The sequence below is a fragment of the Balaenoptera acutorostrata genome, chromosome 7, assembly GCF_949987535.1.
Source record: "Balaenoptera acutorostrata chromosome 7, mBalAcu1.1, whole genome shotgun sequence".
NCBI classification, from domain to species: domain Eukaryota; kingdom Metazoa; phylum Chordata; class Mammalia; order Artiodactyla; family Balaenopteridae; genus Balaenoptera; species Balaenoptera acutorostrata.
In genome coordinates this window covers 68836344-68980522 of record NC_080070.1, presented here as the reverse complement: position 1 = coordinate 68980522, position 144179 = coordinate 68836344, and the positions used below count along the sequence as shown (strand labels likewise).

Here is a 144179-nt window from a genome sequence, read left to right as displayed (position 1 = left end):
GAGATTATAGTGGAAAACTTCCCTAACATGGGGAAAGAAATAGTCACCCAAGTCCAGGAAGCACAGAGAGTCCCATATAGGTTAGATCCTAGGAAAAACACACCAAGACACATATTAATCAAACTAACAAAAATTAAATTCAAAGAAAAAATATTAAAAGCAGCAAGGGAGAAACAAAAAATAACATACAAAGGAATCTCCATAAGGTTAACAGCTAATTTTTCAGTGCAAACTCTGCAGGCCAGAAGGAAGTGGCGGGATATACTTAAAGTGATTAAAGAGAAAAACCTACAACCATGATTACTCTACCCAGCAAGGATCTCATTCAGATTTGATGGAGAAGTCAAAAGCTTTTCAGACAAACAAAAGCTAAGAGAATACAGCACCACCAAACCAGCTTTACAACAAATGCTAAAGAAACTTCTCTAAGCAGGAAACACTAGAGAAGAAAAAGACCCACAAAAACAAACAGAAAACAATTAAGAAAATGGTAATAGGAACATATATATCGATAATAACCTTGAATGTAAATGGATTAAATGCCCCAACCAAAAGACACAGACTGGCTGAATGGATACAAAAACAAGACCCATATATATGCTGTCTACAAGAGACCCACTTCAGACCTAGGGACACATACGGACTGAAAGTGAAGGGATGGAAAAAGATATTCCATGCAAATGGAAATCAAAAGAAAGCTGAAGTAGCAATAGTTGTATCAGATAAAATAGACTTTAAAATAAAGACTGTTACAAGAGATAAGGAGGGACACTACATAATGATCAGGAGATCAATCCAAGAAGAAGATATAACAATTATAAATGTTTATGCACCCAACATAGGAGCATCTCAATACACAGGCAAATGCTAACAAACATGAAAGGAGAAATTGACAGTAACACAATAATAGTAGGGGACTTTTAACACCTCACACCAAAGGACAGATCATCCAAACAGAAAATAAATAAGGAAACACAAGCTTTAAATGACACAATAGACCAGATAGATGTAATTGATATTTACAGAACATGCCACCCAAAAGTGGCAGGATACACTTTCTTCTCAACTGCACATGGAACAGTCTCCAGGATAGATCACATCAAGCCTCAGAAAATTTAAGAAAATTGAAATTGTATCAAGCATTTTTCTGATGACAATACTATGAGACTGGAAATCAATTACAGAAAAAAAAACTAAAAAAAACAAATACATGGAGGCTAAACAGTGTGCTACTAAATAACCAAGAGATCACTGAAGAAATCAAAGAAGAAATTAAAAAATACACAGAAACAAATGACAACGAACACACGACAACCCAAAACCTAGGGGACACAGCAAAAGCAGTTCTAAGAGGGAAGTTTATAGCAATTCAATCTCACCTCAAGAAACAAGAAAAATCTCAAACAATCTACACTACACTTAAAACAACTAGAGAAATAAGAACAAAGAAAACCCAAAGTCAGTAGAAGGAAAGAAATCATAAAGATCAGAGAAGAAATAAATGAAATAGAAATGAAGAAAACAATAGCAAAGATCAATAAAACTAAAAGCTGGTTCTTTGAGAAGATAAACAAAGTTGATAAACCCTTAGCCAGACTCATCAAGAAAAAAAGGGAGAGAATGCAAATCAATAAAATTAGAAATGAAAAAGGAGAAATCACAACAGACACTGCAGAAATACAAAGGATAATAAGAGACTAGTACAAACAACCATATGCCAATAAAATGGACAACCAGGAAGAAATGGACAAATTCTTGGAAAGGTACAATTTTTCAAGGCTGAACCAGGAAGAATTAGAAAACATAGAGCTATCACAAGTAATGAAATTGCAACTGGAATTAAAAATGTTCCAACAAACAAAAGTCCAGGACCAGGTGGCTTCACAGGTGAATTCTATCAAACATTTAGAGAAGAGCTAACACCAATCCTTCTCAAAATCTTTCAAAAAACTGCAGATGGAGAAATACTCCCAAATTCATTCTACGAAGCCACCATCACCCAAATACCAAAACCAGAAAATGATATCACAAAAAATACGAAAATTATAGACCAATATCACTGATGAACATAGATGCAAAAATCCTCAACAAAATACTAGCAAACAGAATCCAACAGCACATTAAACTGATCATCCACCATCATCAAGTGGGATTTATCCCAGGGATGCAAGGATTCTTCAGTATATGCAAATCAATCAATGGGATACACCACATTAACAAATTAAGGAATAAAAACCATATGATCATCTCAATAGATGCAGAAAAAGCTTTTGAAAAAATTCAACACCCATTTATGGTAAAAACTCTCCAGAAAATGGGCATAGAGGGAACCTACCTCAACATAATAAAGGCCATATATGACAAACCCACAGCAAGCATCATACTCAATGGTGAAAAACTGAAAACATTTTCACTAGGATCAGGAACAAGACAAGGATGTCCACTCTAGCCACTCTTATTCAACATAGTTTTGGAAGTCCAAGCCACAGCAATCAGGGGAGAAAAAGAAATAAAAGGAATACAAACTGGAAAAGAAGATGTAAAGCTGTCACTGTTTGCAGATGACATGATACTATACATAGAGAATCCTAAAGATGCCACCAGAAAACTACTAGAAGTAATCAATGAATTTGGTAAGGTTGCAGGATACAAAATTAATGCACAGAAATCTCTTGCATTTCTGTACACTAATGATGAAAAACCTGAAAGAGAAATTAAGGAAACACTCCCATTTACCGTTGCAACAAAAAGAATAAAATACCTAGGAATAAACCTGCCTAAGGAGGTGAAAGACTTGTACTCAGAAAACTATAAAACACTGATGAAAGAAATCAAACATGACATAAACAGATGGAGAAATATACCATGTTCTTGGATTGGAAGAATCAACACTGTGAAAATGACTATACTGCCCAAAGCATCTACAGATTCAATGCAATCCCTATCAAACTACCAATGGCATTCTTCACAGAATTAGAACAAAAAATCTTACAATTCATATGGAAACACAAAAGACCCTGAACAGCCAAAGTAATCTTGAGAAAGAAAAAAGGAGCTGGAGGAATCAGGCTCTCTGACTTCAGACTATACCAAAAAGCTACAGTAATCAAGAGATTTTGTACTGGCACAAAAACAGAAATATAGATCAATGGTATAGGATAGAATGCCCAGAGACAAACCCATGCACATATGGGCACCTAATTTATGACACAGAAGGCAAGAACATATAATGGAGAAAAGACAGCCTCTTCAATAAGTCGTGCTGGGAAAACTGGACAGCTACATGTAAAAGAATGAAATTAGAACACTCCCTAACATCATACACAAAAATAAACTCAAAATGGATTAAAGACCTAAATGTAAGGCCAACACTATAAAACTCTTAGAGGAAAACATAGGCAGAACACTCTATGACATAAATCACAGCAAGATCCTTTTTGACCCAGCTCCTAGAGAAATGGAAATAAAAACACAAATAAACAAATGGGACCTCATGAAACTTAAAAGCTTTTGCACAGCAAAGGAAATCATAAACAAGACAAAAAGACAACCCTCAGAATGGGAGAAAATATTTGCAAATGAGGCAACCGACAAAGGATTAATCTCCAAAATTTACAAGCAGCTCAATATCAAAAAAACAAACCAATCCAAAAATGGGCAGAAGACCTAAACAGACATTTCTCCAAAGAAGATATACAGATTGCCAGCAAACGAAAGGATTCTCAACATCACTAATTTAGAGAAATGCAAATCAAAACTACTATGAGGTATCACCTCACACCAGTCAGAATGGCCATCATCAAAAAATCTACAAACAATAAATGCTAGAGAGGGTGTGGAGAAAAGGGAACCCTCCTGTACTGTTGGTGGGAATGTAAATTGATACAGCCACTATGGAGAACAGTATGGAGGTTCCTTAAAAAACTAAAAATAGAACTACCATATGAGCCAGCAATCCCACTACTGGGCATATACCCTGAGAAAACCATAATTCAAAAAGAGTCATGTACCACAATGTTCATTGCAGCTCTATTTACAATAGCCAGGACATGGAAGCAACCTAAGTGTCCATCGACAGATGAATGGATAAAGAAGATGTGGCACATATATACAATGGAATATTACTCAGCCATAAAAAGAAACAAAATTGAGTTATTTGTAGTGAGGTGGATGGACCTAGAGTCTGTCATACAGAGTGAAGTCAGAAAGAGAAAAACAAATACCGTATGCTAACACATATACACGGAATCTAAAAAGTAAAATGGTTCTGAAGAACCTAGGGGCAGGACAGGAATAAAGATGCAGATGTAGAGAATGGACTTGAGGACATGGGGAGGGGGAAGGGTAAGCTGGGATGAAGTGAGAGAGTGGCATGGACATATATACACTATCAAATGTAAAATAGATAGCTAGTGGGAAGCAGCCACATAGCACAGGGAGATCAGCTTGGTGCTTTGTGACCACCTAGAGGGGTGGGATAAGGAGGGTGGGAGGGAGATGCAAGGGTGAGGGGATATAGGGATATATGTATATGTATAGCTGATTCGCTTTGTTATAAAGCAGGAACTAACACACCATTGTAAAGCAATTATAGTCCAATAAAGATTTGAAAAAAAAAAAGGAATCTTTAAAAAAAAAAAAGGTACTCATGAACGTAGTTGCAGGGCAGGAATAGAGAGGTAGACGTAGAGAATGGACTTGATGGCATGGGGTGGGAGGGCGAAGCTGGGACGAAGTGAGCGTAGCATCGAGGTATATATACCACCGAATGTAAAATAGTTGGCTCGTGGGAAGCAGCAGCATAGCACAGGGAGATCCGCCCAGTGCTTTGTGATGACCTCAAGGGGTGGGATAGGGAGGATGTGAGGGAGGCTCAAGGGGGAGGGGATATGGGGACATGTGTATGCATATGGCTGCTTTGCTTTGTTGTGCAACAGAAACTAACAAAATATTGTCAAGCAATTATACTCCAATAAAGATTTATTAGAAAAAAATAAAAGAAGCTCCCTCTACATGGCCTAGAAAAAAACAATGAAAACTTTGTAAATGGACCTTGATTAGTAAGTCTGAAATTAAAAGGAAATTTTTCTAACACTATCTTCTTCACTTGTGGAGCAAGGGAACTACAGGAAAGAATATCATTGATAAGAAAAGCAAATAAAAATTCTGTTATCAGTTTAAAGTGACAACATACTACCATCACCTTTTTCTCAGTCACCATCTTCAAGAACAAATAACAATGAACAGTTGCTGGGTTTGAAACTGGAAAATTACAACTGATAACATATCAATTGCTGCTCCAACTCTGGAAAATTTTTGAGTTCATTTCTCCTTAAATTTTTGGAGGAAAGAATCTATTAATGATTCCCACTTTAGGCCTTTTTCTCAGTGTGTTTGTAAAGTCTGTTCTGGGTTGATTGGACTTCAAATAGTGGCACATAACATATTTAACTCATTTCCTTTACTTCAAGCACTATAAGCTACTACAGCTTCCATTATCATAAGAAATGTAGATAAATGACTGGCCCTTCAGTCTTAAAAAAAAAAAATAGTAGCTTAGGTCAAGAGATAGTTAAGAAGAATAAAGTTAAATCTGACTTTTAGTATGTTTTATTGTGGACCATTCCTTTCAACAATTAATGCTTTGACTTCTAGATGATGGATTTATTTTGAGCTGTCAGTTTTAAGACGGAAAGAAAAATGAGAGAAAAATGTTCTAGGCAATGATAACGTCCTACTTTAAAGTTCTTATGTGTTTGCTTAAATAGTTACAATAACACATGCTGCAGAAATTTCCTATATTTATTTTAGAATTACTGCTATGCACATATGTATTATTCTTGGTAGGATGGGCATCTTCATATCTAGGGCATCCCACTATGATGACTGATTATGTTCCAGCTGGTCTTTCTCTACTTAGGAATGAAATTTTTTACTGGAGTAAATTTAATCAGAAAATCCTGTTAAATGTGGCACTCGTCCCAATCAGTTGAAAGTTTCGAAAAGAGAAAGTATAAGAAGAGAGACAAAAGCTACAGTCTTTAATAACATGAACTTATCCAATGTGAGTTCTGAAGTTGGACAGTCTTTGACTTTTATTCTGAATTCATCACTTATTAACTCTATGACTTTTAAAGTGCTGTAAAACCCCTCTAATTCTTGGTTTTCTGTGACTTGGAGAAATAATATTAATAGCTACATTTTAGGCTTCCTAAAAGGGTAAAATGAGGTACTGTATACATGCATTTAGCCAAGTGGGCAATAAGTGTTTCCTTTTATTGTTACTGCTATATATTCCAAATAGTGTCAAAGAATGATTTGCAAACCACCTGCATTGTTATCTCTTGAGGTACTTATTAAACTACAAATGCTGGGTCTCTCTCAGCACCAACTGTTTCAAGATCTCTAGGGCGGAGACCCGGAAATCTGCATTTTTCACAAGAACCCCCAGGTGATTCTTATGCATATTAAAACTTTTTTTTCCAATTTTAATCAGTTTTTTTTCGATTTTTAAAATTGAAGTATAGTTGATTTACAATGTTATGTTAGTTTCAGGGGTACGGCCTAGTGATTCAATTATACATATAACACACACACACACACATCTGTTCTTTTTCAGATTCTTTTCCCTTACAGGTTATTACAAAATATTGAGTATAGTTCCCTGTGCTATACAGTAGGTCCTTGTTGGTTATCTCTTTCATGTATAGCAATGTGCATATGTTAATCCCAGCCTCCTAATTTATCCCTCCCTCCCCTCATTTCCCCTTTGGTAACCATAAGTTTGTTTTCTATGTCTGTGAATCTATATCTGTTTGTAAATAAGTTGATTTGTATCTTTTTTTTTTTTTTTGGATTGCACATACAAGCGATAGCATATTATATTTGTCTTTCTCTGTCTGGCTTACTTCACTTAGTATGATAATCTCTAGGTCCACCCATGTTGCTACACATGACATTATTTCATTACTTTTTATGGCTGAGTAGTATCCTATTGTGTATATGTACCACATCTTCTTTATCCATTCCTCTGTCGATGGACATTTAGGTTGCTTCCATGTCTTGGTTATTGTAAATAGTGCTGCTATGAACATTGATGTTTATGTATATTTTCTTTTACTTAAGTTTTATTGGCGTATAGTTGATTTACAATGTTGTGTTAGTTTCAGGTGTATGGCAGAGTGATTCATTTATACATATACATATATTCATTCTTTTTCAAATTCTTTTCCCATATAGGTTATTATAGAATATTGAGTAGTGTTTCCTGTGCTATATAGTAGGTCCTTGTTGGTTATATATTTTATATATAGTAGTGTGTATATGTTAATCTCAAACTCATAATTTATCCCTCCCCGCCATGTTTCCCCTTTGGTAACCAAAAGTTTGTTTTCAAAATCTGTGAGTCTGTCTCAGTTTTGTAAATAAGTTCATTTGTATTATTTTTTAAATTAGATTCCACATATGAGTGATATATGATATTTGTCTTTCTCGGACTTATTTCACTTAGTATGATAATCTCTAGGTCCGTCCATGTTGTTGCAAATGGCATTATTTTGTTCTTTTTGTATGGTTGAGTAATATTCCATCGTATATATGTACCACATCTTCTTTATCCAGTCCTCTGTCGATGCACATTTAGGTTGCTTCCATGTCTTGGCTGTTGTAAATAGTGCTGCAATGAACATCGGGGTGCATGTATCTTTTTGAATGATGCTTTTCTCTGAATATATGTCCAGGAGTGAGATTGCTGGATCATATGGTATTTCTATTTTTAGTTTTGTAAGGAACCTCCCTACTGTTCTCCATAACGATTTTACCAATTTACATTCCCACCAACAGTGTAGGAGGCTTCCCTTTTCTCCAAACCCTTTCTAGCATTTATTCTTTGTAGACTTCGATGATGGCTCTTCTTACTGGTGTGAGGTGATAACTCATTATAGTTTTGATTGGCATTTCTCCAATAATTAGTGATGTGGAGCACCTTTTCATGTGCTTTTTGGCCATCTGTATGTCTTCTTTGGAGAAATGTCTATTTAGATCTTCTGCTCATTTTTTGATTACGTTGTTTGGTTTTTTTTTTTGATATAGAGCTGCATGAGCTATTTGTATATTTGGGAGAATAATCTCTTGTAGGTTGCTTCATTTGCAAATATTTTCTTCCAGTCAGTAGGTTGTCTTTTTGTTTTGTTTATGGTTTCCTTTGCTGTGCAAAAGAGTTTAAGTTTAATTAGGTTCCATTTGTTTATTTTTGTTGTTTTTTTATTACTCTAGGAGGTAGATCCAAAAAGATATTGGTGCAATTTATTGCAGAGTGTTCTGCCTATGTTTTCTTCTAAGAGTTTTATAGTGTCTGGCCTTACATTTAGGGATTTAATACATTTTGAGTTTATTTTTGTGTATGGTGTTAGAGAATGTTTTAATTTCGTTCTTTTACATGTAGCTGTCTAGTTTTCCCAGCACCACTATTGAAGAGACTGTCTTTTCTCCATTGTATATTCTTGCCACCTTTTTCATAGATTAATTGACCATAGGTGCATGGGTTTATTTCTGGGATTTCGATCCTGTTCCATTGATCTATATTTCTGTTTTTGTGCCAGTACCATACTGTTTTCATTACTGTAGCTTTGTAGTATAGTCTGAAGCCAGGGAGCCTGATTCCTCCAACTCCTTTTTTTTTTCTCAGGATTGCTTTGGCTATTTGGGGTCTTTTGTGTTTCCATACAAATTAAAAATTATTTTGTTCTAGTTCTGTGAAAAATGTCATTGGTAATTTGATAGGAATTGCATTGAATTGGTAGATTGCCTTGGGCATTTTAGTTATTTTAACAGTATTGATTCTTTCAATCCAAAACATGGTATATCTTTCCATCTGTTTGTGTGGTCTTCAGTTTTTTTCATTAGCATCTTAGACTTTTCATGGTACAAATCTCTTGCCTCCTTAGGTAGGTTTATTCCTTGGTATTTTATTCTTTTTGAGGTGACAGTAAATGAGATTGTTTCCTTAATTTCACTTTTTGATCTTTTGTTGTTAGTGTATAGAAATGCAACAGATTTCTGTGTATTAATTTTTTATCCTGCAACTTTACCCAATTCACTGATGAGCTCTAGTAGTTTACTGATAGTGTCATATTTTCTATGTATAGTATCATGTCATCTGCAAACAGCGATAGTTTTACTTCTTCTATTAAAGTTTGAGAAACATTACTTTAATACTTGAATTTCCTTTTTAAAAATGCTGTTTTCTTATCATCTGGCAGTAGTTTAAAGTCACTCTTTAGTAACTCCATTTTATCTTATCAATATGCTTTCTTCCTGAAAGAAAATAAATGCACATTGCTGGGGTTTGTATTTAAAATGCCCCCTTCCCTGAATAGCCAAAATGATCTTGATAAAGAACAACAAAGCTGGAGGTATCAAGCACCCTGATTTCAAACTATACTACAAAGCTACAATAATCAAAACAGTATTGTACTAGGACAAAAACAGATATATATATCAATGAAACAGAGTAAAGAGGCCAGAATGAACCCATGCTTATATGGGCAATTAATCTAGGACAAAACTGGCAAGAATATATAATGGGGAAAAGACAGCCTCTTCAATAAATGGTGCTGGGAAAACTGGACAGCTGTGCAAAAGAATCAAACAGGACTACTTTCTCACACCATGCACAAAAATAAATTCAAAATAGATTAAAGACTTAAATATAAGACCTGAAACCATAAAAATTCTAGAAGAAAACATACGTAGTAACTTCTCTGACATCAGTAACAGTAATATGTTTTTGGATTTATCTCCTCAGACAAGAAAAAAAAGCAAAAATAAACAAATGGGATTAAATAAACTAAACAAACAAATGGGACATCAAACTAAAAAGCTTTTGCACAGTGAACAAAACGAAAAGTCTGCCTATACCTTAAACTTACACAGAGCTGTAGTCAATTATATCTCAGTAAAACCGGAGGAAAAAATTAAATTAAATTAAAATGCCTGTTCCCTCCCCCCCTCACCTTAGCTCAGACCCATTGAAAACTGCTTCCAACTCCCCTTGAGTCTTCCTCATCTCTTTTCTTCCTGCATATAACCCGTTGGAACTTTCTAGCACTCACTATGCACACTTCAAAATTTTTAGTTGTTAATCATCCTCTACATGATAAAGTCTAAGCTTCTGAACATAGAAATCAAAATCCTCAAAATATAGCCCCTACCTCTCTTTTCAGCCATATATCTACCCTGTCCCTGACACAGTATACTCTACTGAAAGAAAAGAGAAAGAAAAAAATACCTCAGCATTTCAAATAAATAATTCTGCCCTGTTTCAGTGCCCTTCCTTCAGTCAACAAATGACTTAAAATTTCTTCCCGTTGAAGTCATGTCCACCAAGATCCAGTGTGAATGGCGCTTCCTCCCAAGAGCTTTTCCTAATCTCTTCAGCTGCAAGAGATTACCTTCTTAAAACCCTTAGTTTGTAATACTCTTAAAACACTTAGATTTTTTTTTTTTGTATTATGTCACCTATTAAGTTTTTCACTTCTTACAGACAAAAAAACACATCATCATCTCTTTCTCTTCGTCCCTTGTTGTGCTTGGCATAAATACTGGACTCAGGATGGTTGTTTCAAAGGAACCACTGAATGAATTAATGATCGTAACATGTAACTTGCAATAATAGTTTTCTAGAGACTCTCAACTTATGAAATATTTATCTTTGGCACTTTTAATTACTCTTGGAATGCAAGGGTGTTCTTGCTTTATCGACTGTATATGGACCTTAAAAACTACCCCACCCAACACTAGCACTACAGTTGAGAAATATGAGTAACATAATGACTTGCCCAAATCATACTGTTAAGGATGACACTGGATCCAGAAGTATATTGGACTAATTCTCTGTTCAGATGATTTATACACTTATTTCATTTGTATATATGTACATTTATACATTAATGTATTTATTTTTCACATTTCTATAAGTGTCCTGTATAAGCTTATTCTATTGTTTCAACAATGCTGTATAATCATCATAGTTCTACTGGCATACAACAAGAAGAATTGATCCTCATGTTTAGGAGACTGATGTCCACTCGTCTTCAGCTGAACTACACTGAATTCTGCATTAGGCTACAATTCAGCTGGGCTTAGCTACAGACTGACGGTTGGGTTCAGGTTTTCTTCATGTGTCTTCTTTCTGATGGGAGGCAAAAGGGGCAGCAGCTACCTAGGGCATGCTGTTTTGCTTTTTTTCTGATTTGTCAAACTATCATTTCTGCCCACATTCCATTGGCCAAAGGAAGTAATTTTTATTATGTTTACATTTATATTTAATATCTGAAATATGTATATATGTCAAAATGGTTTACTTCTAAAGATACAATTCTAGATATTCCTTGTAACAAGGGTAACTTGTAAGAAAGTCAATGAAAATTAACCAATATAGAAATTTAGTTTCTGTATCTCCATTATGAAACTGAAAAATATATATACATTCAGTTTTGTCTTCATACTTGAAAAAATGTTTATATGACTGGCCTATATTGATTATTCTTGATTACTCATATTTCCACTAGTGTGAGAAATTACAATGACTTCATTTAAATGCTAGCAATTTAAATGAGTAAAACTATGTTTTAAAATATTAAGGGATTTGGATTTTGTTTTCTGTTTGCACTAAACAGAAGAATGAAAAGGTACAATTTTTAATCTGCAGTAATAAAATTCATGAGAAAATTGCTTAAGATCTGAACTTTTAACAATTACTCAGGTTAATTCTGATACACGTTACCCAAAATCAGTTTCAGTCAACCCTTCCTTAAAAGGGAAACCTCATGAATCATGCTTATATAGATACACTCCAGAATATTTTACACATTTAAATTGACTTCCATGTGAAAATGACATCATTAAACAAAATATCCAGCATTTATTAATTTTACCAAAACTTTGCCTCCCTGAGTGATTGCTAGTGATTGCCTATAGTCTAATCAAAATATTATATGAGAAGCAAAATACTATATATCATACAATTTTATTTCAAAATTCCTACTACTTTGCCATGATACTTTGTAAGATCTATCACTATGCATTTAGCTATATTCTTCATTAATAATACTGAGATGGTCAAACCCTTAAATTCCTTGTAAGTCCCTTATATACAAGGTGGAACAGTTTTAGAAAGCTCAAAATAATGAGAATTTAGGGATTAGTTAACTGTTTTTTTCCCCCTTGGAAATTAATATGCAACTAGTAATGATTGTGCAACACTCACACTGAAGACCTGGGGTCTGAAAACTGAAAATATAAAGTTGTTTAAATGGTGTTACTGTAACTTAAAGATTCAATACTGAAATTTCTCTAACTCTCAGTTATTTTATATTTGTTTGGGTTGGCTATCCAACCCAAAAATCCTTTGCCCAGTTTTATTAGAAATTTCATGTCAAAATGGGCCTAACAATTCTGACTTTTTTTTCCCTCACAGTTTAATAATTGCTGTTCTCTCTCTCTCTCTCTTTTTTTTAAGGAATTCTGAAGAGGGTAACCCATCAAGTATGTTATTTGCCCCCAGCTGCCATGGTTAGAGAAAAGGTAAGGGAGATTCCATAAGAAAGTGGGGCCTCCAAACTATCATTACATCATTAAAGAGGAAACACAACCACCGGTGCTACCTATAAATGTGTTCATAATTCAGCTGCAGTAAAGGGATTGACTAGATGACCATGTAAAAGTGGTTATTTTCTATTCCTATCTGTATTTTTTGAAAGACCTGGATTTTTGTGACCTATACTGTATGAATATTTGTTTCAATTAAAAGATGCTTTCTCTTTAAAAAAAAAAAAAAAAAAAAGGAAACAAACACAAAAAATTCATTTATTCATGCCTATCCATGTTGATTTTCTGCTGTCTCTATAAGGTGGGGTGGAGAGGCAGGAAGAATGTTCTAATTTGAAGTAATTTGTAATGAAAATTAATTGTCTATTTCTATGCATTTATTCAATGTTTTATTGATTGGTTTTGTTTTTTTCTTTAACTTTTGGGTTTATTTATTTATTTATTTATGGCTGTGTTGGGTCTTCGTTTCTGTGCGAGGGCTTTCTCTAGTTGCGGCAAGTGGGGGCCACTCTTCATCGCGGTGCATGGACCTCTCATTATCGCGGCCTCTCTTGTTGCGGAGCACAGGCTCCAGACGTGCAGGCTCAGCAATCGTGGCTCACGGACCCAGCTGCTCCGCAGCATGTGGGATCCTCCCAGACCAGAGCTCGAACCCGTGTGCCCTGCACTGGCAGGCAGATTCTCAACCACTGTGCCACCAGGGAAGCCCTATTGATTGGTTTTAACTAGAGTTGAAGTCTGTATCAGGGAAGAGCTATGTGCAAATTACTCTGAAACCATTGTCAAGTTTGGCAGTGTTGGTGCTTTAAGAAATTCTTTGGTTTTCATTGGAGTCATTTATTCCTATTGATAAGGAAAAGTGTTTGAATTTCTCTAATACGAAGTCGCTGGACCAGGAGTTAATACTAACTTTACCAAAGTATACGACGGTAAGAATGAAGATGTCTCACTCTGGATCTTAGTTTCATTTCCTATAAAATGGGGAATTGATACTGTATCAGCTTCAGAGTCCCTTCTGATGATAGGATACTGGAGTAGTAAAGAATTGTGCTTAGCCATTATTTTTATATACCAGTGTTTATAATGATCAAAATACAATGTACATTCATGGCAGAACGTGTGATAGGATAATTTATTGAAATATTAATTTGTGTATCATTTTCACTGCTATGGAAGGATCAGAAAGAACAAGAATTATTTTTACTTTGACATCTCTATTACACTCCCATCCTCATTCCAGTAAGTGACCAGAATTTGTGTTCCTTTTGTTACCTGAAGATACACTCACTCCCCAGCTTTTGTTTTCAGTGTATTGAGGGGTTATACTAGAGATTGGAGAGACAGAGAGAGCAAGAGAGAGGAATGGAGGAAGATGCAGGGTAGAGGAAGCATCAAAGGAAGGGGATGGAAGACTACCGAACCCTTGATTTATAGGGATCCAGGCCTCAGGCCTTGCAGAAACCCCAAGAGTACGGAAGAACCTGGGGGAGGTTGGTTGAGTACACGGGACTTCTAGGGAGGTTGCTCTTGAAGGACTTAACAAAGATTCCTTTCACTGGCACTACCTACCTTCAAGAAGAAGTGGACTTGGTCACTAAATCATAAAAGAAGAAAGCAAGAGAAGAAGAAAGGAACAGAGAGGAACTTCAAAAACAGCCAGAAACAATTAACAAAATGGCAGTAAGCATAAATTGATCAATAATTATTTCAAATGTAAATAGATGAAATTCTCCAATCAAAAGCCACAGAGTGGCTGAATGGATTTAAAACAAAAACAAAAGCAAAACCCATCTATATGCTGCCTACAGGTGACTCACTTTAGATGTAAGGAAACACACAGACTGAAAGTGAAGAGATGGAAAAAAGTTATTCCATACAACTGGAAACCAAAAGAAAGCTGGCATAGCCATATTTAATCAGACAAACTACATTTTAAAACAAATACTATAATAAGAGACAAAGAAGAGCATTACATAATGATAAAGGAGTCAATCCACCAAGAAGATATAACATTTGTAAATATTCACCCAACATAGTAGCAACTAAATATATAGAGCAAATATTAACAGACCTAAAGAAAGAAATAGACAGCAATACAGTAAAAGTAGGGGACTGTAATATCCCACTTACATCAATGGATAGATCATCCAGACAGAAAATCAATAAAGAAACATCAGCCTTAAATGATACAGACCTAACAGGTACTTACAGAACATTCCATACAAAACCAAGAGAATACAGTTGATCCTTACACAACATGAGTTGAACTGCTTGGATCCACTTATATATAGATTCTTTTTAATAAAGATATTGGAAAATCTTTTGGAGATTTGAAACAATTTGAAAAACTCACAGGTGAACTGCATAGCCTAGAAATACCAAAAAAATCAGAAAAAGGTATGTTATGAATGAATAAAAATGTAGATATACAAAATACAGGTCAATCATTTGTTTATGTTATCAGTAAAGCTTCTGATCAACAGTAGGTTATTAGTTAAGTTTTTGGAAAGTCAAAAGTTGTACAGGAATTTTTGGCTGCACCAAGGGGTCAGCACCCCTAACCACTGTGTTGTTCAAGGGTCAATTGTATATGTTCTTCTCAAGTGCACATGGAAAATTTTCCAAGATAGATCATATGTTAGGCCATAAAACAAGTCTTAGTAAATTTAAGAGGATTGAGATAATATTAAGCATCATTTCTGACCACAGTGTTATGAAACTAGAAATTAATTACACAAGGAAAATTGGAAAATTCATAAGTATGTGGAGGTTAAGCAACATGCTACTGAACAACCAATGGGTCAAAGAAGAAATCAAAGAATACCCTGAGACAAATGGAAATAGAAAAGTAACATACCAACATTTATGGCATGCAGCAAAAGCAGTTCCAGGAGGGAAGTTCATAAAGATAAATGCCTACCTCAAGAAACCAGAAAGATCTCAAATAAACAACCTAACGTACAACTCAAGGAACTAGAAAAAGAAGAAGAAAACCCAAAGTTAGTGGAAGGAAGGAAATAAAAGGTCAGAGCAGAAATAAATGAATTTAGAGACTAAAAAGAAAATAGAAAAGATCAATGAAACTAAGAGCTGGTTCTTTGAAAAGATAAACAAAATTGACAAACCTTTAGCTAGACTCACCAATAAAAAGACTCAAATTAAAAAAATCAAAAATGAAAGAGGAGATATTATAACTGATACCACAGAAATACAAAGGATCATAAGAGACTACCATGAATAATCACTTACAAATTGGACAACCTAAAGAAATGGATAAATTCCTAGAAACTTACAACCTACCAACACTGAATCATGATAAAATAGAAAATCTGAACAGATGTTGATTATTAGTAAGAAGATTGAATCAGTAATCAAAAACCTCCCAACAAACAAAAATCCAGGACCAGACTGCTTCACTGGTAAATTTTACTAAACATTCAAAGAATTAATACCAATCCTTCAGAACTATTCCAAGAAAAATTGAAGTGGAAGGAGCTCTTCCAAACTCGTTTTACAAGGCCAGTGTGACCCTGATACCAAAACCAAACACATCACAAGAAAAAAAATTACAGACCAATACCCCTGAGGAACACAGATGCAAAAATCCTCAACAGAATATTAGCAAAGTGAATTCAAAAATACGTTAAAAGGATCATACGCCACCGCAATCAAGTGAGATTTATTCCAGGGATGCAAGAATAATCCAACATCCACAAATCAGTCAATGTGATACACCACATTAACAAACTGAAGAATAAAAGTCATAGGATCATCTCAGTAGGTGCATAAAAAGCATTTGACAAGGTTCAATATCCATTTGTGATCAAAGCTCTCAACAAAGTGAGTAGAGAGAGAACATACCTCAACATAATAAAGGCCATGTATGACAAGCCCACAGCTAACATCATACTCAGTGGTTACAAGCTGAAAGCTATTCCTCTGAGATCAGGAATAACACAAAGATGTGCACTCTTGCCACTTTTATTCAACATAGTTTTAGAAGTCCTAGCCAGAATGATTAGGCAGGAAAAAATAACTCACCCATGGAAAGAAAGAAGGAAAAGTGTCACTATCTGTAGGTGACCTGATGTTATATATTAAAAAACTTGAGAGACTCCATTAAAAACCTGTTAGAACTAATAAAAAATTTAGTAAAGTTGTAGTTATAAAATCAGTACACAAATCTGTTGTGTTTCTATACACTAATAATGAACAATCAAGGAAATTAAGAAAACAGTGCCATTTATAACTGCATCAAAAAGAACAAAATACCTAGGAATAAATTTAATTAAAGAGGTGAAAGACCTGTATATTAAAAATTATAAGACATTAGTGAAAAAAAATTAAAGAAGACCAAATAAATGGAAAGATATTCCATGCTCATGGATTGGAAGAATTAATATTATTAAAATGCCCATACTACCCAAAGCAATATACAGATTCAATGCAATCCCTGTCAAAATTCCAATGCCATTTTTCACAGAACTAGAACAAAAAAATCTTAAAATTTGTGTGGAATCATAAAAGACCCCAAATAGCCAAAGCAATCCTGAAAAAAAAGAGCAAGGCTGGAGGCATCATGCCACCTGATTTCAAAGTATTACAAAGGTATAGTAATTAAAACAGTATGGTATTGACATAAAAGCAGACACATAGATCAATGGAACAGAATAAACCCATGCATATATGGTCAATTAATTTATGACAAGGAGCCAAGAATAAACAATGGGCAAAGGAGAGTCTTTTCAATGTGTGGTATTGGGAAAAATTGGACAGCCACAAGCAAAAGAATGAAACTGGAATACTATCTTATATACTATATACAAAAACTAACTCAAAATGGATTAAAGACTTACAGAATGTAAGACCTGAAACCATAAAACTCCTAGTAGGAAACATAGGCAATAAACTCCTTGACATAGGTCTTGTTGATGATTTTTGAATCTGACACTGAAAGCAAAAGCAGCAAAAGCAACAAAAGCAAAAATAAACAAGTGGGACTACATCAAACTAAAAAGCTCTGCACAGCAAAGGAAACTATCAACAAAATGAAAAGGCAACCTACTGAGAGAAAATATTTGCAAATCATGTATCTGATAAGGGACTAGTGTGCAAAATATATAAAGAACTCATACAACTCAAGCAAACAAAAACAAAAACAATTTAAAAAATAGCAGAAAAAATGAACAGACTTTTTTCCATAGAAGACATACAGATAGCCAACAGGTACATGAAAAGATGCTCAATGTCATTAATCATCAAGGAAATGCAAATCAAAACCACAATGAGATACAACTTCGTACTTGTTAGAATGGATATTATAAAAAAGACTAGAAGTAACAAGTGTTGGCGAGGATGTGAGAAGAAGGGAACCATTGTGTATTGCTGGTGGAAATGTAAATTGGTGCAGCTACTATGGAAAACACTATCTCAAAAATTAAAAATATGACTACTATATGATCCAGCAATTCTACTGCTGGTCATTTATTTAAAGAACACCAAAACACTACTTCAGAAAGATACATGTAGCCTCATGTTCATTGAAGCATTATTTACAATAGCTCAGATATAGAAGCAACTTAAGTGTCCATCAATGGATGAATGAGTAAAGAAGAGGTGGTGTGTGTATACACACACACACACACACACACACACACACACACACACAGTGGAATATTACTCAGCCATAAAATACAATGAAATCATGCTATTTGCAACAACATGGATGGAACTCAAAGACCTTATGCTAAGTGAAATAAGTCAGATAGAGAAAGACACATACTATTTATGTGTGTGTGTGAGTGCATAAAAAAGAATAAACCTAAAACTAAGTTTATAGGTCCAAAAACAGAGTAGTGGTTGCCAGAGCTGGGGATGGGGGTGGGATAAATGAAAGAACTGTTTGTTTGTTTTTAGTTTAAATAAGTTGACTAAAAAATAAAATTAGGGCTTCCCTGGTGGCGCAGTGGTTGAGAATCTGCCTGCCAATGCAGGGAACACGGGTTCGAGCCCTGGTCTGGGAAGATCCCACATTCCGTGGAGCAACTAGGCCCATGAGCCACAACTACTGAGCCTGTGCATCTGGAGCCCATGCTCCGCAACAAGAGAGGCCGCGATAGTGAGAGGCCCGCGCACCACGATGAAGAGTGGCCCCCGCTTGCCACAACTAGAGAAAGCCCTCGCACAGAAACGAAGACCCAACACAGCCAAAAATAAATAAATAAATAAATAAAATTTTAAAAAAATAAAAAAAATAAAGAACCAGCTTAACAACTAATGCTTCCATAAAATACACAATTGGAGAGATTTTAAAAAAATAAATTAATTAAATTAAATTAAAATATAATTTATTTTTTAGGAAAAAAACTGGGCTTGGATATTGAGCATATCACTAAAGTTATATTTGCCTAAAGAACTGAGGCCTTCTTCCATGTTCCAGTCTTCCTGTTAAATACGTGGATTTCTGTGTGGTCCTAGAGAGGCAGATGGATGTTGCCAAAATGACTGGGTTTGGATCTCTTACCAGCCAAACAAGGAGAGGCTTGGAGTCAGATGCAATTTGATTTAACGACAAGAAAGATAATGTGACATTTCTTGCTCATGTACTTAGAAACTGAAAATTATAATGGCTGCAAGTATTGAGCAATAAAAATTCCTTTGAAGATTAACTATAAACATAACTCTGAATAATTAAATTAGAATTACTTTCCTCTGCTACAAACATCAAAAGGCAGAGTTCAAACTATATATATCAAATAAACATATATGTTCCAATAGAATGAAAGTAGTGTTCTGTTAGAATGCATCCTCGTAGGTAAAAACTCTCTAGGACTCTTCAATGCACAGAAAAATTTAAATCTCTCAAATTTGTTTTTACAAACTCAAGGGGTGAGACCTAACATAAAAAAAATACAGCATTCTTTAGCCCTTATCTGTGTACATCACTACACATTCAAGAGATTTGCCTCTACAAAGCTTTGTTATTTTGAGAAACAGCCCAGTGAACTTGTCACCATTCATGATGCAGTGGTGCGAAAAAAACTACTGTGTGTCAAGTATCCTAACTCTAGGCCCAGTTTCTGATTTTACATCTGTGGACTTGGTTAAATTGCTTAACTCTTGTGATTCTCAAAGCTATCCTCTGTAAGTGAAAAAGATTGTGATGAGAGGCTCCAAAGCTTCAGCCAACTCGAATTTTCTATTATAATGGTAATTTTCTCCAAATACTTTGTTTCCCTGGCCTTTAGCCAAATATCCTAAGAACTGCCATCTTAACTGCCATTCATGTATTAATGTTGAAAGTTAAAGGAGTCACTACAATGATTCTCTCATCAGCTAACACTTTTGGAATTCCCTTTTCTTATTGTCTTCAGAGTCCATCTGAGTTACACAACAGAGTGAGTCTCAATACTAGTATGTTAAACTCACATCAGTGTTTGAACCAAAGCAACATTACCCACTTTGTTTTATTCACAAGATGCCCTCCAAAAGGTTTTAGTTGTTTCAAAGAAAATCCATACTCAAAGACTCCCTTATGTTAAAATTATTCAATAAGAATATGCTGCTAGCATTGATACCAGCAACAAAGAATGAAATCTGAAAGTGTTTTAGGTGATGGCGGTGTCTTTGAAATAAACATCATCCTTTAGTCTATATATTGTATTCAATTCACTAAATATAAGGAATGTATATTTTCCTTATTTACGATTTTCTTCAAGAAATACCCTTTTCTAGAAGCATCTGTTAGGCATGTGCCCACTGCTAACCAAAGAGCCAAAATATCAAAGCGCCAGCATTCTTTTGAATTGAAAGGTCTAGAATGTTTGCTGGAAATCAGCTCAATAATGACACAATCACAATATGCATACATATTTTTTGTACATTAGCCTTTATCAATGGGAATTGTTTGCAATACTTTAATGAGACTAAAACAAGGGCATTCATTTGAACTCAATACTCAGAGGAGTCCACAGGATTTGAGGGCAGGAAAGAAAGCAGAGAAAGGTAGTAATTCCATTTTATAGTTGGGAAAACTGAAGCAGAGGCATAATTGAGTTCCAAAAGTTATGGAGGAGGTGATGTTAAATCTAGAACATAAAGAATTTTTTTTCAAGTCATAGGCAGTTTTATTGCAAAAGGACCCTGTACACATTTATCAGTTCTAGTACCTTAATAGCTACCCAGCGAGTCATTTTTTTGAAAAATATATAACTAATAAAGACATTTAAATTAACATAGCTCTAATATTGACTATGGCCTTTTTTTTCTTGTCTTTCTATCTGAGTAGAAGATCAGTGTCCCAAGACACCTTAAATAAAATCTATGTAAGAACAGTAAGCTTGTGAGGCAAATGCAGCTGCATGTTCCACTGCCCTTCCTCTCAGCCAGGAAAGATTATTGTCTGGTTGTTGTCTCAAATCCTCCCATTAAGACATTCTGGAGCCCCTTTCATGTATCAGGACCAAAATATAAGACTCCGAGAAATCAAGAGCAATCAATGTGGACTTCAGTTAGCATGTGACATCAACAGAACTGCTGAAATTTTCAATGGAAAATCCACAAAAATGTTGTACAGCAACAATACTTCTGTTAAAAAAAAAAAAAAAAGAATCGTAAGCCATTTATCTTCCATTGGATGAAAAGAAATAAAGTTAGATTAAGTCTCGCAGTAAAACTTTCTGGCTATACTTTGTACTTACTGAAGTACAAGAATATTTAGCCAATAAGATGAGTTTTTGCCCATTCCCGAAAGGAAAATTATACGAATAACTAACACAAAATAGATAATACGGGGGTGGGGTGGGGGGAATGCAGTCTGTCTTGTGAAGTGTCTATAAAATTTTTACATCTAAACAGCAAAGAAATCATATCTTTGGTTTCTTTAACCCACAGAAAATAAGTTAAGCAGTCAAATTGTAGAAACTTGTATGAATAGACAAATGTCACAAATATTTTTCTTTCTCCCCATATTTAAAAAATGTCTTTATATTTATATATTTATCTATGCACACATAGACTTACCCTAAAGTACCCATATTTTCAATCTCTGATTTAAAATTCTCACCTCATGGGGACTGCCCTGGCAGTCCAGTGGTTAAGACTTCGCCTTCCAATGCAGGGGTGAAGGTTCGATCCCTGGTTGGGGAGCTAAGATCCCACATGCCTTGGGGTCAAAAAAACAAAACATGAAACAGAAGCAATATTGTCACAAATTCAATAAGGACTTTAAAAATGGTCCACGTCAAAAAATTTTAAAAAAAATAAGTAAACTTCACAACTCTTTTTTTTAAAGACTTAAAAATTATGTCTGTATGTATGATATTGTTTGGAAAACAAATCTTTTGTAATAGTATATAACTACCTCCTGACAATATTAGCAGTCACTTCCTAAATTCTATATATTGCATTCACTTTACCAAACAGGAAATGCAAATTGCCCTTCTTTGTTATTCTTCCATTAAAGATATGCCATTTCATTGAATTAAAGACTTTTGTTGAACATAAGCCAACCATTAGAATGAGGTTATGAATACCAAATATACATACGCGTCCTACGCCATTTCATTCTTAAAAGTGTGGGAGAATAGAAGGGAATAGAAGAGACTTATGAAGCCTCCAAGTAGTTCTGTCCTTAGACAAGAGGGGACTCATACTTGACAAGGGTCCCACACTTACATAGGCCATCACATGTATTTTTGTCCCCAAATATAATTTTGCCCTGAAAAGATTGATTACCTTGCATTTAAACGTCATTTCAGCCATTCTTGGTAATGATCATATATCAGAGATTTTCTTTAGAACCAATGATGTATACAGCAAATGTCATTGGAAGTTACACTTAATATTTCCCTCTTACATCCTCATTCCCCACACTCCACCACTTTTGTATTTTAGTAATGGCTAAATTGATAATACAAATCAAGAAACTATTTGTGCTTGTGGAGATCGGTGAGAAAATGGAGAGAAAGAATTTTTTAATGATAAAAAAATGTGTACTTATACTGTAGGATTTCCTTAGTTTCATAGTTCCTTACACACTTCGGATCAAGGAGGCTACTCTGGGCTCCCCAACTACAGCTACAGCTGTCACTCCATAGAGTTAAGGCCAATACTCTGGATTCCAAGGAAAGGTGGTAGTAATAAAGGAGAACTAAAGTGCAAAACAGCTGGTAGGAAGTTAAGAAATAAAAATAATTGTTGATAGTATGTAGCTGTTATTATAAGTGTATCATAAACTGGTCATTTCAATTAACAAAAACCTTATAAACTGGATGCTATCTTTATCCGCATTTCAAAAATGTAGAAACAGGGCTTAGAGAGATTAAGCAACCTGCCCAGGATCACACAGCTATTAAATGGCTGAAGCAAGTTTGGAATCAGGCAACGTAGCCCCAGGAATTCATCCTTCTCAATGTCCACCTCCTCTCCCATCTTCTCTCAGCTGAATGCAACACATTTCTTTATTATTATTTGTCTTCCTGGGCAAGGAGAAGCCTGTCTCTATTCAGAAGAACTTCAACTCCAATATCAGCTATTTTTAATTTGATAAAATAAATTGGTATAATCTACTAGAAAGTGAATGTGCCAAGCATTGATCTAAGCGCTTGACAAGAGATAATTCCTTTTATCGACTCTGTGATGGAGGTATTTAATTATCCCCATTTTGCGGAAGAACAAATAAAGGCACAGAAAAGTAAAATAACTTGCCCAAGGTCACACAGCCGCTAAGTAGAAAAGCCAGGATTTGCAACATGGCAGTCTGGCTTCAGAACCTACATTCTTAAGCAGGGCTGACTTCTCATTAGGCACATAGACATAGAACCAAGGGCCTACCATATTTTAGAGGACCATAAAAAATATTTCAATTTAAGTTTCTTTTAAAATCAGAAGCAAAAAATGAATTTAATAATAACAAGTAGATAATAAGTATAATATCGAGTGTATAATATAACTAATATCATAACACTGAATATATAATTTCAGATTTCTTATGCCAAGACAGTCTTAAAATATAACAATATAATTATATAGTTTTACTATTAATTTTTAATGGAGGAAGGAGCCCATGAAAGCAAAGATATTCAGGGTTCACAGAAGTCAAATCTAGCCATGTTCTTAACCATTGTGCTATGCTGCCTCTCATTAAAAAATAAAGTTCACAGTCAAACACTCTTAAGTTTTGTTGTAGAAATAACTTTCCCCAATAATTATCTGCCTATTATTTAGCATCCTTCATATTTCCCAGGCAATGGCATGCCATTATCTTTTCCCAGCCAAAACAAATTAAGAAATAAGAATCATCCTTTTCATGCAAATATCACTTATTACTTTTAAACCCATACTGACAATCACAAGGAAAAGTAGACACGATAAAAGGTAGCTGAGGTCAATTTCACAAAGCCTAGGACTCAAGTCAAACAAGTTCATTCTCTAAGTGTGTGAGCCTGTTTCTCTTTCGTAAATAAGTTCATTTGTATCATTTTTTAAATTTTAGATTCTGCATGTAAGTGATATCAGTGATATTTGTCTTTGTCTGTCTGACTTACTTCACTTAGTATGATGACCTCCAGGTCCATCCATGTTGCTGCAAATGTCATTATTTCATTCTTTTTAGTGGCTGAGTAATATTCCCTTGTATATATGTACCACATCTTCTTTATCCATCCTTCTGTCGATGGACATTTAGGTTGCTTCCATGTCTTGGCGATTGTAAACAATGCAGTGAACATTGGGGCGCATGTATCCTTTTGAACCATGTTTTTCTCTGGATGTATGCCCAGGAGTAGGATTGCTGGATCATATGGTAACTCTATTTTTAGTTTTTTAAGGAGCCGCCATACTGTTCTCCATAGTGGCTGTACCAATTTACATTCCCACCAACAGTGTAGGAGCATTCGAAAAGGGCATCTTTTGTGTTCACGTGGTAATATTGAATCAGTATAATTAGCAGCCCTCATTGTAAACTCCTTCAGAATTGCTGCCTTTTTTTTGCTCTAATAGTTTACGCAAGTATTTTACAAACTGTAACCCATAGGGCTTTAGTCCTAAAAATGTTGTAAGAGGGAAAAATGTTAGATGATCAACTACTTCTGGAAATTTTATTGTACTGTCTCAATCCAGGTCCCCACCTTCCCCATCTCTAGGAGGCTCTAAACCACCACCATGGAGATTTAATTCACCCAGAGCATTAGTGGGTTGAAGATTCTGATGAGTGCCAAAGGGTTATTTGCTTTCTTTCATTTTGTCTTAAATTGATTTAATTGTGTTCCCTTCAGCACTTCTCAAACTTTCAAACCTACCCTGGCAACTTTTTCCTCTCCAGATATCTATTAGTATTTCAAGATCAAGTCCTTCCCTCAAGAAAAACTTTGGGAAACTGTTCTGTTTATTGTGTAGTCGCATTTGTCCCGACTACACATTAGAAAGTGCTTCAAACTAGACTTGAGCAATTATTCAGCAGCCAATTATTCATGGTCTTCAGGTGCCTGGGAGTCATATGAGCTGAAGTTTGCAGCTCTCTTCCTCCACTTGATGGCTCTGTGACTTCGGGTGATTCCTTTTACTTTTTTTTTTTATCAGTTTCCTAGACTGTAAAATGGGACACCAGTACCACTGTTGCAGTATTGTTCTGAAGATCTAGTGAGAGAAATCATGCAGTATATAATATGCTCAATGCATAGCTTAGCACAGAGCAGAACTCAATGTTTTTTTTTTCACAAATAAACAGTTAAATATTAACCAAAAAAAATTCTGATTAAAAAAAAGCCTTTCCCATCCCAGTTTTATAAGTTCCTAGGTAATGGTAAATTTACTCATCTTGCGTTAGTGGGCTACCTGGCAATTTCCATGACTACTGAAAAATAATTTTACATGAGACTAGTTATAAAGCAGATCAATTTTTAGAACAAATGCCCTTGAAAACATCTCTTTAATTTCCATTTAATTTGAACAGATTCATCTTCAGCCCTTATTCATGCAAAACTCCCATTGATGTCACTTCATTCCAAACTAAATTAGGTGATCCAAAGATGAAGTAGAATCACTGAACAGACACAAGAATATTGTGCTTGTACTGTGGCTCTACAGCTTAAAAAGCCGGAAGAAGAGGACGCAGCAGAGGGAAAAAACAATGATCAAAATATTGAAAGGTGGGCTTCCCTGGTGGCGCAGTGGTTGAGAGTCTGCCTGCCAATGCAGGGACCACGGGTTCGAGCCCTGGTCTGTGAAGATCCCACGTGCCGCGGAGCAACTGGGCCCATGAGCCACAACTACTGGGCCTGCTCGCCTGGAGCCTGCGCTCTGCAACAAGAGAGGCCGCGATAGTGAGAGGCCCGCGCACCGCGATGAAGAGTGGCCCCCGCTCGCCGCAGCTAGAGAAAGCCCTTGCACAGAAACGAAGACCCAACACAGCCAAAAATAAATAAATAAAATAAAATTATTAAAAAAAAAAAAAAAATTGAAAGGCCGGAACTTAGGTGAAACCATAAACGAACAAAGTAGAATTTTAGGCCTTGTCATGGACAGTTGAGACAGGATTTATAGAAAAGCGTAATAGATTCCATCTTGCCTTGAATGTACCTCTAGTTAACTGTATTCATTCAGTGTGTATTTGGTGAATGCTTCGTTTGAGCTAAGTCCAATTCCAGGCAGGCTTGTAAATAAAATAATCAACAAGACCACCAGGATCCACCCAACTTTCCTGGAGCTTACATCTTGTAGTGGGGAAGGAAGAGTCAGGGAACAAACAGAAACCAGGGCATATATGTAAACAAGTGGGAATATTTTAAACAAGCTAACTCCTATGATGAATAAAGCAGATTAATATGCCGGAGAAACAGTGAGTTAGGGGAAACACGGGGTGAGTCACGGAGGGCCCCTCTAAAAGGCTGCTTGGCTGGGATATCTCTCCTTCTAGCTTATGCTTTTCATCTATTGGGGGTGCTATGTTGTTTGTGTCTTCCTCATATAACACAGTGCCTGCTATGCTGTGATGATGAGTGCTGAGACCTGCTGGTAGCAGCTGCACTTCTCCATTTGCTGAACAGAGAATTTAATAAGAGGAAATAAGTTTCCACTTCAGCATAAGGGATTTAGTTTAGCTATTACTAAGCATATCCCAATCCTGAAGCGTTAAATCCCTAAATGGTGTTGTAATTTCAAGTTCTTGATTTCCTTTGGCTCTTGGTTTTCTCGGGCTGCCACAACAAAATACCACAGACTGGCTTAACAATGGAAATTTATTTTCTCACAGTTGTGAAGATTGGAAATCCAGGATCTGGGTGCCAGCGTGGTCATGTTCTGGTGAGAGCTCTCTTCCTGGCTTGGCTTTTCACTATGTGCTCAAGAAGCTGTGAGTGGAGAGGGAGGGAGGGAGGGAGGGGGAGAGAAGGAGGGTAGGAGGAAGGGGGAGGGAGGGAAGGGATTTGAGAGAGAGAGAGAGAGAGAGAATGAGAGTTCCTCTTTCTTTTCCTTCTTCTTCTTCTTATGAGGCCACTAAACCCATCGTGAGGGCCCTACCCTCATGAACTAATCTAACCCTAATTACCTCCCAATACCATCAGATTGGGGGTTAGAGCTTCAACATAAGAATTTGGGGAGGGGGGACGCAAACATTCAGTCCATACACGCATCTTTAACAAGAGGATGTGTTTAATAAGTCTTTTAACAGTCATCCCTCAGAGATGACTGAGGTGATAGGAATACAGCCATGAGTAAGACGAAGTCCCTGTTCTCTTGGAGCCTTGGGTCTAATTGTGGAAGGCATTTTGCATAAATTAGAATGGCAAGTAAATCTGTGTTCAATCTGTGATAGATTGGACATTTGAAAAGAAAAGAGTTCTTATAGTCAGCCTCTAAGATTGCCACCAGTGATCCCAGCTTCCTAATATTCACACCTTTGTGCCGTCTCCCTCTCACATTGTATTAGTCTGTATGACCAATAGTCTATGGCAGAACTGATGGTTTGTCACTTCCGAGATTAGGTGGTAAAAGACTGATTTCCATCTTGAGCTGTCTCTCGTGGATTATTGGTACTTGAAAGCCTTGTCATCTGCAGCCCTATGGGGAAACACACATGGTGAAAAACTGAGCTATGTGGCCAATAGTCCCAAGGAACTGAGGCCACCAGCCACCACATGGGTGAGCTTGGCAGCAGATTTCCTAGCTCCAGATCGCAGCTTGACTACAGCCTCGGGAGAGACCCTGAGCCAGAAACACCCAGCTAGGTTTCTCTTAGATTCCTGATTCACAGAAATAGTGAGATAATAAATGTGGATTAACTTAAGCCGTTAAATTTGGAGATAGTTTGTAACTCAGTGATGGGTCACTAATGCTGGTCTTTCACTGCAGATACTTTGAGAGACAGTGATCTAGAGTGTTCTTGATCAGTGATCAGATATGGAAGGCTTAAGTAAGAATCGATAAGCTCTAAATAAGTATGGCTCTATGTGTTGGAAAATAAGAAGAGTAGTGATGGCATTGATGACAAACTTGATGAGCTACTGATGCCCCTTTGAGCTCTAAGACTGAATTATCTAGAAACCAAGAACGGATATCTCGCATTACGTCACGAATGAGTCAAATAGCAAGTCCTATCGATAATGAATGTCATGGCCTTTTCCTCTGTTTTAACTGATAACACTTATTATTTTAAGAATTCTGATATTTCAGTAGGAGTGGGTGTGAGAATATGTATATGTATAGGAAAGAATATCTTTGTTTTAACTCTGAATGCAAAATTATTTTTAGGTCTCATCCATATACATACCTGCTTCCTGAATGCCTTTCTGATAATGCCTTCCTTTATGGACTCAAATGATGTCAAGAGTGTCAGATACAAATCTTTCCTAACAAAAGTAAGACTCTCATCATAAATAACTTATTTTTCTGGATGGACCATGTTGCTCCAAGATATATTTGATAAACTTATGAGCATTGATATTATTTGACACAAGAGAAACAGGGAGTAATTTCAATTTAGAATATAAAAGTGAACCAAGAATAAAAACCTGAGTTGTATTTAGAGTGTGTCATACAGATCCAAAGAAGATTTGTAGCTTTCTTTGATGTGCTCACATGAAATGCCTGTAGTCAAAGGGCTATTTTTAAACTTGAGAAGAAATTCAGGACAAAAGGAACATTTTAAATATAAAAGAGAATTCAGGAAGATCACAAAGAAGTGAAATCACTATTACAAAGTTCAAAGACACATTGTTCTTCAAATACCAAGAAACTGACTTAAGGATCATTGGTGACCCTCATTCAGGGAAGACTTTCTAGGTATTAAGGAAGTGATGGATACGAGGCTGTTCTTTTGCCCCCTTTGCAGAAACTGCTCTGTTTGGACAACTTTTCTGTTTTACTTTCTTGAGACTAATTCCTCTGCTGTGCACTGCCATCAAGCAACATTTTCTCTCTCCTTCAACTACTATGCTAGAGTTTTTGAACTCAGCAAGGAGACCTTAACTGCAAGATAATTGGCATGTGGTGTCAGGCGTCACGTTGGCTGATCACTAGAGACCAGGGAGAGGAATCTGATGTGTCAGTCCCCTGCCTGAGCAGGATAAGTATTGGAGACCAGGAATTGACCTCCACATTGATGGGAAGCTAGAAAATTATTTTAAACATGGGCAGGAAGTCAGGCTGACTGTTCTTAGGTATTAAGGACAGTTCTAAAAGTCATCTGGAAGGTCACAGGGATATATCTGTGACATCAGGCCAAGGAGGCCTGACCCAGAGAGGAGAAATCTTTTGTCTTATGTCAGGGAAAAGCTCTAACACACAGGACAAGAAAGGCAACTTCTATGAGTACCAACTCTGCGAGGCAATTTAAATACATTAGCTCATTTCTTCCTCACAGCAATTTTGGAAAAGAGGTTTTATATCCATTATATAGATGTGGAAACTGAGACTCAGAGACATGACACAATTTAGCCTGTGTTGGACCGGCATTCAAATCCATGACCGTCTGATACCAAATCCTCTTTCCACTACACCACTGTTTTTTTTCTTCTGAGTGACTTTAACACAGCCATTGACTAAAAATAAGATCAGGGGACTTCTTTCATAAGGGATCTCAAGGGCATCTATTACAAACCCTTCATGTAATACATTTAAAAAAGAAAGAAAGGTTACATTGGTACAAGTTATGATTCTGAATTATATACTTCAGATACTTTGCTGTCGGTCACAAATATCAGATCCTTAGAAATCACAAAGAATGTTTTTCTGTGTCAAAAAAAATGAAAGAAACCTATACATAGGAGAAATATATTTAGCTCAATGCAGCTTTTAATTTTCTTTCGATAATAATTTAAGAGCAAACTTTTATCAAAAAGCCATTTGTACTCAGGTAAATCGGCCCTTTTCAGTTGTCCAGCAAATTTTTATTTGTTTTCAGAACAGTCATTGCCTACAACATTGCTTAGTTAATATTTGAAATGTGTTTATATTTGTAGAGTGAGGCAGTTCAGTAGTAGGCTATCCATTCACTGATTCATTCATCCTACAACAAGCATTAAACACCTTCTATATGCCAGTGGCTAAGATACTTGTAATCAGGTCCTAAGTATTGAATGAAGGACAGTTATTAACATTTACACAGAATTTAGAGCTATGAAAAAATGCCAGCTCTGAGAAGCCACAAGAAGAAATTCTTCTAAAGCTACCTTGGGATTCAGAACTGAGGAAAACAAACTATTTCTAGGAGGACCACCCAGAGGAGGTACGTTGGGAAGCCAGCCTGGAAATAGTCCTCGCAATGTGTAATACACATAAAAGATTAACTTTATTGTTAGTGATTTAGATTGTTCTAAATCAAGTTGTGTTCCAGGAGAATAAAATTCCATTTCTAAAGTGGACTTTTAGAATCATTTTTTCCCTTTGTTACTAACCTGTCTTTTACATGAGGAAAGCACCTCCACCAAACCTGCATCTCTCACAGTGGTCCAGAAAACAACTACAAGGGTAGAGATTGGTGAACTCCACTGATGTCTTACTGTTTAATGTTACCAATGCCATGCCTTCAAATGCAAGTAGTCCTCTTTCCAAAGAAAGGTAAAAGATTTGTTCCTTGTTCATTATTTATTCTAAAATTTACAAATCACTCAAAGTTAAGATCCATGACTATCTAGATATATTGTTATTCTATAAATGAACATTTCTATGGTTCTTACAAAATTAACTCTAAACTGTGTTAGAGTTAACACATGTGCTCACCCCTTAAATGGATTAAAAAATGACTATGATACATGCATGTTGCAACAAACCATTCCACGTGCTAAAAAAATATGATTATCTTTTTTTATAAATTTCTTTATTTGTTTGGTTTTTTTTTTTTTTTTTTTTTTTTTGGCTGCGTTGGGTCTTCGTTGCTGCGCGTGGGCTTTTGTCTAGTTGCGGCGAGTGGCGGCTACTCTTCATTGCGGTGGCTTCTCTTGCTGTGGAGCACGGGCTGTAGGCACGCAGGCTTCAGTAGTTGTGGCACGTGGGCTCAGTAGTTGTGGCTTGCGGGCTCTAGAGCACAAGCTCAGTAGTTGTGGCACACGGGCTTAGTTGCTCCGCGGCATGTGGGATCTTCCCGGGCCAGGGCTCGAACCCGTGTCCCTTGCATTGGCAGGCAGATTCTTAACCACTGTGCCACCAGGGAAGCCCCCTATGATTATCTTTTGCCTCACACCTCCAATCAGACCTACTAGAGGTACCTGTAACTAATAATAAGAGATGGATGTGTATTCTTTTGGAATGATAAAAATCAATATTTTTAGCTAAATACAGTACCTATAGAAAGAGAAAAATAAAGGTATATATTATACATTCTCAGTGGGGGTGATATTGCCCCCAAGTGTTGAAAATTGGTTCTTGGAGGGATAGATGTTAGATATTACACTAATTTGTGACCTTCCAAAGGATTACAGGATATAAACAGGTATACAGTATATCTGTAGTATTAAAATTTAATGGGAGGGGGACAATTAGAAATAAAAAATGTCCACAAAGGCTCTTTGGGGGGCAGTAATGAAAAAATGTTGAGAAACACTGGTGTATAGGTATATATACACATATGTCTCCTATATGTGTATACAGGCACCTATATGCACACTATTTTTTCTTTTGAACAAAAACAGAATATATGATACTCTATATTCTTTCCCTTGCTTTTATTAACATGCTATGTCACATGTAATTCGGGATTGACACATGCAAATGCTTACAGGGGTCAGGTGGGTAACATAAATAACATAACATAAATAAGAAAAACAGGGATTAGGGAAGAGTGTGGACCATGGCAAAACTGAAACCCATGCTCCTTCACAAGAGCTTCACAAGCTCCAGCTGATAGTTGCTATTTGGGAATTTGATCTCAGTGTTATCATATTCTCTGATTTGTCAAGCAGTAGTGGAAATCGAAATTTTACGTGTTGATGATGAAATGTCCAAGCATGTCAGCATTATGTGGGTCAAGCAAAACATGTCCAAACTAGTAAACATTGCAGGTCTCCCTTTGGATTTCTGGTAGAGGTCCAACCCAGGGTTTCCCCAGATTCAGAGGCCAACTACAACAAAATCCTCTGCAACAGAATTTTCATGTGATGTGCTTTCTGGGCCCAAGTTCAGGTCTACTGAATCGGAAACTCTATGGGTCCACCCAGGAATCTGAATTTTTAACAAGGAGTTTCTTAAGTAATCTCAAATTTGAGAACCAAGAACACAGCATACTTTTTAACAGCTATATAAGCACCATAATTGAATTCCAAAGTATGAAATGATCATACTATGTTAAAAACCATGTCCTTATTGGTGGGTATTGAAGTTGCTTCTAAATTTCCCCCTCTATACATAATACTTCAGTAAATGTCCTTATGCACATTGCTTTTATTTTTATAGAATAGATTTCCCAAATCAGGATTATTGGGTCTAATTAAGGTCTAATAGATACTGTACATTTTAGGGTCTAGTAGATACTGACTTCATACTTACTTTAGACATTTTAGGGTCTAGTAGATACTTGCTTTATAAAGGTTGCAGAAAGTCACATTCCAACCAGCAATACATGTGAGTGCCCTTATCCCAACACTAACATCCCTGGACATTAGAATTTTTTTCCAACTTGATGGGATAAAGATGTTTTTAATTTTTTTTAATGAATAATGTCTTGACTTCCAATGCAGTTAACAATTTTTTAAATCACATTTCCTCTACAAGGGAATATTGGAGGTATTCCCCTGCTGAGAATGGCAGGGTTAGAGTGGGAGCTAACACCTTGTACACAGTGTCAATTTTCTTGATACCCTTACCTTCTTCCTAGGGTCTACCCTCCTCTCAAATCCCTGCTTCTCTTCCCACAGGGAGCCCACTGTAGCCACTCATTATCTTTCACTCTTCTGGCAGGTTTCTAAGTTTTCCTTTAAAATTATATTCACCTGTTCATTCCTATGCCCACTTGTCTATTTAATGGTCTATCTTTTCCTTATCTATTTGATGTAGCTCTGTGCAAACTAGGCCATTAACAGTTTGCTTATAAAGAATTAAAAAAATTATACAGGTTACTATTTTACTTAATAATCAACCCAATTTGAACAAATTTCATTTAATTTTAATCATATTAACCATTTCAAACTATCAGTACCATTTTAGTTTCTTTCTGCTGCTTTTAGAAATGTGCTTTAACATCAGGCATTTTCAGTATAATGCTATAATAAGTTAACTGCAGAAAAGCCACTAATGAATTTTATTTTATTAAATAACAGCAAAGGAACTATAAAGATTTAAATAGCTTTTTATGCAATCTAAAAACTTTCCAAACTCAGAAATGGATTTTTATGGGGGGCGGAGGGGGGAAGGTGGGCTTTCTCTCAAGAGCTCTAATTTCAAAACCCAAATGGAATTTCAAAATACAAGTAAATAAATGTCAAAGCCTCTTGGCCTCTGCTCTGCCATTCTATGCCTGAAATCCTGCCAAAATGAAATTTTCCATTCAAGAAGGACTAGCGTTTACTAAGCTGATTTTTAAAGACTCACTTTCAAAAGTAGTGGAAACTCTGTGCAACTTTTGATGTTCCTCTCTGTGTATAGAACAGCTGCCTCTGTAGACATTTTCCACAATGGTAACAATTTCTGAAAAACCAATTTTTAGCCCTTCCAATGCTTTCAGCCACTAGGTCTACTGGTTTTTCCCGGCGCCAAGCAGAGAAGATAAACAGCAGCCAAACTAAAAGCTAGTGTCTCACTAAGTATCACGGCACAAAAAGGACAGAAAGAGAAAGGGCAGAAGAGAAAGTGGGAGGGAGGAGGGAGCATGGTCCCACAGTCCACTTGCTAGAGGGAAACATTAATCTCAAAACTGTGTGCTGTTTCAACAAAACTGAGCTGTAGCGAGACTGGCTTGTCTGCTTAGTCACATATCATCATATTCAATTACTGTTAAGATCAAATAGTTAGAAAAGCTGAGTTCGTTTAAAGAATCCAAAGGGAAAATATGGAGCCCCTGCAATACGTAGTCAAATCCGAGGATTAAGGCTCAGCTTCTGTTGGTCAGTCCAGCGTAGGTGGGAAGTAGGGGTAGTGCTTTTGGGGGCCTGTGAAAGAGTGAAGTCTTGGCAAATGGAAACTAAAACTGTCAGCCAGTGAAGACCTGCAGTGTGCCTGAAAGAAGCTTTAAAAAGTTAACAAACTATGGGATAAATCTAAGGTAGGAATGAAAATTACAGAGTGTTGTGAGAAAACTGAAATCCATTTACTCTTTGACAGTCTAAAAGCAGTGACTTGAAGCAGCAAGCCTAAGTTCCTAGCTTGTCCTTAAGGCTTTCTCCCCACTCCTTTATTCTCTTCCTTTCCTCTTTCGCAGCTTTTGTCATATGCAGTGTATGTACCCCGTAATTATCTCTCTGTGAGTCTTCCTTTAATTTCGGACTTATTTTTTTCCCCCCCTCTTTGTTGCTCCCAGACCAAAGCCTCCTTTTCCTCATCTTCTAGTATTTGTTCGTTGACGGAACAGAGAGGAGGTAGCGAGGCAGAAAAAGTTTTGTGGTTTGGAAAACTTGGGCCTTTGTTGTGTCATTTCCCCTGCCCCGCCACGCCCCCAACCACGTGACCAAGAAAGGCCGGAATTTTGTGAATGGAACCGAAAGGTGGCTGCAGGGGCGGGAGAGGCTCCGCCTCTTTTCCTAAAGCGGCCAATCCCCTAGCGGAGCGCTGCGGGGTCAGCAATAAACAACAGTGGGCTGGGAACAGGCGGTAAATTATTGGCTGCCGAGAGAACCTCGCGGGGGCTGAGTCTGAAGCTCCGCCCCCTCCCGGTTACCATCGTTACCCGTCAGGCTCCGGCAGCAGAGAAGGTCTTTGGAAACTGTTGCTCAGGTTACGGGGGCTGGGTTATCCCGGGAGTGCTGGGCGGCGGGACACCCTTGCCGCCTGACTGCACCCTCAGAAAGTACCCTAGAGCCTCACGATGCCAGCCTCGAGGCCAGGCTGTGCCCGAACCCCTCCCCGGCTCGTGTAAATGTGCAGTTCCCGCTCAAAATGCTTGTAGGTGCGCGCCTTAGGACAGGCTGACTCTGATTTATTACTTTCAGGGAACGCACGGTGTGTGTCCTTGCTGTCCACAGTTATTGGGTGTTTCCCCAGTAATAAGTTTTTTTATTTAATATTAAAAATTTTTTTGACCCATGACCTCCATGGGTCCGGAATTGAGCCTTGTGCGTTCACACTCCGGTTTAACACGGCTCCATAACGTTCCATTTAAGGAAGGAAACTTTCAATTAGAAATTAAGAACTGCAGCACGTTTCCCAAAGAGCTGAACAGCTGCCGGAAACATCCTTTGGTCTCTAGCTCTGGTCGCCACCAGGATCACAAATGAATTTCAACACCACTGAGTCCCTGGTCCCATCCCCGAGGCCTCTCATCCCCGGTTGGGCCGAGGCTTCTTAAGTGACTCTTTTCAGCTCTAAGCCCCGTAGGAGGGTCAGGGCAAGTGGTTTCAGAATTGCAGCCCTCACTTTTTAACGTCCTAGTCATTGTCCTTGAAACCCGACGCCCCTCGCCTCTCTCCCCCAACTCCCGGCTCTGGCTGTTCAAAAGCTGGAGAGGAAGTGAAAGCGTCAAGTACAGTAAGTGACACCCTCCGCCTCCGTGTATACATAACAAAAGCTCAGGAAACGTGCGGGTCGCTAGGATATCCGAGCCACCCCAACCTATCCCTGCTCCTCCCCACCTCCACCAGGGACTGGAAACACCTTGTCCCAGTGCACACGTGAGACAAATTTTATTTAAATCCTTTCCCTCACGTAGATCGCTCTGTAGTTCTCCCTTCCAACGCAACCACTCCTGAAGCAATTCCTCTGCTTCCCCCAGGTGCTTTCCCCATAGATTTTACTGTCCCATGAAAGATTTACTTGAGGATGACGTTAAAAAAATAATGTTTTTGATGCGCCATAATGGTTATGGCGGGTGTTGAAAAATGGGAAGAGAACCTGGGCCAAAAACTTAGTGGGAACGAGGCTATAGTGTGAGGTGGGCTCCTTATCAGGTTCAAAGTAGAGGGGCTGGAGATCTTGAGGGAGGGGTGGTGGGAGACTAAGGAGGCACGGTCTTGGTGGATCGCGCTTCGGAGTATATATCTGACCCGAACGAATGTGCTTTAGCAAATCAGCCCAATTAGTGGACCAAACACACCAGTAAGGAGAACTGGCGACTCGAAACACATGGCTTCGGTGTCCCCGAGCGCCTTAACAATAAGCAGCTGGTTAGGACGGCAGTCGATTTGCTCTGTGGCGTTTCCAGGCAGTGGTCACCGCGCCAGCCGGCGGAGCACGGGTATGGGCAGAGGGGCGCGGGAGATTCACGAGCAGGGGCAGCAAGCCTCTTGATTGACAGCCCGAAATCCGATCTTGTGAAAGAGACGCGGAGCCAATGGGAGGCAGCGATCCATCAGTTTGGATTGGAGGCCCCTGGAGGAGAAGTAGAGGAAAAACCACCGAATTGAGCTCTGTCAGAGGCGCTTTCGGCTTCCAAGGGGGAAGTGCTGGGCAATAATTAATGTTTTTATTAAAATTGGAGGGAATTTTTTGCAGCCGTTCTCCTAGCGTGGCCTTCAGGTGGGTCTATCCAACAACTTTTTATGTCTCTCCAGATAATTGCATGGTTGTGGGTTGCAAAAACTATCCTTATGAAAGAGGTGTCTCCGTCTCTTTAGTCCCGTTAGGTGCAAAGCAAGTCTCGTTGATCGCCATTGCTAGTTTTGCACACGTTTGCGAATCAGAGCTGCCCGGGGTACACCGACCGCGCAGGGAAACATCGAGAGTGTAAATAAATACATCGCCTCTGGTTCGGATTTTTGCTACTGCCGAAAATATGTAAATTGTGAACTCTCTTGGCTCTCTTTGGATCCAGGTGAAGGAGGCGGTGTAGGGAGGGTTATTTTTGTGAATGGGACTGTCGGAGGGTAATTAGCTATGCAAATTCAAGAGCTTCATTCATGATTTTTTTTTTTTTTTTAGCCTAAAAGCCATCTTGTTCCCCTCTAGGTTGATAGAAGTCCAGATCCCGAGGAAATCTCCAGCTAAATGCTCAAAATATAAAACACTGAGCCGAGATTTGCGAAGAGCAGCAGAATGGATGGATTTTATGACCAGCAAGTGCCTTACATGGTCACCAATGTGAGTGATCAGTTCGAAAGTTGCTGTTTATAAACTTGACTCCGACGGAGGGGGTGGGGTGGGGAGGAGGGAGAGAATGAGAAGGGAGGGGGCAAGGGGGCTGGGATTGCAGATACTTTATCTGCTTTGTTGCCACTGTAGGGCGACTCTGCTTCTAGAAGCCCAATCTTCAAAATGAGCTTACCTTTCAGTGATTTGGATAAGGCATAGTTTTGTTTTTAAGACTCCTTTTTCTGATTAAAGTGCTCAAGATGAGTGGAAGAGGAGATGGAGGGCAGCAGCAGCTGCTGCTCTCAAAGTTTTTGGCTGGGTTTGTCTGCCACATTGAAAAGAATGAAGTTGAGACAAATGCTGACACTTTTTGTTTATATGGGGTTTTTTTTTTTCATTGTCTCTTTTATATTTTTCATTTCACCACTCTGTTTTTGTTCTTTTTTTAGGGGGGTATCAGAGAGAATAAAATTCACTGTGTTTTAATCTAGCTTTGATCCAGCCTAAAACGACTTTAAGTGTAATTGCTTAATGTTGTTTTGATGTTGAGATACCATGAATATATGACTGATAAATAGTGTATTACCATCGGCACAGGGAAGCAACTCTCCCTGGCTGTTGAGTTCTCAGCATAAGCTTTCACTGTCAAATGAACACAGAAAATGATTATTGGAATTGATACGATGGACTTTTATTTTGCTATTTAGGGAGAAGATCCAGTAGACTTTTGTATGCATGTGTATTTCTATGTGTGTGTGACATGTGAGGTTTACATTCTTTTAAAGGATTTTATCTTTCCCTTTGTAGAATCAGCGTGGGAGAAATTGTAACGAGAAACCAACAAATGTCAGGAAAAGAAAATTCATTAACAGAGATCTGGCTCATGATTCAGAAGGTGAGGTTTGATTTTGGGCTGAATCCCCACTCTTAACCTATACTTCCCACCCTCATAAAGAAGAGAAGCACTTCAGTCTTACCTTAAGAATAATACACTTTCAAATTACTGCGTTTAACCAAGACTTTTATTTGGAGCAATTAACATGATGTGACAGTTTGCATTGAGGGATATTTTATGGCTCTGTCACAAACTAATGCAAGAAGGAAATAAAAACTTAACAGTGACATCCTTCTTTTAATCATTCTTTTGTGTTTAAATACCTTTGTCCATATGGCATACAAGTAATCCCATACACTAAGGTAACAATTTTGAAATATCCAACACAGTGGGGCAAATTAGGCAGCTGTGCACACTGCTTAATTTCTCTTTTCTCCTCTATTAGAAGTTGAGCAATATAAGTGATTGTTTGATTTCCCATCCCCTTACACTAAAACCATATACTGTTATCAAACTTTTCATTGATGATTTTGATGACCACATGGTGAGGCCTTAAAATGTTCAATGAATCATAATCAAGGCCTAATTAGTAATTATAATACCTATTTGGGAAATTGGATTACAGATTCTTTTTATGAACTGTTGGTAGGAGGTCAATATATTATAAATTATTCCAGCCCTATGCAGGCATTCATAATAAACTTACCATACTTAGATTTAATTACCAAAGTTCAGTTTGCCATTTAGATTAGGTATATTGAATTCTGAAACATCCTCAAATCTTCGTATAAGTATAAATAAGTTACACATGCCTCTCCCTCCCCACTATGACAGAATACACAGTTTTGGACTTGATAATAAACAGGTACCAGAGAATTATCTCTCTGACTTTTGTAAACCTATTACTGTAGAAATTTTCTTCTAAAATCTTGTATTTAAAAGTTGTCCCTTTTAGTTTTGAGGCATTGAACTTCAAAACATATAGAACTTTGAGAATTATACAATGTACTGCTACATATTTTATATAAGATTCGTAAGATAGAAATAAAACGTTTTTCAGTCGTTCTGATTTTTCCCCTACTACTGTTTTAGCAATCGTTGAATATATTTAAGAAAGGTTTCTGTGGATGGACATGCCTTTACCTCAGCCTTTTTGAGTTCTAGTGTATGCGTGTTGTTTGAGGTCCCTAAGCTTATTTATTAAGCTAACTGTTAAAAAGGGGGGGAAAAAAGATATTGAGAAGTATTGCTTAATAGGCATCAAAATGGGCAGGATTATTGATATAATTAAGTTATAAATCCTGATTTCTTTTTATATTGACGCCCCTCCTCAAATTAAATTGATCTATAGTACTAATTTCATGACAAACATTTCCATTTAATGTAGGCTAAAGGTTTGCCAATCTTTTGTTTATGTCTTTGACTTGTTTTTTAGAACTCTTTCAAGATCTAAGTCAATTACAGGAAACATGGCTTGCAGAAGGTAAGGCAAAAAATTGCTTTCAAAGGAGGGGAAAAGCAACTCTAGAAGGGGAAAAAAAAAAAGTCCTGAACTTGCTGTCTTAATGTTCAGCCCAATTAATTGAGCTCTAAAAGAGCCACCTCATGTGTCATGCATACATTAGAGCCTCTGATGAGTTTGTCTTCGGGGAATCTGGGACTGCACTACCCAGTGTCATCACAAATTACCAGGAGAAATTGCTTCCAGCTCACAATCACATCTGCTTTTGGCAAGAACTAATGCACCAAGACTTCAAGTTCTAAGCCTCTGTTCAGATTTTAATTGCAATTGATCAGGTTTATATTATTGTACCTCGAGAGACCTCCTAGAGCCAGAACTCAGCTCGCTGTTTCCTTTAGAACAGCGCATCTCATTATTTGGTGTTCTGGTGGAGGACTTTTCTGATGGCAGAAATTAGTTTCTCTGGGTTCATCAGGACGGGATGCTTCAAGATTTAAGTGCAAGTGTCTTCTTTCCACCTTGTTCACAACACAGAACGTTAGGTGTGTATCCAATGCTAAGGAAATCCATGGCTTTAAAATAAATCTTGGGGGGATTGGAGGATTTTAAAAATGTTTTCTGTTTGTTACTATGATGTGATGTTTGTTGAAATTGACCTTTGCTATTATAACACTTTTATTAGGATTTATTTAATATAGCAAGGAGATATTTAAAGGCATTACTTTTATTTTTGATTGCTTTTTGATAAAATTTTGTGTTGCAGTCTATTGTATCTTTTATTGTGAAACTTTATTTTATAGGAACAAGGAGATATTGCTTCAGTACAGCTTTATACAACTTGAGAAATGTCTAATGTTGAGGGACTTTTGTTGGCGTCTATAATTTGAAATTTTTCTTTTGGATTTGTTATACTAAATGTGAAATAATAATTTTATCCTACGATGTGTTTTGTGGGAAATACAAAGAGAAAATTATAGATATTTAGGTATTGAGTATAGTTGTGTTATTTCTGTCTTTGCATTACATGGGAAACATGCAATTTTTGGAACAGATTTTTAAGATGGTTCAAAGAAGAGAGAGGGTCTCTTTAAATGGAACCCAAGCATTGCTGTTGCTACTTTGAGGCAGACTGCTGTGTTTTTTCTAGTGGTCTTGCTTGCAGTTGATCAAGTTGCTGTTAGCATGTAAAATAAGTTTCTTTGTTTTGCTGATATTCTAGTTCTTCCAAAGGGCTTCTGCAATCTTTATAAAGCTTTTAAGTTAAATAGCTTTTCCAGTATCCCTTTGCAAGGGTGATTGTATTTGTATGTTAATGAAAGGTAAGTATTAATGAAAGTTTTAGTTACATTTAAAGGTCATTTTGCTTGTCACTGTAAATGAAACTTATTGCAGTAGATTACTTATTATTGCAACATAAGCCATATATTCAAATGTAACTTTCTCAAGAAAAATCTGCACAGAGGCTCTTGCATGAATTTTATCTGTTAGTTTTGCAAAGTTAAATGTTGTGAGAACATTATGTTTATGAGGGAATTTATTCGCTTATCCAGAATACCTTCAGATATCTATTTTAATTGTTCTGGAAGGTTTGTTGGTTCTTAAGATGTTGAAGTTTCATTGATTCCAAGTCAGTGCACTTGCTGGCAGATTTTGAATGTGCACAGCAACTCTGTTCCTGGAATTTAAAAATGTGGAATCTGTGACAGACTCTTACCATTTTATAATCAGTTTCAGTGCAGTGTTTTACTTTTGACTTGTTTTGTTTCTTTGTCCCTCAGATAAGTGATTTGGTAATTCATCCAAGTTTATTTTAAAACTCTGCACTGAATATTCTTACCCATGATAATTAACTTAACCTGTAAATCAGATCTGAAGATTTAGCTTTATATAAAATAAACCTAGAAAATGATTGATGTATTTGAAAGAACATGGACTTTTACTTAGAAAAGAATTTATAAGCTTAAATAAGTTCAGGAATTAATCCTTGGAGTGTTTTATTGAATACCCAGGTGGGCTCCTATTTACAAACCATGAGTAAGATTGCATTTTAGGATAATTTAAACATTTTTCCAGAATACTTTACATTAATTTATCCTATCATAATATAAGCATAACATTAATTTTATTTTTAAAAATCTAAGAGTAAGAAGAGAGGTGGGTTTTTTAAATTGTCTGTTAATGGACTGCACATTTATTTTTAGCAATTTTATATAATTATGCTATTTGCATTAGCATTTTAACTTATCCCACATCTTGAACAATATTAGCTAAGAAGAGATCTCAAAATTATACTAGTTTATTTGTAGCTAGATCTGTTCATTTATGTTCTTCTGGTCATCCAGAAATTAAAACATTGCCAAACTGGCAGACTATAAACGGTTTACATATTTCTTTTCATAATTCTTTATCGCCAAGAAAGGGACCATGGAATTTTAAGCCATCTTGACCCTTTTTAAAAAGACCATTGGCAATTAACCAAGTTTCTCCCATAAGAATCCCACTGGGAAGTTAAACAGGTCTAAAAATGTTAATAGGCAGGAGAGTCAAGGTAGTCGTAATGTGTCATATGAATTTTAAAAAAATTATTAAAGTCCCTAAATACTTGGGAAATAATATATTGTTTCAGGTTTAATTTATTTTTTTCCGGTAAAAATTTTTATAAGGTAGACCCGAAGTGTAACATGGATTGCTCATAGGTAAATTATTATGGATTATGAAATGTGTTTTATGTCCAAGGAAAAATTTGGATAGATAAGGCAGGACTTATTTGAGGGTGGGGTTGGAACCAGTATTTTCAATTCACTAAAGTGCTCTCCAAAAAATATGCTTCCATTCTTCCACCAAATTTCTAAACAGGGATCAAAAATATGTTTTTGAAGAATATAACTTTATATTAGTATCACTTTTGAAGTACTAACACTGCAATTTTAAGGTTTTTTAACATATACGCAACGATTTAAAATAATCACATCATATTCTGAAAAAAATTGAAAACGTAATGTTCTCAGTGACCACAGTAGCAGTTAAAAAAGTGAAGAATGTGCTTATTTTAAATTTTGCCATAGCCACTGTATATTGTCATTTTACTGTGTACAACTCTTTATTGATTCTTTGACTTTTGAATTAGATTGCCACTGACAGAAAGGCAATTCCAATTATTTGATCCCATGAAATAATGAGTTCAAATATCAATTCTATCAACATCCTGGTAACGTCCTGTTTTTATAAGTGGTGCTTTAAGGAAGGGCGTCCTAGAAATTCATAGTTAAAATGGAACCTTTTGTGTGTGTGTGGGGGGGGGACAGAAATAGAAGGATGTAAAATTGAGTTAAAAGAGGATCACATTCTTTTAAAGTTGCTTGTTAAAGTTTACCTTTAACACAACTTAAAGAAAAATAATACATTTCATATGTATCTAATATAAATACATACCAACTTTTGAGTGTTATTTTTGATGTTGGTCTAGGTGTCCTTGAGGTTTCTTTTCATCAGTAATATTAAGGAAAATTGTCGACAGTGGTTCGCTGCCATCAGGGTAGAATGTTTTTCAATTGTGTTGTAAGTCAAGTTTCATGCTGCCAGGACACTTGAGTCAAAGTTGTGCCTCCAAGAATAACCTTTCTGCACTAAAGATTATTCTTACCTCATGCCCTCATGCCGATAAGCTTTTTTCCTTTTGTTATATGTGACCTTCTATTAATAGTCAGGTTTGCTGAAAAGTAGAGATGTCATTCTATCTCCTCAGTTCACTTTAGTGGCTGACACTAAATTTATAATCAAAATCATTTGTTATGAATTTCCTCAAATAATATGTGCTCTTGTTACTCAATATACATAATGCCACCCATAATACACAGTAGTCATAATGTACTCATTTTTATTTTTTAAAAACTAGACTGTTTCTTTTTGAAACGGAACATAAATTGGGTATGTACTCACGATTTTTTTTAAAATGTGAGGCAGTAAGGAGAAAAGGCTTTAAAAACTACATTATTTTGTGTGGTTTAAATAAAAAAGGAATTGAGAATTAGGCATTAAATTACAGAAGTTCATACTATTTCTTAGACTTGAGCAAGAGTCATTGTATGGGGGGAGGGGGGAGCTACTATCCATCTTTTTCTTGTACCAGGAAATACTCTGAACTATGAAACAAAGACTTCTTGTTTGGACTTGATTAAAGGATAGCAGGTAGAGTAGATGTATTCTATTTCTCAACATTTATTGGAAGTATATAAATGCATTTTCATTTAGGGTCTATTTGCAAAATAGAAAAATTTGTTAAAAATAGAATTCGGATTTGGTGTAGCCTAGATATCGGTTTTCCAGAGGGTCCTAATACATGTTAATGAAATATTGCTGAGCTTTTCTAATTCAGTTACAGAAAATGTATAATTTCTTGAATTTCATAATATAACTTTATTTCCTTTGATCTGTGCAAATTGTAATTAAAATAATAATAATAATAATGATAATAGTAATAGAAGTCAGACCTCAGTAGCATTAGAGAAAATATATGGGTAATAACAACAGCTCTGAGCTACACTTAAGTTTTCAAGCCTCTCTATAGGTTAGAGTTAGGAAATTGAAGTTGATTTGAGACTAAAGACAACTAAAACTTACTGTTTTCTTTCTTTTAGAGCATACAGAAAGAATGCCTTTATCAATATTAAAGATGTTTTTGTCATGGGGAAAATGCCCCCTTTTTTCATCTGTTTAAATGTATTTATACTTCTGCATTAATTAATGCTTATACATTGGTACAATCATTTTAATGTTAAAAGCGATGTGGTATAAAACCAGGCTTCGTGGCGTCATGATTATTTTCTTCCATGGCCTGAAGCTTCATTTTAGGATTAAACAAAATACGACTGTGTGAAGGTTGATTTTCTTGTTGTTTTACTTTTATTTAAAAGAAAATTTAAATTTCTTTAGAGAAACTTGTTTCTTAACCCTGTGAGAGTGAAATGCTACTAAGTTCAGCAATAAACTATTATAATCTTAAGATAAAAAGAGCATTTGAATAATAAGCAAGAAAAATAAGGTATTTCTTTAATGGTTTGGCTTTTTTTCCCCCTTCCTTCTTTCCTTCCTTCCTTCCTTCCATCCATCCGTCCATCCATCCATCCATGCGTCTATCTTTACCTCTTTTCTTTTTTCCTTCTTAGTTTTATACATTCAAGTTTCTGTGACAAATTACCCTATAAAGCAGGATGGGTTAAACATATGTAAATACATATATGGATTTAACTTTGTCATTTATTTAAACGTGTACCTTAATGGATTTGAGCTGTATTTGAGACAGAGCAATAAAACTGGTATGTTTATACTGCAAGTTCAAGTTGACTTGCTTTAGCTCTCTGGAAGGGTGTGACATGAAAAGATTGCGGTTGGGCCCCATGGCTCATGCTGGACTGTGTTTTTGTGAATGGAGGCGGAACTCCAGCTCTGCCTGCTCGTCTGGAGGAATTGCTGAGGAGATCAGCTGTCTCATTCACGGGCAGAAAGAATGACTCATACATCTTCCGCCTTGTTTGGCTCCAGGTCATTGTTACAGTGGATAGAACTGGTTTTAATTAAATATTAACCCCTTTTCAACTTGACATTTGTTTCAGTTGTAGTTTTTCCACTTTTTCCCTAGCTTTAAAAGAAAACCTGACAGGCGCCTGGTTTGTAAGAAAAAGGGGGTTTTTACTTGTTTGCATCCAAACTTAGAAAATATTTCAACACTCACCTTTCCTTAAGTAATGATTATTACTTTATTTGAAGGTTTAAAATAAGCACAAAAGACAGACAAACTCTTGTTTAAAAATTGTCCACTCCCCACCCCAGCCCCGCCCAAGAAATGTTACTTAAGAAAGTATATTAAAATTCAAAATAAGGGTTAGTGATTCTGTGACATCAAGATTGTGATTAATATTTTCATGGGTTTCTTTCTCATAATATGTATTGCGATGTAGTAGAACGAGAGAGAAAGAGAGAGAGAGAGAGAGAGAGAGAGGAGAAACAACTTTGGATAATAATCTAGGTAAATAGCTGAGAGTGCAAATACTTCCCTTTTAAAGGCGAAGTCCTGAGACTTGATGGCAACTTGTCTATTAATGTGTGATGAACTGATAGAAGCGCTCCAGCTATTACCAGTAAAATCCACATGCTTCATCTTCTTGAAAGCCTTTTATTGGTCTTTTGGTATATACTTTCTCTTCTCCTTTCGTACTCCTTCCCCTTCCTCTTTAATTACAGAGTGTGGGGAAACATTTTCATTCCCCAAAGGTGATTATTCCAAGCACAGTTTATTATAGATAGCAGTGAAAAAACTAATTTATTTTTAGGTTGGCCTCTATTGTTAATTTTCCACTTTGGAGTTGGTATGGCTTGCCGCAAATTTTCAGGAAGCTGTAGTTTGCTACTTCACAGAATTCCCCGTGAATGGAGGGAAAAAAAGGAAATGTACGATACGAGTGTGGCAATACTTTGTCATATTTTCCTTGCCCAGATCCAACTTGTGTTTTTCGTTAGCTGCTTTCCTTTGACTCTAACTTGAAGTTAGAGGTAGACTTCAGCTTTTGTCTATTTAAGTAGCATGCTGCTTCATTTGGTCTATTCAGTGTCTTAAGATTAGCTTCTGTGAAAATGTGAGTCATATGTTTTTTGTTAAAATTCTGGAATATGTTCAGGCATAAGTGTGAAGTATTTATTCAGTATGTTAAGAAGTTAGAACAGAAATAGCAGTTCTTATTCTTTTTTACAAAATTGTTGGTATGTAGCTATTTTCTGTATTTGTGAGGTATAACTTCTGGTTTCTTCTCCTCCTGAAGTTTTGCCTCCCCAACTCCCATCTCCCAACATACACTGCTTATCCATCATCGATTTTTACGCCTTTCTTGCAGTGATATATATCATTGAATTGCAACTTTGTCTTATGATAGTAAGAAAAAAAAGGTCTGGCCTTTGGGACAGTCATACCAGCATATTCTGTTACAAATACATTTTTGTTACTCACCCGCTATTTTTAACTATTCCTGTAAAGGGATATTACGTTTCTATTAGATTCTTGTAAATGTTGGCTTTTTAAAAGCATAGTAATTGCTGTGGTTGATAATTTTGCATCTCAGTAGTTATCTGGGTTTAGCTGTTAATTTCAAAGGAAAACCAAAACCTGTGGATATGGTGGGGAAAATGTGTAAGATTTGATTCTGTCTGCCCGCTGTTATTTATTAAATAGATATTAAAAACATTTTTGTAATTTTTTTGGTGAAAAGACTTATTTTAATGGATACTCCTCCACTTATAATTTGTGAGTCTTTGAGAAAAATCAGGTTTACTGTACTGTCAAAAAAATGTTTATAGCTAAGAGAATGCTAATGTACAAATTTTAGCTGCGATTTTGATCCGTCTCCAATATAATTCATTAGAAGTAATGATAATAAACTTGCATTGTAATGATTTGAATAGTACTTCGTGTGTGAATTGAAAAAAAAGGGATGGGTGGTGGAGGTTTGGAAAGAAGAATATAGGTAACGTTTCTTGAGTATATGATGTTGTGTCTGGCGTTGTGTTTAGACTATTCCATTTAATCCTCATGAAAAACCTATATTATCACTATTAAACTGATGAGTAAAATGGAGTTCAAAGAGGTTAAATAATGTTACACAGTTTACACAGCATAACATAGAACAGTGATTTGAAGTTTGTTGGCCTTTAGTTAACCTTGGTATCAGGTATTAGTGGAATCGGAAGAAAAAAGCACCTCTTCCTCCAGTACAGGCTGATCAAATAGGTATCAGTTCTAATTTGGAAAAAAGTGCTTAATTTGTTTGGTTTCCTTAAGTGGCAGAGGATGGAATTTGTCTTCAATAAACTTAAGTATTGGTGTACAGAAGAAAGTTGTTAGAAAATAATTGAATGTCAAACTGCATATGTCTTGGTAATAGGCAAGATTATCATTTGTTCCGCTCTTAATAATATAACATAAATTTTATTCAACCAAATATTCGTTTTTTTAAATCCTATTAAATAAGCTGATACAACAGACATTTTAATTCTATGTATGTTGTGTTCCTTTTTTATATAGAATTTTTAAAATGTAGAATTTCTTTTTATATGAATTTTTTTTCCTAACTCAATTACCAGCACAAAACTTTTTCAACAAAGACTGATTATGTTAATAAGAATTCCCCATACAAAATAGGCACTTTTAAAAAAATTAATTGACATCTGTTTTAGTATGACTTGATTGGATAAAAAGTTTCACTATTAGATAGTACTAGTAAAGTAATACTAGCTAATCAGGTTATAGCGAAAGTTAATTAGGATGATAACTCATTATAAACCCAGCTTTTATGTAGTTTGTGTGTAAGTGTGCATATTTGTGTGTGCAGATGAAAGCTCATTTTTGTAATATGTCAATTTGGAATAGGTTATTTTGACGTCTAAATTAACTGTGATGAAAATATTCTAGAAGTGAAAAATATACTTGTGTTTCGATTGCCGAATACATTAAGTACTTGCTCTTCAGAATTTTTTTCCTTTCCTAAAAGTAGGGTAGTCATTTGACATTAGGACTGATGAAATAGTGATATTCTTTTGTTAGTGCTAAATAGTCAGCTGGAAAATATTTTGCATGAAAAGATGGAGTTTGTTTTTATTATTTATTATTTTTATTATTGTGACCATAATCATTGAGATATAATATTTTATTCTATATGACCAAAATCAATGATAATCTTTTCATGTAAAAAACTTTGTCACATATTTTGGCCAAATTTAGGGCAAACGTTTTTAATTATGGTAGTCTAATTGGCAGTAGACCGAACATATCAAAAGCAGACGTTTCTAAAAAGCAGAGGGATATGTGTAGTAATTACACATCATTTGAAAGAATTGTGTGGTTAATTTAAATGGGCCGCTTAAGCACCGGCAGTAGGTGAATTGAAATACTTCTTACTCCATTCTTGCAAAAACAAAAAACAAAAACCAAAAAAAACCCCACTGCATCTAATGGAATTCCTGTAGCTTCTTTTATTTTGCATGTTTCTTTTATTTCCATGTGGCAGGTGAAATTCACAGGGATTACAACTGCCACCATTTTATTTATGACATACGTGTTTTCTGCTTGACATTGATGATGGCTTCTATTTCTCCTTCCAAATATTGCTGTCAATGCCATTTTAAATAGGAGCTCATCGGCAAATAATCATAGGTTTGGTCTCAGTCTAAAAAGCTCTTCCATGAGAGATCTTACTTGACATTCTTTATGCCTTAGCAGTTTCTCTCTTAATTTTGTTTTCATTTCTTTTTTTCTTCAGCTCAGGTACCTGACAATGACGAGCAGTTTGTGCCAGACTATCAGGCTGAAAGTTGTAAGTATAGTATGACTCATCTCTTGAACTTTTCTTTGTCTTTGTTTCCTGCTTTTATCCTTTCTCTTTGGTTGGTTTCCACTTCCAGTGTCTTTTCTTGCATTGTGTCCGTGCCTTTTTAGCTTACAGTCATGAGGTGATTGTATTTGTCAGGTTGTGACATCAGTAGAACCCCTGTAGGATCTGAGCAGAGCTTAGGAAAACTGATTGGATTGAAAGAGGGTTCTGTTCTCTATTTTGTTGATATCCTTGGAGAAGAAACAGGGTGTGATCCATGAACGTGCAAGTGTTTACTTCCAGCTTTTCAGTATGTTCAGCAGGAAGAAGTGTGTGTGCTGATGGGAGACGGTCAGTAGTTCAAATCCTTATGAGATTTATTGTATAACATAAAAATCTTAGACCACACATCCTCTGGCTTATTGTATTATTTTACACTCATGAACTTTCACCTGCTTGGATTTAATTTTTAGCCTCATTATCTGCTTCCTGGTTGCAGTCACACAAATGCAAGTAGCCATTGGCTTCTCTTAGGATCCCTTCTGTGTTTCTTTCCCCGAGCCTTGCTCCAGGGCCTGTCATAGCATGCGAGAGGAGTGATTCAGGGGTTCTCCCCTCCTCTAATCGCAGAATGAGCATTTTGCCTGTATCAACATAGTTGCCTCGGGGTTTACTTCCCATATTTATGGTTTGCCTCTATCAGCAAACTGCAGCTATTGACCTGAGGTGTGAATAGTAAAGAAAAGGGTATAAATGCCATCCTGATTATCAAACTGACCTAATACATTTTTGTTCTTTTAGCACCAATTAAAGCTCTAACTTGTTTCATTTTTCCAAGCTATTGACGGTTTCACAGGAGGCAGTAGCAACAGCAACAACAGATGCTTAATACCTTACAACTTATCAAACCCATATTTTCACACCTAATATCATAAATCTAACACAAATACCTACGTTACTTTGAGTAATAGATGTTCGTGTGCAATGTTTTCAACTTTTATGTTTGGTATCTTACATTTCCCAGGTGTCAAGGGTTGTAAGAGGTTTCTTCCAGATTCTCTCCCGTGTTACATATTTTAGTTCGGCGTCATTAAAATTTTTTTTTCATTTGTGGTAAAATATATATTACAGAAAATTTATCATTTGAATCATTTTTAAGTGTGCAGTTCGATGGCAGTCACATTGTTGTGCAAATATCAACACCATCCATTTCCAGAACTTTCTTATCATCCCTACTGAAAGTCTGTACTTACTAAAAAATAACTCCCCACTTACCCTGCCCCCAGCACCTGGTAACTGCTGTTGTATCAGCTTGATTTTTGATCTGAAAAGAGAATTTTCTGTACTGTTTGATATATTTATTAGACATAGGATTTCAAGAAACCTGTTCAGCTAAGGTTTAGACCTTAATTAGAGACTCTTAGAAATTCCTGGAAGGATGATGGCTAAGGATGACAGCTGGGCAAGGTCTCCCTTTCTTCAGTAAAGTGTGGGAAGAGAATGGTCACATTTCCACATGTCCCTTCCTGTGAGGCACTGGAGTTTTTTCTAAAAACTAAACCTGTCATCTGAGTGGGAGAGTTAGTCTCATAGAGTCATTTTATATCTGAAGAAATTGGTAATGATTTTAATACTCTACCAAATGCCTAAAGGTATTTTTTTACTCCTTTTCTTATTTGCCCTCTTTTTGGTTTTTCGTATTCTTGATTAATTCGTCTCCTTGAACTCACTTCTCTAGGTTCACAGCCTATGATTTTTTCTTTCTTTCTTTATTCCTTTGATTACTCCGCTTCTCAAGTCACTCATCTACTTTCCCTCTCTTTCCCAGGGTTCTGTCCCCAGACCTTTCCTCTTCTTTTTCTTGTGCCATGCCAGCACAGTCCCACAGAACTTTCTGCGATGATGGGAATAATCTCTGTCTGTACCGTTCAGCATAGGAGCCACTAACCACATTCCTCATTGAGCACTTGAACTGTGGCTAATGGGACAGAAGAAATTAATTTTTAATTTATTTCATTTTTATGACTTTAAATTTATGTGAACACATGTGGCTATCGGCTACTGTGGTCAGCATGCATCTGTCGAGCTATGTCTCCTACGTCGTTTTCTCTCGTGTGGGTCTCCAGCCTGTCCCTGTCTACTGAACATCTAATGTCCCTGATCCACCACTGAGGTCCTTGTGCAAATAAGAAAAACGCAGCCCCTCGGGACTCGCCCCCCCCCCGCCCTCAGCTGAGCATCAGCATAAAATACCATTTACATAGCACCCCCAGTTTTCTTTTTTTTAAAAAATGGGGCAGAAGGAAAGAAGCTTTTTTTAAAAAAATTAATTAATTAATTTATTTATGTATTTATTTTTGGCTGTGTTGGGTCTTCGTTTCTGTGCGAGGGCTTTCTCCAGTTGCGGCAAGTGGGGGCCACTCTTCATCGCGGTGCGCGGGCCTCTCACTGTCGGGGCCTCTCTTGTTGTGGAGCACAGGCTCCAGACGCGCAGGCTCAGTAGTTGTGGCTCACGGGCCTATTTGCTCCGCGGCATGTGGGATCTTCCCAGACCAGGGCTCGAACCCGTGTCCCCTGCATTGGCAGGCGGATTCTCAACCGCTGCGCCACCAGGGAAGCTCCCCCCAGTTTTCAACGTGATGCTCCACTGACAGTTCACTCTCAGCGAGGCCAGTGGTGAAATCTTTACTTTTTTTCTGCCCAGTATCTCTCTTCAACTTCTGTTGACTTTCTAAGTTGATGGCATCACCAATCCAAGCTGAAAACCTTTAATTTATCTTCAGTCCGTCCCAGTTCTTTACCATTAACCTCCCTTTGCCTACCAAGTTGTTAATTCTACGTCTCAAAAGTATCTTAATTTCATGGCTTCGACTCCATTTCTAATATTTCACTGCCTTAGTTCACACCCACGTTCTGCCTCCACGGAACTTGTGAATCAGCCTTTCTGTTGGTGTTCTTGCCTTCAGGTTTCCCTCCTTCCAGTCTGCTCTCTGCAATGATACTAACACACAGCCGTGTGACCTTGTTAACTTTCTCTTTAAACTTCTTTCAGGACAAAGTCCTAATTCTTTAGCTGTAAGGACAGTGTTCTATAGCCTGGGCCTTGGCTGTCTTTTCAGTTTTAACTCTTGCTATCCCAGCACCCTGTGTCTCTCTGTTCTCTAAACTTGAGCCTTTCTAATTTTTCAGTTCGCCGAACAGAGTGAGCTCTCTTATGCCTCTTTACCTTTGCACGTGTTCATTTTGCTTTAAAATTTTTTTTAATTTTGCTTTGCAGTCTGGTGTACCTCCAACTCCAGACTCAGCAGCGAGTTCACCACACTGAGGTCTTTCTTGACCTTTCTTTGCATCCTTACCCTGCAGAGTTAGACTCTATAGCATCTTGTATCTTCTGTTTATTATAATATTTTAGATACATGTCAGTAAGGCTGTGAACTTCTTGAGGATTAGGAGCATGTCATAGTCAGTATGCCTGGCATGTTTCAGAAGCACAATAAGTAAGGTTGTTGTCATAACCGTGATCAGCTTCTTAGTGCTGATTTTCCCCTAAGTATTTTCGAAGTCCTAATTCCCTTCTTAAGGTAGAAACGTCTGATCATGTCTTAAAGCATTATATATAGTGTCCTTCTGGAAAAACATGCTAAAACCATGAATGTTTAGCCAAGCACTTTCAGAATGCTGAAATTTTATTTTACTTCAATTAGTGAATATTTACAGTTTAACAAATATGGCTCTGGGACTTGTGAATAAAACGCCTAATTATAAAGGGAAACCTATGAACACACGTAAAAATAAATCTGAAATAGTCTAATAAGAAGAAAGTGGAGGTGTGATTTATTTTAAGTTTCACTGACTTAAAGGACTATTGTTCAGATGATGGTGACCAGCTAATTTCAATCTTCACTGAGGATGGAACAAGAGGGAAATAATTTAAAAAGAGGAATAGGGCCTATGGATTAGAGTCTAAAGAGCATTTCTGGATGGAGAAGTTTATCAAATATTGGAATTGAAAGGCTATCTTGTCTCCTAAATGCCCTTTACAAATGTTTGATACTTGTCTGTCTGGAAAAGCTTAGTGGGGCATAGGGGTCCTATCTCTAGGAATAGAAAGAAACTCTATCCCCTCTGTGTGGCCCGTCTATAACTTCTATGGGGCTATTTTTTTCCAATGGGAATAATCAGATTTCCTTACATACCTCAATCAAATAAAATGCTTCTGTTTTTGCTTTTATTGCTTTAGCCCTTTGGTAAATGTAGGTTAGGAGAATGAATGGCAAGTTTCTGCCCAGCACTGTATTACAGAACATACATTCGACTGTAACGTGTATAAACATACGTAGAAGAGTAGTGAACAGAGCATTCAAAAAAATCTGAAAAATGAAATTAAACCATAACACTGGGGTATTTCCTAAAAATTTTCCTGAGCATTTCTTGTTTTTATTTATAAAGTTTTTATGTTGGAAACCTGGAATCTTAATGATGTCATGCTATAGTTTGGTAACCTTTGAAGGATGCTGACGTTTGAAGCATGTATAGACATTAAAAACAAATGAAAACAAACAAAAACATCATACAAGCGCATCCTAGGAATTGAATGGAGGCTAGGAAAACAATTATGTGGCTCAAACAAACTGTTTCTTAGAAATGAATCTTTTCAGAATTCAGACACTGTGGAAAAAGATAGAATAACTTTAGGATACACTTTAGTCCGGAGGATGTAGAATTATATCTCTTCAGAATAGAGAATTAAAAGAGTATTTAGAATAATAGATGAGCCTTATCTATCCAAAGTAGATACAAATTTGTGTATAGACTGAATTTTTGTAAATCATGTGTTTTAAATTGAATACATCAGTAATCTTATATTTTAAATCATATACTTTAAATTTAGTTATACCACTAGTCTTTTAAAATCTACCAGCCCTCATTTTCTTCATTTACAAAGTTGTGTGTTACTATTTTTCTAACTTGTTCTTTTCCATTTGATTACATTAGTTCCTTTCCATGTTTCCTCTACAGTGATTCACATGATAGATGATATTCACATTTACATTTTACATTCTCCCAGAACATTCCCAGGGGTTTAGCCAGGGTTATGCAAAATTCCCAGTAGGATAGATCCTTGTAACTCTACACGTTTCTTTCACACCCGAGAAAGAACACTGGAAGGCAAATCAATTAGAATGATGTCATTAAAGGAATAATAACCTTGACTCTTCTCTGATATATTTATGAAAGTAAATATAAAAAGTTTGCAAATTTCTCTACTTTAACTGAAGTTTGTAACACAATACTAGTGACCCATTCTGAAAATAATCAAGACAAACCAGTGTGTGCGGACTCGAACTGTTTAAAGCCATTATTACACGGGTGGTACGTTGTCAATGTAAATGAAAGTCATAGCTGCACTTCATCTTCTTAGGAATTTTTTTTAAAAAGAATAGCACTTGGGGTGCTTTTTGCAGTGAAGTGGAGAAAAAAAAATACCTTAACAGATGCATGTTACAAATCTGCTTCTGAAAAAAGCTGAAGTTAGGTCTATGCAGACCCTGACTGAATAATTCCTTTTATATTAACATGCGTTTGTCCTGGGTTGGAAAGTTCCACTTAGGGTTTGTGTTTCTTAATTTTCTTTCTTTCTACTAAGCTACCTTCCCGCATTCTGTTCCTTTCTACACAGACAGTGAGTACTTTATAAAATTTACTTTTTGTTGCTAATTTTGAAACCTTTCTTACCTGATTCATGTTTTGGATGTGACTGGTCAGGAAGATTTTGTCTTTTATTTCTCTAACTGCTTTTACCAGAAGGTGAGCACACATTCACAGAGGAATTCCGTTTCTGAGATTTGAGGAAATGAGTTTGTTACTGTGTTTTGTCTTCTTTTTAAACATTTTTGGAGGTAAATTTAAGCATGTCACTGTCATCAGACTTAAACTATCCATTTCAAGGATGAAGTGTCTTCTGCCTTTCTCACCTGGGATCATACGTATGTCTACGATCTCAGGCATTGCCAGTCCTTGAAGGTTGATTCCTTTGTGTATGGTTTTTGTTGTGGTTTTGGTTGTTTTTGGTCTGTTTGTTTTTTCTTTTTCTTTCTTTCTTTTTTTTTTTTTTACAGTTTAAATATTTTATCAAAGCAATATATTCATAGAGTAGGAAAACACAAGTAAGATCATTCCCCATTTTTCACAGTTCTCTTCTCTAGAGGCAACCATTTTTTTTTCCTTTGTAGTTGGCTCACATACTAAATAATGTAATTGTACTGCAACTTATTGATTTATCAGTTTTAGGGTTTTTTTGTTGTCCTGTTCAGATAGATAATCATTTTGGGTAAGTTTAAATTATTTTCCTGAAAGTCACCAGCTATGTAATTTTACATGAGTCCAGTAATCTTATTCACACTTGAGTCTGAATATGAATTATTTGGGAAGCTTATTCAAATGCAGCTTTATGGTCCCTATCTGTGAGAGTTTGACCATTTAGGTCTGGAATTGGGCCCTGTAATTTCTAACGAGCTGTTAGGTGATTCTGATGCAGGCCTTCCAAGGAACACAACGTTAGACATTTTACTATCCTGTTATTTACTTATTTGTAGAATAAAGATAGCAGCATCAATTTTTTGCAATTAAGTTGTAAGATGGACTTGGCTATTCATACACAATTCATTATGTAATAGATACAGTTTCTGAAGATGTTATTAAGTAATATATTGCCATCTTATTGAAATATACTAGGGAATTAAATCTATATAAAAATGATACTGTTGAAGTGGTTTCTTCATTTTTATCATTTTTACTTGAGTTATTTGTGTTTTCCAATTGCAAAGACTATTTTCTACTTATTTTCTCTTACCTTTAGCTATAAGAAAGTCATGGCTGATTGTAGATCCCTGTCATCCTTGAATCAATTCTACTTTAGAAGGCTACCTAGTAAATTGTGAATTTTCCCAATCTGGTTAGAGAGAACCAAGCATTGGGGGCCCCATCCTTTTCCATGTACATTCATTAGGGATTCTTATTATTAGATAGTCTACTCTTCCATTGGTAGTGCACATCTGCCCTATCTATGCCAGTTTTGAGTCCAGCAGCCACATTTTCAGCAAAAAAAATTTAATTTGGTGCTTGATTGTTTCACAAGGAATGTAGTTTTCAAACCAAAATAGAAACCCAGTGAAAAATAAGCTGCATCTTGCAATAATTTTCATTTTAGATAACTTCCCAGGAATCCACGAAGTTTTAGAGAAGAAAGAAAATCTAAATTATACACCTTGGGCCTGTTTTCTTAATCTGTATTTACTTATCCGTAAAATGACAAAGAAATAATCTCTCAGACCCAGGCCACGTTGTGATTGTGACTCTTTTTCCACGCTCAAGGGAAAAAAGGAAGGGTAACATCTAAATATGGTAAATGCTTGCTTGAATTTGAAAGTGGACTTTAGAAAAAACATAATTAATGGGGAAATGTATAAATAGAAATGACAATAAATTACTATGTACTATAAGTAAACAGTTGGATCAATTTTATTAAGATCTGCTCTAGAAGATAGATCCCTTTCACAAATTTTGGTTCTACCGGTTTATTCTTCATAAGGTAGATAGTTCAGACTCAGTGCCAAAGTGAAAACCAAAAGACAAAGGAAAACAACCCCACCTTCCAAAAAAAATTGGAGTTTGTTGTTTCCTTATAGCTGAAAGCTAAAATTATGTATCTCAACCCAAGATTTTAGCTTTTTGTTTCCTATTCTATTTATCGTTCTTTGATTTTGCCTTTAGTATAACAAATTATCCTAGAAATTAACTTCAGAAACATGCTCAAAGGGAGTACGTCAACAAATGCTTTCCACTTAGCCTGCCTATAATTAGTAACAAATTATTTTTGTTAATATAATTATTAACAAAAATGAAATAATGAAAAGTGATCTGTGCCTTCTTTGGTTGAACGTTACTCAATATTAAATAAGTATATCATTATGCAGTAACTGGATTTATTAGTCTGAAAGCCAAACAGTATTTACTGGAAAATTTAGGTAAGGGATGAAGGTGGAAAAGTATTTGCAGAACCAAAGTTATGTTCTTTGTTCTAGTATTTTTAATATATACACAGATACATGTATATATTGATGAATAAAAAAAGCAAAAACAACATTTATTAGTATTTGCAAATAAAGCCAAAGCAGTCATGAAAATGAGTACATTTGGGGGCCACTAAATTTATGTAAATTCATGAAATCAGATATAAAGGACAGATGAAGCGATAATCTGAGCTAAACTAGTACATGAGAATCTTTATGTTATAATTGTATGTTTAGTGTTCTTATGGGGTTTTATTTATATCATTCTTTTTTTCCATTTTTTCCCTTTTATAACATTAAACGTCTACTTAATATGCATAGTGCTTATTTGCTTCTGTCTGTTAATGAATTTTCTCCCACTGAGAGTTTGTGCTGTGTCTCACTAAGTAAAAATGGTTGGTTTGATGTGGTTGATTTTTAAATCTAATGAATTGTGCCCCAACAAGCACTACTTTGCTTTGGCATTAGCTGAGGCTTTTGTTAACTCAAGAACGTATTTATCGACAATTTATCAGGAGTGGCTAGATTAAAAATCCTACTTATATAATGTCTGATTAAAGTTTAAGAAAAACTACTTTTGTGTGCTAATGATTTTGTATGCCATCTTTAAATCTTATTTAAATCTAAGGTTAGCAAAGTTCATTTTGCCATAGATGCTACATTGTTAAACCGTTCAGGTTTGTTTCATAATCACTCCTAGTTGTTGAGTTTACAGTGCTTTTAAGAGCGATTTTTAGATCCCATGGAAGAGGTTTGAATTGTGATTGTTCCTTTATGTTTTATAGGGAAATATTATATTCATATTTCTGTTTGCAAAATTGGAGTGCTATGTATGCTTACAAATGTGAGCCATATCCATTATCTTCATTTTTATTATTTAAAATATGAATAATAAATCTTAGTAGTATAAACATTTTTATTTTACTTATGAGATTTTAATTTAACTTATTTACTGATACATATGTCTATACAGTTGTATATTAAGGATGCTAAGTAAGTTTTATAAGACACTAAAAGTTTATTCATTCAGCAAATGTGTTTTGAGCCTATTATATGCCATGCTTTGTTCTAGGCATTGCTGATACAGTGGTGGGCAAACCAGAAAAATACCTCTGCTCTCATGAAGCTTTTGTTCTTATTGCATGTAACTGATAAAGTCTTATTCATCCCTTGTTGAGGGATGTGAAATTGTATCGGGGTCAGTGTGTATTCATAGTCATTGTCTGTTCAGATTCTGATCTATTATGTTCTGAAGAAAATGTACTTAGGTGTTTTTTTTCAAATTTTATGTTTATTTCCACAGAAAGCACTCTGTTTAAAGGTGTAGCCACTGGATTTCCCAGTGGATGATTCTCTGTGTTCATACCTCTTTAGCCTAAGCCTAAATTCCTGTGATGGTTGACTAAGAAGAATATTTTACAGCTTTTTAAAAATTATGTACTCTCATGTTAATATTGGGTTGGCCAGGAAGTTCGTGTAACATCGTACGGAAAAAGCCGAACGAACTTTCTGGCCAACCCAATACTGTACGTTGTATATTACTATATACAGTGTATTAACCTCTACATTTTGAGATCATACTCGTTCTTTAAGATTCAGTTCATATGTCATTTATTCCTTAATTATCTTAGGATTAATGACTTCTGTGTGCCCATAAATGCTTTGTGTGCATCTCAATTTAAACACTATTTCAATTGGCTTGTAGAGGATGGATCATATCCTACTCATCCTTGTATGATTCACATGTTGTGGGGATTGAATGAGTATTGAATTGAATGAATAGCTTCTTGGGTGCTTAGACTCTTTTTAAAAACATATTCATGCACAGGTGGCTTAAGTTGTTTGAAATCTAACGCAAATATCTTCTTTCATTTTCCATGTTTCATTTTTATTTGAAGGATAAGGGAAAGCTGTTTGCATTTGTGTAACATTAGAGCTAAGTCTCAGTTATCAGATTCGGCCTCTCTGTTAAGTATTATTTAAGACTCATATCTCACATTTCTCAGTAATCTCTATTTAGCACGAATACTCTGAAATAACTTGGTATTGTTCCAATTTTATACAGAGGGAAACCTAGGATGTAAAATAATTCAGTAGGTAAAGCATGTGATGACTGATATGACAGAGGTCAGACCCCAACTCCTACTTGCTTTCTCTGTGGAAATCTTCCTTCCCTGAGAGCCCTTCCTTAGCCCACTTGTAAAGATTTCAAAACTGTTATTACCCTTGGGAAAAAACCTACATTGCTAAAAAAGAATGTTCTTCATATGGGACATCAAAATTGTTTGAAAATTCTTCTTATCAAGGTGTGATAAATTTACAGAGACCAAGAGAGCCAGGTGTTTGTCCCAAGAAAGATATTCTGTGAACTGATATGAGCTAATTACCTACAGGAAAGCAAGATGGGAGGACTTGGTATTCGGGGACTATTGCCAATTCTTATCTAGGCTACAGTGCTTTTTTTCCTCTTCCTCAAATATTTTATCTTACTTTTCCAGCATTTGAGAGGTTTATGACAACACTATATATTTTAATGTTTATGTGCAGGTTTTGACTTCAGAAATGTTTCAGACCTGGCATATTTTCCTCACAGGAGGCGGACGGAGAAGAATAGTTTGGGTAATTATGACAGTAGTAGTGTTCATGGAATTGCCAAACTAGTAGTAAATATTCATGAAAAACCCGAAGCTGCAGCTTAAAGAGACATTATAGATTAGTGATATCAACAGTCTTATTTTAAAGATGAAAAACTGAAATCCAGAAATATTATAGGGCTGTCTCTGATTTTAAAAAGAGTATATGCTCTCACTTGTGTGTAGGTAGAACAGCAAATAAAAATTATATGAACCTAGACGCTTTCACTTATATGTGACCTTTTCTTTATCAAATTTTCTGTTTGTAACCCTGGAATAAAAAATATTTTTCTCAACCATTTTCTCATTAAAGAAGGTGCTTTTAAACTCTGCAACCTTATTAGCACAAATGTGTACTTTTCAGATAGAGGAATGAATTTAATTCAAGACATCTTTATGGTAGGCTTTTGTTTATCTGCTTTACCAATTTTAGTGTGCCTGTACATAATTCTTAGTTTACTATTATTTAGGTTTTTCACATTAAGTATGATCAAAATCTATAAACTGCTATAAAATTCTGGGTACATTTTGATCAGAAAGAAATATATACCCTGCTTTGTCCACTTTTCCCTCTGAACTTTTCAACACTGACATTGAATCCTAAACCATAATATGCTCTTCTTAGATTGTCTTGCAGCTATAGAGCTGCCAGGAAAAGTTGTGTCAAATACTCTCAAGGCAACTGGACTCGGTTAAAAGTGGCTCTTTCCTATCAAGATGTATGGATAATATTGAAGCAGACCCTTCAATAGTGTTAGCTTTTCCTTTGAAATGGAGGGCATGCTGTGAAGTGAACTCTTACTGCTGTTTGAGGTTGTTTTCCTCCGTCCTCATGGACACAACAGCCTTATTATGTTGATTTGATTTGATTCTCTAGTCCGTGGCACTGGGGCTAGAATGTCAGGTGACTCAGTTGTCTCAACTGACGGGGCGGCAGGGAAAGCCAAGTAACTGGATGTCATTGCTCCCTTTTTTCTGAATGTTTTTGCCTTCCTCAGTCTCTCCACATTCTTGTTTTCTTCTAGGGTAATCGAACCTTATTTTCCTTTCTGAAAGCTCTACGTTCATTCACTGTTTTATTGCAGATTAAAGGCTGGTGCATTAGAAGGTTATCAGCTAATCAATAAACTTCAGTCATCCCATCTTGTGATAAAACTGTTTCATTGATCAAAGTGGAAATTTAGGCCCTTAGCCTTTAAATGGCAGTTTCTGAAGGTTTGGAGAATGTGCTTATGGAATGTATAGCCCAATCCTCTTATGTATATTGAGAGGTAGTCATATGAGTTTATGTGTGTGTGATGTACACAGAAGCAGATCCACATATAAGAATGTCTTTAACTGTATTTTATTTAAAATATTGTTCTCACTTTTCTTAAATTTTTTTTTTCAAATTCTGATCAGTAAACCTCTCTCTCCCTATCTCTCTAAATATATAAAACCTATTTTTGTTAACACTGGTATTAAGATGTCTTCTAAACCCCTAAAGTGAATTTTCAATAATTGCACACATAGTAGAAAAAGGTTCAAATGCTGTGATTATGAAATCAGAAAAATAATACTCCTATTTTCATATTAATTACATAGTTAAATAGATAATAGTTTAAGAATCTTAAGATTTCGCTTCTTTATTTTGGTAAATCGAAGCTTGCTCTTTTGGTTGAGTTCCTACCATTGCTTTTTTTTTTTCCATAATGAAAAGTAAGTTTTGCCAACAAATATTCATAGTGCCAGGCATTATGCTAGGTGCTATAGAATGAAATTTAAAAACAATATTTGTGATAATACTAATCTCTATTTGTTTAGCAATTTAGAATTCATAGATCATTTTCACACCCACGTCTCATTTGTACCTCGCAGTGGTCCTGGGATGTAGGCAGAGTAGACAACGTCATACAGGTTTAGTGAGATTCCCAAAGTCTCATAGATAGTGAATGTCAGAACCAAGACTCATCTTGTAGCATTTTCTCTTATCCGCATCTGAGCAGAATGTGTTAACCCGTCATTCCTTGAAATGCTAAGACTAGACAAGTGAATAAAAAACATAAGTATTTTTTCCATTTGCATGTATACATACATAAATTTATGTTTGTATAATATAATAAATTAAAGGAAAAATGGAAAACATCCAAAAGTTTCTTACTGTTTATAGATTTCTTCTAATTTATAAAAATGTACAAAATAACATATATGGAAAGCACGGGTGGAGTAGACAGCCCTTTAAGTTCCCTATTACTCTATGAAAATCATGCTCATACTTTGAATTGTAGAGGTATGGTTAAGTCCTGTGTATACATAAGCCTTCAGCTTCAGGAATCCTGAATGTTTGATTAACAAAATAATGAAGCTCTCAAAAAAGAGAACTTTTAAATTTTGGTTTGGAACACTATTTCTCTTTGGGCATTGTATAATTTGGCCAGAAATATTTCCTAATATTGTGCAGAAATTAATTCAACATTATATTTGACATTTTGTCTGGTACAACTTTTTTATGTCTATTCATGCTGTTTTATAGTATTAATGCTGTAGACACTAAAGCCATGTATTATAAACATGGGATCCTTTCAGGGGACCAAGGGCAGTGTACTACATAAGAGCAAGGCATTGGACCTAGGATGCTTGAGTTGAAATCTCTATTTACTAGGTGTGTGGCTTTGTATAAGCAACTTAAGATCATTGTGCCTCAGTTTCCTCCTGTTTAAAACCTGGATAATAATGTTCCCATCCCTTAGGGTCACTTGTGTATGTTTATATAAAATATGTAAGTAATAAGCAGTGAGTAATAAACCACTATGCCATTTTAAATAAGGAGTTGAGCATTGGGATTTTGGTATCCATGGGTGGGAACAGATCCTAGAACTAATACCCTGAGGATGCCTAGGCAACAACTGTATATGTCTGGCACATAGAAAACACCATATAAGCTTTTATTCTATATATACACAAATATATGTGAAATACACAAAATATATAATTCATATTATAATATTTCACAAATGCATTTATTTTGATCAACTTACTTTTCTGTGTTGTTTTTGTTTGTTTATTTGTTTGCTTTTGCCATATTCAGAAATTATCTATACCTTCCAACTTACAGGCTTATCTACACATATTGTAAAATAGTATAAGAACAATTTGACCTTTTACTGTTGGTCACACTAAGCAGTTCAGTGCATATCCACAGTGATACTGTCAGAAGACCTCAGAAGTGTTGTTTGTTCAAACCTACTGTCATTTTGACTCTAAGGATTCATAAACAGAAAGTTGACCTGGAAACATTAGGTACTTGAAAAACAGACCTGGTTATAGGATCAGTTAACATCTTACGTTTAAGATTATGGGTTATGCATTCTGGTTGATCAAGGACACCCTGATTTGTGGGTCTAGCAAAATTGCCTGCATCTTCAATGTTTTTGTTGATTTTGAAGTTGATGTATTCATTGAAAGGGAAAAAAAATGTTGATTTTTCAATTAAGATGCAACCTTTACAATGCAAAGCGATAATAATTATAGTGTTCACTCAGCCTGAAGAAAAAATTTCACCAGTTAAATAGCAATAATCAAGATGAGAACTATATTAGAAGGGTGCTAATTTTATGATCCTCTCTTATTTAAATAATAAAAATTAATCCCCAGGACCTTTGCTGTAACACTACATGCAATGAAAGGGTATTCAGCTTTAGATGTGGCCTCTGGAAGCCCATTTAAAAGTAATTGGTTGGGCTTCCCTGGTGGCGCAGTGGTTGAGAGTCCGCCTGCCAATGCAGGGGACACGGGGTCGAGCCCTGGCCTGGGAGGATCCCACATGCCGCGGAGCGGCTAGGCCCGTGAGCCACAATTACTGAGCCTGCGCGTCTGGAGCCTGTGCTCCGCAACAAGAAAGGCCGCGATAGTGAAAGGCCCGCGCACCGCGATGAAGAGTGGCCCCCGCTTGCCGCAACTAGAGAAAGCCCTCACACAGAAACGAAGACCCAACACAGCATAAATAAATAAATAAATAAATAAAATTTAAAAAAAAAAAAAAAAAAAAAAAAAAAAAAAAAGTAATTGGTTGCTTAAGTTGTGAATGACCTAAGATCATCCTTATCAAATAGGATGAGTTAATTAGTTAGACAGTGGCTGGGCTTCTACCAGTTGTGTTCGACCTAAGAATTGTACTCTGGGTGCTAAATTTAAGAAAAGTTGATTCTAGCTGTACCTAAAACAGAACTGGAATTACTAACGTTGGATGCTTGTTCAGCACTGAAGTAAATAAAGATCTTAAAGTAGCTGTAATCTCACAAGGCAACACGTTGGCTTTAGGTTCAAATCTTAAGTTCCACAATTTACCATATTTGTGATCTTGGGCTAATTACTTAACTTCTTTAACCCTTGTAAGTAAGAGGAGAAAGTAAATGGATTGGTGTAATGATTAAATGAGATATTTTATGTCAAGATTTTGGCATGCAGCTTAGTATTTGATAGATGTTATCGATGTCTATACTCTTTTGAGGCCAGAGGATTTCATAAGCTACAGTGACAGTTTCAGAATAGTAATGCAGTTAAAAACAATTGAAAGTGACTGCATTTGATTGACCTAGCGGTGAAGAAGTTTGGTTTGTGTTGTCATTCCTGCTACCTAACCACCTGTTGGTAATATACCTACTCTAGATAGAGATAATGAATAGATTGTTCTTTAAAGAGTAGACCTCACCCTCCTTTCCATTATGCTCCATTACCAACCCACAAGGAAGAAACACTACAGATGTAGCAACATATACATTACAAAATTGTGGAAGATCCTGCTCTTTCTCTAGTTGGTGTGGTAGGTTGTCTCTGCCCAGTGCTTGAAGTTTTTCCGGTAGGAAAGACAAACACTGTATTCGTGACTCACAATTGGAAAAAAAAAAGGTGGTTTGACAGACCCAACCATTTTTATTTATTTTATTTTATTTTTTTCGGCAGAGGCACATTTAATTGACAGTGATTATACTCTCTATTATTCAGCACAGTTTTAAGTACTACAAGCTCTCTGGAGAACAGGGGGGAAAACAATGCATGTAAAAAGAACCCAACCCTCTCCAAAATCACACAATGACAGAAGAATCTCAGTGACAAAATACAGTTCATGGCACAATAGTGTATTTTAAAGTACTTTACATTTCTTAATTCTCTATTTCATTCCCATGAGGAACTCAGTTTATTTATTGTTTTTTTTGAATTTTTGAATTTTATTTATTTTTTTATACAGCAGGTTCTTATTAGTTATCCATTTAATACAGATTAGTGTATATATGTCATTCCCAATCTCTCAGTTCATCACACCACCACCACCATCCCCCGCTGCTTCCCCCCTTGGTGTCCATACATTTGTTATCTACATCTGGGTCTCAATTTCTGCCCTGCAAACCAGTTCATCTGTACCATTTTTCTAGGTTCCACATGTATGTGTTAATATACCATAGTTGTTTTTCTCTTTCTGACTTACTTCACTCTGTATGACAGTCTCTAGATTCATCCACGTCTGTACAAATGACCCAATTTTGTTCCTTTTCATGGCTGAGTAATATTCCATTGTATATATGTACCACATCTTCTTTATCCATTTGTCTGTCAATGGGCATTTAGGTTGCTTCCATGACCTGGCTATTGTAAATAGTGCTGCAATGAACATTGGGGTGCATGTGTCTTTTTGAATTATGGTTTTCTCTGGGTATATGCCCAGTAGTGGGATTGCTGGGTCATATGGTAATTCTATTTTTAGTTTTTTAAGGAACCTCCATCCTGTTCTCCATAGTGGCTGTATCAATTTACATTCCCACCAACAGTGCAAGAGGGTTCCCTTTTCTCCACACCTTCTCCAGCATTTGTTGTTTGTAGATTTTCTGATGATGCCCATTTTACCTGGTGTGAGGTGATACCTCATTGTAGTTTTTTTTTTTTTTTTTTTTAAGGATTTTCTTTTTTATTTATTTATTTATTTGTTTATTATTTTTGTCTGTATTGGGTCTTCGGTTCGTGCGAGGGCTTTCTCCAGTTGCGGCAAGCGGGGGCCACTCTTCATCGCGGTGCGGGGACCGCTCTTCATCGCGGTGCGCGGGCCTTTCTCTATCGCGGCCCCTCCCGTTGCGGGGCACAGGCTCCAGACGCGCAGGCTCAGCAATTGTGGCTCACGGGCCCAGTTGCTCCGTGGCATGTGGGATCTTCCCAGACCAGGGATCGAACCCGTGTCCCCTGCATTAGCAGGCAGACTCTCAACCACTGCGCCACCAGGGAAGCCCCTCATTGTAGTTTTGATTTGCATTTCTCTACTAATTAGTGATGTTGAGCAGCTTTTCATGTGCTTCTTGGCCATCTGTATATCTTCTTTGGAGAAATGTCTATTTAGGTCTTCTGCCCATTTTTGGATTGGGTTGTTTGTTTTTTTACTATTGGGCTGCATGAGCTGTTTATATATTTTGGAGATTAATCCTTTGTCCATTGATTCGTTTGCAAATATTTTTTCCCATTCTGAGGGTTGTCTTTTCATCTTGTTTGTAGTTTCCTTTGCTGTGCAAAAGCTTTTAGGTTTCATTAGGTTCCATTTGTTTATTTTTGTTTTTATTTCTATTACTCTAGGAGGTGGGTCAAAAAAGATTTTGCTGTGATTTATGTCAGAGTGTTCTTCCTATGTTTTCCTCTAAGAGTTTTATAGTGCCCGGTCTTACATTTAGGTCTTTAATCCATCTTGAGTTTATTTTTGTGTATGGTGTTAGGGAGTGTTCTAATTTCATTCTTTTACATGTAGCTGTCCAGTTTTCCCAGCACCATTTATTGAAGAGACTGTCTTTTCTCCATTTTATATGCTTGCCTCCTTTGTCATAGATTAGTTGACCATAGGTGCATGGGTTTATCTCTGGGCTTTCTATCCTGTTCCATTGATCTATATTTCTGTTTTTGTGCCAGTACCATACTGTCTTAATTACTGTAGCTTTGTAGTATAGTCTGAAGTCAGGGAGTCTGATTCCTGTAGCTCCATTTTTTTTCCCTGAAGACTGCTTTGGCTATTCGGGGTCTTTTGTGTCTCCATACAAATTTTAAGTTTTATTGTTCTAGTTCTGTAAAAAATGCCATTGGTAATTTGATAGGGATTGCATTGAATCGGTAGATTGCTTTGGGTAGCATAGTAATTTTCACAATATTGATTCTTCCAATCCAAGAACATGGTATATCTCTCCATCTGTTTTTATCATCTTTAATTTCTTTCATCAGTGTCTTATAGTTTTCTGCATACAGATCTTTTGCCTCCCTAGGCAGGTTTATTCCTATGTATTTTATTCTTTTTGTTGCAGTAGTAATTGGGAGTGTTTCCTTAATTTCTCTTTCAGATTTTTCATCATTAGTGTATCGGAATGCAAGAGATTTCTGTGAGTTAATTTTGTATCCTGCAACTTTACCAAATTCATTGATTAGCTCTAGTAGTTTTCTGGTGGCATCTTTAGGATTTTCTATGTATAGTATTGTGTCATCGCAAACAGTGACAGTTTTACTTCTTTTTTTCCGGTTTGTATTCCTTTTATTTCTTTTTCTTCTCTGACTGACGTGGCTAGGACTTCGAAAACTATATTGGATAATAGTGGTGAGAGTGGACATCCTTGTCTTGTTCCTGTTCTTAGAGGAAATGCTTTCAGTTTTTCACTATTGAGAATGACGTTTGCTGTGGGTGTGTCATATATGGCCTTTATTATGTTGAGGTAGGTTCCCTCTATGCCCACTTTCTGGAGAGTTTTTGTCATAAATGGGTGTTGAATTTTGTCAAAAGCTTTTTCTTCATCTATTGAGATGATCATATGGTTTTTCTTCTTCAGTTTGTTAATATGGTGTATCACATTGATTTGCATGTATTGAAGAATTCTTGCATCCCCAGGATAAATCCCACTTGATCATGGTGTATGATCCTTTTAATGTGTTGTTGGATTCTGTTTGCTAGTATTTTGTTGAGGATTTTTGCATCTATATTCATCAGTGGTATTGGTCTGTAATTTTCTTTTTTTGTAGTATCTTTGTCTGGTTTTGGTATCAGGGTGATGGTGGCCTCATAGAATGAGTTTGGGAGTGTTCCTTCCTCTGCAATATTTTGGAAGAGTTTGAGAAGGATGAGTGTTAGCTCTTTTCTATATGTTTGATAGAATTCACCTATGAAGCCATCTGGTCCTGGACTTTTGTTTGTTGGAAGATTTTTAATCACAGTTTCAATTTCATTACTTGTGATTGGTCTGTTCATATTTTCTGTTTCTTCCTGGTTCAGTCTTGGCAGGTTATACCTTTCTAAGGATTTGTCCATTTCTTCCAGGTTTTCCATTTTATTGGCATAGAGTTGCTTGTACTAGTCTCTTAGGATGCTTTGTATTTCTGAGGTGTCTGTTGTAACTTCTCCTTTTTCATTTCTAACTTTATTGATTTGAGTCCTCTCCCTCTTTTTCTTGATGAGTCTGGCTAATGGTTTATCAATTTTATTTATCTTCTCAAAGAACCAGCTTTTGGTTTTATTGATCTTTGCTATTGTTTTCTTTGTTTTTATTTCATTTATTTCTGCTCTGATCTTTATGATTTCTTTCCTTCTGCTAACTTTGGGTTTTGTTTGTTCTTCTTTCTCTAGTTCCTTTAGGTGTAAGGTTAGATTGTGTATTAGAGATTTTTCTTGTTTCTTGAGGTAGGCTTGTATTGCTATAAAGTTCGCTCTTAGAACTGCTTTTGCTGCATCCCATAGGTTTTGGATCGTCATGTTTTCATTGTCATTTGTCTCTAGGTATTTTTTGATTTCCTCTTTGATTTCTTCAGTGATCTCTTGGTTATTTAGTAACGTATTGTTTAGCCTCCATGTGTTTGTGTTTTTTACGTTTTTTTCCCTGTAATTGATTTCTAATCTCATAGCGTTGTGGTCAGAAAAGATGCTTGATATGATTTCAGTTTTCTTTAATTTACTGAAGCTTGATTTGTGATCCAGGATGTGATCTATCCTGGAGAATGTTCCATGCACACTTGAGAAGAAAGTGTAATCTGCTGTTTTTGGATGGAATGTCCTATAAATATCAATTAAATCTATCTGGTCTATTGTGTCATTTAAAGCTTGTGTTTCCTTATTAATTTTCTGTCTGGATGATCTGTCCATTGGTGTAAGTGAGGTGTTAAAGTCCCCGACTATTATTGTGTTACTGTCGATTTCCTCTTTTATAGCTGTTAGCAGTTGCCTTACGTATTGAGGTGCTCCTATATTGGGTGCACATCTATTTATAATTGTTATATCTTCTTCTTGGATTGATCCCTTGATCATTATGTAGTGTCCTTCCTTGTCTCTTGTAACATTCTTTATTTTAAAGTCTATTTTATCTGATATGAGTATAACTACTCATATAGCTACTATAGCTTTCTTTTGATTTCCATTTGCATGGAATATGGAATTTGCATGGAATATCTTTTTCCCTCAGTTTATTTCTAGTGGAGGAAAAAAAGTATATCAACAATTTAGAATTCTGAGACCCAGCCATTTTTAAACCATGGTTAAGAGTCATTCCATTTTAGAAATTGTGTGAATTATTTGCATAGATGTAGTGCCAAGATAAAGATAGACAAATATTTAAGTCTTTATTTACATGGAATACAGTTCTTGTGCATAAAAATATGTTAAAAACCAAAACCATGATCCTTGAATTCAAAAAACATAGTGGGAAGTTTGGAAGAAGAGGGTGAAATATGCCTGGGATAGTTAAGATACAGTAGAGTGAGGAGTTAACATAGCAGCTAAGAGTACAGGTTCTAGGGTCCTACTAGTTAGGCTCATGCCTCAATCTACTACTTTCTAGTTCAGTGATCTTGGTAAGTCACTTAATCTCCCAATACTTCCATTTCCTCAGCTTACAAAAAGGCTCTCAATGGTAAGGATGCTATAGATGTGGAATAAGGGAACAAGCATGCAACTAATCAGGGTGTTCATAATTATTGACACCATTACTAGTATAAAATTAATAAAAGTCCTGTATGACTAACAAATTAAATAAATGTTACATAAGTTCTGTAGCTTTTTTAAGAGATTAATGTAAATTGGAGTAGTTGAGAATGGCTTCATGAAGCACATGAAACATGACCTGGAACTAGAAACCCAGATTCATGGAATGAAAGGATCCATGAAATGAAATGAACCTAGAGATTATCCACCCTTCATGGGCAGTAGTAGTGAATACTTGCTTAGTGCTCCCTGTGTGCTGGGTACTTTTCTAAGCACTTTATATATATCTTCATGCATCATCCAATCTTGACAACAACCTTGTGTACTGCAAACGATTAGTTCCTTTTTTTCAGGTGGGAAGATTGAGGCACAGAGTGGTTGAGTGGATTGTTTCTGATCACACAGCGACCAAGTTGCAGGTCTGACTCTAGAGTTTACACCCATAACCACTATCCTGTGCTGTTCCAGATAGAGTTTTGTGCCAAAACTAAGGTTGGTGGGGGAAAACAATTTGCTCAAGGTGACTAGTAGTTAGTGCCCAAGAAGTTAGGCACTTAATCCTTCTTAGCACCTAATTTGCAATACTTCTGTGCATCCGCCACCTCAACTGACTCTTCATGACTTGTGTGATTTCCCCAGTCATGATGGGAGGGCCCGTTAGGTGAGATGAAGGCCAGGTGTTAATTTCTCTGAAGAAGGCCTGAGCATTTTCTGTCCTTTGGGGAGAAAGGCAGCAGTATTTGGAGATCAGGTGGGCCTTGGATAGTGGGAAGATGAAGTCTGATAGGTCACAGTCAACATTTGTGAGTCAGCAAAAGTCAATCAGGTACATTTGGGATTTATTCCTCAGGACAAACAGGCCAGCCTGCAAATGTCTAAGCATGAAATCAGATGTCATGTTATTGAGGAAGAGAAAGCGGAAAGAAAAAAACAAAGGCGCATAATATATATATTTTTTGTACATATATTTCAGCATATAAGCACACTGTAGTTAACCATATTTAAAAGAGATACATACTAAGTAATGCACCTGTATCAGCAATGTTACAATTATGTCAATGGAATCTAATGTGGTAAATTGAAGAAATGTGCAGTGGCTAAGAATTTATATGCATGCAATTATAAAGGGAGAGGGGAATCAAGCTTTATCTGACTTAATATTTATCCCTATGCACACCCTCAATTTACAAAGCTTCTGTTAACTTCAAAGGAGCGAGGTGGAGAATGCAAACCAGGCCTGTTTTGTTTGTGATCATACACTTGTTTTGCGGGTGGTATCCAAGTGTTTCTCCAAAGTTCATCTTTTCCATTTGCACACACGGAAGGAGAGCTGAGTCCTCTTTCATCTTCATATTTTTCTAGTTTCTTGGAAATGTCAATTACAAAGGAGGGCTGTATAAATCGCCTTTGTGTGGTTTAAGTGCTAATATAAGCTGCCGAACATATCAGCTGGCTACAGTATTTGACACACTTAATACTGACTTTACACCTGCAGTTATAGCAGACGCATTGGTAGAGCTCTGTGTTCTAAAGAATGAGATTATATTTCAGAATACAACATAAAAAAGAAATATAAAAAAGTCCATTCTACTCATGAGTTTCCTACATTGTGTTACATCAGTAAAACATTAAGCGGGTTGAAAAAACGCTGTTTGTTTTCATTGTCTGTCATCCTCTTTGATCACTAAGTTGTAGAAAAATGATTATTCCTGTATAATTTGTGATCTACAGTAGGCATTATAATATCCGTTTATCCACATGGGCTTGCTGTTGACATCTAAGCGTTTCAAGAGGCAAATTTTAAATAGGTGCTTTAGGTTGACACAGCAGTAAATATAGTTTTGACAGTTTTAAAAGAAAACAGCTAAACATGAGAATACATTGATTGTTTGGATATACCACCTCATTTGAGCATGGAGATCCATTTATATATACCTTACATCTTTAATTTTTAAAATCCACAAGGATTATTAGTAACTAATATTTATTTAAGTGAAATTTATGTGAAAATAAAATCTAGTGCAGAATTTATTTCCCAGTTAGTGCATCTATATATTATGAATAACATAAAGACTTGCATTGTGCAAAGATTAGTATGATTTGGTATGTATCTTGATGTTACCACAAAACACTTTGTCCAAAGTAGAAGTAAAAAGATTTGTAATATACAAATATTATTGCCTCCGTGCTGTGATTTTCTATTTCCAAAAACACCTGTACAATACTGCTACCTAGTTATTCTCTACATTTTATGTTTAATGTGGTAATCTAATTTCCCCTTATTTGCAATTAGCAAGTCAAAGTAAAAAATGTACATTGGAAAGTTGCCATGACACTATTGCTCTGGAGCCAAATTTAGTAACTGGTGAGAAGTCTTGGTTCCTATCAGACAGGGCTGGTTCCTGAAGGACCAAGCAGAATGATCTTATTACATGGCGTTTTCCCCTGTAATGTAACCTCAAGGATGCACTTGTGAGATCATGCAGTAGGAAGGCTCTAGAGTAGGGGAAAAAAGGAACAGACTTCCTTTGAACTAGCAGCTGCGAAGTTACATCAACAACTCTATGAAGTGTAATAAAAATTTTGGGATAATTTTCTACACATTTAAGAAGCCCTTCTGGAATACTGTGAATAGGGTGAAAATTAAGGAAATTTCTAAGGTTATCAGTGTGTGTAATTAATGAATAGTTGTATAATACTTGATTTCATATTTTCAGCTATTCTCATGATTATATATCCCTAGATCATAGCAACTAAGTCACATATAATTGTAAATTTATATAAATATGTCTTGAGATAAATTGGGCTGCAGGGTATAAAAATCATATTAAAAAAGTTGTATATCCATGGTTAAAGTCTTTCTCAACAACTGTTCATTGTGAAGATTGTGAAAGTGGACAAGAGTAGTCTCTTAAACTCTATGTAATACCATAAACTGACTTGGTTCATTTGTGATTCATAACTCTCAACTGTTATGCCAATTAAAAATTAGAGTTGTCTTCCTGTAGAAAAAAATTAATTTAATCTATAATACATTTTTTTAAAAAACTTATATTCAAAGGAAGCAATCAATTTTTTTAAATAAATTTATTTATTTATTTATTTTTGGCTGCGTTCAGTCTTTGTCGCTGTGCGCGGGCTTTCTCTAGTTGCAGCGAGCAGGCTTCTCATTGCGGTGGCTTCTCTTGTTGCGGAACAAGGGCTCTAGGCGCGCGGGCTTCAGTAGTTGTGGCACGTGGGCTCAGTAGTTGTGGCGCATGGGCTTAGTTGCTCCGCGGCATGTGGGATCTTCCCAGACCGGGGCTCGAGCCCATGTCCCCTGCACTGGCAGGTGGATTCTTAACCACTGTGCCACCAGGGAAGCCCTGGAGGCAATCTATTAAAAATAAGTATGTTAAGAAATCTCAGAAACCACTTAACACAATGCTAGTGTAATTATGAAACTCTTCATCCCAATAACAATTTTCTTGGGATGATATCCTTTAGCTGTGGAAATGCGATCTGTGTATACACTGATTGTTTACATTTGCTTTCTGAAACATTTGCAAAGTAAAATCAGCTCTTTATATGCTGTATCTTATGTGGTATCTCTTGACTGTTTATTTCATGGCCATGGTTAAGCCTATCCAAAGCTCTCTTGGTTGGTTTTCTTTATCATCCTTTGGCTTGTTTGCTTATTTTATTTATGAAGGCTGGGCCTGTGTCAGTAGAGACTTTTTATAGTTATACTGATATCACTCGTGCTATAGATTTTTTAAGTTAATATTTATTGTTAAGAAATGACAAAAGGGCTTGATTGGCGTCTGGAGGTGCTGATGGTATTGTCACAGTTTAGGAAGCACACACTCTACTTAGCTATGAGTCTCATTTTTTAAGAAAATCTTATGGTTTTTCATAAGGAAGTTTGGTCAACAATATTATCTGCTGTATGAAAAATAACCTGCACTTTTCTAAATGTTTCTACATAATAATGAAACATTTTTTTCTTCATAAAGGCTATTTTGGGGTTAAAAATGTGGCTCCCAAGTCATAGTATTTACTTTTATATTTCATGAATCTCCATTTTCGTGGAGAGAGTTCTTAATCTGGTACAGTTAAATACCCATTTTTCAAGATGGGCAAAATAGTTTGGATAAAAGCTTTTCTGTAAGAATGGTAATTTCTCATGGAAAATGCTCTAGTGTACATTGAATTAAATATTACAGGGCATATTTAAAGAAAATCCCCAAATTTATCTTGGGGAAGAAATTCTAAAAATTTTGTACCAAATTAGTAGTTGGTTTAAGTAAGATGTGTTTGTGGGATTTATCCTCATTAGTATTAACAGCTGTAACAATTGAGGCCAAGTGACAGATAATTTCTTTTTTAAGAAGGTGTTTATTGTCAGGAAAATTACAAAGTTTCCTTTGTAATTACTCTTTGTTATTTTGGCAGCCTGTAAAGTTTTATTGGCATTTACTGAAAGGTACTTTTTTTGGCTCTAGCCAGCTGCCTTTCTTTTTGGGGTAAACTTTTCTAGCTCTGGTATTCACAACATATTTTCAACTTTGTCTACCGATGGTGTCTTTTTGAACAAGGAGCCAAGTGGCTAATAATGTCTGAATTGTTCTCAATCATGTCTTCAGGAGAGTGACATCAGAATACTGCAGGTGTACTTCAGCCATTTGAGTGTTGTATCCTACTTACCCGGTGTATCATTTTGGTACTAAAGTGGTCAATTTAAGACCATGCAAATTACAGCCTCTTTCACATACAGCCTGGAGGAAAGGTATGTTGAAATTATGAATCTAAAGTGAGGATTCACTATTTTGAAAGAAAATAGAATCTTTCAGGCAGTACCGGGTCACCAAATCAGAATTGAAAGATTCTTTTCAAGAGGTGAATATTAAGAGAAGTAAAGCCCAAACATTGAAGAAATGGTGCTATAATAGAATTTTGTTAGACTTGGGAGTGTGACATATACGTTTGGAATTTCAGTTGTCTTGGTGGTGGTATTCACTCTGTCGCCCATGTACCATTTCTCTTACCTCTGGGCTTTTTTTTTTTTTTTTTTTGGCTGTGTTGGGTCTTCGTTTCTGTGCGAGGGCTTTCTCTAGTTGCGGCGAGTGGGGACCACTCTTCATCGCGGTGCGCGGGCCTCTCACTGTCGCGGCCTCTCTTATTGCGGAGCACAGGCTCCAGACGCGCAGGCTCAGTAATTGTGGCTCACGGGCCTAGTTGCTCCGCGGCATGTGGGATCTTCCCAGACCAGGGCTCGAACCCGTGTCCCCTGCATTGGCAGGCAGATTCTCAACCACTGCGCCACCAGGGAAGCCCCCTCTGGGCTTATTTAAAGATTTTTCTAGTTCAAGCCATTACATGTGAGATGAATTCTAATTTAGAATTATACTGCTCTAGTTCTGAAGACCACCAAATTCATTTAAGCAAGTCTTTGCATCACTAATTACTTATTTCATTGCTTTGAAAATAATACTGGAGAAAGTGGTTATACTTTATTTCATAAAAACTTATTTATTTGACTACTTGTTCTTAGTGAGTAAGACTTACAAATCATAGAAAACTGCTGGTCTTTTTACTAATTATTATTCCAAAGTGATGACAGGCATGTTAGTAATTGGCAGTCTTCTTTGGCAATGAAATATCATCTTAATTTTGTTTTTTATGTTACTGTGGTCTATAGAGTAATTAATGTAGAATTCTAGGTTAGAGCTTCATATTTGTGATTTAATAAAAAAGGAAAATTAAAGATTACATTTATCGTTTGCTACTTCTAAGTAAAAATATCCTTAGATGCTACTATCTGCCTTGGTTCTTCTCTACTGTCTGTTGTCTACTTTGTTTTTTTTTATCAATAGATTTCAAAGAATATATTTACCACCTTTTTTCTGAACCACTTGTTAGAGATCTATACAGATACTTAGCAGAGGGTGTTACTCTGAGGTTTGTTCTGGAGAGCTGGACGAGGCAGGGGGGTGCAGGATAGAAGAAGCCCACCTTTTACATGTCCTTCCTATGGGAAGGACCTGTCTTCATGGTCACACAGTATCGAGGACAGAGCACTCTTGGTGTCTGGGTATTCTGCAGGGCCCATCTGTCATGGCCTTCTTCAGAACTTCTTCATGCTAGACTGAGAAACACCAGGTATTGTTGGCATCTTCCAAGTCAGCTAGGAATAATAATAGATACTGGTCAGCCTTTTCCAAGACAGTATTGTCCATTATTTGAAAGAAATTACAGAATTACAAGGTAGAGAAGTAATATTAATTTATGTAACTGTATAGGTCTTAACGAGTATCCATATCAAAGCACAATGGAACAATTTCTGCAGAAGAGGTATCTTCTGTATTTATAAAAGGTCGTAAGTAGGCAATTGATGAAGTAGGGCAGTTTTTGAGGGGTGTGGGTTTGGGTGGGCATCTTGATTCAGAACTTCATTTCAGTTTATTAGATCTGTTTCTCAAATAGCTGCAGCTTGTTCAGGTTTGATTCCTGCCAGCTGGATATGAAGTACTCTCTGTTTGGGCTCGCTGTACAGAATCTCTTTCCAAAAAAATAGTGTCGTGCTGCTTTCCATCTACTGGACCAGTAGGGGAAGGAAGATCTGATTTGAAGCCAGTGCAGAATGCAAAACTGATTAGATTTGGATTGTTTTTACATTAGGTCTTCTTTTCCCTGTTCTTACCCTTTTCCAGATGGAAGAACCAGTTTCCCACCAGGACACTTTCTCCTGGCAGTTAAATTGTGAAGGTGAGGATCATTTAGCACCGCTACTGCTGAAGTACTGTTATAGTAGGATTAGGCTTTAAAATTTAGAGGAATGAATCAACACTGTCCGAGGTCTCTCTATTTTTAAATTAATGGTGCTTGTGATGCTTTTAAACTAGGAATATAACTTTTTGTCTTTTGATTCTGCTTTTTATTTTGTCAACATAATAACATTACTTTTCATCATCAGCTGGAAAGAAGGTGGTCCATGAAATGCCTTTTAAAGCATCAAGTGTTTTAAATGTCAACCATATGTACACCTTTCTAATGTGCATTATGCACCCTCCTTTCTTGAATATAGTAGATTACACCCAATTTTGCCTTTTCTTGGTGATTAAGTCTCATTATGAATTTCAGTGACCACCATTTGCTAAAATGCAGTAATGCCCTCAGGGATTATTGAGGTGCTTAGAGCTGTGTGGCCTCAGAATGTTATGCCCTCTGAATTCTTGCATCAGATTTTTACATTTTTCTTTGACATCAGTAAGCAGGTACTTAAACCCAGAGTTACATTTTAGAACTACAAGATTGCTTAGTCTGATGCTTTCGTTTTGGGGATGAGGAACAGAAGCCCAGAGAGGTTGCACACTATGCCTGAGGTCACACAGCTGGTTAGCAGTGGGGTAGGAACTAGGTACAGATTACTTGACTCCTTATCCAATGCTCATTCTGCCAGGCCACACTGTTTGCTTTTTCCTTGTGTCAAGGTACCTTCCTTATAGATTCTTCTCCATGTGTACATTTTTTGTTCTTGAGTGAGTAGTTGACTTGACATACTACTGTGAAGTAGTATGTGTAGTATGTGTGAAGTTTCCATGTGAAATTGGAAACAAGATGAAATAGAAAACGTAGTATGGTAACACTCTGATGGTTGAAGTCCCGTTCCTATCATTGGTCACTTTACTTTCTTGAGTTTCAGTTTATCTTCTGTGAAAGGAAGTGCTTGGAGTAATAATGGTAATAACTAACGTTTCCTGAGTTCTTACCACGTGCCAGGTACTAGTCAAAGTTCTCCTGTGCATTACCTCATTTAATTCTCACACAAACCCCATGAGGAAGGTCTATGATAAGCCCCATATTACACAGGGAGAAACTGAATCCTGTAGCAGCTACTTAGTTGACCAGAAGTCCTTAAGCTAGTAAGTAGCAAAGCCAAATTTCATCTCCACGCTCTTAGCCACTGCTGTTATGTTTCTGGGTGATCTACGTGTTCTCCTTTAGCTGTCATGTCTAAATATTCTGGGTTTGAATCATAACAATGCCAATAGCTAATATTATTGAGCATTTACATACTTTACACGTAGCGTCTCATTTAATCTTAACAGCAACTCCACGAGGCAGGTGCTATTATCATGCCCATTTTATAGAAGAGGAAAGTGAAGTACACAGAGGCTTGCCCAGTCTTACAACTGGTAAGTAACAGTGGCAAAATTTGAAGCCAGGCAGATTTAAGTACTTGTTACCTTCACTGCTCTGCCCTATTGCCTGAGAACGAGTACTTGAGTACCTAAGCCAGAGCGTGTTATGAGTTTTGTAATAGTTATTTTTGCTGATTAGAGGTAATGTGTGTGTGTGTGTGTGTGTGTGTGTGTGTGTGTGTGTGTGTCTGGACACATGCACATCCACATCCACATGTGGAAACACACGGACTAATGATTTCTTAGCTATGTGTTTGATGAGGTGTAGAAAACTCTCATGCCAAGCATAGAAATGAGGGAAGTGAATTTAGTGCAGAGATAATGGGGTGTGGAGTGGTAGCGATGGTGGGAACTGTGACAAATAGGAAAACACGGGTTGTGGCCAAAGGGGAAGCTGATATAGGGCTCAGTCAACTGCTGTCCTATTTTTCAGGCTGGAAAGTGGATTCAGTGTTGCTGGATATTGTGTTTTTTTTCTAGAGAAGCCAGAATTTTGGATTTTTAAACCAGAAAAAGATTTTTCAGCTGATTTTTAAATGATCACAACTAATTGAAATTATTTGAAGCCACTATGTGAATCAAACAGAAACATTGGCAACCTCTGGTTTAGACCATCAGGACTGCTAGATAAGTGACCTTCAGATGAGTGAGAGTTGGTTGCATCTCGCTATCACCACTGGTTTTTGAAGAGGGAGGGTTCCAAATCCAGAATACTTGTCCATTCTATTCTGTCTATTAAGATGGCGTAATGGTAGTCTGCGATGTAGAGAAAGTTGAATTACGAAATGTACTTTTAAGAAATAACTGTCTTGCATGAGGCTTTACTCTGTAGACTGTGAGGATTCCTGGCTTCTGATTTTGGCTCTGTCCTCAGTACTGGTTTCCACGTCTGTAGACACCACACCAGATTCTGGATGGGGCTGTGAGGTGCAGGATGACCTCCGGGACTTTTTCAGGCTCCATCCCGTCTTTTGTTCGGGTATGTACACCCCTGGCAGGACCATTCAGGAATCCCTGCAATGGAGTGTGCAATCCCTGTTACTGATAGGAGGAGTTTGGTATTAGGAAAAAAAGTTTGATACGCCCTTCTGAGAAAGGTGTGGCTTCTCTGAGATTCAGTTCTGGTTTCCAAACTGCCCAGGAAGTTCCTTGCATGTGCTGAGCATTTACTTCTGGGAGCAATGCAGGGGCAGTTTGATGACTGTTTGCCTTCCTCCAATTAAAGTAGCTCCTCTTGTTTATATTTTTACCCATAGGGCATCCACTTATGATTCCTTTAGCACAGAGGTTTCTGAGTACAGACACCGGCTCGATCCCTAAAACTTGATCATATCTAATGTTTTCAATTTAAAAATTCTGAGATTGATAACAAGAGGTGAGAGTCTCCCTTGCTTTACCTTTGTGATTACTACAGAGCAGCATTCTGTGTGTTGCCAAAATAACATCAAAGGACCAACTAGGTATGGGATCTATCTCCACTGATAATATTCCTTTAAAAAACATTGTATCATCTTTTTTGATAACTGCTCTACTCATAGAATATTCTTTCAGAAAAAATATATATCAACTTGCTGTGCAGTGGTCTAAATTTTTGTCTCGGAAATATTATAGGTGAATCTATTTCCAGATGCTGCAAATAATGGAAAATCATGGAAAGTGGAATCAGGGTCTCTGTCCTTAAATGTGTTTCAGTTTGCATTTTGATAGCAGTTTAGAAATGTTATCGCTTGTTTTGTCACAGACATAATTCACATCTTTCTTCGGGCACTGTAAACAAGAGAAATGGTTTAATGGCCCCATAAAGACACTCTGCTGATAGCTGAGATTAGGCCCTTTAGTAATGGATGTCGGTGTGTGTATGTGTGAGTGGTATGTGTACACAGTGGGGGTGGGGAGGGCTTGGAAGAAGTAAATGTACTGGAAAAGAATCTTTGAGAGGCTCAGATACAGCAGAAGTGCCTGCCGATTTTCTGTAAGACTTGGAAGATGGATTTACGGAGCATGTGACACTATTGTCTTTATTTGTACACAAGCCTTCCCCTTTGCTTCTGGAATTTAACCCGGTACTAATTGAGGTCATTGCCACCCATTTATCACCTGAAATTGAAGTGATGTTAACTTAAAGTGAATGCTTTTCATCTAGTGAGTGTATTCCCAACTATATATATTTGTATAAAAGGCTACATGCATTTTTCATGCCATACTTGTATCTGGTCTTAAATAACCTAATTTATGTATACCATTTACTTTTTCCCCTTTTTACAGAGTTTTTTTTAATTTGCTGCTATAGCCAAGTGAAATTATTTTACAAACAGTTTTGTGTCCACAGAATGATTTGTTTTGACTTCCTCAGCTATATTTTGTAGACAAGTGTAAAAGACTCTCTGCATTATACATAACCATGGTCTAAGTAAATGCCTTGAAATACCTCAAAACACATAAATTTCTAGTGTTTTAGAGCCTCAATATCATGTCATTTTTTTCACCATCTTTTTTGTGTATATCCCTTTAAATTGGCTACACAGGGCTGTACGCTTGATCCTGGCAGTCAGAGTAAACACAGGGTTAGGGAAGCAAAATTAAATATCCGTTGTTAACTAGTTTAGCCGTTCCCTATCACTAGCAGGGGTCACTGTGCCAGATCTTTCTCCTTTCTCATTGCAGACCATAATCTAGACTAGGGATCAGCAGACATTTTTTTCTGTGAAGGGTCATATAGTAAATATTTTAGGCTTTGTGGGTCAAAGTGTTTCTGTCACAAATATCCCATTGTTACTCAAAGTAGTCCTAGACTCTACCTAAATGAATGGGTAGAACGGTGTTCCAATAAAACCTTATTTTCCAAACAGGTGGGAAGCTGGATTTGACCCATGGGCTGCAATTTGCTAACCCTTGTTCTAGAATACTGTACAGTAGACTATTCTAAAACAGACTTTTTGAGCAGACTAGAAATCGCAACATCAAACCCAGGAGACTCTCATCAAGGCTGTAAATTCCCAGCTAACATTGATTCAAAAACTACAGATGTGATTCAAAGACATAGTTTTGTTTACAGAAGAAGTGGTTAAAAATGTGATGTGCTTCTCTTTGCAGGGTAATTGTTTTGTACGCACAGAAATTACTGCTCTATTTCACTCTTAGGATAAGAGTTGGGAAGAAAGCAGAGTGAAAGGTCAGAGCTAAGACAACTTATCACTGTTTTTTACGTTCACAGTCCACATAGAGAAGGGGACCCATCACTTGTGACATTTTGGTTATCAGAATCAAGGGGAAGCTTTAGATGTTGGATAGCAATGTTTTTCCTTCAGTGGAATATGAGTGGTGTGAATTTTTAAATGCCTTTGGCCCCAGCAATAAATTGAAAGAAGGCAGAATGCCTAAAAGCAAGCATGAATGCTCTGTTTTCATTTAGATACAAGTGCAAGAATATTTTATTAAGGTCATGTATACAGAAATATGCATAGCATACACGTGAATTGATCAAACTTAAAGAAGACTGGCTAATATATTTATTAGAACTTTTCTTAAAAAAACAACGAAATAAAGCTCTAATTGGACTTCTGTGAGCTCTTGATGGTTAGGACTGTACCTTACTGTTCAGCTTCTTCTATAGCTCCACATTCCCTGCCCCTTAGCAACTGGCATAATGTCTGCGCTGTAGTAAATAAATGAATTAATGAAGAAGTAAATGGATAAAGAAACATCTGATATAATGTTGTAGTGGTGCTCATGCATGAAGGAGATCTTAAGTGTGCTTATTCAAAAATACATTTGAATTGTATGCTCAAGGGTTCAAGAGTTGCTGCCCAAAGCCCATGGCTTTAATTCCTAGCCTATTATAAGTTAGTCCTAGGTCTTTAGTTGGACATGAAGCTTAGCTTCTACATGCCTTTAAAAAATTTTTTTGCAAAATTGGAATGCTGATGTCCTTATCTTGAATGAGGAGAATCGAGAGTTGGTGAAGATTCTTTGAAAACTTTATAATACTATGTAAATTTGAGTCTTTTTTTAAAAAAAGCATTATAGCTGGTGTTTTCTAGCACTAATTCCAAACTCAACCAGAGTTCAGTATGTTAACACCTACAGTTTAGCATATTATCTTTCTTAAATTTATATCATGTTCACTATAGAAATATAAACAGAAACTCAGTTCATAAGTTTCATTGTTTATTCTCTGGACTAACATGAACCAGTAAGTCATAACATGGTCTGTTTTCAATTTAGTGGTACCAAAAAATACTCCAGGGTCATGATTGTTTAGGAAATTATTCTCCTATGAGCAAATTTTTAAATTCATTATCTCCGTCACTAATATTGTAGGTGTTCACATATGACTTATATGTCTACCCTGAGCCAAAGACTTGGTTGTATACCAGCATTGTTGCATTTGTAAAGCCAAGGGCATTGCTGTGCTCCAGGGGAATGATGACAAGAGTGGGCCTCTGGTCAAAAATGTGGGCAGAAAAAAATGGAAGCCAAGATGATGCCTCATAGTTCTAAAATGAAAACAATCACTAATCTAACAGATACTTTACGATGAATACCATAACCCCAAGTAAACTGTGTGAATTAAGAAGTGGTTAAGTTTATTTTGGAAGTGCATTTTTTAATGTCCTGGTACTTTGGAGCGCTTACATTTAACCATTAGAGGAACTCAGTCATTGTGAGTCAGCCTTAAGATGTGGTTTTAAAGGTCAAGCCTCCATCAAAGAAAAAATGCAAGATGCATCTCTTGAGAGTTCTCTTGGCTTCTCCTCCTAAAAATCTGATTGTCCAGAGGAGTTGCAGGTCATAAAAGTTTGCATGGAAACGTGTTTGAGGAAGACGGCAGATTTCATAGATAAATGATGTGAACTGTCTGAAGTCAGGGATAAGGATATATTGTAATATCACTGGGAACCATCACTTCTTTGTAAATGAAATGAAGGAGTTAACTCACTTGATTTGATACACTTGAAGAAGGAAAGATTCACTTTAATTAAAACTACAAACAATGCCGATGCCTGTAGTCCTGGTTCCAGAGCCAGCCAGGACGGTACAGTAAGCGAGATGAAATGTACCTAAGCAGCCTCGGCAGCAGGCTGGAGCCATGTTCAGCGAAAGTAATTTAATTAGTGTTGATCATGACTCCAGATGATGGTGATTTGATAAGGAATAATTTAGTACTTAACAGCCTTTTACATGCACCAACTCCATGTGGGAAGGTAAAGCAAATTGCACAAAATGAATGTGCTGCTTCCACTTGTGACTGTGCCAGTGAGCTGGAAAACTGCCTGTTCACAGACGCTCAGGCTCTCAGCCCTGTGATGAAATACCCAACACGGTCTCAGCTCAGCCGTCTCTGGTGGGAGTCTCTGTACTACCCTTACTGAAGAAAAATAAATAAAAGAAGTCATTTTTGTGGTCTAAAAATCTCGAGGAAGCAGAAAAGTGAAAATGAGGAAAATAAAGTAGCTCTGGTTCTTGTGCAAAAGATTGACAATCTTAGGTTGGCTTCTTTTTTCCCCTCAACACAGCAATTAAAAAATCCTAGCATTTGGCTTATGATTAGAAAAAAAAAAGTCATGATTCCAAGGGCACACAGTGATTAAGAGGCCCACACACGGAGAGAGTAGGGGAGCCCTAAACTTCTTGGAGAACCTGTGAGAATCCTTGAGTGTTGGTATCTAACAAAAAGGAAGTCATTGTTAGTTTTTTTGAAAACGTCTTTTCAAGTACTGGACCTGTTTCAGTGCAGCACACACTGGATCCAGGTGTTGCCAAGCATCATAGTGGATTTGAAATTTGCCCGGTTATGAGAATCACCTAGAAAATTTTATAAGATACAGAATCCTGATCTATATACCAGCTTTAGTGAATCAGTTTCTGGGAACAGGGTATGAGTTTGCTAGGGCTGCCATAACGAGGTACCACAAACTGGGTGGCTTAAAAAATGGAAATTTATTGTCTCACAGCTGGAGGCTAGAAGTCTGAGATGAAAGTGTTGGCAGGGTTCTGAGGGCTGTGAGAGAGAATCTATTCTATGCCTCTCCCCTAGATTGTGATGGTTTGCAGGTAATTTTTGGCGATTCTTGGCTTGTAGAAGCATCACTCTAATCTCTGCCTTAATCTTCACATGGCGTTCTGTGTGTCTCAGTGTCCTAACTCCCCTTTTGTACGAGGACACCAGTAATACTAGATTAGATCCCACCCTAATGACCCCATCTTAACTAATTTTCCAAATAAGGTCACATTCTGAGGTGGGGTTAGGACTTCAAGATAAAATTTGGAGGGGACACAACTGAACCTGTAACATATGGAGTATGGGAATGCCTGTTTTTTGGGGTTTTTTTTCAAAATTTCCCTCGGTAATCTGATGATTGGCCAAATTTGGGGGTCCCCTGTTTAGGGATCTACTTGCCTCTGATAGCACTTTGGGAATCCTTATGTTCTTTCTTCTAAAGTCACTTCGGGAAACTCATGGGGCCAGTCTGAAAGCACTAGAGCTCCAGATGGTGTATCTACAAGGATGGGTCATGCCTTTTGCTTCTAGGTTGATATTAATGGACATTTTGATAGGAGGCTACTGTCCTGCTAGCAACCATTCCCAATGGTACCCCAGACTTGTCATTCCTCCCGTGAGTCATCTGGAATTATTTATTATGTGAAGTTGAAGCACATTATCAGATGTCTGTGCTGGAAGAGGAGGCCACTAGACATTTTCAAACATCTTAATTTGTATAGCATTGCTTGATGCTTCTCATACTTTTAAATCTTTTTATGGAGATACACATTCATTACAATGCAAAAATCTTAAGTGTATAACTTGATGAATTTTACATAGGTATATACTCATATATACACCGCCAAGAGCAAGATATAAAATAATTACAGCTCTGTAGTAGGTTACTAGTGCCCTTTCTCAGTCATTAACACTCCCATCCACCAACAGAAGGAGATTCTTTCACTATCCATTAGTTTGGTCTGTACTTGAAATTCATATACTGTGTACTCTTTGTATACTCTTTTGTGTTTGTCTTCTTTTACTCAACTTACCATCTGTGAGACCATCCACGTTTCTGCATGTGTCATCAATGTGTTCCTTGTTAATTCTTGTGGAGTATTCCATTGTATGAATAAGCCACAATTTACTTATCCATTTTTCTGCTAATGAACGTTGGAATTTTTCCAGTTTTTGGTATTATGAATAAAGCTGCTATGAACATGTACTTTGGTAAACATATTCAATCCTTTCTCTTTGATATCTACCTCAGAGTATAGTTACTGGATCATAGGGGAGATTTATATGGAGACTTGGTAGATACTTCAAAAAGTTTTCCAAAGTGTTTTTGTCAGCTTATACTCTTAGCAGCATATATAAGCAGTTCTTATTGCTTTAGGTCTTCTTCATATCTTGGTAATGCCAGTCTTTTTCAGTTTAGCCATTCTAGTGGGTGTATAGTGAAAACCTCATGTGATTTTATTTGCAGTTTCCTGATGAGTAAAGATGCTGCATATTGTTTCATATATACTTGCTTTGTTGCTCATTTGTTTGTTTAGTCATTTGGGTATCTTCTTTTATGAACTGCCCGTTTGAGTCTTTTGCCCATTTTTAATTGGGTCTCTTGTTTTCTCTTATTAATTTGTAGCAATTCTTATTATGTTGAATATGATTTCTTTGTCAGATCTTTCTATAGCAAGTATCCTCTTGGTGTCTGTAGCTTAGTGTCTTGATGAAGAGAAGTTCTTAATTTCAATGAAGCCTAATTTGTAGATTATTTTCTTTTATGGTTAATGCCTTTTGCATCCTGTTTACTAATCTTTTCCTACTCTATGGTCCCAAAGATTTTAAAATATAGTAATGTTGAATATGGCAGTCTCTGGTATGTTTGATATTTTGATAAATATGATAAACTTTGCATCATACTGGCAATTTATTAGCTTTTAAGTTCTTATCCATTTTCATTCATATAATTTAGATCTCATCTCTCAGGTATAATGATTTGTTACTTAGTTGAATGGCAAAGTGAGTTCCTTTGATGTTGCTACTGCTTTTTCTTAGGAAAATATAAAACCTACTACTTAATCTAAAGTGCTGAACTAAGGTATACACATTTTGTTGTATATGTTCACGTAAGTAATAAACAGTGGAAAACTATTTGTTAAGAAAGCAACAGATGCACGGTTAAGATATTACAAGATTGCATGATGCAATATTTGTCATTCTAAGAAGTAGCACACACACACACAGAGGGAGAGAATTTTCTTATAGAATACTACTTTAAATCTTTTGTGATTTTTTCCCCCCACATTTTAAAAACATTTCATCTTGCAAATTCAGGTAAAAGTAAAGAAAATAATGTAATAAACTCCCACCTATCCATCAGTCAGCTTTTAACATTTATCAACATTTTTCTATTTGATTCTTCCCTCATACATTTTTTTCTAGAGTATTTTAAAGGAAATCCCAGAGCTTATTTTTTATCTGTAAATATTTTATGAAACTTTAGCTTTAAACCTTTCTTTTTGGTACAACTGCCATTTCATTATCACATCCAACAAAATTAACAATAATTTCTTAAACATCTAATACCTAGTCCACATTGAAATATATCTTATTTATTGGAAAGGTGTCTCTTTCAGTTGGTTTGTTCAAGTCAGAATCCAAACAAGTCCTCATGTTACAATTGATTCTTGAGGTTCTTAAGCCTCTTCTATCTTAACGTTTTATAAATTATAACTTTCTGACTTGGTATAGTTAATGAACATACGTACCCTTTGCATATGAAGAGACATGTAATTTCCCCTTTGTTTCTATTCCTCTAACTCTCTACTTTGAGTAGGTATATTAAACACACATTCAATTAGAAAAAAATACTTTGAAATAGACCACTTAGCGAAATAATTGTATTATTATTTATTAAGTGTTCCTTAGGCAACTAATTTAGGTGAAACTTGTTTACTTCTGTTTTCTACAGTGTTACAGATGTCTCTTGAGTACCAGTGAACATTTTTGTCAAAATTATGTGCTTATATAAACAAATAGCATTTATTTTCCTGGAGCTTGGTAGCTCTTGATATCAATTTCTTATACTAAAATTATATATGACTTTCAAGTTAGTACAAGTTCATAATGCTGCAATATCATAATCAAGATTGAATGGCATCACAAGCCACAAAGTTTCTCTTGTAGTATCTTCCTTTATAGTATATACACTTAATATTTTGTTTTAATCCCAGGTTTTATAGGACTTGGAGTAGCTATTCACAGTGTGTCCTTCTTGTGTTTGTCCTTGATAATTCATACCTGTGCAAATTGTATGAAAATAAAATTCATTCTCATGTCTATTTCCCCCTTATCTTTCTATTCATTTTCTATTTATACTAAAACTTCAGTTATTCTGAGGATCTCTAATATACATTTTTTCAGTTTCATATAGAAGAATAAAAATATATAATCTTATTTATTTATTGGTTTGAAAGCTATGATTCCACCCCAAATATACATATTTCTTCATATTTTATGATATTGTCTTTATATTATATTGAACAATAATGACATATGACACTAAGTCATATGAAAAAGGAGGAAACATCATTTCATATAGAATAATTGTTTTATGGTAGATTATATATGAAAAATAACTTTAACATATTTCTCACAATGTATCTTCACACTTCTGGTAAGTAGTTAGGCAAATAGTTTTATCTGTATTTTTATATATGAGCGCTGGCCTAAAAAGAGGTCGAGTTTTTTGTCCTTTTGTCCAAAGTATCATTAGTTACCCTGAGAACTGCATGCATCTGGATTTTCTTTCCCATAGTCCAGTTGTTATTCCATTAAGCCATTACTATTGGTGCATTTGAGATATTTTCCTTTCAATAATACTTAAAATTATGTTCCTGTCTTCAGTTAATTCTTGGATAATCAGTTGTATTTTTTCTGCTTTAGTCATTGGAAACCTTTCTGAAACGTTTTCAAGCTTACTTTCTGAAAACTGAGCTTCTAGTATTGTCAATATCAGCTAAGCCAATTACAAGTAGTTCATTTGACTTTAAGTAATGAGAGAGAGTTGAAGCATGCATTTCGTTATGCAATAAAAGCAAACAATGAGTATATGGAGGTTCTCCAGAATCCTTTCTTGCATGAAATTCATCCAATGTGATTTTTCTTATGTATGAAAGTTAATAAGAAATGTTAGTGACATTTTAACCAAGAGGAGTAGAACAGATTAGTGTACTTAATTCCTAACTGTATTTCATTTTTGTGGGTATTTGTGTTTTGTTTTCTAGTGGCTTTTCATGGCCTCCCACTGAAAATCAAGAAAGAACCCCACAGTCCATGTTCAGAACTTGGCTCTGCCTGCAGTCAAGAACAGCCCTTTAAATTCAGCTATGGAGAAAAGTGCCTGTACAATGTCAGGTAAAGCAATCAGGTGTATAGAGAAGGCCTGATGGTTCTTATTGAAACACAATTCCAGCATAATATAAAATCTCAAGTCATATTTTATGAGTTACATCTTCAGCATATAACAAGCTAATTAGGTTATGTGTTTCGCAGAACTCGGAAGGACCATTTACTGTCTGATTACATACTTTCAGAATCATTTTAATTAAAGGTCAAGTCAGAGACCTATCTTTTTTTGGGGGGGGTCTTTGTTGCTGTGCGCGGGCTTTCTCTAGTTGCTGCGAGTGGGGGCTACTCTTCGTTGGGTTGTGCAGGCTTCTCATTGCAGTGGCTTCTCTTGTTGGCGGAGCACGGGCTCTAGGCGTGCAGGCTTCAGTAGTTGTGGTATGCAGGCTCAGTAGTTGTGGCGCACGGGCTTAGTTGCTCCGTGGCATGTGGGATCTTCCCGGACCAGGGCTCAAATCCATGTCCCCTACATTGGCAGGCAGATCCTTAACCACCGCGCCATCAGAGAAGTCCCCAGAATCATTTTAAAGCAGTCATTTTTATCCAAATCATGAGTTGCTTTTCTACTGTAGTGATGCACTCTGGGATTGAAAAGAGGGTCTGGGGACTTCCCTGGCCGTCCAGTGATTAAGAATCCGTACTTCCACTGCAGGGGGCACTGGTTCAATCCCTGTTTGGAGAACTAAGATCCTTCACGCTGTGCGGTGTGCCCAAATAAATAAATAAACAAGTAAAAGAGAAAGGTGCTTTCTGTGTCTATCTTCACTTAAAAAAAAAAGAGAGAGAGAGGTTCTTACTTTGCATGCATGAATAGCTACTGAAAGTTCTCATTAGAAAGAAAGCATTATGCACTTTAGATAGAGTGTGTAGGAAAAAATGAACCATTTGGCAGGTCTAAGCAGTACATTAGTTATCTGACAGGTTTTGCAGATGATCTATACGATGCATTCATGGACAATTGCAGTAAAGTTAGAATTTTATAAGGCTTAGCAGAGGCTATTATCTATTAAAAAGCCAGTTGTTCCTTTGGATGATAATAAAGGGTGGAGCAGTAGAAGTGCATTGCTCATTTGTTGGAAAATTTGATAACATGTATGTTCATTAAAAACCCTTCATAGTAAATTGCATTCTACTGCTTTTCATATCGGTCTCTAATTGCGTACGGAAGAAGTTGGCTCTGTATATTGTATGTTATTACTCTCAATTATAGTAGAGACGTACGTAGTTCTTTAAAGGAGTTAGTTTAGAAACTTATAAAAATGATTGCAAATATTTGTGGTCTTATAAATTATGTTGATTCAAGTTCATAATACATTATAATCCAAAGGAGTCTTCTATTTCCTCAGATTTTTTTTACATATATTCTTTTTTCTTTTTGTGGAATAATTTCTTTTCCTTTTTTTTTAAATTGAAGTATAGTTGATGTACAATATTATATAAGATAGAGGTGTACAAGATAGTGATTCACAACATTTAAAGGTTATACTCCATTAATAGTTATTATAAAATATTGGCTATATTCCCTGTGTTGTACAGTGTGTCCTTGTAGCTTATTTTATGCCTAGTAGTTTGTACCTCTTAATCTCCTACCCCTGTGTTGTCCCTCTCAACTTCACTCTCCCCACTGGTAACCACTTGTTTGTTCTTTATATCTGTGAGTCTGCTTCCTTTTTGTTAATATTCACTAGTTTGTTGTCCAAGATATTTAAGATTTGAGAAACTTCGATTTGTGCAGTCTCACAGTACCTGACCAGTGCTTGGATATTCTATTACTATTTGTTCTTGCAAACTTGTCTTTTATATCTGCTTTTCTAGGAGGTTCACCAGAGCCTGAAATGGTGAGGCAGTTCAATTGAACTGCAAAGCCTTTATAAAACAGATCTCTTGTAGAAGCCAACTATTAAAACATACTGAGTTCAGATAAAACAATATTGATTAATCTGAGTTTTATTTTTATCGTGTTTTTAATTTTTGCATTTTCTCCTTAAGAGTACTGTGTATTCTCAGAGTAATTATTTAACATATGGAGGAATTTTTAATTAATAAACCAAATAGGTATAGAATTGCCATTGCATTTTAGCATTGATCGGAAGTATGACTATGAAATAACTGCTGCTTTATGGATGTATAAAGAAGAAAGACATATCGGACTTTCATAAATTAATGGTAGAAGAATTGCCTGAATATTTTGAGGTTCTTCTTGGGGACCAATAATTCCCACAGTGACATATGGATTAAATTTTGTTATTTCCATTTCTATACAAACAGTGTGACTCAATACAGCATTTCATAAGGGAAAAAAGTAATATTCTAGGACAGAGGAGGTATCATTTTTTTCTTTTTATGTGGGAATGAGACAGGTGAACCATTTTATAAAAAGAAGTGGGTTCACATTCAGAAATATTGGTAAGGGAAATAGGTAGAACCAAACATAATATGAGTTCCACTGACTTTGCTTTAAAGGAAGCAAGACTTATGCAGCACATACTCCTTCACTTCTATAAAATATTTTTGCACTTGGAGGTAATTCTGTTGTATAGATGGTGCAACAGGGTAAATTATTACGTAAGTCAGTTTTTTTTTAAAGTTTCTTTTTTAAAGAAAAATATATATTAATGAATGCTTTTTATTTTAAAATGAAATACAGTATTTTAATCTAGAACATCTTTTTTTGTTCAGAAAATTAAGTAAAATTTGTTTTCAATAAAGTATTTTTTAGATTACAAAAATTAGTTAAATCATATTCCTGAGAGCTACGCTAAAGAAAGCAACTTAAATTCATAATGTATATAAAAACAAGCTTACTCATTTTATTATTTTGTAATTGTGTTCAGAAGTTAGACGATCATAACAGGATTTTACTCTTAAGAACATTATTTTGTGCCTATTCTTTTTTTTTTTAATTAATTAATTAATTTATTTATTTATTTTTGGCTGTGTTGGGTCTTCATTTCTGCGCGAGGGCTTTCTCTAGTTGCGGCAAGCGGGGGCCACTCTTCATCGCGGTGCGCGGGCCTCTCACTATCGCGGCCTCTCTTGTTGTGGAGCACAGGCTCCAGACACGCAGGCTCAGTAGTTGTGGCTCACGGGCCCAGTTGCTCCGCGGCATGTGGGATCTTCCCAGACCAGGGCTCGAACCCGTGTCCCCTGCATTGGCAGGCGGATTCTCAACCACTGCACCACCAGGGAAGCCCCCTGTACCTATTCTTATACTCTAAGAAAGTTTAAAGATATCAGAGACATAAATCTTTATTAATTTGCCTCATAAACCTTTATTATCCTATGTGAGGAAATTAATGCCAGGCGTCATTTACTTTACATTAAAAAAATGACAGTAAGGCAGAAGCATGGCCTTCTTAGAGTTCTACCACAAATAAAGGCGAGCCAGGTATGATCCGCATCTCGTTAAACTGATGTTAGTTCTTATTCTAAAATCTTATGTAATATAGAAGGATTGGGCTTCCCTGGTGGCGCAGTGGTTGAGAATCTGCCTGCTAATGCCAGGGGACACGTGTTCGAGCCCTGGTCTGGGAAGATCCCACATGCCGTGGAGCAACTGGGCCCATGAGCCACAATTACTGAGCCTGCGCGTCTGGAGCCTGTGCCCCGCAACGGGAGGGGCCGTAATAGTGAAAGGCCTGCGCACCGCGATGATGAGTGGCCCCCACTTGCCACAACTAGAGAAAGCCCTCGCACAGAAACGAAGACCCAACACAGCCAAAAATAAATAAATAAAGTAGCTATTAATTAAAAAAAAAAAATAGATGTTTTATATTTATGCTGTTGCCAAGTTATACATTCATTATCCTATTTTCTTTTTAAGTGTGTGACAGTTTCAAAGATTACATGTTCTAGAGCTATGGAAACCAAAAAATACGAAATTCCAACTTCCTTAAGACTTCAGCCAAAAATATTTTTTCTTCCCTTGGGTTGGGGGAAAAAAAAGTTTTAATTGCTCCCAAGAAGCACATGTTCTCTTTTCTTTCATTCCTTGGGTAGTGCCTATGATCAGAAGCCACAAGTGGGAATGAGGCCCTCCAACCCCCCAACACCATCCAGCACCCCAGTGTCCCCCCTGCACCATGCGTCTCCCAACTCAGCTCACACTTCGAAACCTGACCGCGCCTTCCCAGCTCACCTCCCTCCGTCGCAGCCCATTCAAGACAGCAGCTACCCCATGGACCACAGGTAACTGCAAGTACCATTTAAAAAAAAATTTTGGTTGGAGTATAGTTGATTTACAATGTTGTGTTAGTTTCTGCTGTACAGCAAAGTGGTTAAGTTATACATATACATATATCCACTGTTTTTTTAGATTCTTTTCCCATATAGGCCATTACAGAGTACTGGGTAGAGTTCCCTGTGTTATACAGTAGGTCCTTATCAGTTATCTATTTTATATGTAGTAGTGTGTATGTGTTAATCCCAGTCTCCCAGTTTATCCCTTCTCCCACCCTTACCCTCTGGTAACTGCAAGTACCATTTAAAAAAGCAAAAAACAAACCAAAAAAACAACTGTTTTTAGCATTCTTGGAAGAAATTCCTATTACTACCAATTTCTAAGACCTATAGTAAATTCAAGGGGAGTGTATTAATTTTGCACATCTGTGCAAAATATTTTTAGGAAGAGCTTGCTCTGTCTTTAGCTATAAATAATTTGTGGAGAAGGTCATTTATAAACATTCCTTTATAAACATTTAAATTGGTTGCTAAAATGGAAAATTAATCTATATACTGACATTTGAACATTTCCCTTTCGCTTTGCTTGAATTAAATTGCTTCACTTAAACTTTAAATCAGATCATCCCATTTTTATGAGCATATGTGTGTACTTTTTCTATAAAGTTAGGAGACTAATTTTAGTAGGTGGCTTACAGAATTAGGTTCTTTACCTTAGATGAGTGGTTTAGCTGTACATAGTTTTGCAGAAGAAAACTTATTGATAGAACTATCTTTCCTCCTTTCCAAGTGATGAATATTTAATGTCAGTAGAGGCATGACCCTGAACACTGAGAATATAAAGAGGTAGAGACTGAACTAGTATTACTTAGAAAGGAACAAGGCAAGACACAACATAGAGCTAGAGAGAATGTTGCGGTGGGTAATTCTCGACTCCTAGAGATGAAAAAAATTCGTATTGAAATAAAATATTGGAGGACCTTTAGAGGCCTTAATAATACAACTTAAAACACAAGTCAATTATGTATAGCATCCTTTCTTCCCCTTCTACCTTGTACTTCTATAGAGTGAGTGGTGTGCTGGTAAATGGTTAACAACGGGCTCGCTGGGCGAAAACCCAAGGCCCTTGATCTATAGCATTCTCTCTATGAGAGGAAACCCAAAGACCTTGATCTATAGCATTTGATGAGTCTGGATGTAAATATTGCCCCCATGGCAGACTCCAGGCTATCACTGTGATAACCCTGAATGCGGAATTGCAAAGAGATGTGTAGTAACATGCCATGAAACAGTATTTCTACCAAACAGATACAATAGACATAACCTCTAGAGCATAATTAGTATAATTAGCAGCAAAATGTAGTAAAAGAATTAGGAAGTGATGAGTGTTGAGTGTTTTCTGCCTTTGTTTTAAATGTAATTTTTAAATAATTATAAATTTACATAATTTAATTGTTAACAATGGCTGTGTCTTAAGAGTTGGCTCCCAGAATTCCTGAAAATTTAACAATAAGCCCGTGCAAATTGGCTCTGACACACCATTATAAAAATAGCTCAGCCAGAGGAATCTCCCAGATCAGCAGAGGAAACCAGAAGATGTGCCACTGGCAACTTTCTGAAAATAAGGGAATACTCAGATCTGCTTTTCATAGGTTATTTAATGGGACTCAGTCTCAAGTTCAGTAACTCCTTTGATATGGAGGTAAGATGAAAGCATTCTTTCCAATGTGAGACCAAGTAATAACTTTCCTACCTTGGTTTCCATCCCTGAGTCCTCTTGTGCTTTAGTTATGAAATGCTTCCCATTATCTTTCCCGTCTCACCCTGTGGACTTGAGACTTTGTCCGAGTGTAATGGTATGTGCATCTGTGTAAACAGTGTTGTAAATACAGATGAAAGACATCTTACTGCCGGGTGGGCCATTCAACAGATGCACATTGTGCAGGGCTGAAAGGGAAAAAGAGGACGTCAAAGAAAAGCAAGTTTTGTTTTGTCTGCTTCTGGTGACTTCCCAGAGTTCTTGATCGCTCGTCTCACACCTCAGATGAGGGCCAGAATTAGAGATTGCATAGTCGGGTGCTCTGTGCAGAATAGTCCTTTCCTATGGAAGGTGACTGCTGAACAAGCAGTATGGCTGTTTTTAGGTGACCTAACTTGAAATGCTGTAGCCAAATCCATTTTAGTTCCTCTACTTGAAGTCAAATATTTGAGACTGAGAACAGCCGGCCCGGAACCAGAAGAGGGAAGCTCAGGGTCTTTTCCCACTGCCCCCCACTGAGTGTTGAGGACAGCACCAGCTGGCCGATCCCAGGAAAATCTCTGAAGCCGTATGCTTCTGAGGAGGATTTCTTGGAGAGCTCTCGCCAACAAATGACAGTCCCTCAGTTATAATTGGCAAATTTGCTCTGGGAACAGATCCTTTCCCCCAAATAGCCCCATCCAGCCGAGGCACCCCACCTCACTCTGGGAATGCATCATGGCCAGCTGGGCAGCACCCCGCTTCCTTTCCTCAGCCTCGTTGTGCTCCTTGGGCCAGCCCTTCGGCACTTTTTCCTGAACCCACTGTGCGGGAGCCCTGTCTCTTTTTCTCAATGTTTCCCACCACTTAAGACACTGTTTTTCTTTACCCAGGAGTTCATCAGCACGCTCTCCTTACCCATGAACTCTCTCCAGAAAGCTTCCGGAGTCGCTTTCTCTTTACAATTGGTCATAAGAATGATACCACAAACTTGTAGTTTCTTATGAAGCACGTGTGTTTGATATATTCGTGGTCCTCAGTGAGTACCAACTGGAATCATGTTGACTTGTGAAAACAAATGGCTTGATTTTTCAACAAAGCTTTTAGTAGAAGTCTTATTATCTTCCTTTGAAGGCTTCCCAAGTGAGCTGGTTTCTTTTTTTAACTTCAACTTACAATTTTCGGATTCATTCCTTGACAGTTCTTAATGATAATTTGTTTCTTTTTTTGGCTAATGAAATAAGCAAGAGAAGGGAAGTGAATGCAGTGCCAGTCAGCCCATTTTGCTAGATCTGAGTTTCTAAGTTTATTTTCTGCAGGTGTAGGTGGAATTTCAGTGCTTTCCATGGCAGCCAGAGAGGCTAGAGTTAAATCACAGGGTGGAGTGTTCTTAGAAATGCTAAAGCAATTGCCTTGCCATTCTTTCGCTTTTACCTTGTGTTCATTTAACGTTACCAAAATTAAATGTTAACTTTCCAAATTAAAGTCTGAGGAATGCTTTTGGGGGCGGGGGCGGGGGGAGTTAATAGGCTTACATTTGCTCATAGAGATGTTGGGTAGGTTTTTTTTAAGCACTCCTGGGCATTTTTAGAGCTGTTAAATCTTTAATTAATCCACATCTTTGCGGTGGGTCAATGATATTAGGATGAGAAACACAGAACTGAACGAGGAAGTGATTAGCCAATCAGTACACAGGATAACCAAGAAGGAAGGAGCGTAGAGACTCTCTCTCAGCCTTCTGCCAAGGCCTCAGAACTTCCTTATGACCTAACAGCACGACCTGTCCCAAAGCTATGTGATGCATGCATGTTCCTTCCATCATTGGAGGTCTGCTGTAATATTTTATGTTTATTTTTATCAACCTGATATTTTGTTTGAAGCTCTTGGAAGCCAGTGAGTTCTGTGTTGCTGTTTGACAGTAAAGAAGTAGTCTTTTAAAACTAGCTTTGGATTTCGGTCTCTATAATATTTCCCAGTTTAATTTCTCACTAGAATACAGTGTTATTTAGGACATTGTTGAAGAGGTAAGAGTCCCGCACATTTGAGAAGAAAGTCATTCCCTTCTTGCTCCCTTGATAACTGATGGTAAGGGAAGGAAAACCAATAAGGAAGTTTTTATTTGGTTGATTTTGTTTGTTTGTTTGTTGGTTAGTTTGATAACAGAATTAAAAGTTGGAGGCTGCAGTTTGAAATCAGATTCTTTCTGGTTCCCCTGTTTTGTTTTGTTTTGTTTTTCTTGTCTATAATTAATTTAAGACCCTCTTAATAAGGAAATCTGGTAAATGATCCAGTTGATTTCTGGTTGGGCATTTTAACTGTTAGAGTGTGTATTTCTTGCAAACACTACAGTGCTCTCCTAGCCTTCCTCGAAGCACATCTTTAACTTTTTGTCATGTACTGAAATGGTGCTGAATGGAACTAATTAGAAGGGGAACACAAGGTGTATTATGATTAGAAAGCACAGTGCTACTGACCCAGGAAGGAGATATCTAGTCTTTGTTAAAGATTTACACTTCGGGTCAGCTGGTGTCATGTTCATTAACTAAGCAGTTAAAAATCGTGCCAGTATTTTTAAAGGGTATTCCTTGTTACTATTTTATTTGAAACATGCTCTCTTATTTCCCAGATTTCGCCGCCAACTTTCTGAACCCTGTAATTCCTTTCCTCCTTTGCCGACAATGCCAAGGGAAGGACGTCCCATGTACCAACGGCAGATGTCTGAGCCAAACATTCCCTTCCCACCTCAAGGCTTTAAGCAGGAGTACCACGACCCAGTGTATGAACACAATACCATGGTTGGTGGTGCGGCCAGCCAAAGCTTCCCCCCTCCTCTGATGATCAAACAGGAGCCCAGAGATTTTGCATATGATTCAGGTAGGCCTGTGCTTTAAGTTATGTTTAAGATATCTTTTCACTTGCTTGTCAGTTTCATTAGTGTTGGCCACAGATTGGGTGGCTCCTGACCATTTTTTGGTGAAATCTTTCTGATTTATTCCTTCTTTGAATCTTTCTCTCTATGTGAAGGGTTGGACTGTCAAATCATTTTGGTATGAGCCAATGGGTGAAATAGTGTCTAGAAATGAAACCTGTCCAAAGAAGAGTACAATTTGTAAAATTACGTACACTCTCAGCCCAAGAGAGTAACATGATCATTCTTTTCTTGATTCTGGGCTTTCTTTCCATTTGCTCCTGCTGCACTGTTTAATAGCAATATTTACAGAAAGCAATATTCTTCTGTACTGAGTAACTTATTGCTTATAACTGTTTGTTTCTTTATTCTTGTGGCAAGATTCCAAGGGTCCAGAAGTAAGGATTCTTCCATATTGGGAGAGGAATAGCAAAAATAGCAATAATAAACTTAGCTCTAGTCTCACTGAGCCTGAAAGATCTCACTAAGTAGTACGTCAAGATGGAGAATTGGGGTTTCCCAAAAGTAAAAAGCCCTTATGTCTATTGTTAATGTTACCACCAACTTTGCCAATATTTGACCTTAAGAACTCAGAAAAATTACTTAACTATTCTGTGCTCATTTCTCTTGTTATAATCTCAAAATCAGGACACCTGCCTTTCAGAAATCTCAGGAATTTGGGGAAAAAGTATGAAGTAAAAGCTAATGCTTCTAAGAAGGGCACCAGGCAAAATATTACTAACGTTATTGTAAGCATGGTCAATAGATGGTTGTGGACTTAAAAATATTTGAAAACAATGTGACCTCCTTTCATCTGGATGCAAAGTTATGGATGTTCTTTATGAAGGAACTCTTGCTTCTCTAGGCATAACTCTGCTGAGTTTTTCTATCGGTTCTACTTGATGAAAGAAAATTGTCTCCTGGTCTTAAGTTTCCAACTTGCATAAAGTTACCTGTTTTATTATAAACTGGTCTTAAAGCTCAGCAAGAAGAAGCCCTACCACTGAGAGTCTCCCTCTGGCCACCCTTCCTCATTGGGCAAGAAGTTGAAAAGGACTAAGGGGAATTGCCCACTGAGAGGCTATACCTCTACTTCTGGAAGGTACCCCAGCTACCCAGGACCCATGAATTCCCTGCCCAGCCAGCCTTGAGTCCACTTCCAGGGCCTGAGCAAGTCTATCCCAGGCCTAGTTTTCTGAAGGCAGATCACACTGTTCCTGTGTGTACCTCTAGGTCCAAGGAGGTGGCCAAGGGACAGCTGTTTGTGGGAGGATGCGGATGAAGCTTGGTTGTGCCCATATGTTTGGTGTGTGAGGCCCCCATGGTGTGGAACAATGTGGGGTTGAGGGATAGGAAGAGAGGCAGGAAGGGGGTGGGGTGGGCTTGGGGTCTGAAGACTGAAAACTGGCTCCATAATCATCCTCGTTCAGCACTCATCCTAGAGATTTTCCCAAATTCTAGGTTTGGCCTGGCCTTCCAAGTTGTTATCTTGTTATAGGTTCAAGGAATAGGAGGAGAGAACGTATTTATTTATCGGTTTGTTTGACTGGTTTATAGTTTAAAAATTTAAACATATGGTGTGAGGGACTGTACTTGAGTGCTTGTCCCAGGCCCTGTAATTTGGAGACGGTCCTAGAATGTACCATAGTGTTTACACTTTAGAACCTTTTATGTTTGTCCATGATTTACGGGCATAATTAAGAACCCTGCACTACAATGGGCTTTATTATAGATACGCTTCATTTTTCTCTGCAAGTTTCTAGTCCTGTTAACTGATGTTATCCTTACTCTCCAAACCAAATTTTAATTTGCTGCACAGTTTTTTGAATTCATCGTGATTTCAAGAAACTTTACATGGAAATCAGTTAAAATAGCCCAAATAATTGGTTCAAAAGGACTTGTATGGCATAGCATTTTTAGAAACTTCTTTGTGTTTTTTAGAAATGTTTTTATATGTATAATCTCAGGAAGATTATCATTGAAATCATTTTCTTGATTCTGTGGTTTTCCATACATATATATATATACATATACACACATATATATATATTCTCCTTATATTTATATTGTATATAAAATTATATATAACATCATGTTGAAGACGTGTAACTTTTCTTAAGAAGATGTGAACCAAACAAGAAAAAGATTTAAATAATCCATTGAGGGCAAAAAAATAGGAACTGGGGCTGTGAGGTTCAATTGCATTATTTGTGGACCATATATAATATGAATTTCAGAGTCAGCCACGGTCTGACCCTCAAAAGCACAGATTCAGTCACTTCTAACCTAAAGAAGGATAGTCCATTCCTTAGCTCAATCTGCTATAATAAAATACCATCAGTGGGAAAGCTGAAGTAACAGACATTTAACTTTCACAGTTCTGCAGGCTGGGAAGTCCAAGATCAAGGTGCCAGAAGATTCATTTCCTGGTGAGGCCTCTTTTCCTGGCTTTGCAGATAGCTACTTACTCACTGTGTCCCCATGCGGCAGAGAGAGGGCTCTGGTCTCTCTTCCTCTTCTGTTATAAGGACACTAATTCCACCATGGGGGCCCTACCCTCATGACCTAGTCTTATTCTAATTACCTCTCAAAGCCCCCGCCCCCCTCCAGATACCATCACTTTTGGCATTAGGGCTTCACAATGAATTATGGGGGACACGATCATTCAGTCTATAACGGTCCAGTATCCTATTTTAAAGGTACATAGGACATCTCTTTTGTAAGTTGCCATAAACCTTGCAAATGACTTGTGGAATATTTGTTTAATATTTGAGAAGCTGTTAATTTATGTTACTTTCTCCCCTGTAAATTATATTTCAGATTGCTAAAGTTGGACAACACCTTTGAATTCTAATTTCCATATTGCCAGTAAGATACACTTCAGTTTTGCTTGAATAGTTAAATAGTAAAGTTGTATCTTCTGGATGGATGTGGTCTAAAGAACTGTAGTTACTGTGTAACCAGGGCAGATGAAAAATTAACCTGTGTGTTTCAAAATATGTTTTACTGGCCACCAAATTGCTGCAATTAAGTTGACGCATCTGTATACGTCATACATTGCCGTCAACAAGTATGATCTCCAGATGTTTTGTTTTATTGTCATTAGTTCTTTCATCCTTGCTGACAGAATATTAAATAACCTTTTTAGGAAATCTAATGTATTTATCACTGAATCATTAAGTTCTTTGTTCACTTATTGATGTTGAACAAGTAGCACATTAGAAAGTACTTTATGTGATTTAAAGACAATGCAAAAAACATTTCATAGTCCATTTGCTCAGCATCTGTGATCCAAAGGCTGTCCTTTAAGAAGGCCTCTAGAGCTCGTTCTTGCTTAATTCAATATAACATAAATGTTGTGAAAATAAAAGAAGCTTTGTAAGTGAAAAGGTAGCATGATTATGCTCTAATAAAGCCTGACATTAATTACGATATGGGAAATGGAAGGTCTATTAGTTATAATTATAATTACAGGAATGCAATTTCAACTGCTGAGTATTTAAGCTAGAAAATTGCAAAATATTATGTTAGTAGAGTAGAAATTTTTATTCAGGAAAAGGGACCCATCTTGGATCAGAAGACACTGAGGAGATAAAAAAAATTGATATTTAGGGCCAATTTGGTGAACCAGTACAGTGTGATCATGATTATGTGATACTAAGTTCTCAACAGTCCGATTGCATCTATTATTGTTGTTTTCCTCCTCTGTTTCTCTAGCCTAATGGTGCTGCATAAAGCAAGACACAGGTTTTTTGTTGGTTGGTTGTTTTTTCTTGAATCCAACCTGATTCCCCTCTTTTGCCCCTATGGCCAAGTGACTACGTAAAAAGCGTTGAATAAGCATTGTGCGCTTCATATGGATGCAGTGCTCCATTTTCATAAAATCGTGGCCATTTTCCCATTTTCATGCTCGCATGTGAGGTTTTGCAGATTCAAAATGCCCAATGAGGTAAATATTTTAGATACTCACAACAACATATTTTATTAGAGTTGTACGTGTTCGTTGATTCGTCTTTTGTTTTGGTTTTGGTTTTGCATAGCTTCGGGTAGTATTTTTAGGAAGGTGGTGGGCACATGAAACTAAAGTTTGACTTAAGAAAATATCAGCACACAATGTTCACGTGCTTTGATTAGTAGGTATTTTCACTCTCAGAAAATTATCTTAAGGAAGGGGAGACGCAGGATGAATGTTTAGTGGGGGGAGGAATATTACAGAGTAATTGAATGGTAATGTAAGTTATGGCTATCAATAACAAATATTATGCAGCCATTAGAAGTCAGGTTTTTAAAAAATATTTAGTGAAATCAGACTATTGAATAAAAAAAATTATAAGTGTAAATCCCGACTCATGCAAAATAAGACTCAGGACAGAAATAATGTGGTTATATATGTGTGGTGCTATTATAGGCAATATTTATTTTGTCTGTAAAGTGCTTTGTCTTTTGATAGTGCTTACGTACTGCTTTCCTAATCAGACAGAGTACGTATTATATTTTAAAGTATCAACCAATTTAGAGTTGAAGAAAAAAAGTGTCCAAATTAATCCCATCAGTCCTATAAGTGAAAAGGGTGCTAAGTTAAGGATGACATAGTTGCATTCATTGCAAACCTGACTTTCTATTCGTTTGTTTCCAGGACTGCCTTAGAGAGGGAAGAGAATAAATGTGCTACTTGGTGGGTTTCAGGTTCATCCCTGCACTGTCCTTGCAGTCCCATCATTTAATGCTATTACGTTCCTTTGCATTTTTGGGGTGTCTTAAAAATCTTAACCTAGGAGTTGATTGGAGGGGGTGATACATTAATAAGGTGTTTTTAACACTCAGCGCCTATTCTATTACTTTAATTAGTTTAAAAGATACCTCCCAGCCCTGTGGTGGAGCAGTTTAAGCTAGGAGCTGGGAAGGAAGAGGGGAAAGAGAACTTTCAGAGACAGAATAAGGTTTCTGAAATAAGAAAAAGGGGGAAAGCGTGTGCTTGGAGCTTCGGGAGAGGAGGAAGTAGTTGTAGAGGGTAGGGGAGAAAGCTGACATCATGTTTTCTGAAGAAAAAGTTTCTGTGTTTTTTAATTGTGTTTTTCAGGGCCATGAGTCCTGGTACTGATGAGGCCTTCTTTCAGTTTGGAGGCATGTCGCATTTATGTGGTAGTAAATGTTAGCATTATTTTCAATTGGGAAATTGATGCAAATAGCTGTTTCATAGAATCATAAATCTTTAAACTCATGAAAGCTCTGGGGTTTCACCTAATTCACATTCCTTCTTTACGCCCTATTGTACAGATAAAATGTCCAAGGCTCATGCAAGTTAACTTACCATCAGTTACACAGGTGTTGTGTGAAACAGCCAAAACCAGAACCAAGGTTTTCTTATTCTTAGTTTAGTGTACAGTCCACAGCCTATCTTTCTATATAATTGTCCAAAATAAAGTACAATATATCTAACAATATATTATTTATCCTTTTCTCTAATTTTTAGAATGAGTATTTGCCTATGTTTTTTAAAAGCTCTATGTGACCCAGGGCAAAGAAAGCATTTGCCTTAAAACTTAAGGTGTGCTTCTCCTAATGTGGGGGTATTTGTTTCACATTAGACAGTCCCCAAATTTTATTCTGTTAGGTGCTCACTGCTGTAAGATAGGAAAATATAAAACTTCAAATGATATTTCAGATTAAAATGCGTTCTATTTCCTTTTAAAAAATACACCATAAACATTATCAAAAATTGAGATTGTCAGAGAAGTAACTTTTCCTAATAGTTCTTCTGGAAAAGGCTGAACAATAATTAGAAGGAAAAGTAGCAAATTGATGGCCTAGCCAGCTCTAAAATTCTTTGATTGATTATATAAACTTTGAGTTTGTCTGAGCCTTCTTTCTTATTGGACTTCACTCTTTGTTAAAACACTTGATAGCTTGACGGCTTAAAATTTAACTGTAAGAGTCATTTTCAAACTTCTGTCAGCTGAATCTATTTTGCAGCAGAAAGCTTATGAAGGACTGCGGTATCTAAAACAGATTCGGGACTTCCCTGGCGGTCCAGTGGTTGGAACTCCACGCTTCCACTGCAGAGGGCGAGGGTTCGATCCCTGGTTGGGGAACTAAGATCCCACATACTGTGTGGCATGGCCAAAAAATTAGAAAACAAAACAAACAAAAGAACATATAAGGAAAGCTTACATTTGGAAAAAGAAGATGGGCTTTTTCTATCTTTCATTTTTAAATCCTAGCAACCCTTCCCAAGTTCTCCATATACTTCATCACCTTAGGAGTTGGATGAAGGCCAACAGACAAACCTTCAAATTTAGAGAGTAATTATCTGTACTTAGCATGTAGAAAAATTATATGTAGGCAGAGAAATGATAAAATAAATGCACAGTACTTAGCTCATGTTAAATATGTTAAAACTAGGAATACACTTAACTTTCATCTGTGAGAGCTGACAAATATATCTGGTACTCACATAGGTCCAAGCTGGCACTGTAGTCATAAGAGTTAAATAGTTTTGCGTTTCTGAAATGGCGAGAGAAGATTTTTATGTTGTAAATGTTATTCTGTGTTTTGCTGTGTTGGTCGGTACTCATCTTAAATAGCAGAGAAAATAGCGAAGTAATTCCTAATGCTGCCCTTAGTGGGTATTGCTTGGGATTCTCCTTGCAGAATTTAGAATATGGTTTTAAGGTTAAAGTTATAGGATGAAATCAGTAGATAACAGAGCAAGAAAAACATAATTGTTTTCTGCAGCCACATAGAAATATGAGTAAATAGTGCTTTATGTGTTTGGAGATGATTTGTCAGGGCCTCAATCAACTGGCTCAACTTGCACAAAATTACAAAAAAACAAAAAACAAATACCAAAAGACACCAAAATTCAGAAGGCAAAATGTACTCAGTAGTTTATTTCTTATCTGTTACTATTATGATTGTTACTGCTACTACTGTAGTAATATCTCATCAATTCTGTCATCAGGATATATTATTTTTTAATGATTTCTTATTATTTACTTTTTAAGAGGAGATATATACTTTAGGGAAACTAACCTCATATATATTTTATAATAAATGTTCTTACATGTTTTCTGAACAATTGAGTTATACATAAGTAAACAACCAAAAATATTGTTCAAGAAGTACAAGGAATGCAGTGATGACAAAAGGAAACTGTTGAAAAATGCTCATTAAAGTTGGATGGAACAGAGAGAATAGAAGTAAAGGCTACTGATATTTATTTTGAACTTCCAGGCTTGCTATAAACTAGCTTCTTCATTTCTGAAATGGAAGGCCCCATGATTGATAATTATAACTTTAATTTTTAAAAATATGAAATAAAAACATTTAGAAATATTAAGCTTTACTTCATCACTTTTACTTACGTATCTTTGAACCACCTTAAAAACTAATTCTTAAAATAATACTGAAATTTTTTAAAGCCAAAAAAAGAGAATGTTATTTAAGAATTAATAATTGAATGTACGTTGACTCTTCAGTGGTCTTTCTCTGTTCCATGTTTTCTCTGGATGATAGATTATAGGATTACTTATCATCTCCCCTCCTGGCTGTGTCAAGTATTTTAATTTTAGTTTAAAGTTAAATATGGTGGTAACTTGATTTATTCTCTTATCATTTTATTAGCCAGATATTAGAAATTGGAAGATAAATATTAAATCATAGCACCATAGTAGAAAATCTTGCACACATTTAAAACCAAAGACCATGAATTTTTCATGTTTCTCCTCATTCCTTCTTCTATAGGCATAGCAAAGATCCTATGAGAAATCAGTTAGAGATATATTCAGGGATTGTTGACCGCAACCAGTTCCCAGTATGGCTTCAGGTCACTGGAAGAGAAAAGTATTTTCTTCCCTCTGGAGTCAGGGACCAAGTTACAGATGGCTGATAAAACCCATTATATGTTTTAACAGTGTTTGGTATTGAACTGACTCTTTACAAATCATTCCTATAATTGCTCAAAAAATAGTTTTCTTCCCTCATAAAAACTCTAGATATTTTTAAGCATTACCATCTTTAGTAATTTCCAGCACAGCGATGATTATGGTTCCATGAACTTTGGCTTTTTGTACCTGATATTTAACACTCCCAAAGGCCAAGCCTTGGCCCTACTCCATTACTAAGCGTCATTTTTGCTTATGGCCACATTTTCTCCTAAAACATGGCAGCTGATTTTTTTTCCCTCCTTACTTTGAAACCATTGCTCCAAGAATTTCAAGTGGAGAATCACTTGGGAATTTAAAGGAATGAGCTATTGATCCTTCAGAAAAAATTAACATCTTACCTGTTTCTCTAGCATCCAAATATAATTTTCTTTTTCTCAGTGTGTGATTTGTGGGCTAGTAGATCACTTAATCTCTGATTTTTAGGTGCTTAAATTGTGAAAAGTGACGGTGATGCCTTCCTAATTGATTTTGTTATTATAATAGAGCTCACAATTTGACTTTGCTTTTTATTGCTTAGCAGATCTCACATGAGTTTTCCTCATTCAGTTCTGGGCTAAAATAGCAAATCTCCCCAAACAGTACTTTGGTCCACTATATCAGTTTTTCTAAGAAATACTTCAGTATGCTCTAAATCTACAGTTACAGTAAGTGGCATTGGCTAGTGATTTGATTTGAGAATTGAGACTATGGTCTGGATGTACTCTTTATGCATTAACACAGGTCAAACGGACAGGGACTGTATTTTAAGTCAGTAATGGAAGGCTGAAGGCTGTCTTAAACCAATCATATCAGTTTTACCCATGACTGATTGATCCCTAGGGGCAGAGCCCTGTAAGCATTTCTCTTACATGAATGGACTCTGTAGAGCCTGGAGTTTCATTCATAAAATGGAGACTGAAAGGAAACACACACACACACACACACACACTCACACACACACTCTTACTCTCTGGAATGTCCATTTATACAGAGCTGAAGGGTATAGTGTTCCATCAGCTGCTGCTTTTGCCGGTTGACTGGAAGTAATGATTAATGCTCATTGGTCCTGCCTGCATGTAACCTGACACTATTTATGGCCTTGCAGTGTTCCTAATGTATAGTGAATGAGAAGACAACATTCTCAAATCAGAAACATAAACAGGAACTGGTGGGTCTGAATTCCATTCAAATATGTCATTTCAGCCACACAGTGTTTGTCTAACTTGGATTTTACAGGCAGGAAAGGGGGAAGGGAGGGATAATCTGCTTGTGAGTTGAACGAGCATGAAAAAAGGGAATTAGAACGGGGAGGGGGGTGTACTTTTTTAGTGTGGGATTTTTAGTTTCTTTTTAAAGAAAACAACCAGGATGCTTAGGCCCAGAACTGCTTATTGTGAGTGGGTGAGATGAGCATACAACTGTTTTCATATGTGCAACTAAGATTTGCAATTAAATGAGACAGTTTAAGGATGCGCATTTGGATTGCTCCCTCTGTGTGTGTGTTTCATAAATGTGAACAAGAGAGGGAAGATAAATATTTATTTTTTACAAGTATATATCTGAGTATATATGTTTAGGTTTAGAATATTGTTATAGAATATTTTACACTTAAAGGATCTCTATACTTAAGTGACAACTATTTAATAGTTTAGAGAAAAGGGAGACTTTTTATTTCATAAAATATTTTTACCTAACATAGGCATAACTTAATTGAAATCTTTTCAAGGAATTTTTTTCAGATTAAATAGATTATTGTTTTTATCATGTGTGTACATGTGTATAAATTTTCTATTTAATTGCTTCTAATACACTCTTGAAAATTTTACAAAGATAGCTACTCAAAAACACATGTGAAAAACAAAACAAGGCAAAACTGAAAGAATGACACGCGTAAGTCATTATGATTTATTTACTATTCTCTTAAGTTTAGAAAAGTATCTTTGAACATTCCATTCTGCTAACCCTTCTTTTCAGTGTGTGGGCCCTCACAGTTCACTGTTTTCATCCACATGTTTTTGTTATTCTTAGCATTAAAAAATAAAACCACCCACTTGGTATGACACTGGAAACATTATACTGAATCCTGGACCTGTTACCTCTTTACTACTAATGTCATTTTGAGCATGTTTTGTTACCTCTTTTGTCCTCAGTTTCCTCATTCATGGAAAGGGGAAAATAATTCCTATACCTTTTATGTTTTTGTAAGGATTAAATATGACTATGTTTGTAAAATTGCTAATATAGTGTTAGGGGTCCAGGCAATTAGAATAAGGATTTCTGTTGATATGATTTTATCTTAACTTCTAGAGATTTCCTCAGACTGTTGCTAGTTCTTGAATGAGGTGCCACTATTATTTCTAATATTTATAAATACACTTTGGTGCTAAAGGATAAGACAAAATAAGAGAGATATTCTTATGTTAAAACAATCATATTGTGCATGGCCAACAAGATAGTGTACAATTATGCTGTTTCTGACGTAGTGAAACAATCATACTGAACTTACTGCTAGTGTTATTCATGTTCCAAGCAAGTAGACTAAATCATCTGAATATTGAGGTGATCCAAGGAGAAATGAGTGAGAGGACAAAGCAATTCATGATGTATTTGTTTCAAATTGTGTAGGTTCCAGAAAGGGAACAATTCAGTTTTGAAGCTCATCATGAAAAATTCCCCCACTTCAGAATTTTTTTTGTGGCCCGTTTTGGCAACTAATGGCATCTTTTCTCATATATTTTTTTAAACTTCCGTTAATTGTCAGAGTGCAATAATATCTAATAAGTAGTCAAAGTTAAAATTGTGCTTATTTTGTGCAATTGTGTTTCCTATCATTTCAACTTTATTTTCAACTCTAGCTTACTGAAACCTTCACAGGCTTGTAAAACTTGTAAAACTGTGAGCCAACTAGATCATAATAAGCTAATCCTCTTTGAATGTGGTGGTTATTTGTGTAGGATACTGTCCCCTGCAAAAAAAAAAAAGCAAAAAAACCCAGATGCTTACAAGAGAAGTTTGTGGTTTCTTAGGTAAAATTCTATGCTGTTATTTTAGGTTATGTAGCCTTTAAGTTTTAAAAGCATCTGAATGCAGATAACTGTGTTACTTTTTTTTTCTTTTTTAAGGTTTTGCAAGCACTATTCTAGGCATACAAAGCCTGACATTCTCTTTCTGTCCTCAAAGTCTGTCAACAGTAGATTCAGTACATCTGACCTGTGGCAAAAGAAATATCTCTGCAGATTTTACATTACTTATATTCACAGTTTACTAAAAATCCTAATGACAGAGCTCCCATCTAAGTGTGAATGAAGTAATACCAAATGCATCACTCTCTTAAGATTTCAGCCACCTCCAACTTTTCTGCCTTCTTCACATGAGTTTCAGTGACTAAGTTGTTATATTCACATAGAGCTTTTGTGACTGATAACGGGTAGATCTTATAAAACTTGACTTAAAAGCCATCACACTTGAATTCAGACATATTAATACCGGGCCTTATTTTTTAGAGTTAATTACTTTCAGGTTTGTTCTATAAATAGATTTGGGTGTAAAAAAAAATCCTCAGGTTAGCATTCTTTTTAGAACACTTTATAAAATATATTTTCTTGATTAGCTACACGAAATCTCTTCACGTGGCAAGTGGAAATGCAGAGTACAAGGATGTTACACTAGTATGTATGTGAAGACCTGTGCATTTAAATACATCTTTATGAAGCTCATTTATTTATGCACTCTGGAAAACCTTTGGATTTTAAACATTAAACTGAGTTTGCCAGGAAATGAGAAGAAACAACAAACTTAAGTTTAAGAAAGACAAAACTTAGGCAAGATCTGTCATAATGCTCTTCTTTCTTGAATGAGATTGATTCCTTTAGTTCTTGGTACAGCTCAATATTTGTTTAGATGATAAATAAATATCTTTGAAAACTTGTTTACACTCCTGTGTTTACATTGAAATACACACACACACAAACATATTTCTCACCAAGTACCTGTTAATTTCAGATATATGTTGACACACACATTTTGGCCCTGGAGTTTTAATTTCCACCATCATCATTATACCATAAACAAGTTTAGGTGGACTTGATCTTGTTACATCACCTCCTCAAGGAGTTAGTTAAGTGTGTAATCAATCCATCTCTGCAGTGCACACTCACATGAAAGCAAAATCACATTAAAATACAACATCGAACTTACTTCTATTTTACTGGGATTTCTCATTTACTCTCAGAGATTTGAATGCTTAATTAAGTTATCAGACTGATTGTTTCTCCAGGAATTTAACTAGAAGCATCAAATGAAAGCAAAGGTGCTTTTCCCCCTTATTTAGAGTTTACAATCTGAAGTGTTTTCAGCTTTGTACACTATTTGATAACAAACAATTTCAGCAAATTATAGGGATGTCTCATACAACTGTGGCAAATAGATTCTCTCTGATCCGGCCTGTTACAGCTCCTAGAAACTGTAGGCAGACCATGCCCTGAAGAAGAAACTTCATCCTGTACTATGGGGTAACGCATATGCAAATCAGAAAAGTGCCTAGCAAATTCAAAACTGCACTTTGTGGGCAGACCTTTGGTAAAGCTTCCCAAATCAGTATTATGTTTCCCAATACAGTTTTAAAATGCAAGTCAAGAAACAGCTTTTTAGTTTCATACTTGCTTATCTTAATTTAAAGGAAATTTTAACTGCGTTACTAAAGGTGAAGACTAATCAAATCAGGTAGTTTAGTGTGTTAGTTTACTTCTTCTTAACTTCCGCCACAGTGACTATGGCTAGCGCATTAAAATGACAACAGTGTTTTGCTGCTTTGAATTTTTGCAGCATATTAGATCAGCTTTCATCACCATGAACTCATCTGTGACAAATTATAGGCAGTTTAGTTTCTGCAAGCTGATTTGGCCCCGTCCTAAGGTCATGCTGAAGAGCTCTTTGATCCATAAGTTTCCAAATAATAAAAAAAAATCCTTTACCCTAAATTAAATGTACATAATTCAATTTACAGATTGAATTTAAAACTTTTTAGACTAAAGCCATTTAGCATCAAATATCAGGGAGTAATACTGTAAAAAGAAGCTCAAAAGAGGTACCTCCAAATATTTTGAAAATATTATGGAGCTTCTCACTTAAACCTTATAAATCATAAATTTATAATGAATTTAAAATCAATATATTTTAAATATCATAGGTTAATAGATTTATGAAGAATACTACTGAATAAGTACACGAATAAGCAATGTCAACCATCTCAATAGATACATGATTTAAGAATAGCAAATTAAGTTACAAAAATAATTTTGATATGTAATTATTTCTAGTTTTAAGTACGGTGATTCACACAGTTTAAATACTTGTGAGGTTCACTTAAAAATAGATTCTGTTAATAATAAGTACCTTATATTGAATCCTTAGTGTTAGCAGAAAGTGGGCAGAATGTTGCCCGTGGCTTACTCCATACGGTCTTCCAAAAACCCTTTGAAGGAAATCACTGTTATTCCCATTTTACAGATGTGGAGGTTGAGAGTTAAGAGGTGTTAAATAACTAACAAAATGTTATACTCCCATAAAATATCAGAACTGAGATTCAAAACCAGGTCTCTTAGATGACAGGGTGAATGTTTGTAATCACTGCTGTACTAATGATCCTAAGATTATAATTATGGATGCATATTAAGACAGTGTAAATATGCTGTCATCTTAACGTTTGTGAATAGGATAAACTGCAGCTTATTATTGTCACTGAATTATGTAAGTTTTATTTCATGGATAAACATAAACGAATACGTATGAAATGCCTCCGTTCCCTGCTACAAAACATTTCCCTTTGAAGTCGCCACTTAGCTAGTTTGGATCTGAGTTGAGCATTTAGCAAAAGTTAAAATGTAATGCCAAACTTCATTGGTTGGATTTTTTATTAGATAAGGTAGAAATGAAAGCAGCAGGCAATTTAATTAGCAGTAATTTTTCTGGGCAAGTCATTACTTTGATGAACTTCAGAGCAATGTTTATGGCTCCTAATTAACCATGTTAGTCATTTGATTGAATAATCACTTTGGAAATGTTTCTACAATTTGATTAGAGTCTGACCCACTCTGATGGTCATAAATTAACTGATATCGCTTTAGGATAACATGACTTTAGTTACTTTAGGGGAATAAACTTCTCCTAGCCATATTTTTTTCAGGCTTCTCTGGACCATATAGAGGACACCGATTTTAAAGATAGACTGGACTTAAACAATGCTGGCCAAGTGTCTCAATTTCAAGAGCTAGATGTTAATTTTATTTACTCTGGGGTGTAATAAATAGTATTAAGAACTGGCATAATCATAAATATATTCTCATGTATGCATTTTTTTCTAAATTGCTGTTCAGTGCTTTTTTGTTTAGAACTCAGACCACAAGTTGAGCCTTTGGAAATGTAATGGAGGTTCCGGCATTAGCCATATTTTATGTCATGAATTTATGATGAATTTTAAATCAGGATACTTTAAATATCATAGAATAATAAGTAGAATTTATGAAGAATATTACAGAGTAAGTACAACAAAACCCAATAAATCAGCTAGTTCAATAGATGAGTATTAGTGAAATTATCCATCGAATCCTATCTTTGATGTCAAATGTCTAGTTTTCCAGGATTATGATTATTTCGTATGATGTTAGGGCACTTTTATAAGCCGACCCTTCAACTTTGAATAGTGGGTTTCTCAGAAACGCTTGCATTTTCTTTCTTCCGCTTTTTCTCCCCCTTTGGGGAGGAAACTACATTTAGTCACACTTAATATATAATAGAGTTTAACCTATACATTTCCTAGCTGCCTCCAGAGCCAGCCAGCTGTTTTTACAGCCACACTCCAGCTGGGCAGCAGTCAGTAAAAGTATTTTGTGGCAGGGTGTCAACATTGGTACAACAAAATGCTTGCCTCTAAGCAGCTGGGGAGCTGATGGCAGAGTCATTAACACTCTCCCTTCCAGGCCCAGCTGCATGAGGGAACTTATGCCTTGGTGATAAATCAAAATAACATTAAAAATTAACTTGAAGTACCATTGGTTAAAGAGTTGGGATAAAATGCATTGCTAATCATTTGGTAACCCAGAAGATCAACTCCACTGCAACCCTATTGTAAGCACTGATATCAGAAAGCGAGGTTTAACCCTGTAGGGTCAGAATTATATACTACATAATACTTTATATAAAGAAGGCGCAGTGTAATAAAGTGTTTGAAAATGAGTTTTACACTATTTTCGGCTTGTAAGCTATTGATTGCTACATACTTTTCAATATTACTGCTATTAGGGATCGCCATTAAGCTATTTTTGACTAAAACCACATAAGATAAGCTTTTTTCTGTGAAATAATATCTCATATTTTGGTTGATATTTATTACTAGAAAAAATTTTAGAACATCAGGTAGACTTCAAAAATGGAACATTCCAGGCCAAGAAAGAATGACATCTGGGCTAAATAGTGCTCATTATCTATTACAGCATGAAAGTCTATAGATGGATAGTTAAAGAGAGATAAGGGCCTTTGGATTCCCATTCATTTAAATGTTATTACTTGTTCAGAAGTTAAGTGCTTACTACAAGTGGTGGAAAGGAAGATATATTCTTATATTAAATAGCACACTTGTCATATATATTTTATACATTTATTTTTGTACACGTTGTTTTAAAAACTTAAGTAATACATACAGAAGATAGCATCAACTTAATCACATGTGTGTATATTCCTGTGGAACCTGTATATGTTGTATGTAGGGTTGGGCCCAGGTTTTTGGTACCTAAAACTTATAAAATTTGGAGAACCCTCTGAAAGAAAAAGAAAATGAAATGACATATACAAAATTAGGCATAGGATTTCAGTAGGGCTCTTGCAAGTAGAGGGTCTTGAGGTTGAAACTTCACTGTCTTCACCATGAATAGACCTCTGGTTATGTGAGTGAACTTCTATATTCAGAGTTAAATAACTAGGGACGATAATAGACTCAGATAACATCTCACCCAACCCTTTGTTTTATATAAACTTAGACACAAAATGGCTTATCTAAAGTCATGTAGCTTTATTAGTAGTAAATGAAGGACTTGAATTTTAATCTTTTGTCTCTTAATCTATATATCTTTCCTTTTCTCCATATTTAAAGCTACTAAACACATTAGATACACAGCCATCACTATGACTCAAGTTTAACCATTAACCAAGTTTATTTCCTCAGGGATGAGTTAACTTGGTCACACAGGCAAGGCCTCACTCTTAAGGTAACAATGGTGTTTGCTATGAAGTTGTTGGCTTTCTCTTTTATAGCCTCACTGGTTTTGAATCTGACCTGTGGGCTTAACAAAATGAGAAGCCAGTCATGTTTCTATCTGAAGAAAAAATAGCAGTCACCTTAATAGGCTGGAGTAATTTTAAGAGATATAACAATTTCGTCTTCTCATAATAATTTCTAGCCAGTGTTCATGAAATAAACTATGAATGAGTCTTTTATTGATCTTTGCTTTGGAGGACATTGAGTATACAAAGTTATTCCATACATGTCCTGAAATATTTTTTAACTCATGACACTGTTTGAGGACACAATCACATTTATGCAGGGTTGCTGGTAGAGCCACCTTTACTTTAGTAAGGTTGGTGTGGGTAAAACTTTGAATTCACCTGCCTGTTCAGGAGAAACAGTATTCACCATGATATGCTTCTCATCCTTACGTTTCTTGTGTGGGCCCTGCCTGAAATGTTAACTATGTGTTGACAAGTTCCTCTCAAGAGACTCGTGTCAGTTTCTGTTACTTTCCTTTCTGCACTCTGTCCACTGATAACAGCACATTTTCAGCTCCAGACATCTTTGACCGATGTTGTTTCCTCTTGCAGAAGTGCCTAGCTGCCACTCCATTTATATGAGGCAAGAAGGCTTCCTGGCTCATCCCAGCAGAACAGAAGTTAAGTTTTCCACTATTGAAATTCTTGTAAATACCTGTCAACAGAATTGGACATCCTAAGGATGCTGTCAGATTATCATTATATTACATGGGAAAAATCACTTATGTCCACTAAACCATTATTTTAAAACTTTTCTTTTTAAAGTAAAAGGAAGATTTTTCAGGTCATGATCTCTTATATTTGGTTGTTAGCATGAGTCATGTGCATATAAACAGCTGAAAAGTGGACTTCTCTGTTCTTTTTTGCCAAGAACTACATCCTTTTGAAAGAGAACATGTGCTTTTATAAGATCACCTTACCTTACTGCTTTCTACTGAAATGTATCTTTGAGGAATTTTCAGTTTTGCTTTAGAGACCTAAGTCATTGTTTTGAAATAAAGCACCGTTGATTTAAATACATTCACCTTTAAATATCCTAGATTTTACATTTTGGGACAAGTAATTGTTAAGAATGGACTTTCACATAAGAGACTTAGAAAAGGAGTTTCTGTTGTGGATGTATTATGGTAACCGTGGGGGGAAAGTTTTGTTCTAATGGGCATGATACCTGCAAAGTAATGAATGAAAATGATTTTATCTCGGTAGACTCCCCTTTAAAGTATTTCTGGAATTATGCGCATGGTCCTTGATGTCAACACTATGTATCTTCAGTGAATGACTTATATCCATCCTTCTAGGTTGAGTCCAATATTGGTTGTTTTGTTTAAATAACATTAATAGAAGTAAATCCCCATGTTTAAAGGATAGTATTATGAGATGGTAAATCCAGAAAATAGGAGACCAAAAATTTTGCACAAATGCAATGTAATTATTTTTGCTATTTTTAGTATTATGTACCTACCACAGAGACCAATACTTTCGAGAAAAAGAACTGTGACTAAACTATGGGAAATTTCTTCCTGGTGATGAAAGATAACAGCAATTAAATGAAGGTCCCACAGTCAAGGATATTTGGGGGAGAAAATGATTGTGAAAAGCTGTCAATTTATTTTGCATTTTTCCTATGGACTTAGTTATGTTACAGCAAAAAAGGAAAGTTTTTTTTTTACTGCCTTGGCTATTGAAGATGAAAACATGAGAAGGTTAACCTGGCTAAATATTTCTCCAAAGAAGTAAGGGGGTAAACCGTACCTGTTTCAGTTCATCAGGGTCATAATGCAAGGTACATGGCAGTAATTCACTCTGATTTCCCTCTCATCTGGTTGAATAACAAAATTTGGAAGAAAATGGAAAAGGAAATGATTCGTTATACATCCCAGGTTTGCCAGTGTTTACGTAAGCTCTATGCTTCTGTTAGTAATAATACAAATTGCTAACTCTCATGTATTACCATGTGCTAGGCAGTGTTCTAAAGTTGCATATATTAAATCATTTAATCCTCACAACAACCCTATAAGGTAGATGCTTTATTATCATTCCCATTTTATAGATGAGGAGACTGAGGCACAGAGGTTAAATAATGTGTCCAAGGTCACGGAGTGGAAAAGTAGAAGAGTCCTTTTCTACCTCCATTTTTGCGTTAATGGTTATATTTTGATTTATTTGTGAGTGTTATTTCTGTCATGAATAAATGTATTTCATTTACCCCCACAGGCTGCATGTTTGAAAAGGGCCCCAGGCAGTTTTATGATGACACCTGTGTTGTCCCAGAGAAATTCGATGGTAGGTTTTTCATTGTGTATCAAGTTTTGATTTCTGTAAGAGGGCGTGGAGAGATCACCTTCGCCTCTCCTGAAAGCAGTCAACATCGCTACTTAATGATTTTTCTGCCCATCACTTACGATGCACTCAAGTCTCACTAAACTTTGCCTCTTATAAATTCCCTTTCCTTTGCCCATTAAGAAGCTTTTTTCTTTTGTCCTATGAGAGATCCCATTTTTAGAGTTAGACAGAGTATCATTCTTGCTGAGCTTTATGTAGAATAAGAGGGCCCTTTCCATTGCCCGGCTGAGAACATGCAGCTTGTTGCTTGAGATTTATTGAAAGCTGATCCCATAATTAACAAAGCAGAGGAGAAAGCATGCTACTCTGGATGCATGGATGACTAATGCAGGCTCTTGCCTTTTATTGTTCATGAAAAGATGCATTATGGAACACAGGAACAATACAGCTGCCCATTTAGTTAGTGATTGTGAGTCCTCCTTTTTTTGTTTTTTCCCTGGGAAGATGTTCATTACTAATGTGACATTACTTTGTAATTGCTTCAGATGGAGTTAGGAAAGCATCACCATTTTAATATCACTTGCTGTGGCAATGAAAATGAAAATATCACCCCACACACACACGTTAGAAAGGGGTGTCAAGTTAGAATCTTCTTTTCTTAACAAACGTGGCAGCAGTCAGCATCTACATAGAGGTTTGGGTAAAAAGTGAACAGTTGATTGACTTAGTGGTTCTTCAGAGTGGTCTCCATATTTCCTGCTTTGATTGTTTAACAGGAAACGAGCAGGGGCCCTCTGATTAGCTGATTGCACAAACTTTGGGGATCATGGCTGTAATGACCTGGTAGCTCTCAGGAGTTTTTAATTGTCATTATTTAAACAGCAAAATGTATGTGCAGATTGCTCCTCAGTCTCTAATTAGTTGCTTGAAGTCTACTGTGTTCCCCAGGCTTTCGCTACAGGTAGGCTTTTCAGAAGGGGTGATATAAGTCTTGGGAAGATCTGTTTCCTTAGCCTCCCTTTAAATTGCTAAATTCATGCCAAGGTCACAGGGTTAAACTCCAATACAGATCACTTTTTCAGCCTTACTCTATAATAGATGTTAGTTTTAACCTTTGAGTTTCAGAGGTGTGATCTATGTTATTTTATTCAGCATCATTCGCAGAGCATCAAAATCCTTAAAATCCAGCTTTTTCTCTTGAGATAAAGCATAAAGTCTACTTTTTGGCATGACCTTCATCAGTTTCTTTCATTCTTAGTGAGCTTAACATTTTAAGAAATCTCAATAATTAGTATGGGCATGTAAGGAAGGAAAATAGCTCAAAACTGTAGACAGGATTATGATATAATCTAACAGGGCAAAGTTGAAGTCACTTACATGTTTGAGGAAGCTGACTGTCTTGATTATTTTTTCCCTTTGGCTTTTAAATACTCTTCAATTTTATACTAAGAAAATATTTTGGGGAAGATAGTATTGGGCTTACATTTTATAAGGAATAGAGAACAAGAAGAAAGAAGAACAAAGGGTTATTTTTTCATTGTACAAGGCCAGTATGATCAGTCACATTTATAGGCAGAAGCAATCTAAAGGTTAGAAAATCTGACAGTGTTTCACTCTATCTGCATAATTGCTCAGTTACCCCCATGAAAATTTCTAAATCTCAGAAGGAAAAACTGAGATAAATAAACCTGTCATTGAAATCAGTATGAAGAGACACTTCTATATTTTATAGCTTAGACCAAAACAACATAACGATTTTTAGCAGCTGTTGAGTGAATAATTTTATTTTGGTTTAGGTTTTTAAAGTGTTCTTTCTGTAATTATTTTAAGAGGTGTATTTCTGTCTCTTGACCAAAGGAAATTTTTAAAAAGCTTGTGATTTGGTCTGGTTTGTAATTCACACTTAATGTCAGAAAATCGGCTCGAATATATTCCGTCTGAATTGTTTCTTTAGTGAAGGAGAGAAATTCATGCATTAACAGTGATATGCTTGTAGAGCCCTAGACATTCAATCCCCAATGTGACTAATTCCACATATTTTTGAGACAGTTTGCTGGAGATAGAAGTAAATAATCAGTAGTCATGAAACTGAGTTGTGGGGTTTTTTTTGGTTTGTTTGTTTTTTGGTAAAATCAAAATATCTGGCCAGATACTCCAAAGAATTGGAAACTAACACCTTTGCTACTGTAATCTATTTAATAGAGTTTTTTACACTTTGTATGAATAACAAATAAATGTAGCACAAACAAACCTTTCTTGTTTAAAAATATAGATAACAGAAAACTCTGGTGTATTCTTTTTTGTGTGTGTATATACATTATAAAATTGGACTTTTAGAAAAAGAATAGCAAGCTAAACTCAAATAAGTGCAATACAAACAAGAGAAAAGGAAAAATGAGAGAATTTTCATTTGCTGCCAGTTGAGAAAGCAGAGTGCCAGTGAAGGTGTGGAAGAAAGATGGTATACCGGTAATCCAGTATGCCCTGAATTACCCATGACATTGTCCTAGTTTTTACGTAACTCACAGAGTCTAAGATGCTGTTAACTTTGCTTTGAAGTATTTGCATTAAAATTTTCACTAGTTTGTCATGTGCAGGTCAATGAGGTATTTACAAATTGCAAAATTTAATTTGTGCAAATAAAATGCACAGAGCTTAAAATTGATTACTCCCTCTGCATTGTTACTTAGAGCAGTAAGTAATGGCATTAACAATGAAGGAAAGAAGTATGATCGGATACTATAGTTTTTAAAATAGTATCTAAAGAAAAAAAAGTTGTACAGCATTTTTATAAGTAAATGACATCCATGGATTTATTCTGCCCTTTGTGCATTTATAGTAACCTTTATATATACAGTTGTGTGTAAATTTGTAGATTCCTGGGTTATATTCACGCTTTTACCTATTTTAAATCCCTATTTAATGGTAACAGTATATTTCATAGAAACCCTTAAATTGGTTGTGGTGTAACCATTTTAGTGATTGGTTTAATATAAATTTTATGTAAATATCATTGCTAATCATAGAAACTTAAAATATTTTTAATTTAGGAGATATAAAACAAGAGCCAGGAATGTATCGGGAAGGACCCACGTACCAGCGGCGGGGATCACTTCAGCTCTGGCAGTTTTTGGTAGCTCTTCTGGACGACCCTTCAAATTCCCATTTCATTGCCTGGACTGGGAGAGGCATGGAATTTAAATTGATTGAGCCTGAAGAGGTGAGTTTAGTAGATTCTAGTTAGGAAGATCAGATATGTTCTAATATAAAGAAACATATACTTGATTAATATGCCAAAAAAGTATTTTTTAATTTTAAAACTATAGGGAAACATTTTGAATTAAAAGGTGGGCCAAAAAAAAAAAAATAAGCAGGGATATATTTAAAACAAGACATGAATATGTTGCAGGCTTTTCCCAGTTGAATACCATCCTACAGGAATTGAAGGAAATCAACCAGATTATTAGCATCATCCTTTATTCAAGAGAGCAGGGCTTGGGAAGTCTCTAAAGGTGCATCTAAGTTGGGCATGTTTGATGGTCTTTGAGGAAGAGAGGAGATGTCTATCAAAGTTCAACTAGTTTTGGGTATGGAGGAATTGTTCTTGAGAATTAGCAGTTATTATTTGGACAATCTTGATTTTTGTCAAGAGGGTTAGAGAGGAACATTTAGAGAACAAAGTCATGTGTAAGAGGGTGTAGGGGAGACACAGCTGTGGGCAATAAAGGCACACAAGGGCCACAGTGGGAAATTCTCACTCCTTAAGTGTTTCTTAGGAGACACAGACCTGTACGACCATTGTTTTCCTTTGATTATTGGTGACATCTGTTTTGAATCAGCTGGGCTGTGTACGCTCCTTTGGAAGGTAGGAATAAAGTTTAAAATGTCAGCATAATACCAAAGAAGACTGGATAGAGATAATACAGGTAAATGGAACACCTTTCATTCTGTTCAGCTGTCTTACTTCCTCCAACGCTCCCCCATGCACATACCAATGGAGTGTTTTCCTGAAAAACCTCTCAGTTCAACTTTTATTCTTCCCAGGGCTAACTTTAGGCTTAAGCCTACTATTTTTTTTTGGGTTGCGGCCCATGGGATCTTTGTTGAGGCATGGAGGATCTTTTCATTACGGGGCGGTCTCTTCGTTGCCGTGCTCGGGCTTCTCTCTAGTTGTGGCATGCAGGTTTTCTCTCTCTCGTTGAGGTGCGTGAGCTCAGTAGTTGTGGCACACGGGCTTAGTTGCCCCACGGCATGTGGGATCTTAGTTCCCCAACCAGGGATCGAACCCGCGTCCCCTTCATTGGCAGGCAGATTCCTTACCACTGGACCACCGGGGAAGTCCCAAGCCTACTATTATTATTACAACATAACCTACTGAATAGCATTTTGGACCTCAAAAGAAAGGTGACTTTTATATGAAATGTTTGTGTCTTATTAAAGATGCTTTCTCTGCTACTGTTAAAATTGACTTCAGTTTACGTTAGCTGAGAAGGCGATGGAAGACTTTTAGCTAACATGCCTATGACTGATCATATTGGCTATAGGATCTGAACATCTCAGAAAAGTCAAAAAATTCAGAGAGATATCCAGCTATTTTTTAACTCAAAGTGATTAGTTTCACGTAGACTAGACATCTACAAGCTAGACTAGGCTAATGGGCCTATACATCTTGCATTTTCTGCTCTATGAGACCATGTATTTAATCATAATCAGATAACGTGTCCTAATTTGATATCCAGAAGATAAGGTGACATTACTTATTAAGATTTAAGAGATTATCCGATTCGAATATGTATTAAATAAAGTATGAAATCAGAGGAGATGGTTAGCACAATTAAGTGTACTCCGGGTTACATCAATACGCTGGTAGCATTCGAGGGCTCAAGTTAAATCAGAAATTCAAAGTATCCATTATTGAGTATAGGCTAAATGTTTGGGTGTTTGAATTTTGTACTGCATCTAAAACTTAAGTTGGCTGTCAAAAGAAATTCATTTTTTATGTAGGTGTACTTAAATGATGTAAGTGAAAGAACCGCAAAAATGTGAAGCACTAAAAATTGAGACTAGAAACACTTAACGTAAAGTAATTTGAAAGCCCTTTAACATGATGGGAATGTGTGCTCTTCACCTCATGAAAGATGTTAATAATCTCTGCAAGAGTTGGTTCATGCTAGAACTGAGGACATTCAACAGGGATTTATATCAATTACTTCCGTCCATCTGTGATTAAAATAAAGCGAGCAGAAACAGAATTTTTATTTTTGCCATCTATCTGTTAAGATAGGGGAAATGACTGAATTATGTCAGTGATTATTGATCCACTCAGAAGTGTAAAAATACTTAGGCACATGATTAAGTTCTTTATGTAGCAATTGTTGATTTTTAAGCTGATCATGTTTGAACAAGTAGAATAGGAGACTTGACCAGGGGACCATTAAGTTACATCAAATTACGAATTTCTGTGATTTTTTTTTTTTAAATGCCAGGAAGGAATACAATTACTTCTGTTCCATACAACAAACCAACATTTAGACACCTTTTCTGTATCAGACTCAGAAAGTAAAAAAGGACCGGGGAATTCAGAGTCAGCCTAACTCCCTGGCAATTGTGCAATAAGCACTCAATGTCTCCTAAGGCCCTTTGTTCAAAATGAAACATTCCATTTCTGATTGCTGCATTGCTCACTGCTACAATTGCTTCCATCAGGCAATGACTGTGCTGTTTATGTTTAAATTTCTTCTTTGGAAAATGTTTGTGAAATTTCCTTAGTCTCTGTGGCCCATGGTCACCCTCTTCTTTCAACTACACAGCAGTTAATTGAGGGTCTGTGACAGCACAGCTCATGTAAGGTGGCTCTGAAGCCATCCTTGTTGGAATTACTCATGAGTTCCACTTTTTATATTTCCTCTTGCAGTTTAAAATGATACTGAGTGAGACTGCAGTCTTGCGCTGATTATCTGCTCAGTGTGTTTGGATAACTTTAGCAAGCACATAATCTTTAACATCTCTCTTTTTGAGATATTTGAGATAACGAGATGTTATTTTTTAATTAATCATGGGTTCTGGGGAATTGTTCCAGGGAACAGTTATTGACATAGTGAAGCATCTGTAGGATGCAGAGTAGAAGTCTTCTGATAATATTCAAGCTTGTTGAGCTGGAAGAGTTATCGAGAAGTCTGATAGCCAGGCCCTGATTGTGGTTTCTAGCTTTACTGTTGCATATTCAAGCGTGATTTTAAAAAATAAATTGAATAATAATTGAACGATTGCGTTTTCCTGTTTAATTCATTTGGTAATAAGGGTAAATGCTAGAGTGCTATAGAGATCTTTTCACTCTCCTCATTAACAGCCGAAGTTTTCTTTTGAAAGAGTGTTAAAAGGAAGTTACTGGAAGTATTGCCACCATCGTACCTACTCCATGTTGAAGATGGTACCTTGGCTTTTTTTTTTTAACATCTTTATTGGAGTATAATTGCTTTACAATGGTCGTTAGTTTCTGCTGTATAACAAAGTGAATCAGCTATACATATACATATATCCCCATATCCCCTCCCTCTTGCGTCTCCCTCCCACCACCACCCCCATCCCACCCCTCTAGGTGGTCACAAAGCACCGAGCTGATCTCCCTGTGCTATGCAGCTGCTTCCCACTAGCTATCTGTTTTACATTTGGTACCTTGGCTTTCAGTGGCGCTGGATATAGCGGTGATTGATGGGTCATATGTGAGGGCTGAATGGACTTTCTTAGTTGTTGGATGGTCTAACCTATCCTGGAAATTATTTATGTTACCTGTTAATTTTAAGTTTCAATCTTTTAAAATTTTTTATCATGATAGGAACACAACATGGGATCTATCTTCTTATCAAATTTTTACACGTTCAATCCAGTATCATTAACTATAGGAACAGTGTTGTACAACAGATTTCTGTATCTTATTCCTTCATCTTGCACAACTTGTCTGCGTCTCCCAGGCACATGAGTATGTCCCATTTCCCTCAACTTTGTAATGAATGTGATATTGAAACAGCTCTAAGAATAAATTTGATTGTTTTAAAATGTCTACTGATACCCATGGTGCTGAGAATTAACTGGCATCCTAAAAGTCAAACTCTGCTTATGGTATTAAAAAAACATCTTTCTCTCCCCAAAGGCTTCCACTGTGTTGTCTTGAAGTTTGTTGCAGGTATTTTACTTTCTAGGTGCCTCCTGGTGAGCCTCTAGAAAAGTATCATTTACAAATGCATAAGTGTTCAGAAATTGTTGTTCAATTTAAGGAGATACTAATAATTTATTTTCACATCCCCTCCAGGTTCGCAGGCTGTTCAGTTGTCATGTCTATTAAAGGTTCACTGATGTCCATTGTTAGCTTTTTAAAAGATATTTTATTTAGAAATTATTGCTTTCACTTCTTATTGCCATCCGCCCATTTTGCTATTGCTTAGAACATTTACATTAAAATGAAGTTTATCTTTGGAACATTAAGATGTACCTGTCACAGTGACTCTCTGTTTTGATATATAGTCATGTCCCTGTGAGGTTACATCTCTCTGCTCTTAAAAAATTATACTGATATATGTGACTAAATTACATTGTATCTTCATTCAGGAAGTAGAAATTAGTGAGAGAGAAAATAGCAAGGATCAGTGTTTTTAAAAGAGAAAAAAAAAAAAAAACCCTGGAGAAAGGTTATTGCTAATGAAGTAGAGAGAGACAGAATGATCTCTTTGCAAAGCATTCTGTTTTAGTATATTACACGTAGCAACAACTTGGAATTCTGTGAACATGAAGGAAAACTCTAACCCTATTTAAAAATGCTCTCTCAGGGTTACCTAGGTATGCATGGCAGCTGCAATTTCTGCTCAGATGAAGCAAAAGTGGAAATTAATGCGAAGGTGACTTCAGCTGGGGTCACAGAAGCAGGCCACCCTGTTCTGGATAATGCTGCAGCTAGCCAGGGTAGTGGTGAGGTAGGGGATACAGATATGTTGAGGAAGGAGGTTTTGCTGAAGCTCTGTTGAAGAATTCTCCCTCTTTGCCAGAAAAGTTGCTCCTCCAAAGCCACATTATAAAAAGCTCGGAGATTGTTCACTAAACAACAAAAGTGGATATTCTGCTTTAGAGATTTTCGTCTGTGGACTCATATACATGGTGACCTTCTTATTTTTAGCCTCTGATTACTGTTCTTTAAATGAATGCTTAATTCCCCAGTGTAATATTGGCTACAATATTTTTTCTGATGCTGCTTCAGGCAATAAAAATTATTTGCAGTTCAGCTTACTAACTTGTATACTGTTTCCTCTGCTGTACACACTGTGCCACTTGTTCACTCTTTTATTCAGTGTCATGCAGGATATCTATTTTCCTTTGGTTTATCATAACCTCAAAAACACCTTTACAAAGAGATCGCGAAGCTGCTCTTGATCTATAGTTTTTATCTGAAAAGAAAAAATAAGAAGGAAAAAACAGACAGGGTACCTCAGAATGCGAAGCATGCCTCATTTTGGTGAATTGCAGCCTGTCCATTACCATTGTAAATACGTTCCCTTATTTCCATTTAATTTTGTATCTAAAACAGTAGTGACAAAGAATTCTATTGTGATGCTTCAGAATGATCACTGAAGGCCTGGTTTAAAAAGCAAACCAGGACACAGGATATGCAGATCATGATAGCTTTTGTGTCTTTACTTATGTTTTTGATTTGGATGTGTTTTAGAGTGTTTGGAAGTAATTAAAGAATTAACTAATTTTTATGAGATATGTTGATACGTTAATACTTAACACTACAATGTAATTCTGTTTTGGTGGCAGGTGGCCCGGCGTTGGGGCATTCAGAAAAACAGGCCAGCTATGAACTATGATAAACTTAGCCGTTCACTCCGCTATTATTATGAGAAAGGAATCATGCAAAAGGTGAGCAGCTAATACAGCATTAAAATTCATTGAAATGTTGCACATTCATCTGCATGTCATACTTTAAAGCCACGTATCATTACACTGCTGAAGCAAGGTTTTCGCCCACTTTAACGTATGCTTAGCTGTTGGTTTTGCTATTACAAGCCTTTCTGTTTATAAATTCATGGGCATTATAGACAAATGTGTAATAATATCATCTACAAAGTAGTAGACTTTCTGGAAGTCCCCACTTTCCTGTGTTTGGTAGAAAAAATGTTGTTTTAGTACTAATATGGCAAGCATATACCCCCAGAAGTTGTTGATATTTTGCTACATTCTCCACAAGTATATAATTTTGAATACTAACCGAACTGTTACCTTTTCCCTCTTGTTCTGATTCTTAAAACATTCAGAACATTGCTTGTTCTCATTCTGAAAAACATTTTTTCTTGGCTGATTTCATTACTTGACAGCTTAACATCTTAAACCATTGGTTAAAAATAAGTATTTGATCTTATTTCATTGGTATAATGAAGTTAAATTTATTTTATTTCAAATGAGTGTCTCTTAATATTTCCAGGTAGCTTTTTTAAAAGGTGTGAGATAAAACAAATGAATTACACCTAGAACAAAATATAAAATTTTTGAAGAAGGTAATGAATAAATGAATAAATAAAGATAAAACATTTGGGTATTTGTTATTGTTACATCCTTCAGCCTTGCATGCATATTCGGTCTAATAGTCTTGACTGTGAACAACGTTTAGGATTTATTCATCGTGAATATTACATTATAGTTTTATTATGCGTCCTTGGTTCATTTGGGGGGACACAGACGAATATTACAGATTGTGGCATAGTTTTATGTCACCATGGTTCTGCCAAGAAAAACTAGACCAGTTGGCCCATGAAACTTACTAGAAGACAGGGAAATAGCATCATTGAGTTTTCTAGACCAAAGGGAATCTGTGCTCTGGAGTTGGCCAGCCTGGAAGTTAGAACTTCGAAGATCCTTAAAAGATAAGGCTGAATTAGATTCTTAATTGCTTCCTATTTCCCTGAATCTCACCTTCAAAATGTAAAACCAGTTACTGTCTTCTCTGTCTTCTCCATCTCAACCCTGGAGTCTTTTTTAATTCCTCCCTTTCTCTCATCCACCACTCCCATTTGCAGCCAACCCCTTTCAGATACATCCCATTCTTTTCATTTTCATCACCATCTTCCTAATTGGGCACATCGAGTGGGATGGCTCAGTAGGTGCTCTGCAGGTCCCCTGGGCAGTGTTACACAAAATGCAGTCATGACTTTGGTTTGCATGCTATCTTCTCATTAGATCACCTTTTTTGAACAGATTCTTCTGCTACTAAGCAGTGGTATTCTTACGTTGTGAAGCTGCTGTGATTATTAAATGAAATAATGTACTTGAGACACTTGCATGGTACCTGGCGCAAAAGTCTTCAACAAATGGTAGCTGTGAATGCATCTCACACCCCGAAGCCAAGGCATATTTAGCTTGTGTGTCTTGACCAGTTAAGTCCCTTACTAAATGGAGCAGTCACAGAGAGCTAAAAAGTATCATAAAATGTCTAATCATACCTCAGGTTTTAGACACAGTGTTTGAGGGGGTATCTGCAGGATGACATGTCTGGTCTTAAATATTCTCAAAGATGTTCAAACTTAATGCTTATTACTGATACCATCACTTCCATGTTCCTATTTATTTATCCAGTTATCACATATCCTATTTACTTACCTCTTACTTTAATAAATGAATAAGGCAAGATGCTATCAAATAATCAAATGACAGCTTAGATGTTGAAAAAACAAAGAAAAATGTTATGGCTCCTCACGTTTTTTCTATTAGGCTGTAATTGCCAAAGGAAACTGTTAGCAACTATTTATTTGTCAGCTAATATAGGAGAGCAAAATGTTGTACATCACAGGCCTTTTGGGGTATTGCATATGATATAAGGAAAAACAGGTCGTTTAGAGGTGAAAAATGCACAAGTTGAAGTCTACTTATAACTAGCACAACAATCAAGACTTTTGACAATTTTTACACACATACATACTTATTCTTCCTTCCACGTGTTGAGCCGGTCTACTTGCTACTCTCTGACACACCTGTGACTCTCTCATTGCTTCACTCTTTTTAGAATGTCCTGCCTTCTTATCTTTACCTGTTAACATAATGGTTAAGTAAGTTCTAGTATAGTCATTCAGAGGAAAATTATGCAGTTCTTTAAAAAAAAAAAACAACTCTGATGTAGAATTATATATTTTAATGTATGGGGAAAATGTTTATCTGACCACGGTTGTTCATGAACTTAAAACTCTGTGTGTATGTGGTGTATGTAAAAGAAAATTAAATGGAAAGATTAGAGAATAAAATAAAACCCAAGTGGATCTAAACATCAAAGAAACCCTGATTATTTTAGTAGTCATGAAAGAAATAAGAAATGAAGTAATGATCATTATACCTTATAGACAGTACATGTATGAATTTCAAAATTTAGAAATGATGGGAAAAGTATATACAATCATTTAAGTATTGGTTATTTCTGGTTGATATAATCAGATTATTATTTCTTTTGGCTTAATCTGTAATTTAAAACTTTCTTCCAATATCCCTGTATTACTTCTGAAATTTTAAAAGTTAACACATAATTTAAATAGCTAGTCTTTCAAAATTCATGTTTTATCTATCTAAGCATTGCAATTTGTGTATACTGAATGTATAGCATTTTCCATATTGTAACTGAATAACAGAAGACGTTCTGTCCCTTGGTTGGTTATCAGCCCTTGTTCTAAACTTTGTGGCATTTAACATAGTCCAATAATTATAGTAGTAGCCCTAAATATGTTTACTGTAAGGAAAATAAAACAGTGAGTCAAGGCAGAGTCCTTAAGAGGTTTTATAATCTTGATTGCGTATTATACATTTTAATTCCCCACAGTGATTTATCGAATCATTTCTAATTATAACCAATAGCAACAGGTTGTACAAAAAAATCTTCCAGTATCCTAAAGCAAATGCCTCCTTCTCAGCGGCTGCAGACAAAACAAAGCAGGTTATTAAATGCTCTGAGGTATGCAGGCCATTTATTTTATTTTTATTCTCAAAGTGCTTTGAGCAAAGAAAAAAGGGAAACGAGGATTTAGTATAGTTAAGCTTTGTTTCTGATATGGTCTATTTTTACTTTTATGGCAGTTTCACCATTTCACCTTTAGGAACTTAATTTCCTTTTTATAAAGGACTAAAGTGAATAAATTTATGCCAGACTCCTCTGTTTGCCATGCCCTGTGCTAGAGACTTCCATCTTAGTCTTGCAACAGGCTTTCCAAGAAGCCATTCCTGACTCCATTTCACAAAAAAAAGGGGAACTGGGGGCAGTTTAAGAGACATGTCCAAATTCATAAAAACTAAGTCTTGGCTATTTTCAAGCCTAAGGATATTCAGAGTATTTGAATTCTCTAAATTGATTCCTCTTACAGGGTAAAAAAAATCCAGGGCAAAAAACATTCTAAATCTGAGTCCAGAACAGCAGTGCTCTTTGGTAATTTTTTTTTTTCTTCCCAAACATGCACAGATAGTTTATGAACTATGAACTCACCATATCCCCACGTCACACAGCAAGTAGCAGAGGAGTTGAGTAATTTTCACCTTTCTAAAATTACTGAACTCTACATAGACACAAAAAGTTACTGCCAAACTTAATACAAAGAACTGTATTCATCCACTCCCGCCCCGCCCAACCCCCCTGGGTTTTTGAGAAGCTCAGCATTGTCTATTAATGGCAGCAGCGGCAGGGCCGTATTTGTTCCACTCAATTGTTTATAATTTCCTAGAGAAGCATTACTCTTCAAAATTTAAGTTTGGGACATGTTATTTCCTACAAATTAGGCCACTTCTCCTTTATTTCAGGCAGCTGTCACATTTCTTTTTTTCATTTCCTCCCTATGCATTGTGTATTTTAAATGCCTTTCACTTTTTTACACCTCTTACTTCAATTTGACACTTTATATACATCCTTAACTTCTGTCTAAGGCATCTTGCTTTCATTTTTAAAAGTTATGTACCCAGGATAATGCTGCCCTCTTGATCCATCTTTCACTTAAATGAGGCTATGTATCTTTTTTTTCAGGTGAGAATATACAGTGCAAAAGAAAAATAAATAAATAAAAAAAGAACAGTTCACCCTGCGAATCAGTGAATCACTAGTCTAGTCTTATTAGGAACACAATACATTTTTCTTCTAAGGTTTGGAAGTTTAGTTTTTCTACAGTTTCAGAAATATAATGTTAGGAGGGAGGCACTACACTTTAAAGGCCTGGTTATTTTATAAGTACTATAGATATTACCTTTTCAAACAGAGGGGAAAAAATTGTAATGTGAAGATGCCTGCATGAAATCATTGATTTTTTTTTTTTTTCCCCAAATAGCAATGTAAGTTTACACTTACATGAAAACAAGCAAACTGCTAAGCTTTCTAGAATATATCTGGAATGAATGTAATTGTTACTCAAGATCAACATTTTGCATTTCCCTCGATTGAACCGTAGTTTATCCCACAAAGTGAGGATTATTTTTCTATCTGTTAATACTTAATTGCTTCTTCTTTTGTTATTCATCCTTTCTGGAGTATTAAATCATGTTTTTGTTTACTTCTTTCTCTGCCCTTCCAATCTGGGATGGTGAAGATGAGTTGTTGGTTTTTTTTTTAAGCTGAGATATAGTTGACATAACAACCTCACATTAGTTTCAGGTGTACAACACAACGATTGGATATTTGTATCTCTTGCGAAATACTCACCACACTGAGTCTAGTTACCATCCGGCACTGCACATAAGGATGGGATTTCTCTTCCATGTTTCCCTTAGGTGGCTGGAGAGAGATACGTCTACAAATTTGTATGTGATCCAGAAGCCCTCTTCTCCATGGCCTTTCCAGATAATCAGCGCCCACTGCTGAAGACAGACATGGAGCGTCATATCAACGAAGAGGACACGGTGCCTCTGTCCCACTTTGACGAGAGCATGGCCTATATGCCAGAAGGGGGCTGCTGCAACCCTCACCCCTATAACGAAGGCTACGTGTATTAACACAAGTGACAGTCAAGGGCCTTCTCGCGCTTCTCCTCTTTTGCAAGATGCAGAGAATCTCCGCATTCTCTTCAATCTTTGTCTGATTTTTGTTGTTTGTATTTTATTTTTAAATAATAATACACAAAAAGGGGCTTTTCCTGTTGCATTATTCTATGGTCTGCCATGGACTGTGCACTTTATTTGAGGGTGGGTGGGAGTAATCTAAACATTTATTCTGTGTAACAGGAAGCTAATGGGTGAATGGGAGGGGGGATTGGGGGATTACTTTTTACTTAGGCTTGGGATGGGGTCCTACAGGTTTTAAGTATGATGAAGCTATATCATGTTGATTTGATTTCATAACAACCTAGAAAATGTTCATTTCCTCTGGGTGTCTATAGTACACAGTTAATTCACATTGTGTAAATATCCACTTGGAGACTATTTGCCTTGGGCATTTTCCCCTATCATTTCTGAGTCTCTGCAAGGTGTACAAAAAAAAAACTACTGTAAAAGGCAGTTTAATTGTTAGAAATGACTGTTTTTGCACCTCTTGTAAAAAGGTATCTAGAGATTGCATTTGCTGCTTTTTGTTTCGTTTTGCTTTATATATGACTCATAGAGGATAACCATAAAATGGGTAATTCTCTCTGAAGTTGAGTAATCACCATGACTGTAAATGAGGGGCACAATTTTGGACTCTGGCTCCAAACTGAGTCACAGGCCAGTAGCAGTATACGTATCTGGTGCCACCTTGCTCTTTAGGTACAAATCATACTGTTGTTAAAGTATTTTGAAGCTCATTTCAGTTAAATAATGATATTTTTCATGGTCCTTTGAGATCTTCATTTAAATGTTAAATCTGGGATCACAATGAAGCAAAAAATATCTTGTCTCCTTTTGCTTCCTTCAGTACATAAAAACATTATTTAATCAATAAGAATTAACTGTACTAAATCACATAATATGCTGTTCTAGATACAGCAAGCACTCCTTAAGAAAAATATCCAATACACTAAATAGGTACTATAGTAATTTTTAGACATGGTACCCATTGATATGCATTTAAACCTTTTACTGCTGTGTTATGTTGAAACATATATAAATATTAGATAATGCTAATGCTTCTGCTGCTGTCTTTTCTGTAATATTCTCTTTCATGCTGAATTTACTATGACCATTTATAAGCAATGCAGTTAACTACAGATAGTATTTCAGGACAAAATAGATGACTCGAACCATTTATTGCTTAAAAAATAGCTTATGCCATGCTATGCTATAAGCAGCTTTTATGCACATTGACAAAATGAAGAGTAAGCTTCAGCTTGCTAAGGGAAACTGTGGAAACTTTTGTAACTTTTGGTGAAATGGAAAATTATTTACAAACTGTCAAAGAATATGAGGAAGTTGCTGTATGACATAGTGCTGGCACTGGTACTATCCATCCTCTCGTTTTGGACACTCGTGTAAATGTGATTGGATTGTTTGAAAGAAGATTTAAAGATGTAAATTTTCAAAGGTTTTTGTTTTGGTTTTGTTTTGCATTTGGAGAAAATACTGAAAGCAGGGTATATAACAAAACCATAAGTAAATGGTGTTACAGTATCTCTGAAGAGCTTGCTAAAATGATTCAAGAAAGAAACACGAATTTTGTTCAATCCATCAATATCCCAGAGGAACAAAAATTTTTAAAGAGTCAATAGCAAAATTTTAAAAAACTCCTAAACACAAAGCCAAAATCGACTTATAAAAGCTTTTCATGGTGAACACAGGAAAAATTGTTGAAAGATGATCTCCTGGCTACCCATTTTCCAGCATGACATGGATCACAACTCATGTCTTTAAAATGAACAGTTATTGGGAAACCCACATACCATAATCAATACTACTCACATTTAATCCTACAAAAAAAAAAAAACCATATTCTAATTTCAACATATCTATGTAACCTGTGATTTCAAAGCTTGTTCTACATTTACATTATATAGCATTAGGCCCATTATGGGCTAATAAATATGCCTTAAAAATCAGAACTTTTTTCCCCCACTTTGCTCATGTGGCCATTTACAGCACTTAGAATAAAAACAGATTTTAAAATATTCAGCTAAAGTTTTACTGGAAAGAGAATTGACACATTTGGAGAAATTGAAAGTGGGTCCTTAAAATATGGAATGAAAAGTGGGTCCTTAAAATATGGTAAATGAAAATTATATTGAGTATTCTTTTTTTTCTCTCTTTTTCTTTTATTCTTTTAAAAATTCTAGTTCTAGTTTGACAGTGAGAAAGAATTGGGCTATGAGTTATTTTAAGGAATCAAGGAAGAATTGGTATTGATTATATAATATTTAAGGACAAATTATATATTTTGCTGTTTACGGTAGTAACTCACTGAATGAAGTAAGTAATTGGCCAACATTAAGTATATTTCTCATACAGAAGGGTTCAAGACATTGCATTATAAACTCTTGGGAAATGTATCTAAATTTTTTTTTTTGGGTTCTGTTCTTATTCTACTTTTTGTTTGGTTGTATTTTTATTTTCAGATAGATTAATAAATCTGGCAGCTGATTTCTGCAAGATTCTTGTGTTTTGAATTTCTAATTGAATTGGCTATTCAAACATAGAAATCAACAACATAACATCTTCCTTCAACTTGGTAAAGGAAACTAAAAGAATTATCTCCCCTCATGTTTGCTGCCTTTTGATGCTAATACCCAACAGACTAATTACAACAAAGAATGTCACCTCTCCAATAACTAATGAAAGATGATTTTCTTTAAGTTATGCCTATAAAAATGCTTAAAAATAAAAATTCACACAGCTGACAGTGCAGAGCAGTTTTCTCAAATTATAGAAAGTTCTTGGGGGTCACTTAATTGAAACTCCTTTTTATAGATTTTTATCAGTTTCCTGTAGATGCTATAACAAATTACCACAAATTTAATAACTTAAAGCAACACAGATTTATCCTCTTTTAGTTCTAGAGATCAGAAGTCCAAAATGAGTCTAAAGGGGCTAAAATCAAGGTGTCTGTAGGGCTGGTTCCTTCTGGAGGGAAGAATCCCATCCTTACTTCTACTTTTAGAAGCTATTGTCATTTCTGTCTCCTGGCTCCTGGCTTCCTCACTCCAATCTCTGCTTCTGTGGTCACATCTCTTTTTCCTCTACTGTAGTCAAATCTTCCTCGGCCTATCTCTTATAAGGATATCTGTGATTACATTTAGGGTCTACCCAGATAACCCAGGATAATCTCCCCATCTCAAGATCTTTAACTTAATCACGTCTTTGACGTCCCTTTTGCCAGGTAAGTTATCATTCACAGGGATCAGGACACAGGTAAGGGGAATGGAGGAAAAGGGGTGGCTGTTATTCAGCTTACCACACACATGAAGACACTGTGTATTAAAAATACCGATTGACTTACGTATGGACAAAAATGTTCTATTGATGGATCTAGGGTGAGAAATTACTGAAGAACATTTTTGTTTACCATTGAGATGGTCTCACTTTACTTTGCATAAAAGGTAATGAAAGCATTCTGTGTTAAAATTCACCTACTCCACTAAAGCATCTGATAATCACATAGAGCTTTTAGATTAGTTAATTCCCCCACATGTAAAAATTATGTAATGAGAGAAAAAAATAGTGTGATAATTACAGAGTTATAGCATAGTTAATTATGTTATCCAAGTCAGATTATTTTTTTTAATATAAATTTCTTTTGGTGCTAGTATGAGTTGTTCCTATACAACCTTAACATCTACAAGTTATTACTGTTTAAGAAAGAATGATATATAGAATATGTTTGTTACTCAAAGGAGCAATTTTAAAATATGAGTCAACTTATGTTTATATGACAAGGAAAGAAATCTATTACCAGATGTTTTAGCATTTGGCCAGATCATAGGTGCTTCTAAAATGAATGTTCTATCAGGCAGCATTTTCAGAGCCTATAATGACAAAACATTACAGAGGGGAAGACCATTTGAATGTTTCTTACTTGGTATCTTAAAAGAGAAAAACTGAAATTTGAAAATAAATGAGTGAGCTATTTTCCAGTTGCAGTTTGATATGAGGAAGGGGAAAAATAGAATTGTAAGAAAAAAATAAAGATGGGTAAAAATAATAGAAGGAAGTTAAAGAAGGCAAATGAACATATTGAGCAATTGTGATAAGAATTACGTAAAAGCCAAGTTTCCATAAGATATCAGTGTTGGACATGATACTGAAGAATTTGGCTCAATTTACTCAGAACTCAACTAGTACATACTTTTAGGACTTAGCTTTTTTTCTTTTTTCTTTTTTTGAATATATGAGACTCCTTTAGAAAGATTTATTTATTAAAAAAATTTTTTATGGAAAAATACAGTTTAAGAGGAGAATTTGATCAGAGTAGTGGATGCCTTTACTGAAAAATATTGACGGTTTTCGAATGTTCCATTAAAAGTATACATAGAATAGCTGTGGTTTATAAACTCATATGTAAGATAGGGTTGTTTTTTTTCTTTTTCTTTTTGCATATAGACTCCAATATTCTTACTTAGTTCCATCCTAAAATTATGTTTCTATGGAGAAGAAATTTTTAATTCACTTGGATGTATTAAAATTATACTTACGGTTTGAGAAAACATTCCATGAAGTTTATGTGATTATAGCAAACAAATATGCTCAAAATTTAAAATAAAAGCCCAGAAACTGAAAATATTGCACTATTGTGATCACTCTGGGAGGTGGCACATGTAAAACTGATAAATATCATCTAAGTTGTTGACTTGCTTTGAATCATTTTAATCATTTAATTTATGACCAGTGTACTTGAGTAGTGTTTTGCCCTCCTGTCACTTCCCACGTGTTATTCTTTTTCTGGTAATTTAGGTCCCAGGACACCTGATAACTATTTTTCTAGTACTGTGTTCTAATCTCTTTAAATACATTGTTTCACTTAATCTGTTCAGCAACTATATCAAGAAGAAATTTTGGGAAAGGAACTATCTAAATTATTTCAGTGACTCCCATGTGCCAGCCAGCGTGCATGCTTGACAGATGTTACTGCTTCCATCACTGATTGGCTTTGCGGAGAAGCTGAGGCTAAAGACAAAACCAGAATGTCATTGTGTTCAAAATGTCATGTGATCACAGGCAAATTCATAAACGCTGCTTTTTTTTTGGTAACCTGGACCTAGCTACTTTCTTGATTTAAATTTTAAATAACTTAAAAATGTATGTAAGTCTCTTCTCAGCTCTGAGAGGGACGCGGCGGCCGTGCACGCCCCGGGGGACAGCGCTGTAGGGGCCGGGGGCGGAGTTGGCCAGCGAAGCTCTGGAACTCCTGATCGCCAGAGTAGTTCAGGTAGCCCTGGAGGCGAGGGTGGTCACCGGGCCCCAGAAGGCCGGGGTGGGCCTGGCAGAGGAGCAGTGATGGAAGCAGCTGCCGCTGGTCCCAAGGGTGAGCGGGCACCACGTGCCCTAGGACGTGGTGGAGATGCAGCACCCGCGGCTGTAGGGCCTGGAAGTGGACTGCTGGTGTTCACACTCAGTGCCTTTCCGACCCGCCCCCCCCCCCGGGGGTGGGGGCAGACATGCCCCGCAGATCTCTGATCCCAGATGCCTAATGCCACCAAGGCGTGATTCATAAGGAATATACGGTGAATGGCAGTGCCCTGGCTATTAGATGGACTGCTGAAGACCTTGTCCTCTTCCTGATTTCCATCAACTCCTTCCTGGATCAGCTTTCCCTGGTGATTTGGAATATTCGGCGCTTTGGGCCCCCGCCTCCCCAAAGGCTAGGCGGAGGAAAAGGGGCTGAGGCCTAACCTTGTGTCCCCTACTAGGCAAGGCAGAGGGAATTCAAACTTAGAGTAATTGCCACTTTGTTATTTGGGTTTAATTTTTTGCCTCTACTGGCCCTTGGTATCTCTTGGTTCACTTGTTTTGTTTCCCTGCAGCTTGAGAAGTGGGATGCTTCAATGTTTATTACTGCAGAAAATAAAACTTAGCTACTAAAAAAAAAAAATGTATGTAACAGTGACTCACATGTTGCTGAAACACAGTCTTATATAAAATGTATTTCTTTAAACATCTTTGATTAGTCTTTATAGAAAAATCTGAAAAATCAAGTACTACTTAAACAATAGCAATATCATGACATGAATTTTTTTTTGAGTCTTTAAGCATTTAGAAATCAAAATGATTGAAGTACCACTTTGGTTTTTCCACTGGAGAAGGATACAGCTTAATGATCCCCAAAGAGACAGATCAACTTCTTCAGAATGTTGTAAACACTGCCCCCATGACTTGCGCTATTAGACATGACTTCTGAAAGTAATAGATTGCCCAGAAAACTTTTAAAGCATGGTAGATTTGAAGTCACGTGATTCAGAAGAAGCAACAAATGAATTTTTAACGTAGAAAGTAGAACTGAAATCACAGCAACTATTTTCCAAAGAAATCTTAATTTTTAAAAACTATCACATTGTTTTAGAGGGGACTATGACATCTTATGTACGTTTAAATTTTCTGAACAGCCAGTAAAACTGTCCTATAGAAAATTTAATTGACAGAAGACAAATATGACACAAAAAGATGGGGAGAAAATAAGATAATGCATGTGGCATTACATTTTTAAAGATTTTTATTTATTATTTATTTTTTTGGCTGTGTCGGGTCTTAGCTGCGACACGTGGGATCTTTTGTTGTGGCGTGCAGGCTTCTCTCTAGTTGTGGTGTGCTGGCTCCAGGGCATGTGGGCTCTGTAGTCTGCAGCATGTGGGCTCTCTTGCTGAGGCGTGAGCTCAGTAGTTGTGGCATGGGCTTAGTTGGCCCACGGCATGTGGGATCTTAGTTCCCGACCAGGGATCGAACCTGCGTCCCCCTGCATTGGAAGGTGGATTCTTTACCACTGGACCACCAGGGAAGTCCCGACATTACATCTTAAACTGCAAAATGCTCTCCTACTTTTAATACTTGAGAAATATTTTACTTGATATTTTAAAATATTAAATTCTTTAAATTTTTTCTATTTAAAAAAGTTGTAGTAAAATATATGTAACATAAAACTTGCCATTTTAACCATTTTTAAGTGTCCGCTTCAGTGGCATTAATTACATTCTCAGTGTTGTGCAACCATCACCACTAGTATTTCCAATCCATTTAGATTATTTTATTCTTAAAGTATTTTAAAAAAATACTATAGGAGGGCTTCCCTGGTGGCGCAGTGGTTGAGAATCTGCCTGCTAATGCAGGAGACACGGGTTCGAGCCCTGGTCTGGGAGGATCCCACATGCCGCGGAGCGGCTGGGCCCGTGAGCCACGGCTGCTGAGCCTGCGCTTCTGGAGCCTGTGCCCCGCGACGGGAGGGGCCGCGATAGTGAAAGGCCCGCGCACCGCGATGAAGAGCGGTCCCCGCACCGCGATGAAGAGTGGCCCCCACTTGCCGCAACTAGAGAAAGCCCTCGCACGAACCAAAGACCCAGCACAGCCAAAAATAAATAAATAAATAAATAAATAAATAAATAAATAAAATTAAAAAAAAACAAAACAAAAAAAAAACAAAACAAAGCAAACATCAGTGAATCCACCACCCAGTTAATAAACCAGAACTTAAAAAAAAAAAAAAATACTATAGGAGATACTTTGTTATATATTAGAATTAGAAATGTAAAAAATGCAACCTTATGCTTTCTAATAATTCACATTACTTGTAGGTCCTTTATTAATAGGTTGGCCTTGATTTCATACTGTAGTTTAATAGCGTTATTAAAGAAAAAAAAAAGAACTTTATGTACAAACACTATTTCTACAAAGTCCCAATGATTGCAGGGAAAAAAAGTTCATTTAGATAAGGAGCTTACTGGATGTTTTGAAAATAACTCAGTTATTTACATCTGTGTTAACAAATAAAAACAGCCCAGAACCTTAAAACAAACTACATCAAACAGAGAACTGATCTTTTGCACTCTTGTTTCTTTAGTTTGAATGTACAGATTTGATTAACATATCATAAAGACACAAACATACTGAAGCTATGCTCTTTAATACAGTGATAATTTCAGGTAACTTTTTTTTAGGAAAAAATTCCCAAACAGAAACATGTGAGATTTAATAAAAGTACTGAATTAATGTGAAATCAGGTTAACAAGATACATTGGGCATCACACCACCACCCCCTCACCAAACACTAAGAACTTGCTAAATTAAAACAGAAATTGAATATTTTCTGTGACTTTTCAAATCTCATATATTCCTTTCAAAATCTGTCCCCTGAAATATGGTGCTTAATCACAAGGTGACTTGTTTATAATCATTCACTTACAGAGTAAATTTTGGTTTATTATTGAAAGCACAGCATCTGAAGAGATAAGAGTCTGTTATTTATTTTTTCCTCAGATATATAATACCAGGCCCAAATGTGATAACATTCCAAATTTGTTGATTTTTGTTTGTTTCATGAAGAGCTTGCTTTGCAGGTGTAACAAATAACCCATAAAATTGCCATTATAATTATTTCACATGCCAACCTTTGAAACTCACCATCACGAAAATTATGAAGGACTTCCCTGGTGGTCCGGTGGTAAAGAAGCCACCTTACAATGCAGGGGACCAGGTTCGATCCCTGGTCAGAAAACTAAGATCCCACATGCTGCGGGGCAACTAAGCCCATGCACCACAACTCACACACCTCAACGAGAGCCCACGTGCTGCAAACTACAGAGCCCACGTGCCCTGGAGCCTGCGCACCACAACTAGAGAAGAGAAAATCCTCAGGCCAAACTAGAGAGAAGCCCACGCACCACAATGAAGAGCCCGTGCACCACAATGAAGAGCCCGTGCACCGCAACTAAGACCCGATGCAGCCAAAAATAAATAAATCTTTTTAAAAAGTTATGAAACAATCAACCGAAAAAAGAATTCTTCCCTAGAATTTACTGTTTAGTTATTTTCATAAAAATTTGTGATCATGTAGAAATCCTGAGGCAGTTTTCCAAAACAAGGAGAAATATGAAAATAAATATTTGGATAATTTAGATCTCAAAGGAGAAATACATTGCTCACTAATTTATTCATTGAGTGAGTATTAATCCACTCATATTAGAACAGATTTTGGATTATTCATTTCAATTTGTTCCGTGTTGGGAAATCCATTGATTTCATCCCTCAAAAATCCCCAATTATGAATCTTCTACAAATTGGTCTTAAACATTGCTATAAAATCAGTTGATTGTGTGCATACTGCATCCAAATTAAGTTACCCCACCCCATAAGTAGACTCTGTGGAAGATGTAGTAGATTTATAAAAGCGATCCCCGCCCTCAAACTACATAAGACTAACCCACGTGAATCTAACCCACGCTTAGAGAACTATGGACGTATTTACCAAGTTCTAGAAGAGTATAATCTAAGAGGAATAACGATGAGAACAAACCAATATGCATAAAGGATAGGTACTATATTAGTTCACTGGGGCTGCCCTAACAAAGTAGCACCAACAGGGTGGTTTGAACAGCAGAAATGTATTATCTCAAGTTCTGAGGCTAGACCTCCAAAATCAAGGTTTTGGCAGGGTTGGTATCTTCTGTGGGGCTCAATCTGTTGCAGGTCCCTCTCCTTGGCTTCTAGCTGTTCTTCTTTTTCCCATTTCTCTTCATATCGTCTTTCCCCTGCATCTGCCTCTGTGTTCACTTTCTCCTTTTCAGGATACTGGTCATATTGGGTTAGGGCTCACCCTAATGACCTCACTTTAACTTACCTCTGTAAAGACCCTGAAACCATGGTTAAATCCATTTCACCTGCCTTTACTAATCAAGGCCATTTTAAGATGTGCATGCCCTCCAGGCCGCAGGTAGCCTAAACGATAAGTTGTTTGCCTGAGTTGTTTTCTAGGAACTTGGTGTCAGCTGCCTCTAAATCAATCTGAATCGAAGACTGGTTAGGACCGCCAACCCTCCAACTGGGCATGCGCTAGCGTCCTCTCGGTGACCTGAACTGGCAGAGGCCGGTAGCTTAGTTACGCCTGCGCAGAACCACACACCTTCCTCCAATCACCTTTCCCCATGCTCCCCAGGCCTCAAACCGCCCTGCTTTCCTATTTGTTATCCCATCGGCACCCGGAGCCCTTTGCCTTCAGGGAAGGCGGAAGGCGGCTTTGGGATTCGTTCTCCTGCTCCTCGCTGGACTGCCTTGCGAGTAAACCCTCTCTTCTCTGCAAACCTCGGTGTATCAGCGCTTTGACTTGACAGGTAAGACGAACCTGGCTCGGTAGCAACCTCATCTACAAGTAAGGTCACTTTCAGACCTGTTGCAGTTAGGACTTCACGTTTCTTTTTGGGGGAGAACACAATTCAACCCGTAGCAAGTTATGGTCAAGCGAAAGTGAAAGAATCCATTAAAATGAAATTATTATCCATTACATGTGAGATTTAAGCTTAAGAGAGAATTTACAAGTGTATCTTTCTTATATTACATGACTAATGAGGATAAAGATATTGCATAAATATAACCAAGGCATTGCCCTTTATTTTCAATGAAGATGTTCAATAAATTTTTTCATCATCCTCTTGTCCCTCTACCAGTGAACACTTTTCCTTAAAAAAATGTTATAGGAGAATAGAAGTAAAGGGATTACTCACATAATAAAATGAAAATCTAATAAGAAATTGTAGGGGGACTTCCCTGGCGATCCAGTGGTTAAGACTCTGTGCTTCCAATGCAGGAGGTGCAGGTTCGGTCCCTGGTCGGGAACTTAAGATCCCACATGCTGCAAGGTGCAGGCCAAAAAAAAAAAAAAAAGGGAAAAATAAGTAATACGAAAGCAAAAGAAGAAAAAGTGGTACCCTAAAAAAATTAGTATGTTGTTTCTGTTCTCTGGTTTTTAAGACCTAGAAACTTGCTATGTGCTAGGAGAAAAATCTATGAACAAAAACACTATAAACTTTTCTAGGCTAAAATGAGAAGTTAGATGAGGAAATTTGCGTTGAGCACTACTTATAATTTAAGCACCATTGAGCAATAAGCAGCCTGGGTTTACACAGAACAAATCACGCCAAACAAACCTGATTGCTTTTTTTATTGAATTACAAGATTAGTGGATGAATGCAAAGTGGGAGATGTAATACATTTGGATTTTAGCAAAACATTTGATACAGCGTCTCATGAACTCTGAAATGAATTCAAAGAGTCAGGAATATTAACACTGAGGTAAGGAATAGAAATTAAATGAAGGATTGCAAAGAGAAAGAAGTCATAATCTACCATGATATGGCAGCCTGGGAACACATCATTATAGGTACTACAGCGATCACAGGATTTATTCAGTCCATATTAACATTCATACAGCTTTGTCAGCCTTGATAAAAAGAAATGGAATAAAGGATTCAGAATGCACCCCAGGATTTCAGGTCGTATGTACAGTCAATCCAGATTTGGGGGAAGGAGAAAATAGACTTAGCCTCAAATGTTTTTGATGCCTTTAAAAATAGTTATTTAGGGCTTCCCTGGTGGCGCAGTGGTTGAGAATCTGCCTGCTAATGCAGGGGACACGGGTTCGAGCCCTGGTCTGGGAAGATCCCACATGCCACGGAGCAGCTGGGCCCGTGAGCCACAATTGCTGAGCCTGCGCGTCTGGAGCCTGTGCCCTGCAACGGGAGGGGCCGCGATGGAGAAAGGCCCGCGCACCGCGATGAAGAGCGGTCCCCGCACCGCGATGAAGAGTGGCCCCCGCTTGCCGCAACTGGAGAAAGCCCTCGCACGAACCGAAGGCCCAATACAGACAAAAATAAATAAATAAATTAATTAAAAAAAAAGAAAATCCTTAAAAAAAAAAAAAAAAATAGTTATTTATATCCCTGGATCATTTAATTCACTTAATGCTCCAAGGTTTTGTCGTGATGCTACTATTTGATCCCTTTTCTGTGTCTCAAGATGAGCCAGTTTTTTACATCATCCATATTCTTACGTAGGGTAAGTCATACTGTACTTTAGTATAAGTCTGCCTGGCCTTATGCTAAAGATCAATGAAGAAGATAATACAAGCTCTCTCGGTTGCCCGACTTTTTAGCGTTCAGGAGACTTAAATCCCACCACCGTGTGTGGACTTCACGTTGGATACCGCCCTCAAGGTGCAAGTTAAAAGGATACCTAATTAAGTAAATAGGAAGGAGTAGAAGCATTCCAATGAAATTCGCAGTTGATAGCTAAATTGGGAGGTGCTGCTAAAAGCAGAGAGACCAGTAAAATTACAGCTGGTGTCCTGGCACAGCTGAGAGATGTGTAAGTCAAATGCATAGTGCAAGAGTCGCTTGGAAAGGAGAAAAACATTCAGCAGAAATGCCGGAGGCGACAGGAAACAGTAACTTGCATGTGAGTTTACAATGTCAGATATCACCCAAGAGATGTAGCAGAATGTTTGATCTATTAGATGAGTTTGAAAAAGATTCATCAGTTTCTAATATAATGCTAAAGTCCCTTCTGGAAGACTGAGTTTATTCCCTTTGGAAACATCCTTTTCCAGAATAACAAAAAGGTACAGAGGGAAATCAGAGCATAGCAACAAAAAATGATTATGAAGTGGCAGGATAGTCTCACAATGAAAGACCAAAATGTGTGTAGTATTGGTGAAAGGAAAAGGAATTACACAGTTAATCTGCAGATGTATAATATCTGTTAAGGTGAGTAGCAAAAGAGAATCAGTATTTTCTAAAGAGCAAGAAAACAGTTGAAAAAACTGAGAATAAATTTATAACCACATTAATAAAAAATTAAAATCTTGAGAAGGGGAGACACTATATATCTGAGAAAGTCTTCAAATTTCACCCTTTGATTAAATAATTGACTTGAATATGCCAAAAAGTTAGAAATGCAATGGCTTTCTTTTTGGTTATCAATTATTTTGTTGAAGTATAGTTGATTTACAGTGTGTTAACTTCTGCTGTATAGCAGAGTGATTCAGTTATATATATATAAATATACATACATTCTTTTTTTCATATTCTTTTCCATTACGGTTTATCATAGGATACTGAATATTGTTTTCTGTGCTATATCGTAGGACCTTGTTGTTTATCCATTCAGTATATAATAGTTTACATCTGCTGATCCCAACCTCCCACTCCATCCTTTCCCAAACCCCCTCCCCCTTGGCAATCACAAGTCTGTTCTTTATGTCCTTGATTCTGTTTCTGTTCCACAGATAGGTTCATTTGTGTTATATTTTAGATTCCACATATAAGTGATATATGGTATTTGTCCTTCTGACTTACTTCACTTAGTATAATAATCTCTAGTTGCACCCATGTTGCTACAAATGGCATTATTTCCTTCTTTTTTTATAGCTGAGTAGTATTCCATTGTATATATGTACCACATCTTCTTTATCCATTCATCTGCCGACTGACATTTAGGTTGTTTCCATGTCTTGGCTATTGTGAATAGTGCTGCTATGAACACAAGGGTTCATGTATCTTTTTGGATTAGAGTTTTGTCTGGATATATGCACAAGAGTGGGATTGCTGGGTCACATGGTAGCTCTATTTTTAGTTTTCTAAGGAACCTCCATACTGTTCTTCATAGTGACTGTATCAATTTACATTCCCACCAACAGTGCAGGAGGGTTCCCTTTTCTCCACACCCTCTCCAGCATTTATTGTTTGTAGACTTTTTAATGATGGCCATTCTGACTGGTGTGAGGTGGTACCTCATCGTAGTTTTGATTTGCATTTCTCTAATAATTAGTGATGTTGACCATTTTTTCATGTGCCTATTGTCCATTTGTATTTATTTGGAGAAATGTCTGTTTAGATCTTTTGCCCATTTTTTGATTGGGTTGTTTGTTTTTTTGTTGTTGAGTTGTATGAGTTGTTTGTACATTTTGGAAATTAAACCCTTGTCAGTCTCATCATTTGCAAATATTTTTCCCATTTTGTAGGTTGTCTTTTCGTTTTGTGTATGGTTTCCTTTGCTGTGCAAAAGCTTGTAAGTTTGGTTAGGTCCCATTTGTTTATTTTAATTTTTATTTCTTGCAAATCAAAACTACAATGAGGTATCACTTCACACCGGTCAGAATGGCCATCACCAAAAAATCTACAAACAATAAATGCTGAAGAGGGTGTGAAGAAAAGGGAACCCTCTTGCACTGTTGGTGGGAATGTAAATTGATACAGCCACTATGGAGAACAGTATGGAGGTTCCTTAACAAACTAAAAATAGAACTACCATACGACCCAGCAATCCCACTACTGGGCATATACCCTGAGAAAACCATAATTTGAAAAGAGTCATGTACCACAGTGTTCATTGCAGCTCTATTTACAATAACCAGGACATGGAAGCAACCTAAATGTCCATCGACAGATGAATGGATAAAGAAGATATGGCACATATATACAATGGAATATTACTCAGCCATAAAAAGAAATGAAATTGAGTTATTTGTAGTGAGGTGGATGGACCTAGAGTCTGTCATACAGAGTGAAGTAAGTCAGAAAGAGAAAAATAAATACCATATGCTAATACATATATATGGAATCTAAAAAAATAAATGGTTCTGAAGAACCTAGGGGCAGGACAGGAATAAAGATGCAGACGTAGAGAATGGACTTGAGGACACGGGGAGGGGGAAGGGTAAGCTGGGACAAAGTGACAGAGTGGCATGGACATATATACACTACCAAATGTAAAATAGATAGTGGGAAGCAGCTGCATAGCACAG

The 144179-nt window shown here is 36.4% G+C and overlaps 1 protein-coding gene across 11 annotated transcripts; it reads left to right on the top strand.

Moving 5' to 3' along the window:
* The first annotated feature begins 36438 nt into the window (after window positions 1-36438).
* ETV1 (ETS variant transcription factor 1) lies at window positions 36439-132057 on the top strand. 11 transcript variants are annotated; one of them, XM_007164889.2, is made up of 14 exons: window positions 36439-36702; window positions 36801-36997; window positions 37132-37263; window positions 38062-38149; window positions 39525-39572; window positions 48857-48910; window positions 88029-88158; window positions 92149-92337; window positions 96693-96940; window positions 113771-113839; window positions 115433-115501; window positions 118552-118721; window positions 124310-124411; window positions 129275-132057. In XM_007164889.2, the coding sequence occupies exons 3-14, from the start codon at window positions 37219-37221 to the stop codon at window positions 129494-129496; spliced, it is 1434 nt and encodes a 477-aa protein (XP_007164951.1). In that variant the 5' UTR covers window positions 36439-36702; window positions 36801-36997; window positions 37132-37218; the 3' UTR covers window positions 129497-132057. The 11 variants fall into 11 exon arrangements, with proteins under 11 accessions (XP_007164951.1, XP_007164952.1, XP_007164953.1 ...); XM_007164890.2 differs by having other exon boundaries at window positions 37105-37263; XM_007164891.2 differs by lacking the exon at window positions 36801-36997.
* Window positions 132058-144179: the final 12122 nt, after the last annotated feature.

What these genes read in the sequence shown, in the direction of transcription:
- ETV1 (XM_007164888.2), top strand. Translation starts at nt 37,515, where the DNA reads ATGAGTGGAAGAGGAGATGGAGGGCAGCAGCAGCTGCTGCTCTCAAAG. An exon ending in GGAAACATGGCTTGCAGAAG is followed by an intron (nt 39,573 to 48,856) that starts GTAAGGCAAAAA and finishes TTTTTTCTTCAG; the next exon opens with CTCAGGTACCTGACAATGAC. An exon ending in AGCTACCCCATGGACCACAG is followed by an intron (nt 92,338 to 96,692) that starts GTAACTGCAAGT and finishes CTTATTTCCCAG; the next exon opens with ATTTCGCCGCCAACTTTCTG.